Source organism: Amphiura filiformis, chromosome 10, assembly GCF_039555335.1.
Source record: "Amphiura filiformis chromosome 10, Afil_fr2py, whole genome shotgun sequence".
In the NCBI taxonomy this organism is placed as follows: Eukaryota; Metazoa; Echinodermata; class Ophiuroidea; order Amphilepidida; family Amphiuridae; genus Amphiura; species Amphiura filiformis.
Window position 1 is genome coordinate 44,407,052 of NC_092637.1, and position 130,671 is coordinate 44,537,722.

Here is a 130,671-nt window from a genome sequence, read left to right on the forward strand (position 1 = left end):
GGCAGTACTCGCACTGATATATTTTCTCTTTGGTGTGAGCTCGAACGTGACTTTGTAGTTGAGATTTATTCACAAAACATTTCTGACAGTACTCACACTGATATAATTTCTCCTTGATATGAATATTCCTGGTGTGGGTTGTAAGACTACTATTCTGAGTAAAACACTTCTGGCAGTACTCACACTGATATGCTTTCTTTTCGATATCACTTCTGTTCGCAGTGTTGACACGACTAGAAGCACACACCCGTTTGTGTGCGACTAAGTGGTTATTCAGGTGTCTACGCAGCCTACCATATTTTGTCAAGCTTTTCTGACAAAATAAACACCTTCCTCTACGTCTATGAGCATGCACATATTTAATAAAATGATTGCTAACATGGTTCTTCAATTTATCCAAAGAATAATGGTTCATTCCACAAAATTGACAACAAAATGGTTTCAAAATAAGCTTCATTGTTGCCTGTAGATGTTTGCAATACGTAGATTACTGAGCGAAATATAAGAGAATCAACGAATATTATGTGCGCACCTCAAATCAACCATGGAAGTCAATACTAGCAGACTGCAGAGCAAAGACAACAATCCTCATTGCCTTTTACATGGAACTTCAACCGCACAAATCTGTCAGTGGATCTGAAATGTTAAATAATTAAAATATCTTATTTATTAATTTAATTGTCACAAATCTATTAACCTGTAACATAAGATGGCTTTGACTTACAATATTTAGACAGTACCAGTCTATAATATCGAATTGATTAATTCGAATTAAACAATTCATCGAGTGACCATGGGCAGCGCCATTAGACATGTTACAAGACTACCAAGTGACAGGTGATGGACCGTACACACACAAAAGAATTGGCGCTTTTTGATTTTCACCAAGGTTACTCAAAACTTACCTAGCTAATTTATTATACAGCAGGGGTCTCTGTCTTTTTAATATGTTATGAAAACCTTAATTAAAAAAATATTTACCAACGGAAATAAAAATCCATCGATGGATAGTCTTGTTATGCTCTCATAAACTTAGAAAAAAATCTCAAAAATCCAAAATTTTGGTCTAAAAATTGGCCAAGGTTACTGCTGTCCCATTCAAAAGCACAGGAAGACCACCTACAGCGTTGAGGTCAACTTTCTAGACTTCCTGTCTACTGGCAGTAATGGCTACTACCCAGTGCTAACATCAATGAATTGTTTAATTCGAATTAATCAATTCGATATTATAGACTGAGTACGGTTAATTAATGAGATATGACATATGTGACCATCCACCACAACTGAGCCCGGATGTCTCCAGTGCCACTATTGAGATATGCTCCATTGAACTTAACAATAAACAATAGGAAACAAAGGATTTATTGACTGTTTTATTGATTTTTCAATACTTAAATGTCAAGTACTACATAGACATGATATACACCATTTTAAAGCTACTAGTAATTTCAAGCAGAATATTTTGGTTGAATATCTCAAAAATGATGATTGGTGGATGGTCACATATACACTTGCTCTTTATTTTACATGTATATGGAATGTGAATTTCCTTTTATGTAATTTTATTACAACGGCAACAAGCAATCACAGTCCATTTAATAAATATTGATGTTTTATTTTAATGAGTTAGGGACCATTCACAAACACTTGTTAGGGGGGCCTGATGCAAAAAGGGGGGCCCTGAAAATTTTTGACCCTCCTAAGGGGGGCCCTGAAAAAATGACCACAAATTTTCCTGGAAAAATTAAGTTTATCATGCTTTTCTATGGGGTTGACCCATAATTTTCATGTCAAAAAGGGGAGGGCCGTGAAATTTTTTAGGTCTGTAAAGGGGAGGGGGCCAAAAAAAATTTTGCGATGAAATTTGTTTGCATTTTGCATCAGGCCGACCCCCCTTACAAGTGTTTGTGAACGGACCCTTATGTTGCAAAACATAAAAAAACAATAAGAAATATGAGTATTTAGGACAATTCAGTTTTTGGAAGTCTAGTGTTTAGAAACTCAAATACAAGGGATTAAGTGAGTCGGTCTGTAATTTGACTTCATTGTTATGTTTGGCGTATGATACATCGTATTTCAATAGGAGTCAGTGGTAATACCCGGTGGTAATAATGGGTGCTGTCAATCACACTCATGTCTGTCAATATAGGCTAGGCTGGATTATATGGAACACCTGTGGTCAAGTGCCCCTCTTTCTCATGTCTCTCATCGCAACTATTAGATTTTACTAGGCAGGTATATAGACTACAACAGGTCCTCATGCAAATTTGATGTCAAACTGGTCCATATTAATGTGACTCTTAAAGAAAAACGACCGGTCTTCTTTCTCTTTCTGTCTCTCTCTCTCAGTTCAGTCAGTGTTCCTGGCCTTTTTTGTCTTAATGTTTCTTTTTTCATCTTTTGAACTACAAGGCTCGATGGCTGAAAATAACTAGCCTTCTAGGAATTTCCATTCAGAGCATATTTCCAAAATGTTAAAGTCCACAAACACGTATGTTTCTGATTGACCTGTTCGATGTTGTGATGCTATAGGTATTATAATTTCAGTTGGATGCACCATTACAAAGCAAACAGTGGATGGATGCACAGTAGCGATACTGTGTGAGGCCTTTGATTCCCAAATGAGTACAATAGTCTGCATATTGTTAACCAGCATTGCTGTGGCAAATATAATGGATTGTTGATGGTACAACGCATATAAATGTCAAACTTGTCAAGGTAATTGTGATTGTATCATACAAGTAATGAGAAACATGTGGTTATAGACTTAATAAGCTTTAAAATGAGATAAAAAACCAGCATCATATCATCTTACGGGAAGGGGTATGAACGTTTGGACAGTATTTATTGTGGGACATTAGAGCACATCAGACATATCGAATCACATTCTGAATATGGCGAATGTCCTTCTGATATCAAATAATTGTGATTTTTTGAAATTCGCAATGTAATACACATTTTATGGCAAATCATTAAAAATTGATATATTTAACAGTACTTGAAGTAAACTTTATAAATCTGATGATTTATACTTAAAGTGTATGTAGGTGGGTAAAAGCCGACAATCAATTGAAAATTTTGACCTTTTGTATTGGGGCCAGAGCCAAAATTCCTGTTTGTGGCGGGACGGAATTTTGATAGGCCTTTTAAATTGTAGCTCTGTGACTGTTTATTTTATGGATTCTTTATGTTCTTAATATAAACAAGTAAGTTACAGACTATATTCACACACAAGAAAAATAGTCCAAAGAATCAACATGTTGCCACGGTAACACAAATTCATTGATGTGGCGGGACGGAATGATAAACTTCATGTATTTGTGAACACAGTACATTTGTTGAATTTTTATCAAAAGTACTGGAATAAAACATTTGTTTCTAACATTGGTATTAACTTCAACTATCCTTCTTTTGTTTTGGAAGGAATTATAAAATTTACCCCCCCTCTTTATAGTACGTTCATCAATTTTTAAAAATCATGTCAATGTGGCGGGACGGAATGTGGCGGGACGGAATTTTGTCCACCATGTCAAAATCAAGAAAAAAAGCAATTGATTCACTTTAAAACTGACAAAATTGTCTTTTCTTTCACTTCCAATAAAAAATTATTGCAAAATATTGACTGAGAAAGAAATTTTCATCCTTCCTGAACTTAAAAAATCATCTCAAAATGTGGCGGGCCATGTTTTACACCATAGACCCTGAAAATAGAATTATTGCTGGCATCCTACCACAAAAGGCCTGAAATAAAAGAAGTTAAAATGGCAAAGTTGATGAATTCAATTTTTTTGTACTCAGGAATGTTTATTACCATAATAGTTGATATTTTGGAAAGTTTTGACTAAAAAAAATTTTTTCTTCCCTTCCGGAACGTAAAAAAATCACCTCCAAATGTGGCGGGACGGAATTTTACACATATTTTAATTTATTTCTTTATTTTTGCAAAGTCCACTGAAATTTTTTTTCAGTGCTGAAATTGTCTATACAGAAGACCATTATAATACCATAAACAAAAAAAACCCATATTTTTTAAATATGTAGTAACATCAAATTTAACAATTCCGTCCCGCCACACCGAGAGGGCGCTACGTGTGTATTTTATTGCTTGCATTCCGAAATTGACGGGCAAATTTTACTTTTTTTTTGCTGATTCATAATCTTTGGTTAGTAGCCTATTAAACCAGAGGAGAAATTCACTCCTGTGACAATTTCTAAATTTTAGGTTGAGTGATGACCATTTTTGGCTCTGGCCCATTGAAGATATGGCTTTTTTCCCCAAAAAACACCAAAACAAAAATAGGTCTTTTGGGGGAAAAAAATCCATATCTTCAAGATAAGGTCAAAATTTTCAATTGATCATCAGCTTTTCCTCCCAGCTACATACTTTAAGAATATATCATTAGATTTATAAAATTGATTTCGAGGACTGTTATATATCAAAAATGTGAAAAATATCAAATTTTAATAATTTGTCATAAAATTTGTATTATATCGTGAATTTCAAAAAATGAAAATTATTTCATATCAGAAAGACATGCTTCATATTCAGAATGCAATTCGATACATCTGAGGTGCTCTCATGTCCCACAAAAATACTGTCAAAACGCCATAAACGCTCATTCTAGATCCCTTAATACTTGCCTACAGTACTAAAAAATGCAAAATCTACTTGTGTCATCCAGTATATAGATTTGTTTTAAAACAGGTTTACATGTTCTAGACTCTTATGTATCAGATCAAAAGAAATCATGACCATGTTTGAAGTTGTATGACATTGGGACTTGCTGGTGTTGCCATTTATTCTATATGAACACATATTTCTGACTTGGACATGTTTAATTTTTACTTTACTTTTTGATAAGAGTTTTCAAGTCTTTTAATAAGATACCTACTTATTGTACAGCAATTCTGACAATACTTACAGTAGTATATAGGCCTGTAGAGACGTCGCCACTTCCGGTAACGGGTTAAAAGTCAGGTCAAAGGTCAAACCAGGTCAAAGGTCACTTCCGGATCATGGGTCATGAGGTCAACCGGAAGTGTTCAAAAGTCAACCGGAAGTGCCGCCATTTTGAAAAGGTCAACCGGAAATGTCACGAGAGCGCACCACCAATGATTGCGCCATTGGATAACACAGGAAATACGACGTTTGGATGGCGTTTTGTCACTGCAAAAACGTAATATAGATAAAAAGTTTGGTATCAAATTAAAGCTTATCACGTGTAATATATTATTCTTTCAACAGAATATATTGGTGACCATCTACTTTTTTTTTTTTTTTTCCGCAAAGAAAAAAGGTGCAAATTTAACCCTAAAAAATCACTCAATTTTTGAAACCGGACGTTCAGTTCAGTTCAGTTCAAATTCGCGCCAAAACTTCACCTCTGAAATAAAATATTGGGATTTTTTCTCAGATTCTTTCATGCAGACACTTGTCGGAAGCAAATGAGCTGAAAACGAGCGAATTTTGACAATATCTATAGAAAATAAAGTGATAAATCATTAATATTCAGATATGCTAATTAGCCACGCCCCCATCATTAATATTCATATATGCATGAGCTAGCTCGCGAATATACATGAGCTCATGCATATATGAATATTAATGATGGGGGCGTGGCTAATTAGCATATCTGAATATTAATGATGAGGCATTTCCGGTTGACCTTTTCAAAATGGCGCTATATCCGGTTGACCTTTGACCCGGACAGGACCTTGTGACCTTTGATGAGTAAGTGAGCAGTGAAATGAGCGAATGAGCGGCGAAATGAGCGAATGAGCAGCGAAATGAGCAAATGAGCAGGGAAATGAGCAAATGAGAAGGGAAATGAGTCAATGAGCAGTAAAATGAGCAAATGAGCAGTGAAATGAGCAAATGAGCAGCGAAATGAGTCAATGAGCAGGTTATAAAAATGCCTGTTTCACCCCGTTCTTGTCATTTGGAGATCAGCTCTCGAGGAGTTGACGCATGGCTCCTATTTCAGCGTTCAAAACCCACCCTTGTCACGCGCGGCGACAAGCGTTTCGTTCCATCATTCAACTTGAGGAGACACATGAAAGCGATGCACGGCGAAGAGGAGGAACGCCCGAGACGGACGATTCGAACCCGAAATTTCGGAGCCGGATGATTCCGAGCGGGAAGCGCGGCATCAGGAGAAGATAGCGGCGTGGAGTTGGAGGATAATGCCACGTATCGAGAATGGCTTAAACGGGCCCGAGTAGCTACTCGCGAGATGAGGGCCCAAAAATACGAAAAGTACGTCAACGAAGGTATGCCTGCAGACCTGGCTGAAGAAAAGGCCAATATGAAAACCGCATGGGCCGTTAAACGCGATTTTTTTGACAGCTACGGGACATTTTTGGCACATAACGTCCATTTGAAATATGACGAAACTCATCAGGATATCGTGATCGATCTCGAAGAGAAGACGGATAAAGGCATGGACGTAGGCAAGGCGGTAAAAATAACGTTGGTTAAACATCGATCTCAATTCGCCGGGCTTTTCCACAGGCCGAAGAGGATGTCGAGATGGAAAGCGATGACTAAAGCGCGTTAATCGACCGCACTTTTCTGGAAGTTACTAATAAAAATTTAAAAAGAAGATAGAATCTTACGTTTGTTTATTTCATTTACGTGCTCATGGAGTCATTTCCATGCTCATTTTCCTGCTCATTTGCACATTTCGCTGCTCATTGCACTGTTCATTTGCTCATTTCCTTGCTCATAGTGCTCATTTCGCTGCTCCTTTGCTCATTCCACCGCTCATTTGCTCATTTTACTGCTCATTTGCTCATTTTACTGCTCATTTATTCATTTCATTGCTCATTTGCTCATTTCACTGCTCATTTGCTCCTTTCTCTGCTCATTTGCTCATTTTACTGCTCATTTCACCGACCATTTACTCATTTCACCGAAATTGACGCGTTTGATGCAATTGGCGCATTTGAGGAGAGGTCACGTAGGGGTCAAAGATACCCCCATCCCCGTGAGGATCATTTTGGGCCAAAGTTCACTTCCGGGTCAAAGTTCACTTTTTGAAAAAAAAAGGTAAATTTTTTTTTTTTCGAAAAATTTTTTTGAATTTTTTTTCAAAATTTTTTTTTTCGACATTTTTTTTCGAAAATTTTTTGAAATTTTTTTCAAAATTTTTCAAATTTTTTTTCGACATTTTTTTTTTAGTATATTTTCAAAATGGCGGTATTTCCGGTTAACCTTTGACCACTTCGGTTGACCTTTTCAAAATGGCGGCACTTCCGGTTGACTTTTGAAGACTTCCGGTTGACCTCATGACCCATGATCCGGAAGTGACCTTTGACCTGGTTTGACCTTTGACCTGGTTTGACCCGTTACCGGAAGTGGCGACGTCTCTACAGGCCTATATACTACTACTTACGTTGGGGATAGGGTTTCTCTTTGGTGTGAGTTCATATACCTTTCCAGGTGACATTTATACTGCATTTATATGTACGTGTGGAAAAAAAACATTTCTGACACAGTATTCACAGCAGTTTGTTTCTGGTTCGAGTATTTCTGATATGGGTTTGAAGACTACCTCTATACCCAGCGTTCGAAATAGGGTCGGTCAGCCGGCCATTGGCCTGTAACTTTTTGACCTGGTCGGTAACTTTTCTGACTGGCATCTAGTTGCCGGTCGGGTTGGCCGGTAACTTTTTAAGGTTAAGCCCGGCTGGCCTGTAACTTTTTGAGGCATATTTCGAACACTGTCTATACCTTCTAGCAGTATTAACACTGATATTTCTATTTGGCGTGAGTTTGAATGTGTCTTTCTAGGTGAGCATTATTTAAAAATCATTTCTGTACTCACACTATTATGGTTTCTCTTTGGTGTGAGTTGTTCTGACGTGTCTTGAAAGACTACCACTCTGTGAAAAACACTTTTGGCAGTATTCACACCGATATGGTTTCTCTTTGGTGTGAATAGCTCGAATATGGGTTGTAAGACTACCTTTCCGAGAAAAACACATCTGGCAGAACTCACACTGATATGGTTTCTCTTTGGTGTGAATAGATTGGATATGGGTTGTCAGACCTCCACTTTGAGCAAAACGCTTCTGGCAATATTCACACTGGTATGGTTTCTCTTTGGTATGACTTCGAATGTGTGTTTCTAGTTGATATTTATTTACAAAGCATTTATGACAGAATTCACACTGATATGAGTTATCTTTCCTGTGATGAGTTCCAATGTGGATTTTAAGAGTAGTTTTATGCGCATAACAATTCTGGCAGTACTCACACTGATATGGTTTCTCTTTGGTGTGACTTCGAATGTGGCTTTCTAGGTGAAATTTAATTACAAAGCCTTTTTGACAGTACTCACACTGATATGGTTTCTCATTGGTGTGAATATTCCTGATATGGGCTGTAAGATTACCACTCCGAGTAAAATACTTCTTGCAGTGCTCGCACTGATATGGTTTCTCTTTGGTGTGAGTTGGAACATGTTTTTTTAGATGAGATTTAATTACAAAGCATTTCTGACAGTACTCACACTGATATGGTTTCTCTTTGGTGTGAATAGTTCGGATGTGGGATGTAAGACTACAACGCCAAGTAAAACACTTCCGGCAGTGCTCACACTGATATGGTTTCTCTTTGGTGTGAGTTCGAACGTGACTTTTTAGTTGAGATTTATTTACAAAGCATTTCTGACAGTGATCACACTGAAATGGTTTCTCTTTGGTGTGAATAGCTCGTATGTGGGTTGTAAGACTACCACTCCAACTAAAATACTTCTGGCAGTATTCACACTGGTATGGTTTTACTTTGGCGTGTATAGTTCGGATGTGGGCTCCAAGATTACCACGCTGACTATACCACTTCTGGCAGTATTCGCACTGATACGGTTTCTCTTTGGTGTGAGTTCGAATGTGCCTTTCTAGGAGAGATTTAATCACAAAGCATTTCGGACAGTACTCACACCGATATGGCTTCTTTTTGATGTCACTTCTGCTCTCAGTGTGGACACCACTAGAAGTACACACCCGCTTGTGTGTGACTAAATGGTAATTCAGGTGTCTACGCAGCCTACCATATTTTGTCGCACTTTTTTGACAAAAACACTTTTTTCTACGTCTATGAGCATGCACATATTTAACTAGATGACTGCTAACATGGCTCTTCAATTTATCCAAAGAATAATGGTTCATTCCACAAAATGTACAACGAAATGGTTTCAAAAGTTTCATTGTTGCCTGTAGATGTTTGCAATATGTATATTACTGAGCGAACATAAAAGAATCAAATATTGTGTGCGCACCTCAAATCAACAATGGAAGTCAATACTAGCAGACTGCAGATCACAAGAAAACAATCCTCACTGCCTTTTGTACTATTGCTGACATGGAACTTGCCTTCTGTATCAGCCCCAGTGGAACTTGTAGTCTCAACAGCACGAATGTATATCAGTGGATCCAATCTGAAATGTTAAAACAATTTCAAATATGAAAGTAAATTAAATTAAACGTCAACACTACATGTTTATTTTCCCTTACAGGGAGCGCTTTTAAGGAACTTCCTCATCATCAGCCGATGTTCTTTGATCTGATGTATTTCTTGGAAACGGCTAGAGACCAACCTGATGATCAGCTTGGTGACATCATACTCGATGACGTCACTGAAGTCGGAAAAACCCTGTCCCTGGTGCCGCTGGGTTTGATCATACCCACACAGGATCTAGTTCCAATCCCGTATCTCGGTTATGTCAAGGTCCTTGCTTCTTGATTTGAGCTTCCAGGACCTTCCTGGGAAAGTTTTTTTTGTTTCTTTCTCCAGTACTTTAATTTACTTTCATTTTATAATTACCACTTTGTATGAATCTGCAATTCTATAATTTAAAATGTCCTACTAGTATATTTACTGAATTTTCACAAATTATAATAACCTGCAGCTTTAATTACAATGTTTAGGAAGTATGGTTTATTCATGAGATATGACATGCATGTCTGATAAATCAAGGAGAACAGTTTGCTCACAAAACAAGATGAGCCACTGGGGAGTCCCAGTAAGGCCACAAACAATTGAATACCTGCATGAGTTGGAGAAGCTCGCCCAACGACATCCACCATTTTGGCCAAATTGAATATCCCGGGTTGATTATGTATTGCTAACAGACTGTACTTCCAAAGGTGTGAAAGAGGGGGCCAAATTCACACTCTATTATGTAGTCTTTTCAAGGGTACTCAACCATGACATCCATCTCCCATGGCGCCATTAATGATAAGACAGACTCCAGTTTTAGCTACGCACCACCTCCGTCAGTACGATTTCCACTGACTTCAAGATTAATAGATTAAAGTGTTGATGCTTATTCTTGGACTCATATTGATGTAAGTAATATCAGGGTTGTACGTATAGCTCATTTTTGGTCCCAACAGCGGAAATTACGATCATCAAAATGTTGATCGTAATAGAAGCAATCAAATGCAGCGATCAAAAGTAGCAATCATTTAATGCGATCGTTTTAATTATCGCATTACACAAAATTATGATCAATATTTGTGATCAAAAGAACGATCATAGTTAATGGTCGCATATTCGCGATCAAAATTACGATCAAAATTGCGACCAAAATTACGATCAAAATTGCGATCAAAATAATGATCGCTGGGGTACCACATGTTATCAAATTTACGATGATAAAAGCAACAAATTTGATCGCAATTATGGTTGCAAAAATGATCGCAATTTTGATCGTAATTATGATCGCCTCAGCATGGTCGTTCTTTTCATAGTGGTTAACAGGTTTTGATTATCTTTTTTTGCTAATCATAACAAATTCCATGCTTCTATTTGTGTATTGAACTGCCACTTTTCCGAGATATCTTTAACACTTTGGCTAAACAAATTTTCTTGGTGGAACAAGGGCCTTAACTCCAGCACGAACAAAGACCTCGGGTGTTGCCATGGTAACGGAATATTTCGGATCACATGGATGTGTAAATGCAGGTTCCAGTATATTAAAGGTCCCCTGACGATTGAAAGGTTCTACCTGGAAAATAATATTCAGTTTTTTTTTTTTTCTCAAAAACATTTTTGGTTGGAAATGTCACGAGAGCGCACCACCAATGATTGCGCCATTGGATAACACAGGGAAATACGCACGTTTGGATGGCGTTTTGTCACTGCAAAAACGTAATATAGATAAAAAGTTTGGTATCAAATTAAAGCTTATCACGTGTAGAATATTATTCTTTCAACAGAATATATTGGTGACCATCTACTTTTTTTGCTATTTGGCCGCAAAGAAAAAAGGTGCAAATTTAACCCTAAAAAATCACTCAATTTTTGAAACCGGACGTTCAGTTCAGTTCAGTTCAAATTCGCGCCAAAACTTCACCTCTGAAATAAAATATTGGGATTTTTTCTCAGATTCTTTCATGCAGACACTTGTCGGAAGCAAATGAGCTGAAAACGAGCGAATTTTGACAATATCTATAGAAAATAAAGTGATAAATCATTAATATTCAGATATGCTAATTAGCCACGCCCCATCATTAATATTCATATATGCATGAGCTAGCTCGCGAATATACATGAGCTCATGCATATATGAATATTAATGATGGGGGCGTGGCTAAATAGCATATCTGAATATTAATGAGGCATTTCAGTTGACCTTTTCAAAATGGCGCTATATCCGGTTGACCTTTGACCCGGACAGGACCTTGTGACCTTTGATGAGTAAGTGAGCAGTGAAATGAGCGAATGAGCGGCGAAATGAGCGAATGAGCAGCGAAATGAGCAAATGAGCAGGGAAATGAGCAAATGAGAAGGGAAATGAGTCAATGAGCAGTAAAATGAGCAAATGAGCAGTGAAATGAGCAAATGAGCAGCGAAATGAGTCAATGAGCAGGTTATAAAATGCCTGTTTCACCCGTTCTTGTCATTTGGAGATCAGCTCTCGAGGAGTTGACGCATGGCTCCTATTTCAGCGTTCAAAACCCACCCTTGTCACGCGTGCGACAAACGTTTCGTTCCATCATTCAACTTGAGGAGACACATGAAAACGATGCACGGCGAAGAGGAGGAACGCCCGAGACGGACGATTCGAACCCGAAATTTCGGAGCCGGATGATTCCGAAGCGGGAAGCGCGGCATCAGGAGAAGATAGCGGCGTGGAGTTGGAGGATAATGCCCGTGATCGAGAATGGCTTAAGCGGGCCCGGTAGCTACTCGCGAGATGAGGGCCCAAAAATACGAAAAGTACGTCAACGAAGGTATGGCTGCAGACCTGGCTGAAGAAAAGGCCAATATGAAAACCGCATGGGCCGTTAAACGCGATTTTTTTGACAGCTACGGGACATTTTTGGCACATAACGTCCATTTGAAATATGACGAAACTCATCAGGATATCGTGATCGATCTCAAAGAGAAGACGGATAAAGGCATGGACGTAGGCAAGGCGGTAAAAATAACGTTGGTTAAACATCGATCTCAATTCGCCGGGCTTTTCCAACAGGCCGAAGAGGATGTCGAGATGGAAAGCGATGACTAAAGCGCGTTAATCGACCGCACTTTTCTGGAAGTTACTAATAAAAATTTAAAAAGAAGATAGAATCTTACGTTTGTTTATTTCATTTTACGTGCTCATGGAGTCATTTCCATGCTCATTTTCCTGCTCATTTGCACATTTCGCTGCTCATTGCACTGTTCATTTGCTCATTTCCTTGCTCATAGTGCTCATTTCGCTGCTCCTTTGCTCATTCCACCGCTCATTTGCTCATTTTACTGCTCATTTGCTCATTTTACTGCTCATTTATTCATTTCATTGCTCATTTGCTCATTTCACTGCTCATTTGCTCCTTTCTCTGCTCATTTGCTCATTTTACTGCTCATTTCACCGACCATTTACTCATTTCACCGAAATTGACGCGTTTGATGCAATTGGCGCATTTGAGGAGAGGTCACGTAGGGGTCAATTATACCCCCATCCCCGTGAGGATCATTTTGGGCCAAAGTTCACTTCCGGGTCAAAGTTCACTTTTGAAAAAAAAAAAAGGTAAATTTTTTTTTTTGCGAAAAATTTTTTGAATTTTTTTCAAAATTTTTTTTTTTTCGACATTTTTTTTTCGAAAATTTTTTGAAATTTTTTTCAAAATTTTTCAAATTTTTTTTCGACATTTTTTTTTTAGTATATTTTCAAAATGGCGGTATTTCCGGTTAACCTTTGATCACTTCCGGTTGACCTTTTCAAAATGGCGGCACTTCCGGTTGATTTTTGAAGACTTCCGGTTGACCTCATGACCCATGATCCGGAAGTGACCTTTGACCTGGTTTGACCTTTGACCTGGTTTGACCCGTTACCGGAAGTGGCGACGTCTCTACAGGCCTATATACTACTACTTACGTTGGGGATAGGGTTTCTCTTTGGTGTGAGTTCATATACCTTTCCAGGTGACATTTATACTGCATTTATATGTACGTGTGGAAAAAAAACATTTCTGACACAGTATTCACAGCAGTTTGTTTCTGGTTCGAGTATTTCTGATATGGGTTTGAAGACTACCTCTATACCCAGCGTTCGCAATAGGGTCGGTCAGCCGGCCATTGGCCTGTAACTTTTTGACCTGGTCGGTAACTTTTCTGACTGGCATCTAGTTGCCGGTCGGGTTGGTGTAACTTTTAAGGTTAAGCCCGGCTGGCCTGTAACTTTTGAGGCATATTTCGAACACTGTCTATACCTTCTAGCAGTATTAACACTGATATTTCTATTTGGCGTGAGTTTGAATGTGTCTTTCTAGGTGAGCATTATTTAAAATCATTTCTGTACTCACACTATTATGGTTTCTCTTTGGTGTGAGTTGTTCTGACGTGTCTTGAAAGACTACCACTCTGTGAAAAACACTTTTGGCAGTATTCACACCGATATGGTTTCTCTTTGGTGTGAATAGCTCGAATATGGGTTGTAAGACTACCTTTCCGAGAAAAACACATCTGGCAGAACTCACACTGATATGGTTTCTCTTTGGTGTGAATAGATTGGATATGGGTTGTCAGACCTCCACTTTGAGCAAAACGCTTCTGGCAATATTCACACTGGTATGGTTTCTCTTTGGTATGACTTCGAATGTGTGTTTCTAGTTGATATTTATTTACAAAGCATTTATGACAGAATTCACACTGATATGAGTTATCTTTCCTGTGATGAGTTCCAATGTGGATTTTAAGAGTAGTTTTATCGCATAACAATTCTGGCAGTACTCACACTGATATGGTTTCTCTTTGGTGTGACTTCGAATGTGGCTTTCTAGGTGAAATTTAATTACAAAGCCTTTTTGACAGTACTCACACTGATATGGTTTCTCATTGGTGTGAATATTCCTGATATGGGCTGTAAGATTACCACTCCGAGTAAAATACTTCTTGCAGTGCTCGCACTGATATGGTTTCTCTTTGGTGTGAGTTGGAACATGTTTTTTTAGATGAGATTTAATTACAAAGCATTTCTGACAGTACTCACACTGATATGGTTTCTCTTTGGTGTGAATAGTTCGGATGTGGGATGTAAGACTACAACGCCAAGTAAAACACTTCCGGCAGTGCTCACACTGATATGGTTTCTCTTTGGTGTGAGTTCGAACGTGACTTTTTAGTTGAGATTTATTTACAAAGCATTTCTGACAGTGATCACACTGAAATGGTTTCTCTTTGGTGTGAATAGCTCGTATGTGGGTTGTAAGACTACCACTCCAACTAAAATACTTCTGGCAGTATTCACACTGGTATGGTTTTACTTTGGCGTGTATAGTTCGGATGTGGGCTCCAAGATTACCACGCTGACTATACCACTTCTGGCAGTATTCGCACTGATACGGTTTCTCTTTGGTGTGAGTTCGAATGTGCCTTTCTAGGAGAGATTTAATCACAAAGCATTTCGGACAGTACTCACACCGATATGGCTTCTTTTTGATGTCACTTCTGCTCTCAGTGTGGACACCACTAGAAGTACACACCCGCTTGTGTGTGACTAAATGGTAATTCAGGTGTCTCGAGCCTACCATATTTTGTCGCACTTTTTGACAAAAACACTTTTTCTACGTCTATGAGCATGCACATATTTAACTAGATGACTGCTAACATGGCTCTTCAATTTATCCAAAGAATAATGGTTCATTCCACAAAATGTACAACGAAATGGTTTCAAAAGTTTCATTGTTGCCTGTAGATGTTTGCAATATGTATATTACTGAGCGAACATAAAAGAATCAAATATTGTGTGCGCACCTCAAATCAACAATGGAAGTCAATACTAGCAGACTGCAGATCACAAGAAAACAATCCTCACTGCCTTTTGTACTATTGCTGACATGGAACTTGCCTTCTGTATCAGCCCCAGTGGAACTTGTAGTCTCAACAGCACGAATGTATATCAGTGGATCCAATCTGAAATGTTAAAACAATTTCAAATATGAAAGTAAATTAAATTAAACGTCAACACTACATGTTTATTTTCCCTTACAGGGAGCGCTTTTAAGGAACTTCCTCATCATCAGCCGATGTTCTTTGATCTGATGTATTTCTTGGAAACGGCTAGAGACCAACCTGATGATCAGCTTGGTGACATCATACTCGATGACGTCACTGAAGTCGGAAAAACCCTGTCCCTGGTGCCGCTGGGTTTGATCATACCCACACAGGATCTAGTTCCAATCCCGTATCTCGGTTATGTCAAGGTCCTTGCTTCTTGATTTGAGCTTCCAGGACCTTCCTGGGAAAGTTTTTTGTTTCTTTCTCCAGTACTTTAATTTACTTTCATTTTATAATTACCACTTTGTATGAATCTGCAATTCTATAATTTAAAATGTCCTACTAGTATATTTACTGAATTTTCACAAATTATAATAACCTGCAGCTTTAATTACAATGTTTAGGAAGTATGGTTTATTCATGAGATATGACATGCATGTCTGATAAATCAAGGAGAACAGTTTGCTCACAAAACAAGATGAGCCACTGGGGAGTCCCAGTAAGGCCACAAACAATTGAATACCTGCATGAGTTGGAGAAGCTCGGCCCAACGACATCCACCATTTTGGCCAAATTGAATATCCCGGGTTGATTATGTATTGCTAACAGACTGTACTTCCAAAGGTGTGAAAGAGGGGGCCAAATTCACACTCTATTATGTAGTCTTTTCAAGGGTACTCAACCATGACATCCATCTCCCATGGCGCCATTAATGATAAGACAGACTCCAGTTTTAGCTACGCACCACCTCCGTCAGTACGATTTCCACTGACTTCAAGATTAATAGATTAAAGTGTTGATGCTTATTCTTGGACTCATATTGATGTAAGTAATATCAGGGTTGTACGTATAGCTCATTTTTGGTCCCAACAGCGGGAAATTACGATCATCAAAATGTTGATCGCAATAGAAGCAATCAAATGCAGCGATCAAAAGTAGCAATCATTTAATGCGATCGTTTTAATTATCGCATTACACAAAATTATGATCAATATTTGTGATCAAAAGAACGATCATAGTTAATGGTCGCATATTCGCGATCAAAATTACGATCAAAATTGCGACCAAAATTACGATCAAAATTGCGATCAAAATAATGATCGCTGGGGTACCACATGTTATCAAATTTACGATGATAAAAGCAACAAATTTGATCGCAATTATGGTTGCAAAAAAAATGATCGCAATTTTGATCGTAATTATGATCGCCTCAGCATGGTCGTTCTTTTCATAGTGGTTAACAGGTTTTGATTATCTTTTTTTGCTAATCATAACAAATTCCATGCTTCTATTTGTGTATTGAACTGCCACTTTTCCGAGATATCTTTAACACTTTGGCTAAACAAATTTTCTTGGTGGAACAAGGGCCTTAACTCCAGCACGAACAAAGACCTCGGGTGTTGCCATGGTAACGGAATATTTCGGATCACATGGATGTGTAAATGCAGGTTCCAGTATATTAAAGGTCCCCTGACGATTGAAAGGTTCTACCTGGAAAATAATATTCAGTTTTTTTTTTTTTTCAAAAACATTTTTGGTTGAGTTGGACCCTTCTTCCACTCGGGTATTCAATTGTTTGATTGGCGTAACTCAACCTACCCTTACTATACTTTCGATCCTGGATATGTTTATTCATTTTGAGTGACAAAAGGAAAAAGTCTGTTTTGTTACACATTGAACACTTGCTCTATAAGCATGCAAGCTTGGACACTTTTCACATTATATATTGTACATATTTGTGTGATGGCCATGTATATGTATGATGCTATACCGTAAAACCTCATTTAACCTCGTCTACAAGCATATAGAGTGTTTCTGATGAAAGCTAAATTAATCAAGGCACCATTATAGAGTTTGAGCAAATAAAAACAGATCCAAGGAAACAAGTATTATTGTAAGACCAATCTATTGTATTGGCATATTCACGCTTGTTTCATATTAATTGAGCTTTCATTAAAAATGCTATACATGCTTGTAGACAAGGTTTTACGGTATTTGTTTTATATGGAATATGAATTTCCTTTAATGGAATTTTTAGTACTTAGCAATAACCAATCACAGTCCATTTGATAAATATTGACAGTTTTATGTAATGACTTAGGGCGTGTTCACATTACACAATGTGGGTTCGTACCTAGGTAGTGAAGTGGTGTCGATCCACATCGAATCCACATTGAGTCGCGTTCCCACTAGCAAGCTAATCTACATCGAAAGTGGGTTATGACGTAAGTGGAGCGAATCCACATACCCGGATGTTACATGTAGAACGACTCCCCGGGGGGGTCACTCCCATTGTAGCCTGTACACCATCCGCGATAATCAACTTTTGAAAAGCACCCTAAACAAGGATTTAACCTTTGGCTAAAACGACACCCTAAACAGGGATTTCATTCCTAACATCAAATTTCATACCCTAAATTTCATTTCCGCGTATTTAGAAATTGCAATTTTGCTACCCTTTTTTTCCAATTTTTCATGTTTTTGACACCCTAAACGCGACACGCATGGATCGTGCCTACCCACGAAAAACGACCCTTTTACGCGTTTTCATTATCGCGGATGGTGTACAGGCCACAATGGGAGTGACCCCCGGACGACTCACATGTAGTACCACGCAGCATAGATACCAAATTTCAGTAAAGCCATCACCTCAGAAGCGATTTATAGACCTTTTTCTGATGATGTCACCTATCGATATTGGGGTCTGAGATGTAAACAAACAACACGTGCGTTTCTCACGTGTCCACGGTGTAAAAATACCAAATACAGCGTATTTTCTCCTCTGTTTTGTCATATTTCACTTTAGCTTCCATAAAATAATTGTTTAAACGGGAACTGTATACTAGTTACCTTTGTTCCAGTTTGTTTTGATGCCATAAAATACAAAAGATATATACGGAAAAACAGCGATGCTATTTAAAATTCAATCTTTATTTTGTTTCACAATTTTGTTTACTTTTTACACCGTGAAGAACTACACGCGTACTGCGAGCTGGCAATTCCGCGCAGGACGCCTAACGTGGCGCAAAGTTGATCGCGCGCGCCGGCGCCGTAATTGCGTTTGGGTGCGGATGACACGAATGCTGGACCCCTATATCGATTGATCGGTGACGTCTTCAGTTCGTTTTGTTCCATTGACGTTCACCATTTCGGCCCGTACGACCATAGCCACTTCCGGTATATGTGGATCGACTCCACATTATCGTGTTCACATTACGAAATTTAACCCACCTCCTAGGGTCGAAACTACCTCAACCAGGTAGTTTCGATCCACATTGTTGATGTAGGGTCGAATCCACTTACTTTGTGTTCACACTACACTGGGAAGTGGTTTCGATGTAGGGTCGACTCCACGTCCCTACATCAAAAGTGCCTGATGTGATCACGCCCTTACATGTATATTGCAAAACATAAAAACATATCCAAGAAGAATAAGTGACCGTTCACAAACACTTGTAAGGCTGGGCCTGATGCAAAAAGGGGGCCCTGAAAATTCTGACCCTCCTAAGGGGGGCCCTGAAAAAAATGACCACAAATTTTCCTGGAAAAATTGAGTTTATATGCTTTTCTATGGGGTTGACCCATAATTTTCATGTCAAAAGGGGCCCTGAAATTTTTGAGGTTCTGTAAAGGGGGGGGCCTGAAAAATGTTCGGATGAAATTTTTTTGCATCAGGCCCCCCACCCCCCCCTTACAAGTGTTTGTGAACTATCCCTAAGAAAGAAATTTAGCCAATGATACTTGGGGTCTTTTTTTAATGTGACCAGCTCCAACAAAACCCAGAACAAGTCACAAGGCATGTTTTTGAGTTTGTGGGCCTTTAGAGATGAAAAAATATTCAAATTTTGGAATTCTTAATTTCATGGTATTTGACCTTGGGACTGAGTGGGCTTTCAAATTCTTGAAAGTACTCAGGGCTGTGCAATAATTATGAGCCCCCCCCCAAACAGCTCGCCAAAAATAGCTTGCCAACCGGCCCGCCAAAAATCGCTTGCCCCCCGGCCCACCAAATAATCTTCAACCCCCCCCTGCACATGCCAAATTTTTGGTATCTCAATTTGCAAACCTTAAACGGTCTATACTATATACATGTTGCTAGCGCAGCGAGCAGGAAATTTTGCATATTTAAGCCTAAGAATGTGTGCAAAAATTTCTTGACCCCAAATTTTACCCTCCCCAGGGCTCATAATTATTGCACAGCCCCTTATTAAAAAGAGGTTTATTTAATCAATAATTGACAGTTGAACTATGATAATCCCTATTCAATCCTGTGTGAAGTAGGAAACTAATTAGCTGATTTCTTAGAAATATAAAGGTATCATTTACAAAATAATCCATATCTTGAAATTGGTGCTGTGTATATAATTTTGGTATCCATAGATTGAAATATATAAGGGGGCCTGGAAATAAACATAATCTTTCAAAATTGATTAGAAAAGTTTGATTTGTGCTGTGAGTTCGGCTCAAAACATGCATTGCAACATAATTCGTGACATCATGGGCATGCATTGAAGTGCTTGATATTATAACATCCGGGTAAGTGGAGTCGATCCTACATCAGCATTTTGGTGTTAGTGAGAACGCGAAATCAATGTGGACTGAGTCCACTTGTATTTGGACTCGGACCTAGGTACGAGACCCCATGTCTGTAGTGAGAACACACCCTAATGAAGGCTGAATAAGACAATTATAATGTAACACTGTACCTGTGGTCAAGTGCCCCTCTTTCTCATGTGTCACATATAGTGTTTCTTAACTACAAAATCATTAAAATAATTAACAAAAACAATAATAACATCAAAAGTAAAACAATCCGATTTTTAGGTTGAACAAACTTGACAAAAACGTCACACAATGATACCAACTTTAACTCCCGTATTTTTTGTGAGTATAATATAGATGTAGTTGTAGTTCACAGCATTCAGTGTAATGGTGGACAAATTGGAATTGACAATGATGTGATGCATGCAGTACGTCCTAGACTATGATCTAAATAATTTTAGCGAATGAGCACCCACAAAATAAAGTGATACTGTTCTACATAACAAAAAAATAGACGGTTCTCGAACCACACGATCCCCATGGCTGGGCGGTCAGTAAACTTGTACCTCAGATGACCCCTGGTGACCCTGAAATGACATTCCAAAAATTTGGCTCTAAATGTAGACTGTACCCACCAACTTTCATGCTCCATCTGACAGTTTTTACTAATTTGACCTAAGATGACCCCTGGTGACCTTGAAATAACCTTCCCAAAATTTGCCTTTAAATGTTGACTGTACCCACCAAGTTTCATGCCCATACAACAGTTTTTACTAATTTGACCTCAGATGACCACTGGTGACCTCGAAATGACCTTCCAAAAATTTGGCTGTAAATGTTGACTGTACCCACCAAGTTTCATGCCCATCTGACAGTTTTTACTAATTTGACCTCAGATGACCCCTTGTGACCTCGAAATGACCTTCCAAAAATTTGGCTTCAAATGTTGACTGTACCCACCAAGTTTCATGCCCATACGACAGTTTTTACTAATTTGACCTCAGATGACCCCTGGTGACCCCGAAATGACCTTCCAAAATTTTGACTGTAAATGTTGAATGTACCCACCAAGTTTCATGCCCATACGAGTTTTTACTAATTTGACCTCAGATGACCCCTGGATGACCTCAGTGACCTTGACCTACTAACCAATACAAACCGGTCCTGTCTCGGGTCAAGATGCACCCACCCACCAAGTTTGAGGAACGTGCGACCCCTAGTCTCTCAGAAAATAGGCGAAAACTAAAACCTAACCAAAATGGAACACACACGCCTACCCGTTTCCACCGCCAAACGAGGACACCTAGCTTTTCACTGTACAACCGAGGACCTTATACATTTGACTTTTAGCATTCTAATCGTGGACATTCGTGTAAAAACCTGACAATTAATCGACTAACCGAGGACCTCGACACATTACCGGCATTGGGGGACCTACCCCCTATGCAATTTTGAGCTGTATAGCGCCCTCTGCAAGCCTTAAACAAGAGCACCAATGGTGCTGTAGCTCATTTGTTATGGGTTATGGTCAGGAATTGAAATTCATTGTGTTGGTGGTTGTGTGCAGGTTTTATTTGTTATAAGTGCAGTTGTTATTTTTTATTAGTTTGTTGACAGGACTGTGATGAAGAGTGTAGTTAAGTTTAGTTTATTACAACAAATCATGTGAGATCACCGCAAAAATTCATGATAAAAGGTCACTTTCCCAAAGAAAAATAGTGCAATCCGTCAATTCCCGCCATGATCTCGCAACTTAAATTACTCAGACCAAACTAATCTCTAGCGCATACAGGGAACCAAGCAAAACGATAGAAATGACTTGTTTCTCATGACGACTTTTGACTTTTCTCACTTCAAAATAAGTACTTTCCCCACCCAAATTCACCTCTAAAGGAGTGCAATCGATTGAAAAATAACTCAGCAAAGCTTAGAACCCAATTTGATATCAAGATATTACAGACAAAAAAGCCTTAGTATAAAAAAGCAGGGCGGAAGTTGCGAGTTTTAATTCATACCTGAACAAATGGCTTTAATTGAAATCACATCCTCTGAGTTTTACAACAATACAACAGTCTATATTCAGACAACCTTTAAGAATGTTTGCTGCTGAAGGGATTTCATATCAACCAAGTTTCATGACAATCCAACTATCTATTATCAGCAACTTTAACTTTGATATGACCTTGATGGTTTCATGGTTTCCACAATCTGACAATCTATACTCAATTCACCTTGGATGACCTTGACCTGACATTCAACATTTTCCGCTTTCTAACTCATGTCCATAACCCCCATAACAATCTGTCCTTTTACCCGGGGGGCACTCAACTTTGGAAGTAGGCCCCCTCTTTTGAAGTCGACTATACCCGATGACCCCCTTTTTTTAAAGTCATACCCAATGACCCCCCCTTTTTTAGTTGCGTGCTACCCAATGACCCCCTTTTTTTGGTTGCGGCTACCCAATGACCCCTTTTTTTCTAGATTTTCTAGAAGAGCATCATCAAAATGCAACAAACAAATGCTGAAACTTTCAAATTTTGCTCCATTTTTTCAAAATTATGCCGAAACTTTCAAAATTTTGCTCCATTTTTTCAAAATTTTGTACCCGATGACCCTTTTTTTGAAATCTTATACTCAATGACCCCCTTTTTTCAAAATATTATACCCAATGACCCCCTTTTTTATTTTGTTTGTACCCAATGACCCCCTTTTTAAAAATAACGCTTTCTTACCGATAGGCCCCTACTTCGCGACACCGGTAGGCACATACCCATCAGTTCTAAAGTTGAGTGCCCCCCCCCCCCGGCGCCTTTTACCTTTTCTGTGTTTTAACATTTACCAATATTTAGTAAATTACAGTTAAAATCCATTAAAAGCATGGTATTTTATTACAGATATATTTATGCACAATATATAGTTTACTGGTAGCAATCTACCCAAATTACTGGTATTTACCTCCCCCTGACGACTAGTGTCACTCCCAACATCAATTATTGATGGTAGTAGTGGCACCTGCACTGTTTATATCCAGCTTGTTTCCTTGTTTGGTTAGATCAGGGAATGGTCACTCAGATTGATGCTCATTATTATTGTTGAATTAGTGGTCACATTTGATGCAGCTTATCAGTAGCCTGGGTCAGCAGGAGTGCAATTGTATCCTTTTTCATAGAGCAATGATTGTTCAAAATGTTTAATGTCAAATGGTTCCTAACAGCTAAAAACCTTATTTGTGAGCGGATTTCCGCCGTTGAAAAAACAAAATGTATGTTTAATATATTAATTATTTCATTAATAGCAATTTCCTAAGTTTCCATCCATAAATAACCACAGAGCATTATCTGTTTACAAAATAAGTGTTTATTTCAGATTTCCAATTATAGCCATGTTATCAGTATACTGATAAGAGGCCAATCCAGACCTTCTGGTCATTTATGCTATATTATGCTAGCCAGATAATTTATCTTACACTTCCCATAATGCATTTCTTCCATTTCAATATTCTGTACTGATTTGCTATGTTGTGCCACGGTCAACAAAATATAGCTCAGTAAACAGAGCACATCCAGATCTTGCATTTGCTTAATTCTTGACTAGCGACCCTTGTTCAGCCAGTCTATTCTCAAAATGAAAACATGAAAACATGAAAAATGAAAAAAATGAAACCTGTACAAAGTAAGGCCAGAAAAAAAAATGTTGTGTTGCCCTCAACCGCCCTACCCTAAATCCTGAAAAATCAGGGTCCGTGATCTTCTTCTTTTTTTTTTTTTGAATGATGATTTTTACAGATTTGACTTGAAATTAATATTTTATTGAAAGACTAGTCTTTAATTGATGCTATCCAGAAGTCAAAATTGACAAATGTCCCCTAATTGAAGAAGCATATAATATTTGAGGGGATTTTGAAAAAAATGAAGGTTTGGAAAAAAAAAAAAAGAAATCCGACTGTACGCCCCAACTTTCCCATTTTCCCACTTGAGGGCAACACAACAATATTTTTTGGCCTAATGGGAGCATTTGTTGGAATGAGGGGATGTATTATGTTGCAAAGGATTCTGGGAAGGGCAAGATATTTTCTCTGCATGCTTGCTATCCCTATGGGTTTTCTTGCCCTAAACCTCTAATGTGTACTTTATCTCTTATACCCAAAATTGTAAAAACACATATCTAGGGTTTATGCAATAGCTGCCAGGTGCTTTATTTTAAGATTATGTACAATATAAAATCCAGAAATTGTCAAATGTCTATAGGGTAGCTATTGCAGATAATGGCCTTCTCGATATTGTTACAACTTTTGTAACATGTTTGCCTAGCCTAATTAGTGTATTAGCTCTCATTTTATTTACTCAGTAGTTCTGAATATGCCCAAATTGGGAGAATTTTAGACACTAATTGCTCATGGCTCGCGCACAGAAGTAGGGGCCTATAGACAGCACGAGCCCAATTGGTGCCTTATCTATTGACTTCCCAAATGTAAGGCAAAGCAACACTGAAAAGCAAACATTGTAGCCGCACTGAAGCAGTAAAGTTAAACATCTCTTTTACAAAATAGACAGATCAAGGAGTTTGTACAGTGTTTGTAATATGAAAGCACCAGAAACAGTTTGCATATGAGACTATTCCATGAAATTTAGTACAAATTTTCGTAACAAAATGCTCCAAAAATGACACTTTCCGTCCGAATTTTCCTAGCTAAATAAGTAACATTTATGAACAATCATGCAAAGATCGCCGCCTCCATTTACCAGATCCATTGCTCAAACGATGTAGCAAGAGAAAGAAAAAAACATACAGAAATCTGGACGATGCCTAGAGTTCATTGCGTTACGCAATGAGCTAAAAAATGAAGACGTCCTCGTTTTTGTGTGTCTGTAGTTTATAAATAAGTGAAATGTCAAGTGGGTGTGAAAACGCACTTACATACACACCCCTACAGAAGGATTACACTATCGCAATATCCCCCTCATGGCTAAAGCCAGGGGGATGATATAAAAAGTTGCCAAAAAGGCCTACATGTGTATAGGAAACGAATGTCTTGGTTAGGGGCTGTGCAATAATTATGAGGCCGGGGGGTAAAATTTCTGAACAGCTAGTCAAAAATTTCTTGCTCCCTCCTCTCAGCCCGCCAAAAATCGCTTGCCCCCTCCCTCGTGGCCCGCCAAAAATTCTTCGCCCCCCTGCCCATCCACTACTCAAAATATTGGACCCGATATAATTCCTATCGTTTATTCTCTAAACGACCAGCAAGTGAGATTGACTTGCGTTGATCCATTTCGATGCCATCCTAGCACTATTCATTCAAAATTATATACTGCAACTTCCATTCATTTTTTTTTTATTTATGCATTAAGGGATCCAAAATGAGCGTTTATTGCGTTTCGACAGTATTTTTTGTGGGACATGAGAGCACCTAAGACCTATCGAATTGCATTCTGAATACGAAGCATGTCTTTCTGATATCAAATAATTTTCATTTTTTTTAAATCACAATATAATTCAAATTTTATGACAAATTATAAAAATTTGATATTTTCAAATTTTTGATATATAACAGTCCTCAAGTAAAAGACCTCATTTTTTTTTTGGTGTTTTGGGAAAAAAAATCCATATCTTCAATACGAAAGGTCAAAATTTTCAATTGATCGTCGGCTTTTCATCCCACCTACATACACTTTAAGTATAAATCATCAGATTTATAAAGTTTACTTCAAGTACTGTTAAATATCAAAAATATCAATTTTAATGATTTGCCATAGAATGTGTATCAAATTGCTAATTTCAAAAATCAAAATTATTTGATATCAGAATGACATTCTTCAGTATTCACAATGCAATTCGATATGTCTGATGTGCTCTAATGTCCCAAAATAAATACTGTCCAAACGTTCATACCCCAGCCCTTAACCCACTCATTCATTTATTCAAAGCAATGAGATGAGAGCAGACAATGGTCCTTTTGGCACATATTCTTTGAGACCTCTCTGTCTTTCAAAGAAAGTTACTCAGCCTTGGAATAAGTTATCATCACAAATGAGGTGTCATTGTTGACAGGAAAGAACAATGTTTTCATTAATATAAAACAATATGGAGATAGATTTCAAAAATATCTGATATAGAGCCGTTTTTGAAAGTTTTCCAAACTTTTTTTGAGGAGTTCATGTGGAAAAAGCATTTCTGACACATTCACCGCAGTTGAAACAGTTTGTCTTTGGTTTGAGTGTTTCTGATGTGGATTTGCAGACTACTTTATACCGTAATCACTTCTGGCAATACTAACACTGATATGATTTCTATTTGGTGTGAGTTCGAATGTGTCAGAGCTTTATTTTCAAAGCATCTTGACAGAATATGGTTTCTCTTTGGTGTGAGTAGTTCTTATGTGGGTTGTAAGATTAAAACTCTGAGAAAAATACTTATGGCAGTACTCACACTGATGCGGTTTCTCTTTGGTGTGAATATTTTTGATGTGGTTTGTAAGACTACCCTTCTGAGTAAAATACTTCTGGCAGTATTCACACTGATATGGTGTCCCTTTGGTGTGAATAGTTCTGATGTGGTTTGTAAGACTACCACTCTGAGTAAAACACTTCTGGCAGTATTCACACTGATGTGTTGTCTCTTTGGTGTGAATAGTTCTGATGTGGGTTGTAAGACTACCACTCTGTGAAAAATACTTCTGGCAGTGCTCACATTGATATGGTTTCTCTTTGGTGTGAGTACATGTAGTTCTGATGTGGGCTGTAAGATTGCAACTCTGAGAAAAATACTTCTGGCAGTATACGCACTGATATAGTTTATCTTTGGTGTGGGTTCCAACATGTCTATTTAATTGAGATTTATTTGCAAAGCATTTCTGACAGTACTCACACTGATGCGGTTTCTCTTTTGTGTGAATAGTTCTGATGTGGGTTGCAAGACTATAACTGTGAGTAAAACACGTCTGACAGTATTCACATTGATATGGTTTCTCTTTGGTGTGAGTTCGAATGTGGGTTGTAAGATTACCACTCTGAGTAAAGCACCTCTGGCAATACTCACACTGATATGGTTTCTCTTTGGTGTGAGTAGTTCTTATGTGGGTTGTAAGATTACTCTGAGAAAAATAATTCTGGCAGTGCTCGCACGGATAAAGTTTCTCTTTGGTGTGAGTTCGAACATGATGTCTTAGTTGAGATTTAATTACAAAGCATTTCTGACAGTATTCACACTGATATGGTTTCTCTTTGGTGTGCATAGTTCGAAAGTGGGTTGTAAGACTACTACTCTGAGTAAAATACTTCTGGCAGTATTTACACTGATATCGTTTCTCTTTGGAGTGAATTGTTCGGATGTGGGTTACAAGACTATACCTCTGAGTAAAACATTTCTGGCAGTGCTCACACTTATATGGTTTCTCTTTGGTGTGACTTCGAATGTGCCTTTTCAGGTCAGATCTATTTAGAAAGCATTTCTGACAGTATTCACACTGGTATGGCTTCTTTTCGATATCACTTCTGTTTGCAGTGTTGACACCACTAGAAGTACACACCCGTTTGTGTGTGACCAAGTGGTTATTCAGGTGTCTACGCAGCCTACCATATTTTGTCAAGCTTTTCTGACAAAATAAACAGTTTCTTCTACGTCTATGAGCATGTACATATTTAATAAGATGACTGCTAACATGGATCTTCAAGTTATCCAAAGTATAATGGTTCATTCCACAAAATGAACAACAAAATGGTTTCAAAAGTTTCATTGTTGAATGTAGATGTTTGTAATATTATTTAGTGAACATTAACGAACCAAGGAATATTATGTGGGCACCACAGATCAACTACGCAGGTCAATACTAGCAAAAAGTTGTACACTCACTGCCTTCTGTATTTAACCACAGCAGAACTTGCCCGGGGGAACTTGTAGACAGTTTCAACAGCAGACATGTATATCAGTGGATCCAATCTGAAATGTTAAACAATTTAATATGTCTTTATTTGTCTACATTTTCACAAATCATAATTCCATTTAAGGGCTCGATCACCAACCTTTGCACAGTATTTTTTGTGGGACATAAAGAGCACATCAGGCACACCAATTTGCATTCATGTCATTCTGATATCAAATAATTTAGTGATAATTTGCAATATACATGTAATACATTATATATTTTATGGCAATTACTAGAATCGAAATTTTGGACATTTAACTCAAAATAAACTTTATGAATCTAATGATTCAATATTAAAACACAGGATATATTATTCATTCATTCAATTTGTTTATTCACACCCAATTTTTCAGGGGTGGTCACCAACCTTTGTACAGTATTTTTGTTGGGCCTGAGAGCACATCAGACACACCAAATTGCATTTTGAATACAAAAAAAATATCCTCCTGGTATCAAATAATTTTCATTTTTTGAAATTCACAATAAATACAAATGTTATGGGGTCTTTGAAGTAAACTTTATAAATATAATGATATGTACTTAAAGTGTAGGCCATAGTTGGGAGGAATAGCCGCCCACTATATGCAAAATTTTGACCTTTCGTATTGAAGATATAGCCTACATTTCCCCCTAAAACACCTAAAAATTGTAGATCTTCTTGGGAAAAAGATGCTCTCAGGTGCCACCAAAATACTGTGCAAACGTTGTTATCCAAGCCCTTTATGATAATTACTGTACAATATTTTCAAAATATAAACATAAATAAATTTGAACATAATGAAACTTTATCCAAAACATATTAATACAAAATGGTATGTGAGTGGACACTACGAATGAGCCGTAAACTCGGCAAATAGTATTCTGAGATACAGTGCAAAATGTACGTGAAGGTCGTATTCATAGCTAGGTGTCTCAATTAGGCGTGACATGTTTCTCATTTGATAGCGTTTAAACCAATTAATAATCCTATTGCTGAAGAGGATAATAATAAAGAGGGGACTTATTTCTTTTGATGTGTTTGAATCATTAAATAGATCTAGTCTTTGTTTGCTTTGGCTCTATCCTGTTCAAGTGGTGGGTTACAATAATTACATTGTATTTTGTCTAGGTATGTATAACCAACAATGACAATGAGAGGACATTCCTGAACCTTGTTGACTTGGGGATAATTTGCAATGACCGCCAATTATGACTTTATTACAAGCAATGTGGAAAAAGAAACACATGTAGAACCGAAAAAAGGTGCCATTTTGTTGAAGGAGCAGAGTTCAACAAACCATAACCCCGTTTCTGGATATCGTTTCAAGTCAAATGATATACTATTTTAAAGCTTATGATATACATTTTCTTAACACGAAATAAAACAAAATTGACCGGGGGACGACTTTACGGCTGATTCGTACAATGAAGTGTCCAGTCACATATGATTAGATAGAAAATCATATACACAATTTCCAAAATAATATATTACAACAAATTACCATCATAGAAAATAGCAATTCATTATTAATGATACATAATGTACAAAGTGTTTAGACATAGTACTCAATGACTCAGTAGATTTTGAAAACAATTAGAGGAAACATAATGTGAAGGGGTAAAAAAACATGAGAAAGGGAGGCTAAATAATCCCAGGGCTTAAGGATGCATGATCCCACCTTATGGATCAGGATGGGAGAGTTTTGTTGTCATATCGGTATATATACAATGTATAAAGAGTGCTGTTTATCATTCCTAAATGTCAAAGATGGCTCCTGGTCCCAAAGATGGCTCCTAATTCTATAAATTGTAGTGTAAAATATTGGACACACCAGGAGCCAAAACATAACACCATGTGTTAATAAAGCCTGGGTGCCTGCATGATAAGAATTTTTACCAGGTGCATTTAAAATGATATAAGAATTGCTACCAGGTGCATTTAACATGCACCAGGTGCATTTAACATGCACACAGATATCGCATAATATTGAACATTTGTACTTCTGAAATTGCACATTATATTACGGGATTGCTTTAGTGTGTATACTTGTGTGTCTTTTGCAGCTTTTCGAATCTGAAAAACGTTTGTGACAATACTCACACTGAAAAGGTTTCTCTTTAGTGTGAGTTCTAATATGTGATTTCATATTACCTTTCTGAGAGAAGCATTTGTTGCAATACTCACACTTGAAGGGTTTTTCTATAACAGTGTGAGTTTGGATGTGTTCGTTTAGACTGCATACTTCAGCAAAGCGTTTCTTACAATGCTCGCAGTGGTAAGGTTTTTCATTACACATCTGGATGTGTCTTTTGAGGAACCACGTGCAAGCATGTCCCACAATAGTCGTGATAGAACTGTTTTTCTTCAGTGTGAATGATCATGTGTCTTTTCACATCCGCTTTAGTGGTGAAGCATTTCCCACAATACTCACATTGATGCTGTTTCTCTTTGGTATGCACTCGATTTATGTTAATTTTGAGATTCTCACTTAAGCCAAACCACTTATGACAATACTCACACTGAAAAGATTTTTCTTTGCTATGAGTTTTAATATGTTTTTGTAGATAACAATTATTTCGGAAGCTTTTCCCACATATCACACAATGACAATTTATCTGGTTGATGTGAATGTCGTTAATATGTCTTCTGAGATAGCGCCTTTGGGTAAACCATTTCTGACAATGTTCGCATTCATGCAGTTGCTCTTTGCTCTGATCGGAGTGTGTTGTAATATGAATTCTCAAATAACTGCTGCTTATGAAGCATTTTCCACAATGCTCACACTGATAGGGTTTCTCTTTGGTGTGGATTCTGATGTGTACTTTGAGATCTCTTCCTTCTTTAAAACATTTGTGACAGTACTCACACTGATAAGGTTTCTCTTTGGTGTGAATTCTGATGTGTGATTTCAAATAACTGCTGCAACTGAAGTATTTCTGACAATACTCACACTGATAGGGTTTCTCTTTGGTGTGAGTTCTGATGTGCACTTTCAGAGAATTGCTGTACGTAAAGCTATTGTGACAGTACTCACACTGAAACGGTTTCTCTTTGGTGTGAATTCTGATGTGCGACTTCAAATTACTGCTGCTAATGAAGCATTTCTGACAATGCTCACACTGATAGGGTTTTTCTTTGGTGTGAGTTCTGATGTGCAATTTCAGAGCATTGCTGTGCATAAAGCACATACTACAATACTGGCACTGGTAAGGCTTCCCTTTGGTGTGGATTCTAATGACATGTTTTTTCAGATGCCAACTGTTAATGAAGTATTTCTGACAATGTTCACACTGATGGGATTTCTCTTTGTGAGTTGTAATAATATGTCTTTTCAGATGACTATTTCGTTTAAAGCATTTCTGGCAATGCTCGCATTGGTATGGCGCCTCGTTGGTGTGAGTTCTGATATGATCTTTGAGGAAACTATGTAGCTGAAAGCTTTTCATACAGTACTTACACTGATAGGGTTTTACTTTGGTGTGAGTTTTGATGTGTTTTGGATATCACCGCTGTTAGTAGTGTACATAAAGGATTTCTGACAAAACTTGAGGTTATATAGTGCCCTTCCATGGTGCATTATTAAATGTCTATTCAAAGCATCTTTGCTTGTGAAGCATTTCACACAAGTCACGCATAACCACACCTTTGGTTTCGACAAATCACATTCTGTATCTATGGTTTTCATTTTCAAGTCCTGTATTTGATTCAAACATGTTTTCTTGCCGAGAAGTTTTCTATACCTCATCTTGTGTCTACGAGTATGATGCAAACGTTTGTCAAATGAGTCAAAACCGACTCGACAGATTGTACATTTGAATGGTTGCAACATTGTCAATTATGCTCTGCTCCTGTAGCTAGTTTGACCTGCATTAAAATGAAATAAATTATTTTAGTAGGGATGCAGATTGGGAAAATATAATATGAGAGTCATGGAATGATGGGAGCAAGAGCAAATCAAGGAGGCTGTCCATCTCATCTCAGCCAAAAAAAACATACAGTACTGGAGAACTCAAGTCCAGGACTCGGCTCCAGGAATAGGCCAAAGTGAAGGAATTTTATTGGAGTGAATAGGGTGCAACTCTATTCAGTTTTATTACAAGACTGCCCTACCCCAACCCTAAACTCTGTAAATAAGGACTGGACTCAAGACTAGCGAGTTGCACCTTATTTACCATTTTATTTTTAATGTACAGGAACTTCCCATTGGATTTACACAGAGCTCCTCCACTTCCGGCACCACCCCTGACTAATTAATTCTGTGCAAAGAAAATTGACTTGAATTGAAAGGCCCTTTACAAACCAAGGGATTTCGCGAGGGTATCGCCTCCGAGACATGAAAAGTGGGTAAGTGCCAGTTCAGTTGTAGTAACTACAAATTTCAAACGTTTGAGGACTTGTTCTCAAGTTGTAGTGTTAATTGTTTTCATATAAACATGATAAATGTCGCAATATATTAATATTGACAATTTCACAACTTGTTTGACCCCTCCATATTCATGCATTGCACACACAGCTCAGAAAGGCTTTGTAAATAAATCTCAATTACAAATGTGTAATTTTCAATCATTTATGGAGCAACAATTTATTCGCACCAACGGCTAAGTATGTATGTGAATGCACATTAAACACATTTGAATTTCTTGAGTCCACATAAGCATCAAGACACTCTGCAAGGCTGAATGAGAGCTCTAGATACAATGTAGGCGTAAAAGAGCAATTTTTTCCAACGATCAGTGTTGGAGTTATTTAAAAGTAACATTATTCAGGTTAACAGAAACAGCTTTGCAAAACTTAGATTTTGCTTAATCCTATTTTTATAAAACCATAAATTAATTCATGAACAAAGTAAAACAGAGCAGTATGATGACATTTCACACTGCTATTTTAAGAATTTTCATGTAATTTTACACTTCACAGTTTATCAAGCATCCAGCAAACCACATAAGCTATTAAAATTACAGAAAGACCACAGATAACTTTGTCTTGTGCTAAAGAATTCTATGTAAACTTTGTGTTTAATAGGTTGAAATTTACTACCGTACTTTTTAACTTCCAATTATCACCTCCGTTTCATTTTCACCCAAATATTGAGTTCCCGACTTCCCAGCAGTTTCTATTGAACTGTCACAACTTATTTACATTTCGAACAGCGCTTTCACAAAGATGAAATTTATTGCAAATTCAACATTTTCAGGGGGCCCAAAGTCGATGTGATCCACCTTCAAAATTTATAAAACATCATTTTTATATGACTACTACATGTAGTCTTAAATTACAACTTTGCTAAGTCCCAGTAATTGTATATGTTGACTTCATATTAAACGGCAAGCCCAAAGTTGACCATTTTCTTATGATTGCATGTACTGCAAATGTGCCGAATTTCCTTTCCTTTCCTTTCTAGTACTTCCTATAGCAGCTCATTTGAGCTAAACTGGAAGTCCTCTGGAACTTAGAGGAGGTGATTTGCAGATATCAGAACCGGGGATGGTCCCCCTTCTCTTTTCGAATACTAGCTCTGACACTTATTAAACGTGCACAGGATTTGACTCTTCCTGTACACGGGACCACCAGCTTTACGTGACTTTCCGAACCACAAGACACCATTCTTACACTACATATATCTGCATGTGCTACGTAGTGTATGGGGGCGAGAAGGAATTCTACAATTATATTCTATAATGCTTCGAAGCAGAGCTGCTTCACACTGTCAGAGAAAATATTTCTGATACACTAACCTCACAGTAACTGAACATAATTGCAGGATTCCCGACCTTATAGGAACATTTTGGGATAGGTTAATGAATTCTCACCAAAGCCTAGGCAAGCCCAAGGCTCGAACCCACGCAGATCGTATTATCCTGGCCGACGGCTCAGCGCCTTAGACCGCTCGGCCATCTCGCCCTACTTTGGAAGTAAAAGTCAAATTGGCCCAATATGGTCATGTTTTTTATACTGGGTACCAATTGCGTGACATATGATTTTTCAAACAAATCACATGCTTTTACAGGTTTGGTGCTATAACTCGATAAGTTTACACTAGAACCCAATAAAAGTATATATATTCTGAGAGCATATACTCAGATGATTTCAGAAACGATACAATGAGAGTCATTATACAGGGTGACTCATAATAATACAGGGTGTAACAAACAAAATTTAACAAGTCAAAAATGTTAATTCAGTTATGGGGGTCACACCTGAACATACATTGATAATGTAAAGTTTTGACACATGTTTGATATATTTAACTTAATTGCCCACCCAGCCATACAGAACTTTTACCGGTCAAGTACTTCGATTATGTAAATACAGGGTGGTCAAAATCTTATATGAATTTCTTCAAAACACCCCTTATCTGGCACTGGAGATGCAAATTTTCATGATTGATGTGTGTAACTAGATGTAAAATAAGCTCAACAATCCAATTTTGAAAGGTAAAAGAAAATTTGACAAAGCATTTTTCGTAAAAAATGACTTTTCGGATCAAATTAGAGCGTGAGGGCGCTCTTTCAGATTTGTCACAAGCTTTGTATGTTTTAATAAATATTAGTTTACCAAAGTAACAAGGATTACAACCAAGGTCTGCTTACAAAATTTGAGGCTTTTATCATGTTTCGTTCAACCGTAGCACCCATTTCAATATTCCCTACATGAAATCCCTATTTAAATACACACAGGTCAATGAACTTTATTCATGTAGCAACAAGTAATTAGTAATTTTCAATTGTCCAATTAACAAATTCTGAGGCAGTGAATGCTAAAATTGGTATCACTTGGCTTATAATATCAAGTACAGAAACAAGTAGAAACCCATCAATAATGTTTATTGAGACAATGTGTACAAAATCACCATTGTACAGCATTGTCCTGCTCCGCCACCTCCTGCTCCGCCACCTCATCCACCCCTGCCTAATTCCACTTAACGAGCTTTACTAATTAGTCGAAATGAATTGTTTTAGTTTCCTCTTCTGATTCTTTTAGCCTACTAAATTGCTTACAAAATAAGACCAAAGCCAGGTCTCTGTGATGTAGCACTAGAAAAATATCAGCATCTACATGTAAAGTGAGAAATTTTGTCTTGCATGTCACAAATCCACCATATTTGGGGTCCCAACATAAAAAACATGACCATATACGAGTCCAAAAAGGGTACATTTTTTACTAGTTAGCGAAATCATTAGCTGAATGCGATCTAACTTAAAGAAATTGTAACATTCCGATCGCTTTTGATCACCTATTATCAGGGAATTTGCTTGAAAACACGTGAGTTCATATTGTGTAAACATAATTAGCATGGACACAAATGAAATTACGATGCAATACTGTACAATGCAATTAGTCCGAATAATCAGACCCAGAACAAAATATTAATATCTGACATGATCGTGTTCTGGGTCTGAACTAGACTGCGGAACTCAGTCTTCCATGATAGTCGTCATTTATCATTTGGTCGTTATATGACTATCAGGGAGAGACTGAGTGGTTAGGCAACATACACGGAGGTGCACCCTTTATCGTGTTGGTTACCTGTTATTTACGGTACTTAATTCATCTTCGTTAGCAATTACGCACACTTACTATATGGTCATTTTCACGGTAAAGGGTGTAACTTTGGATTTTTAACATTTTAATCCGTAGTGTTCTAATAAAGCCACAGAATTCCATGATTTTTGGCCACATAAGTCATCTAGTTAGCAGCTACCTTGGGTAGCATAATCAGCTTTGGGAGTTACTCAGGGCTGTCAACTTTTGGAATTGCTTGGCGTGAGACAGAGACGTACCGGGATTTGCCGACTCCAATGTTCATTGTGTACCATGATTATTTGAACCACGGCGCCGAGAATGTGAAAAGCGGGGGGTGTAGGAGCAACAAATTATTCATGACGATGCGTGAGATTTTACTCATTTTCCAGCTTTTTGCGTGAGCTTTACTACCTTGGCGTGAGATTACACTACCTTGGCGTGAGACCGTGAGAAAGTGACCGAATGCGTGAGACTCACGGCCAATGCGTGAGAGTTGACAGCCCTGAGTTACTGCGTTCAGTTTTAGCAGGCTTTTATGCACTTAATATTGCCATTTTGAAAAACTATAAAAAACAGTAACATTTTTGTAAAACCCTGTGTTTTCTTCAGTTAGTTCATGGATAATTTTTCTTATCCTGAAAGTACAGTCATATGTTCAGTAAACACTGCCACATTAGATTTAATTGTGAACGGCCCTGTATTTTTGAGAACCGGACTTCGATATTTGTCGTTTCGGAGGCTTGAGTTTCCGTTATCAATTGTTAACAAACTTTTTGGGTGTAGCTTTGGTTCATAGTTCTTGGTTATTTCTTCACTTCTTCTTGATTCATAACAGTTGTTATCTTAACTTGAAATGGGTAACAAAAATTAGCCGATTTGCAAGCTTTTAAAATTTTTATAAAATCTTGACTTCAAATAGCCGTTTTCCGTTAACTTTTTTGAAGCCTCCGAAACAAACTGTTCAGCAAGCTTGTGCAAATATAAATAAAAGAGCTCATCCAATCTATTTATCAAAATGTAGCAAAGTAGATCCTCAAGTCACATGTTTTTAAATCGTGGAGATATATATCACCGTTTGAAAATGGGACCCAATACAAACTTTCCGTTAACAATTGAAGCCTCCGAAACAAATGAAGCCTCCGAAACAACAATAAACTTAATTATCATCTATGCATATCTAAATTGGTGTGTTTCATACTGATATCTGCATTGTAATTATTACTTGATATGTGCAGAATGTCATAAATTAAAAAAAAAATTGACATTATGGTTAATGTTTGAAAAATATACTGATACCTTAAAAAGCCTGTTTCGGAGGCTTCACATGCAAAAAACACCATACTTAACAAATGGGTGAAAAAATTAATGTGTGATAAATCTACAATATCTGCCGCAAAGAATCATTGATTCAATACACACAAGAAAATAACAGCTTAGATGATCCCAACACTGTTGTTTTCAAAAAAACTACTTCTGCAATGTTTAACAATTGTTAACATGAAGCCTCCGAAACAAAAAAAATGACTTGCTGTGATAATTTAATTTTTGTCACAACTGAAATTCAATACTTAGAAGCAAAGCATGAAAATTGGTAATTGTGATATTTTTTACCTATTTTTTTATGTCAACTTGTAGTAGTTAGCTAAATATTTTACTTTTATGATCACCTGTGTTGTTAACTGAAGCCTCCGAAACACAAATCGCTTGAATTGCCAATTCTAAAAATAACTCCAATTTCTGTGAAACTTGGCTGGGAGGTTCCTTTCATCAAGTAGTATTTGTACATGAAGTTAGACATTCAAATTATTTTAGGAACCCAATTAAAACTTGAAAAATATGTTTAAGGTTTGGAAATTTCCATTGTAAATGACACTTGATGTTAAAAATTTTCAAAACTGCAATTACAAACATAGCAAAACATGGTATAAAATTTAACTTATATCTGTTGACTTACTTTGGAATGGAATTTCACATGTATTCCAGCTTTCATGTCAAAATTTTCTGAGGTTATGTAAAATACATTTTTTCTTAGATTTTAACCAAAATGTTATGCAAATGTCAATTTTTTTAATTAGAAATCAAAAGGTTTAAGCCTTGAAACATTATTTTACTGGAATTTAAGTTGCTTCTATGCATGATTTCAGTAAACAGAAAATTTTGACCCTAAAAATCAAAAGTTACACCCTTTACCGTGAAAATGACCATATTGTACTGAAATTGTCTCTAGTCGTATATGAGGTGATTATGGTTTCTTCTTCTTTATTCCATATTGAAATCAGATGATTATTTGTTACACATTAAGATGAAATCGGCGAGAACACGCCGAAGTTCTTACTCACAGTAGGCGTCCATGTTTTTCGCGCAATGCAATATGGGAAGTCAAATTAGTGGTTCGCGGCAGCTAGCTTCTGTACAGCATACCATCATGGAGGTATATAAATAAATGGAGAATGATCGCCAGAATTCTAATCTCTTAAGTGGAGATTATCCGATTACCTCTATTCAATGAGTCACCAAACTTGAATGACTAGCCACTTCAGCCAAGCTATTGATCTCCACGATGGTTATGAGACTCTACCATGGTTCATTGATCGTCACTCCCAAAATTTCCTCATAGGAATTGACCCTACATTGACCCGTGCGGAAGGCTTGTAAAAGAGACTGTATAATGACGTCAGCTAGTCAATTAGATGTTCAAAGTCGCCAGTTTTGATAGCTTATAGTTTCAATGTATGATTGTGCGAAAACCCGATGAAATTTGGATGTTCTGTTCTCAAGTTATGAAACTGTTTTCAACACTAACTGTGCCGTAACTTGACAAATATACTTAGTTTTCATGTTCATATATTAAGCTTTTAAGGGGGTCTGAGGGAGTTCAAATATAGTGCAAATGAAAGCAAAACGCTTTTACCTTCCGATTGTGAAACAATTATGTTGGGCCAATTTGGGCCAATTGAGTTAAGAGCGAGTAAAATTTACCGGAAGTACTTGAATTCAGCTAAAATCTTTTCATCATCATTAAACTTCTCATTTTATAATAAATAATTATCAGTATTTAGGCCTAAATTATTATTAATATTATTAGGGGCATCATTTTCTTTGGAGGGGGTTCCAAATAGGCCTATACCGGGGGTCATAACTTTTGGAAAGAAAAATAGGGGTCATAGCCTAATTTAATTTGTCAAGAATCATGACCAAAATGTAGGGGGTCACAATATGACCACATATATAGGCCTACAGATAGGGTGTTTATTTTATTCAAAAAGACTGATTTCAATGCAATTTTTTGGCGAAAATGACATTTTGATATTAAATTTTCTGAAGCATGAGCACTTTCCAATAAACATTATAAGTAACTGCATTTAGCACCCCATTGAAATAAATGACCAGTGAAACAGACTTAACAATGTAATCAGCTTAGCATAATCAATATCCCCTGAAATTGCCTATTCAACAATAATTGGTCATAACCAACGTAGTACAAAAGATGCTTGGCTAGATCATTCTCCATTTATTTATATACCTCCATGATACCATAGCGTGCAAATTTGGCCAAATTTGGCAAATCACTGTCAACCCTGTGACGTGGCCATCAGTGTTGAATTGTAACACTGCGATCACAGCAAGAATATGAAACTACAAATTTGTGTTTGAACAGAAAGGAATCCACAGATAATGGTAAATTTAGAATCATTGTAGAATATGAAGTCATTAGATAGTCGATCTTTATGTTTTGTCAAAGATTGACTTTCATCAAAAAGATTCAGCTAGCAAAATTCCCCAAAACGGCATTTCAGGGGTGTTTCTAGATCTTAGTCTCATTATGATAGCAGCTTTTTTTTGGAACTGCTATCAAAATCCCTCTAAAATTCCATGTGCGATTGTCTTATCACCATAAAAAAATCATATATTTGGGTCAAGTGAAGTATAGAAAACATATTTATGTAGGTTTCCTTCTTCGCCAGTTGTTTTAAATTTCAATGTAAATATGCATTGACATTGTTGGCGAATTTGGCTGACTAGCTAAGGTTTGCCTGGGATACCTACTTTCCGCGCCTCGGAAAATGGTGTTTACGGTTTATGACTAGGTCTGAACTATTTCCATTCGAAATCTTGATGCCAAATTGGACAAAAGAAGCACATGGTCCTACTTCACAGTTTTTTAATCCCCTATTCATGTTGCGTGAATCACTCTATTGATTGTGGACCATCCTTTTGATACTTGAGTATTTGGACAAGCGGAACAGTTTTGACAGAGATTATTATTAGGGGGGTTTTCAAAAAAAATTGGGACTGGTCTAGTGCCGTACTATTACGCTGACTTTCGTATTCGGCGAGGAGGACGATTTCGACCTCCTGGTTTGTTTACAAACAGAGAGGTAGACAAAAAACCGTTCCGCTTGTCCAAACACTCAAGTATCAGAAGAAGGATGGTCCACAATAGGGTCACTCCATACCAAATCAAGGAGGCGCCCACCTGACCCCCTCAGATTTGCTTTATATTTTAGTCATATGTTGTACCTGTAAAAATATTAAAACCTGCAAATTTGAGGTCTGTAGCTCTTACGGATTTTCTGTGGCAGCCATTTAAAGTTGGAGTAGGGGGGTCTAAATTTGGACCCAAAAGTTGCCCTTTAAATAAATTTCATCTTTGGGCGTTTGTGCCTTCTGTATAAAAAGAAAGAGAGGTCTGAAACTTTGCATACACACTAACCGCATGCCCAATTTGTCAAAAAAATAAAAAATAAAAAAATTCTGTAATTGCGCTGGGGTGTCACGGGCTCATTAAATATGCAAGAAAAAATGTAATGTTTTGTAAACTGGCAAGTTTAGCCCCCTAAATTCACATTTTTGTCAGATTAATTATTTTTGTTGTCACCGATGCTATATATAGGATAAATACAATGCATACCCAAAAATTGGGGTCACAACTCATTTACATTTGAACAGCGCCCTCACGAAGATGGAATTTATTGCACATTCAACATTTTCAGGGGGCCCAAAGTCGATGTGGTCCACCTTCAAAGTTTATAAAACATCACTTTTATATAACTACAAGTCTTAAATTACAACTTTGCTAAGTCCCAGTAATTGTATAGGTTGATTTCATATAAAATGACAAGCCCAAAGTTAACCATTTTCTTATGATTGCATGTAGTGCAAAAAGGGTGCAAATGTGCCGAATTCGGAAGGTTGAAAGTCAAATTGACCCCAATATTGAAAATAAAATGGAAATAAAAGTAAATAGGGCCAATAACTATGCATCTAGTCATTTATTTTCAATATTGTGGCCATTTTGACTTTTAAACCTTCCGAATTCGCACATTTGCAGTACATGCAATCATAAGAAAACGGTCAACTTTAGGCTTGTCGTTTTATATGAAGTCAATCTATAAAATTAATGGGATTGAGCAAAGTTGCAATTTAAGACTAGTAGTCATATAAAAGTGATGTTTTATCAATTTTGAAGGTTGACCACATCGACTTTGGGCCCCATGAAAATGTTGAATTTGCAATAAATTTCATCGTCGTGAGGGCGCTGTTCGAAATGTAAATGAGTTGTGACCCCAATTTTTTTTTTTTTCTTTGTAGTTATCCTATATATAGCATCGGTGACAACAAAAAATAATTAATCTGACAAAAAATGTGAATTTAGGGGGGGCTAAACTTGCCAGTTTACAAAACATCTTCGTGAGGGCGCTGCACTCCAACTTTAAATGGCTACCATAGAAAATCTGTATATATTGAAAACGAAATGGTAATACAAGTAAATAGGGCCAATAACTACTCATCTAATCATTTATTTTTAATATTGTGGCCAATTTGACTTTCAAGCCTTCCGAATTCAGCACATTTGCACTACATGCAATCATAAGAAAATGGTCAACTTTGGGCTTGTCATTTTATATGAAGTCAACCTATACAATTACTGGGACTTAGCAAAGTTGTAATTTAAGACTAGTAGTTATATAAAAGTGATGTTTTATAAATTTTGAAGGTGGACCACATCGACTTTGGGGCCCCTGAAAATGTTGAATTTGCAATAAATTTCATCTTCGTGAGGGCGCTGTTCGAAATATAAATGAGTTGTGACCCCAATTTTTTGGGTATGCATTGTATTTATCCTATATATAGCATCGGTGACAACAAAAAATAATTAATCTGACAAAAAATGTGAATTTAGGTGGGGCTAAACTTGCCAGTTTACAAAACATTACATTTTTTCTTGCATATTTAATGACCCCGTGACACAACGCGCAATTACAGAATTTTTTTTATTTTTTATTTTTTGACAAATTGGGCATGCAGTTAGTGTGTATGCAAAGTTTCAGACCTCTCTTTTCTTTTTATAAAGAAGGCACAGACTCCCAAAGATGAAATTTATTTAAGGGGTAACTTTTGGGTCCAAATTTAGACCTCCCTACTCCAACTTTAAATGCCTGCCACAGAAAATCCGTAAGAGCTACAGACCTCAAATTTGCAGGTTTTTAATATTTTTACAGGTACAACATATGACTAAAATATAAAGCAAATCTGAGGGGGTCAGGTGGGGCGCCTCCTTGATTTGATATGGAGTGACCCAATAGCGTGATTCACGTAACATGAATAGGGATTAAAAGCTGTCACGTAGAACCATGTGCTTCTATTGTCCAATTTGCCATCAAGATTTCATATGGAAACAGTTCAGACCCAGAGCATGATCATGTCAGAAATTAATATTTTGTTCTGGGTCTGATTATTCGGACTAGGAGTAAGAGTAGTAGGACTGGTCACACATCCCGGTCACACATGCATACACTATCATACTTGATTGGGCCCCCCTGGGGGATCCGGTAAGCTATCTATCTACTTACACTATTCCTCTCTAAAATCACGACTTTCCTCAGCCCTGATAACGTCCTGTTTCTTGTGAATAGCGGCTTATGCATGTATCCCCTTTGTCATGTTTGTCCGAAATGTTATCTGCAAGTCGCCATTTCCTCGTCGGTGTACAATGAAAATCCTGCATTTGTCTATGAGCACCGCTGGCGCCAAATTCACGGAGTAAAGTTTATGGGAGTTCACAATACTTTGAGGGAGTTCCGGAAGGGAGCCAAACCTTTAATACACTAAAAGTATTTTGGAAGCAAATGACATATGTTGAGTATAATATATATTATATAATATAAATTTGGCCTATATAGATACTGGAAGACAGAGATAAAAAGACTAGTTTGCGTCTGACGTCATCTGTCAATCAAACTCGAGCACGGTTTGTTTAGGCCTACAAATGTCGTGATGATATGAGTTGCACCCGGTAAAACCGGGTGCCTTATTGTTAATTTTGCACCTTCAAAGATACAAACCGTCTCAAAAGTTAGGTCTTTATAGTACGAAACTTTTTTTTCGCGAAGGCACCATGTCAACAATGCCTAGAAAAGTTGCTTTTTGCCTTGTAAAAGTACGTAATGTTTCTCCATGTTCTACGTGTTATTAACCAATCAAGGATCATGGGAAATTTGATTGATTATGACGTCAGACGCAAACTAGTCTTTTTATCTCTGTCTTCCAGTATAGGAGCTTTCTATGGCTCGATGGGCAACAACTTCTAGGTGGCCAACTAAGGGGTGGTGCAATAATTATGTGTACCCCGGGGTGGTGAATTCTCAAAATGGTCTGCCAAAAATCACTTGCCTCCCCCTCTTTGACCGTGCCAAAAAATCTTTGCCCCCCTTCGATGTGCCAAAAACCTTTGTCCCCCCTTTTGGCGTGCCAAAAAACTTTGTGCCCCCCCCCCCCTTTACACATGCAAGATTTTTGGGAACCTGAATTTAAAACCTTAAATTGTCTTATCATATAATGCGAGCGCAGGGAGCAGGAAATTTTGCATAAAAAATTATTTGAACGTGTTCTTAATGATTTCCTACGCCTTTTTAGGGCGTAATATAGAAACGGTGCCCAAAATATCTGTGCCAAAAATTGCTTGCCCCCCCTTTCAACCTGCCAAAAATCGCTTGACCCCCCCTTTCGACCTGCCAAAAAATGCTTGTCCCCCCCCCCCTTGCTCCCCCCTATAATTCACCCCCCGGGGTACACATAATGATTGCACCACCCCTAAGGGGCTGTGCAATAATTATGAGCCCTGGGAGGGTAAAATTGGGGGGATATTTGCAGCCGAAAGTGAGTGGGGCAAGCAATTTTTGGCAAGCCGAGAGGGGGGGCAAGCGATTTTTGGCACGCGATTCACGGGCGCCTTTTGGCCGAGAGGGGGGCAAGCGATTTTGGCGAGCCGTTTGAAATTCTAGCCCGGGGCTCATAATTATTGCACAGCCCTAAATCAATCCCCTTCAGGAGAATCCAGCATGGGGGCCCGGGATGGGGGCAATTTAAAGCCGTGTTTAACATTTCCATGAAAAATAGATTAGTATTTCTTTTCTGTAAAATGTTTATAGCTTTTACTGTCAGATAATTTAATATGTTGGAATTTGCTACCACCATGAACATCAAGTAGGCCTACGCGTTCAACTAACAGTGGCGTGGCGTCATAGGGGCACGGGGCACATGCCCCCCCCCCATCGATCTGAAATTTTTTTAAATCCCATGATAGGAAAATTGCTAAAAATGGCTTGTGCCCCCCTCAGATCCGGTGCCCCCAATCATGGTTGGTGCCCCCCCCAATGTGATGACCCACGCTACGCCACTTTCAACTATTATTTCCTTTGTAATAATAAAACATCGGTTCCTGAGATTTATTCAAAATCTCGGATTGTGACTAAACTACATTACCTTAATTGAGTCTTGATTTTTTCAGGGTATGTTAGTTTAATAAATTAGGCCTACATTGAAATTTATGTAAAAAAAAAAGTTTAAAAAATATTGAGGGCATCCTCAGCAAATGTTATGGCTTTAAGGTTAGGCCTAGATACATGTTGCGAGCGCAGATTTGCCTATTATATTAAGCATTTCCGTTCTGTTTTCCTAAGCCTTTTTAGAGTGTTTTATTTAAAAGGCACCCCATGAATGTGTGCCAAAATAGCATACCCCTCTCAGCTTGTCAAAATTTCTTTCCCCCCCCCAATTTCACATTCAATGAATATTGGATGGGTAGGCCTACACACACGCATATTTGGGGGGGCTTTGGGGGCACGAGCTGGCCCCCCGGGGTAAAAGCAGGGGCGGCCAAAACGAAGGGGCGGCGGAAGAAGAAGGGGCGGCAAAAAGAATTAGGGCGGCAAAAAGAAGGGGCGGCAAAAAGAATTAGTAAATAAAAAGTATTAAAAAAAAGCTCGAATAAATAACAAAAATAGTGCTGTTTTTTTTCTGGAATAGGGAGTAACAATTTAATAGTTCTATGCGCGTATGCGTTGGAAAATAACAAAAAAAAATAATTGACTTGAACATTCTTTTGCAATGGCCCTTATTTTCTTTTTAAAGGAATTTTTATTCTTACCCACAATCCACGACTCATTGAAAAAAAAAAAGATGGCCGCGCCCATGTAGAAAATTTAATTGATCTTTCCGGTTAAAATACTTGTTTAAATTGTGTTAATAAACCTAAAGTGAAAGCAAAAACAGATCAAAATGAATGCACAAGAATTTGGAAATGCTGAAATAGATGCAATTGAAGCTGCATCAAAACGTGTGGAAAATATGCTAAAGGTAAGCTTATTTTTTATTTATCATTGACATTGTCATTGACTCATTGTCTTGAACTGTCTTGATCTTTCTTGATCTTGATCTTGATTTAGTACTGGCCAACACGGTCAGGGAATGTGCGTGCGGTGTGCTTGGTTAGTCTTGATGCTTCTCTTTGATATGGTTGGCTACAGCTTCTTTAAACTGTGGTATGTCTTCTATTTGGGTTATTTGTTCAGGTAAATTGTTCCAGTTAATAATTGTTCAGGGAAAAAATGAAAATTTCAAGCAGTCTTTGCTGGTGGTGATTGTTGTGTAGGCGTTGCAGTGAAGGTGCCGCGATTGACGTTGGACGGGCTGTAGTAGTGTTCCAGTTGGCAGGGATAAGTGGCCTAGGCGAGATTGCTGCAGGATGGTTAATCTGCGAGAGGTTCTTCTGTTCTCCAGCGAGTCCCATTCAAGGGTTTTCAACATATTTGTAACTGTTCCTGGGGTGCGAGATGTGTAGTCGTTGAAGACAAAGCGAGCAGCTCTTTTCTGTATCATTTCAATCTGGTTTATAGAATCTTTGGTATGGGGATCCCATGCAGCCGATGAATATTCTAGAAGTGGTCTAACGAGGGATCTGTAAGCAGCTTCCTTGGTGGATTTAGGACATGAATAAAAATTTCTCTTGATGAAACCCAATGTCCGGTTTGCCTTTGCAGATATCTGTTGAATATGGTTTTTCCAATTGAGCTTACTGGTAATGAAGACACCTAAATAGGGGTGGCCATCCGTTTCATTTAAAACAGAGTCACCCAGTTTGTATTCAAAGTGCTTCGGGTTTCTGGAGTGTGTGAGTCTCATTATGAAACACTTTGAGGGATTGAAACATAATTGCCACTTTTTCTCCCATTCGACCAATGTATTAAGGTCTTCTTGAAGCTCCTTAGCATCAAAATCATTTTGTGTTTCATGGTATAAAACACAATCGTCTGTCACTGGCGAAATGTGGACAATTTGTCTACCCTACCGACGACAACCAAAACTGAAACTGAAACTGAAACATGTTGAATTTTAATTTTTCATGATCATTCAGGGCTGTCAACTCTCACGCATTGGCCGTGACGTGAGAGTCTCACGCATTGTGTCACTTTCTCACAGTCTCACGCCAAGAGGTAGCATAATAATGTCACTCCTATGTAGTAAATCTCACGCAAAACGCTGGAAAATGAGTAAAATCTGACGCACCATCAAAATAATTTGTTGCTCCTAAAAAATAGATAGTTTTACCGCTACAGTTTTCGTTTTTACGGTCCGTATTTTTAGTACATTGTAGTTCCGCACAAACTTTGGGTCGTGGGTAAAATTCAATGATAAAAATAAGGGTATTTTTTTGAAAAAATGACGTTGATTCCCTGTGATAAAGGGGTGTAATGAAAATGCGCCCTCAAAATGATAAAAATAGTGGGTATTTGGGAAAATTTTCCATGCATAATAGGGGGTAATATTGCTGCAAATGAAATGTCCTCGATTCCCCGTGAAATAGGGATCATTTTCAAATCCTGGAACGGTCATACGTCCTACCTTTAATACAAACTGAACCCACCGGGGTGATTGGATAACTATTTATCTAGATAGCTCGAGATACATTTAATATTACACATACGTACAATTGTACATTAGGTAGGTATCCTAGGTGAATTCAAATTTGCCATCAAATTGCATCGTTTTATATATCAAATTAAAGCCCTTGAGTAAACTAAACCAAAACTGAAAACCTTTTTTTTTTCATAGCACTTTCCGTAGCAAAGTTACATCTTGTCAAAGATTGACTTTCATCAAAAAGATTCAGCTAGCAAAATTCCCCAAAGCGGCATTTCAGGGGTGTTTCTAGATCTTAGTCTCATGGCGATGGCAGCTTTTTTAATGGAACTGCTATCCTCTAAAATTCCATGTGCGACTTGATTATCACCATAAAAATCATATATTTGGGTCAAGTGAAGTATAGAAAACATATTTATGTAGGTTTCCTTCACCCACCTATTCTCGAAAAAAATTCAAATTTCTATGTAAATATGCATTGTGTTGGGGCCCCGGTCTCGGCGAATTCGCTGACTAGTAAATGTGTTAACTAAGGTTTGCCTATAGGTTACCTACATTAGGCCTACATGTATGTAATGAAATTATTAGTTTCCCATCACCCGCCCGCAAGTTTCAATTTGACCAAAATTTTCATTATTTTCATAAAAAGTCAACTATCTGAAAATTGAGATTAAAGGGGCATTTCGTGATCCACAGCCTCATCCCCCCACTTTTTTCAAAAAAAGTTGAGATTTTTATATCACTGGAAACCTCTGGCTACATAATGTTTATATACAAAATATTTCTTGCAGATTAATTCGTTTTGCAAAGATATCGTGAAATTTGAATGCATTTTGAATTTTTTTTTTTTTTTTTTAGGTCAACCATGAATGATTTTTTTTTTTTTTTGAAATTCGAGTATAATCCCATCCCCCAATTGTGAAAAATTTTCACATAAAAAGCGGGTGGGACTATACTCGGACCAAACCCGTTTTAAGATGGTCTTTCATCAACAATATAGGTATTAGGCATGTAAGCTTTGACAATAATGAAATTTTCCAAAATAATGAATATTAGCCTTATCCTGCTGTATTTGATCTAGGCGCGGGCACCTGTAGGTAGAAATCCCTGGTTTTTTGAGAACAATAATACAAATACAAATAGTGAAAGAAGCGCCGGACCAGGGGCTACTTTGTAAAACAATAGCCCCTGGTTCACAGGGTTTTACAGGTAACCAGGGGTTATTTACAATGAACCAGGGGCTACATGTATTCAATGGATGGGGAAATACATTTTGATACATTGCTCAATCAGACTGGGAAATAAGCGCCGGACCAGGGGCTACTTTGTAAAAAAAAAAAAAAACCTGGTTGGGTTTTACAGGGAACCAGGGGCTATTTTCAATGAAAATTCCCCAGCCTAGTGGCGCGACCTCGATGGCCATCATTTCTATTCACCATTCCCTAGGTGAAATACAGCAAGAAAATGTACATGTAAGACCTGCCTGTATTTAAAGGTTCCGGTATCTCAAACTAGCTAGCATGGCATGGACCGGTCAAGGGTACATAGAATCTAGGCTAACTGACAATCAATCTTGAGTTTCCCATCACATAATTTCTGAAAACAAGTGAGGTTTACTTTTTCATTACGGTACCATATTCATTATTTTTGTGACTTTCAATACGACCATGTGAGTGTAAAATGCATTGTTATTTACCGCTCACTCAAATGGATGTTTAGATCAAGTGAGATTTAAAAGTACTATGTCAAGAGGCTGCAAGGTCGTTAGCAAAATGGATGTTTTGATTTTGATTTTCCACTAAAAATACACTATATTCTTGTATTTTTGCAAATTTATGTAACCATTTTTCATTGTAATTGACTTTCATCCGCCTTAGTAAAGTGCAAGTACTACAACCCCTGTTACATGTACATTCCCATATAAAAGACCTGTCAAAATTGTTCCGGTTGAAACAAACACTCATAGTCCACAGTTCATGTTCATGTTCTACCCGCAAAGTGTGTGATGTGTTTGCGAACGCGGTACGCCTGTTAAACGCATGCTTTGATTACCGCGTATGTGTTGCAAAAGACTTCTGGCGCATTGCTAGAAAACTGCACATTTTGCACATGCGTTTGCAGGGATAACCTTGTTTTTAGTCGCAAGATGGTGGATCGCCGGATCCGTGCAAAGGGCGAATAGAGTGATTCACACAGCATGAATAGGGGATTAAAAAGCTGTGAAGTGGCTCCATGTTCTTCATCAAGATTAATGCCATCAACATTTACATGTACATTGTAAAAGCAAACAGTTCAGGCTCAGAACATTCAATTCAATTCAATTTATTTCCATCAAAAATACAAAGAATACTTAATTAACACCAAAATGATTAAAAAACACAAGATGGAGTAGATGCAACAAAAGGCAAATGCCTGCAAAAGTGTTGCACCACCTTAAAAAAAAAAAATTTAAACACACACACATAATAACTAAACAAGATAAGTGCGGAGGCCTAACAAATAAGGATAAACAAAAATAAATAAGTCAGTGATGTTAATTTACCGGCAAATTAAAAAATGACGGTTAATCAACCGGTAAATAAGCATTAATTTACGTTCATACATACACGCTATATAACAGCGCTGGCGTGATTGGTCGTCCCGGATGTGAGATCGTCGGGTAAGGAAAATCATGTTTTTTAATAATGTATTTGTATTTTTTTTTTATATTGTTTTGATGATATAAGAATCATAAAATATTCAGGTACGTATGAACGGGGTTCCTTCATATATCTACACATGATCATGTCAGTAAAATAAAATGAATATTTTGTTAATAATTTTGGTTTTTGTTATCACTTCCTATCATTCCTCACTTGAAGAGTCGTTAAACAAAACATATTTTGGTGCATGTGTGTCAATTTTGAGCAAATAAAAATGACCAGATTTGTAACCAAATCGATCATTGCCATTTTTCCCTACCTACAATATGGCAAATTTTAGTGACAACTAACAACTGAAATGTTTTAAGGGGTACTACACCCTGGCCAATTTGTGCCTATTTTTGCATTTTCTCACAAATTATAAGCGCATTGGTGACAAGTCAGATATGAATATTATAGGGCAAGGACTACAACTACTGCACTGAAAATTCAGCAACTCAAGTCAAGTAGTTATTGATTTATTGATCAAATATTGGTTTCCCTCATTTTTGACTGTAACTCCACAACTGTTGTCTGTGCTGAAATAACATTTCCACTGCAGTAGTTGTAGTCCTTGCCCCTATAATATACATATCTTACTTGTCACCAATACACTATAATTTTTGAGCAAACTACAAAAATATGGCACAAAATTTGGCAAGGGTGTAGTACCCCCTTAAGGACAAGCAGAATCTATGCTTAGATTGTCCTCTGGACATGCCTCCTTTTTAAAACTTTTTTGGACACTGCTCAAATGGAATAGCCCATAATGGGGTTCTCAAATGGAATAGCCCATAATTTACATCTACATGTGTGTGTGTGTAATTCATTCTCTATTTAATATTTTTATGTTAAAAATTAATCCTTTATAGCGACCTGACCAACTTGAAAGAGTGGAACAGATTCGGAGGAGAGAGGCCAGGAAAAAGGTATGATCTGTTACAGGGTGATTGCACAAAAGGTCATACATTGTAAGTTCAAATTGTCCTCCAGAAGACATGCAAATACATGGAGTACTAAAGAATCAAGATTGACCTACTGACCTCCTGTGCAAAGGCCCTACATGTATATTAGTCCAACATTTAAAGGGCAGCCTACACATGGAATAATTTATCTCCAGCAGAGTTGTCCCATCATGGCCGGATAAGAGAGGTTGGACTGATAAATATTTGAACTAGTTTTGTACAGGCTGTTTATGCATTTGAATAGCTTAATTGAAATTGTTGTGTTATCTCCATTAGAGAACTACCTGCCGATTGGCCAAAAAGAAGTTTTCATTTTCAATTGGACCAATCAGCAACATTGTTAGAATAATTTCACCATGCAAAAAAATTGGGGTGAATTATTTGCAAAGCTCCATTCTGATTGGTGATTAAAGTAAAGATATCAAAAAAAAGTGGGTCAACCTTTTCGGGCTGTTGAGAAAGGGGCGGCAAAATTTTTGTTTGGTGGATTTGGGCCCCCCGCCCCATACAGGCTTGCCCCCCCTGGAAAAAATCCCAGTTACGCCACTGAATGCAACATCTTCATGTGATAGTGGTCTCAATCAAACATTTTTCTTGTTTCCATGAGGTTATATATCTAGTGCATAATGTGAATCTTCATTGTAAAAAAGTTTGTGAATAGATATGTGAAACTGGATTTGCCGCATAGCATTAATTACTTGTTCGCTTTTTGATAATTTGATTGCAAAGTGGGGGAAGAAGTGGGCTGTAAATGCAATAAAAAAGAAATCCGGCATATAGCGCCCCGCATATAATGCATAGCTTTTTTCCTGAATATAAAACAACAAAAAACTGCATAGGACGTATAGTTTTCTGACCAAATGTTTCGGAGACAAACTTTTTTTGTGTCTAATTTCATTATTCTTCATATATCACATTATAGGCATCAGTTGAGGCTAGATTGAAGACAGCAATGCAGTCACAACTGGATGGTGTACGTACAGGGCTGACTCAATTGCAGAGTGCCTTGGCTACAATCAAGGAGGTTAGATCATGGTGAGTCATGGGGGATACCCGTCAGTCCGAAACACCATCAATCCGAACCCCAGTCAGTCCGAAAACCTGTTACGGTTAGGGGTAACCCTAACCCTAACGATAACAATAACCCTAACCCTTAACCCTGACCCTAACCTTAACCCTAACAGGTTTTCGGACTGATGGGGGTTCGGATTGACAGTGTTTTGAACTGACGGGGACCGAGACCCCAGTGCATGAAGCAAGTCACACTGTTTTCACAGAACCAATGTATTAAGCACCAATTGGGTGATTATGGATCTCATATTGGTACTCAAATTCATTCTCAAATTGCATCTTAATTTTATCCAATTTGAGACGATTTTCAAAATGAGATCCTTTATCCAAATCATGAAAATGAGATACTTTTGAATAGCAGTGTCACATATTTTGAGGGGTATAATGGGTGTGCTTTGATTGCTCTATGCCCCATAGATTGTGTACTCATGTCCAGGGTGTTAGCTAGCCACCCGTCATTTTGGACAGGCAGTTTGTGCTCCTGGGACAGGCAAAATTAATGCCTGTGACATACATGTAATGCTAAATTCTAAAAATAATGCTTGAGTAATTTTCTGTGAATCAAAACAATACCAGACACACATATAGCAAGGCTATGTCAAATCCTAGCTGAGATCCTGCTCATGTCTAACTCATTTGCATAGTGCCTTGACTGCAATCAAAAAGGTTAGATCATGGACGGATGGTGAGTTACTGAAGTGAACCCAGCCACATATTTTCAGCATCAAACCATCGAAACCGATATATTGATTCAAAACGCCGAAGCAAAAGCGACGTCCCTTTTTTTCGAGTTGAAGAAATCTCAACTCCTGAGCGATGTTGCTTGACACATGAATGTATCAACCAATCATTTCCTATGAACTGGATCTATTATTTTGCTAATTAATTTTACCTTTCTTAGTCATTAACTTGCGGAGATGAATTAATTAAAAACAATAATTATTGACAGTTCTAAAAATGTATTTTTTGAATGTTTTTCTTTTCTGTAGGGTTAAAGAGGTTGATTCCAAGTACCTTGAGTGTGCTGAGCTCAGCTCCAAGTTAGGGGAAGTAAAAGAAGTTGCAAACCGCCACAGTCAGGTAAACTATCCATCTGTCTTGACTAACTGCAGGTTACTCCTTCATGTAATTTTACACGAAATTAGGGTGTGGGTCAAGGTTACAGGCATGAGAATTTTCAGGCTTAAACCTGAATTCAGGTTTTTTTGTTGTCCAAATTTCAGCACTTTCATTTAATTTCAGCCCGTTATTGGCCTTTTTAACCCAAATTCACACACTTTGTCAGGCTTTTTTTCAATAACTTCAGGTTTTTTCATGGATGATCAGTTCATTTTGTGTCGGAAAATTGAAAATATTCTCAGATGACTTTGGTTGTGTGTCATAGCTTGACTGACTAGCGCCGCCCGTTGTGACACAATCGTGCTCCAAAGTTCTAAAAACAAAAACTGAACAGTTTGCAAGAGGAATCCTGCCTGGGGAATCCTGTTGCAAAATTGTCACTTTTTTTTCCACATAATTTTTCTAAGCAACCCAGACATTTTGAAAAATTTGGTGCATGGTGTAGAAATTTTCGTAAGGTTTTTATTTTCGCGATTAATTTCAGGACCGCAAATTTTAAAAGCCCAAAAAATATTGTCTACTCGTATGTAGGTTTTTATCTGTAACTCGTTGTTGGGCACGAAAAACCTCATGTGCATTGGCCCCTGAATATGCTTTAAAAAGCAAAATCTCCTATGTAACTGGTTGGCAATTTTGTTTTAAGCATGTTCAGGGGCCACAAACACATACCGTATTTCGTCAAATAGTCGCCCCCCTGAAATAAACGCCCCAACCACTTTTTTCAACCAAGATGTTTCAAAAATTTCGATATTTCCATGCTATCTTGTGTAGTAAGCTTACCAAGTTGCTCACATGGTTGATAATAGCAGCAATAAATGGCGATAATCTGCATCGGCAACCCGGAAGTGAACCAAAAGTCAGTGTCAAAAGTTCATAGTTCGTCATTTTAGTGTGACTTTTAAGCTTACTTAATGATTTTCACGGGAATTGTCGTGCTAAAAATGACCTCTAATAAACGCCCCCCTTGGGAAAATGTAACGCCCCCGAAATACGGTATGAGGGTTTCCTGTATATGGTGAATAAACAGCAACTCGTGAAACATTAATACCACAAAAATATCATGCTTAAATTAAATACTATATGATGCCTTTTGCAAAGGCTTTCAGGAATTAGGCTATTCCGGTTGAAATCCTTACACCCCCTATGAAAGACATGATCTTAATCTCCCACACAGGGGTGTTGGTGTCAAATGGAGTCACCCATTCAGTCAACCTCATTTGAAATTCACACTCTCTGTGAGAGATGTCTTCCATACAGAGGTGTATGGATTTCAAATGGAATAGCGCTTTCTATGACATTGTCAGGACTAAGAGATGTCCCACCCACTACCCACCACACCCCCCACACGCCGGGTAAAATTTTCAAACGACATGGCCAAACAAATAAGCCCCCGCCCCCCTGTGCACATGCCAAATTTTTAGGATTCCAATTTGCAAACTTTAAGGGGGTACTACACCCCTGGCCAATTTTGTGCCTATTTTTGCATTTTTCTCAAAATTTATAGCGCAATGGTGACAAGTAAGATATGTATATTATAGAGGCAAGGACTACAACTACTGCACTGAAAATTCAGCAACTCAAGGCAAGTAGTTATTGATTTATTGATCAAATATTGGTTTTCCCTCATTTTTGACTGTAACTCCACAACTGTTGTCTGTGTTGAAATAAAATTTCCAGTGCAGTAGCTGTAGTCCTTGCCCCTATAATATACATGTCACCAATTATCTGTAATTTTTTGAGAAAAATGCAAAAATAGGCACAAAATTGGGCAGGGGTGTAGTACCCCCTTAAATGGTTCGTCCACCAACATCTTGGACTATAAATGACACAATGCTGGTTTCTAACCAAGGAATGTAAGATGCAATGTCCTTGGCATCAGATCAAGTGAGATGGTGTACTCTTGTGCAGTGTTCGATTTACCTGGATTAACATAGCAAAATGCTACTCACAATTTTAGAATTGCTACTCAAATCTGAAAGTGAGTAGCAGTTTTTTTTTTTTTCCGCAGAACCCAAAAAGGGTTCTGCCGTTTATTGCATCACAAGAAAAACAGAAATAAGACCACACACAAAATACGAAGTTGTACATATTACATAAAAGAGAGCAAAACAATACCATCATAAAGCATCCTAAAAAAAACCCAAAAAACAAAACAAAAACCCAGTTTTGCTACACAAAAAAAATATCTGAAAATCGATCACTGGCACTGCATTTGTCTACAAACTTGCAAGAAGGGAGAAAAAAGACGATAGATACAGTTATGGCCGGAATTCCCCTGAAAGTAGAAATGTTTTGGCGATGGTAAAAAGGTATACAAAAAAATCCACAAAATATGGTGAAAACAAACTGCTACTCACAATTTTGGAATTGCTACTCACAATTTTGGAATTGCTACTCACAATTTTGGAATTGCTACTCACAATTTTGGAATTGCTACTCAAATCTAAAAGTGAGTAGCAGTTTTTGCTACAAAAAAAAATAGATGAAAATCGAACACTGCTCTTGTGAAGACCACAGCAGAGAGAGAAATGGTCTAGATATATATTCATTGCGAGCACAGCGAGCATGAAAATTTGTATATTTAAGCGTGTCATTACTGTTTTCCTAAACCTTTTTAGAGCATTTTATTTAAAAGGCACCCCATGAATGTGTGCCAAAAAGCTGTCACCCGTCTTGGTTTGGCAAATATTGCTTACCCCCCTTTCGGCTGGCCAAAAAACTTTTTTCCCCTCCAATTTTACCCTCCCAGGGCTCACAATTATTGCACAGTTCTTAAAGTAAGAATTTATTTAGATTCTTTCATTCTTCTTCCTAGCTTGCTGCTGCTGTTGAGAATTTGAAACATATCTTTACTGTGCCGGAGAATGTCAAGAAAACTGAACGGTTTATTGAGGAAGAGAAGTTACTGCTAGCTCACAAAGGGTATGTATAGGATAGGCTTTTGTTAAGGAAGTGAATTTACTGTTCGCTCATTGGGGGTATGCATATACATGTAGGTGTTGCCTGGTAGGCTTTTGTGACAGGTAGGCCATCTTAATTTAATAGTTGGTCTCAAAGCCCTGGCGTGCATTGGTAAAATCACCCACTTTTTGCGAGTTATTTCTGCAAGCCTTTAGTAAATTTTGCTGTTTTTATTTTTTTATTGATAAGTGAGTAGATTACCACTAGGTATGGATAGGCTTTGTAATACTGGGAGTGGGGGCACGTGAAGAAGATAGTACTTTTAGGGGGCGCTTTCAACTGAGTAGCGATAGATTACAGTCTTTGACTGCTCAAACACCTCACCACCTGGTAACTTAGAAGAGTTCCCATTACCAACCCAATTGTACGGTATCAACCCACAGCAGCTGAAGGGAGTATCCCATCATGCATCTGCTTGCTCCATAGCAAATACATACAAAACATAAGTAAGAGTGGCTTAGATATTGAGAGCTATGGATATTTTCACAATACTTTGAAGATCATATTTTTTCAAACAAAAGTCTTAACTCCCCTGATATAAGCGAGTAATTGAAAGTTGAAGTGAGGGATTTTGTGTACACTTTTTATGGCATGTGCAGTTCTACTGTGGTACTGCAGAGCATGATGGGATACACCTATCTGCTGCTGTGGTATCAACCAGGCGACAGTGAAACAGACAGTATGGTACAAAGTATTTATGTTATTTTATTACATCCAGGCTGATGGAACTGGAGAGTTCTAGAGATGACTTGTTGTATGAACTTCACAAACATCCATCTGAGAATCCAAGTGATGACTATGTAAGTTTAATATGAGAGTACATGCGTGATGTGATCAAGCAAAATCAGTCTGGGAGACCGGCATATTCAATTTAAAGTTTTTTACATGATTGTATTTAAAGCATTTGCCAAGCTACATTTTACAGAAAATCCCATTGAAATTGAACCTCACCTCACCTCACCTCACCAGGCTGTGTTCGACCATTGTTGGACGTAGCCCTCTTCATGATTCTTCCACTGTTCTCTGCTGTCTCTTGCATTTCCATGCATGTAGGCAGTAATGTCATCACGCCACCTCCTCTTCTGTCTTCCTCTTGATCTTTTCCCTGTTCTTGATTCTTGTTCTGAAATTGAACATTCAGTTCCAAAGATATGAACAGTTGAAGTGTTTGCAAAACAATGTACAACAAAAGAAATGATTGTCTTTGTTTGTCTTTATCTGAAAATCAATATTTTTGACTTCTGACTGATTTTGCTTGATCACATCACATATTATGAAAGATGACACTCCAATCTCAAAACCGTGGACGAAAAAAGATAACAGATGGCGTCTAAGCAGTCAAAGTCTCGGCATCACCCTATAATCAGAGGTGTAAGTCTTCCGGAAATTCCCGGAATTCCGGAAATGTGGCCAAAAAAAAAAATTTTATTTTATTTTGTTTTACATTTCCGGAATTGGATGATGATAATTCGTCATAAAAAGAGCAAAATTTTTTTTTTTTGAGGGGGGTGATACCCTGCAGCCTAATCCCCGGACAAGCCCCCGTGCACTTCCGGAAATTTGCCGAGTGCTCGCCTTTGGCTCGCATGTTTTTCAGGGAGTGGATCATTACCACTTACACCTCTGTATAATGAATATGGCTATAGTCAACTGAATTATTTTTTATTCGCACTAGAGTTGTGTTGCCTGAATGACAATCTCTTCCCAAAATACGGTATTGCAGTAATGTTAAATTCATTTTAACAGGATTTGCAGTGTGTTTGCATTGAGGTGCAGTAGAAATTCAATGTAATTCGGCCTCCAGGCCGCAATTTTTGTGCCAATAATATCATATCATAAATTGATGTACGTTAGTATGCATGGACCTTTAGTCAAGCCAATGGCCTTGGTCGTGTGATCAAGCATGGTGAATCAAATATTGTAAAAAAAGATTTTAAGATCATGTCATACAGTTAAAAAAGATTTTAACAGTTTAATAGTTTTAAAAAATTGCTTGTGTTCACTTAAAGCGCTGGCATAAACACGCAAGATTGTAAAAAAAGATTTTAAGAGATTGTCATACAGTTAAACTCTTGTTGAATAAGTTCATCAGGTTGTTGATTAAATTTGTTTTTTGTTTTGTTTTGTTTATTGTTTGTTTGTTTTTTGTTTTGTTTTTTCAGTGAAAATACTTTTGTAGTATTTTGTTCTTTTGTGGAAACTGATGATTGACACCTTGTTATGTGATGATTTCTTTTGATTTCCTCTTACAGTTATTGAAGAACTATTTTGCCGACGTTGATCAACTTTCAGTAAGTATTACACCCATTAAGGATTTAGAAAAGTTACTGTACCATTTTCACCCTGATGGGGCAGTGACATCAGTGCGCATTTTATTGGGTGTAGCTTCAAATCGCTTGTGTTCACTTAAAGCGCTGGCGTACACACGCAAGCCCCCGCATAGATGTGCGTGCAAAACAGTTGCCTCAACATAGACGTCACTACCATATCAGGTGAAAAAATGGTATGCACATACTGAGAGTTTTAACTTTGAACTTCTTATACAGGGTGTCCCAACGTATACAGGCTAGAGGCCCAACAAATGTGTTTCTTCCGCAAACTTGACTTGGCTATCTAACCGCCATAATATGGTAACTACCATAATATAGATTTCAAATGGAGGCAACCATTCAGGTGACCTGATCTTAAATTCACACTCCCTATGGGGAAAATTAAGGTCATGTCTTCCATAGGGTTTCTATAGTCATTTGAAGCCGAAATAATGAGGTAAAATGAAAGAAAACCCACCTGCCATTTAATTGTGGAGCTGTGGGAAGTTTATGAATAAACCCCAGGGATCAGTCTTTAAATTTTACTGTAATTAAAGTACTTCAGGCTTAGTCTTTCACAGGGTATTTAATAAGTACACCACTGGGATGACAATCATGCAAAAAGTAAAAATTAAAAACAAATTGAGGGCATTGCTGTGAGCAAATTGGACGTTATTGTTTAAACAGGAAGCCCGCTTGGCCAGTTCTCCACAGAAGAACTGACTTATACCTGTTACTTTGTGATGACAGACAGAAGAGAATTTACATGGATACATTTTTCATTTTAAAGGTCCGTAACCCGATCGACAGCATCGAGGTTTTGGTATCACATAATAGATACTATTTTTCTCATTACTATCCTGAAATTTGACGCTCCAAGTCGATGTATTTCGGAGAAATCATGAAACACAGCGGTTTTTACAGGTTACCAGTTGTTCGCATTCTACACGACACGGGAGTTTCGGGTAGTCATAGAATGAAATCGGAATAGATTCGGAAGACTTCACCCCAGTACCAATTCGTCCGCAAAAATACATCAAATAGGCCCCCTAATGTCAAACTATAGATGGCGCTATGATATAAAACAAAAAGCAAAAATAAAGAAATACATAAGAGGTGAAATAAATAAGGAAACATGACCTATATTGTCAAGCATTATACGAGGAATATGAAAAAAATTATGAGAGCACCTCCCCCCCATTAAAAAATTAGTTAAAAAATAAAACAAAGAAAATCATAAATATGTGAAAATGTGCATCATATAGCTAAAAATAGAGAAATAATTAAGCGAAGTAAATAGAGCATGGGCTATCTTGTCAAGAATGATAATGAGCGCAGTGATATGTAATGTTTTTTAAGATTAATCAGTATGAATAGAGGGTATAAAAGTGTACAGGAGCGAGCCGGTTTTCAGTGCCAAGGCGAACACTTCCTGTTTCCACCGGGTCATGAACTCGGCAGTTGTTTCGGGATGCCTGACCAGAAGGCAATTCACACGTACCATTTCATTGGCTTGTTAATATGCTAATTATTCACATTTATGCTGAAATTGTTCCCGTTTTCTCACATAGATGGATAAAGGGGACAATATTTGACATTGTATGTAAGTTTGAAGAGAATCCATATCCTAAACTGATAGGGTTACCCCCCTTTAAAGGAAGGTGACCTGATATATTTAGAAAATCAAATTCTTTAAAACTTACGTATGGCCGTGTGTCCTGAACTCGCCACCCTTAGCGTTACATGACAAATATTATGAATTTTTACACCAACCGGGTTTCTAATTAGATTATCTCGACAATCATCAACCCTAAACTAGCAAAAGTATACATTTTTGGAAAGCTGAAGGCATCAGCAATTCCAATATATACATTTCAACTCATTATACAGGGTGGCCTGCAAGTTATACAGGGTGGAATAAAAAAGATTTTGATAAAAAATGGGTCACTCAATGCATTGCTTATTACCAACTTACAGTAATAAACTGAAAGTAAACAACATTCATTTGGTTAGAGGAAATGAAGAGCCAACTGACTTCGGAAGAAACCAAAATCACAGCTGTTTGGTAATCTCGGAATATAGAGTGTCCCAAAGTATGTTAGATTATTTTACAATTCAACATATTTTGAACCTAAACATTTCCCCCCTAACCCATACAGAAAAAATATGTCCATATTTAGATTCCTCGTCAAATTTCCTTCAGAAAATCTATACTTTGACTATGATAGGATAAGTAATTAAAATTTTACAGTAACTTTCAGATTTTGAAGACATCTGCATTACTTACTACAGTGTTTAATATGACAACGGGTAGTTTTGTATGGAAAAGTTTGTATTTTATACACTAAACCAATCATAAATGATTAAAAACAATTAGTAGAATTGTTTAGCTGTAAGGCCGTGAGTCGTTTAGATGCTAAATAGAGTCCAAATCCAATTTACAGCCTTTACAGAAGCAGATTACGCACTAAAAATACCAATCCAATAGAGTTTGTGTGTACCACCTCCCCCACCACCACATCCCCCACCACCGCCACCCTGCCCATTCTGAATTCTATGAAGCACAGTGTCAGTATTAAAACAGTTCAAGTATTTCTTTTTACAGGGTTGAAAGTGCATTTTATTTAGCAATAAAATGAGACCACAAGCATGACAATAACTTCTTGCTTGACAGAGATATCATCATTTGTTTTGAGTCGACTTTGGCAAAATGTAACGTCACCACCTTTTTTTGGTGGCGAGCTCAAGACACACGACCGTATAACATAAAATATCATCCCTTTCAAGCACTCATGCAAAAAGAACATGTAAATATTTTTGTAAATGTGACTAACTTCTGATGGAATTACCGACATTTAAACAGTGTGATATTGGTAGTCTATAGTGTTTTTATAAATGATAATCATCATGATCATGTAATATATTGATTTCAAGTGAAAGGCCCTATTTTTCTCATAAACATATTGAAATTAGAAGTTCCAACTCGGTATTTCGGAAAATCATCAAAAAACTGCCGAATTAGTCTCAAATGGTACATGTATACCACATTTGAGACTAATTCGACAGTTTTTTAATGATTTCTTCGGAAATATACCGATTTGGAATGTCCAAAATGTTTATGAGAAAAATATGAGCTTTCATCTGATACCAAAATCAGCATTTTGATGAGGTAAAGTGAGAGGATGAGGTTGTCAATCAGGTTACACACCTTTAAGATCTTGTGCTCTAACATAAATGTCTGTAAAAATAATAACTTGGATGTAGTCTTTAATTGATTGTCATCCATGTCTGCAAAAATAATAATTTGGATGTAGTCTTAATATTGATTGTTATTTTTGTTACCTCACAGGACCAGTTATTCAAGCATATCAAGGTGGTGTTACAGCGACTGCTAAATTGTGCTCGAGAGAACCCAGCTTTGCTTGTCACAGCTCTAAGAATCATAGAAAGAGAAGAAAGGTACAGTGCTGTTAATACGTCAATTACATGATATAATCATCTGAGTAACCAATCAGTTCAGTTCAGTTTTATTTCATCAAATTCATCCATTAAAAATAAATACAATATAAAAAAGTTTTTACAAACATCGTATAATATGGTGAAATGATGAGGATGCCACTGAACGCAGAGCGTGTTGTTGTGGCACCCTTTACAGAAGTTAGTATTAAATAATTATGATAAACTTTAGACTTTAAATTTTAGAATAATAATAAATACAATAGCAAGATATATATGCCTTGTGGGTTAGGTATAAACTAATTATCACAAGAGCTGTGCTTTCAATTATAAATCAATGAGTAGTGATGGTGAAAATAACAACCAAACCTACACAGTAGGTGTAAAAGGGTTGTAAAATCCCATTATAATATAAAACAGTTCAGGCATGGCATAAGTATTACGGTACAATAATAACAAAAATGTAAAAATTAGCCCGAGTGAAAGCATAAGCACATGATTGCACGTGCACTTGCAACGAGTCTATATAATGAGCTAAGTTATAACTTACATAGCAGGTAACTATATATTTAATGCAATATTTTGTAAATTAAATCTACATATTTAATGGAACGATAAATTAACAGAGCAAGAACAATGAAATGCAAAAGTGATAATCTGCATACAAGGCAAAGCGAGCTAACAAAATTTATCAAATAGCTTATTTTTAATATAACAAAGTAATAATAATAATAACTAAAGACTGGAACAATACAAACAGACAGACAAAGCGGGTCCGATTTGTTGTGGAGCATATATACTGAATTAATTTTATGCAAGTAGATCCTGAAAAATGAGAAGGAAAAAACCAAACAAAAACAACAACTGCAGGTGTAGGCTAATCAGTGTTGTACATATGTGCTGATGAGGATTTTTTTTTAGTGTTGGATTTGAAAGATGGCACTGAACTACAAGATTTGATAGACTGGGGAAGTGAGTTCCAATAAAGGGCTCCTTGAATACTAATTATATTATCAGCCAATTTGGTATTGGACATTTTAACGTGGAAATCATTGGCTTGCCTAGTATGGTGATGGTGAATACTTTTGTTAGTTCTAAAAAAAGATTGTGGTGGTATTGGAACATAAATGTTCCGAGTTGATGGAAATAAATATCTTGCACCTTAAGAGTATTGAGTTGTTTAAAAGCGGGTCTGTATGGGCAAGCCAAAGAGAGTTGGTGCATGTCCGAATAATTCTTTTTTGTATAAGGAATAATGAATTTATATGGGAATTATTTTTGTCAGCCCAGATAATGTTGCAGTAGGATAAGTAGGGAGAGCAAAGGTGTTATAAAGTGTATGTAATGATTCCTGAGGTAGATAGGGCGAACCTTACGGATAATACCATTATATTTAGAGACCATTTTGGATACATTGGAAGTGTGAGATTTCCATGAAACATCGTCATCAATTAATATGCCTAGAAATTTAGTTGTGTGAACTTTGTCTAAAATATGATTATCTATGAGAATTTTAATATCTTTGTTATGAATATTACTGTATTTATTTTTGAAAACCATGAAATTAGTTTTTTTGATATTTAAGGAAAGTTTATTTAGTTTAAACCAGTTCGAAATGGTTACTAGTTCATTGTTAACTAGAGTTTCAAGGGAGTTTTGATCTTTATGTGAAAAAGAATATTGGTGTCATCGGCAAATATGACGAAGTCCGCATTGTTGGAACAAAGAGGAAGGTCATTAATATAAATTAAAAACAAAAGTGGGCCCAATATCGATCCCTGTGGTACACCACATGTGACAGATGTCATATCAGAGGAAATCTGATTGAAAACTACATATTGTTTTCTGTTATTAAGATAGCTGCGTATCCAATTATTAGCAGTGCCTCTAATACCATAAGTGTCAAGTTTATTTAAGAGAATTTCATGGTTAAGTGTATCGAAGGCTTTGCTAAGGTCTAGGAAAATACCAACTGTATGGAGCCTATTATCAAGATAATTGGTAATTTTGGTGTAGAGTTCGTTGATAGCCATGTAGGTGGAACGTTTTTGTCTGAAACCAAATTGTTTGGGACTAAGGATATTGTGAAATGAAATGAAGTCATAAATTCGGTTATATGTAACCTTTTCAAGTAGTTTAGAAATAGCTGGAAGAATTGAGATGGGTCTGTAATTTGAAAAGTCATGGGAGTCCCCTGACTTGAAAATTGGAGTTACTTTGGCAATTTTTAGTTTGTCAGGAACAATGCCGTTTTTGATTGAAGAGTTAAAGATATGACAGAGGACCTTGCTGATATTATTAATAATTGATTTTAATAGAATAGTGCTGACGCCGTCCACACCCGAACTATGACTAGCGTTTAATTTTGCACATAATTTAGTTAGTTCATCTGGTGTTGTTGGAGATAGAAAAATGCTGTTCATTATGGAAGGCGTGGATCGAGCCTGAAAATCCCTGTCAGGAGATGGAATTTTATCAGCAAGGTTAGTTCCAATGTTGGTGAAGAACTCGTTGAATTTGGTGGCAATTTCATGTGGATTAGTGATTTTGGCACCAGAGCTATCAGTGAAAAAATCAGGGAGTTTAGAATGTTTGTTTCTCCCAAGTAGACTGTTCAAAGTAGACCACATCTTTTTCATGTTATTATTATGGAGCTCAATTTCTTTGGTGAAAAATGATCTTTTGGCAATTCGGAGGAGACTATTAAGGTGGTTCCTATATTTAGTATATTTAGTTTTATTATCATCAGTGGGTTTAGATATAAATTTTTTGTATAATTTATCTTTAGTTTTAATAGATTGTATCAGGCCTTTTGTGACCCAGGGCTTTTTTGGATTATTACGGTTGTTAGATTTAGTGTTTTTCATAGGACAATGAATATCGAGTAAAGTAAGTAATTTATCATTAAACATATTGTAAGCTACCTCAGGGTCATCAGTATCATACACAAGATGCCAGTTAGTTAGAGAAAGGCGTTATTGAGGCCTTTGATGTTATTAGGCTTGAGTTGCCTGACTCGTTTGACAGTTGGTTTGGGTGGCGAATTGAACCTGGCGCCCTTTGAAATAGTGAAGATTGGGAAGTGATCAGTGAGATCTGTAATAGTGATGCCAGACTTATGTTTACTTGAGACATCGTTGGTGAATATATTGTCGATTAATGAGTAAGAAATCACGCCATGCCGAGTGGCGAACCACACGGGTTGGACGATCAATACATGGGAAAAAATCATGCGAAAAGATCAAGTTGACAAATTGGTTGGATTTTGAACATTGATCGTATTTTAAGAGATCGATGTTGAAATCTCCTAAAAGATAACATTTTTTCTTTTCTCTGGCGATAATGTCCAAAGTTTTAGAAAGTTGGTTCCTAAAATCGTCAAAAATCACATATTCTGGCTTGTAAATGATACCAACGATAGTGTTTTGTGACTTGTGATTTATCTTGAAGAACACTGTGTCGCAATGACTACACTCAAGTTTAAGATCATTTCTTTCTCGAAAATTTATGTTTGGATTTATGTAAAGCGACGTTCCACCTCCTTGTCTTTCCTGCCTCATGCAGTTTACAGATGAATAATTAGTCAAGTCGACTAAGTCGGCTTCATGTTGATCATTAAACCATGTCTCACTAAAGCCGTAAATATCAAAGTGATGATCAAAGATGGAGAGATAATTTGAAAAATCATTTGCATGTTTATTGAGGCTCCTGGTGTTAAGATGCAGGATTGAGAGGTTACTGGTGCTAAAATCGGTTGCGTCAGGCAAATCATCACCACCTAGATAATTGCAGTTATTGATTTTTTCATAGCTAAGATTCTGAGAGTCATAAAAAAAATCATTATGTGAATTAAGTGAACAGTTGAATGAAAATGGATCAAATTTGATATCAGGGATGAAATCGGACATAGAACATAAAACAATTAACAACAATAGCAAAAAAAAAAAAAAGTTATGTAAAATACAAAAATAATCACTTAGTTAAGAAATGATCAATTCAAATTAAATAAACTTAATAAATATTGACAAGTACATAAACCATAATAGTAGTGTTCATCAGAGCAAAACAGTGAAGCAATTATGGAACACAAAAGAATAGTGATACATTAAAAGGCTGGTATTCAGGTAGTCATGCATGGATCATGGAGCGTTACAGAGGTATGACGGAGCAACGTTGACCAGTTCAATCGACCATGTACAACTAGTACTAACATAGCTGTTAGAGGAATAAGTGGTAGTAATAATGTACTTGGAGCACATCAACTATTAGATAATCAACCACATCAAGTACAGCAATTTGGACGCCTAAATGACATAATGTGTGAGTAACAAGATTTGTAAGCATAAGTGTTTCAAAACAAGGAAGTTACATGCAACTATTAACTAGGCAGTTTTAATAGTTGATAGAATTGTGAGTGATAAGTTTTTCTAAGAAGGGAAGTTACATGCAACTATTAACAAGGCAGTGCGAAAGGAAAATATAACACAGAAAAGAGTGTGCCTGGTCACACTTTACGCACTGGTAATATTATCAAAGTAGAAATCAAAAGTTGGTAGAATTGAGCATATACATCTAGAAATCAATTCAGAGAGCTCAAAGCTGCACAAAAGGCAATACATGACAACACAGGTCATACATAAATTAAAAGTAATATAATGAAACATAGCAACCATTAGATGAAAAACCATAAAATAATAACCATGATAACAACCAGTCAGTAATATTTAGCCATAACTGAGGTCAGTTAAATAAATGACAAACCATGAGTTTAGTAGGTCGTGTGTCAACCATAAAGCATTGTGGAAAAAAATGTTTGCAATGTCAAGTGCATGATTTGAGAACCATGAAGGTTTGGAGATCAAATTGCCGGAGCAAAAGTAAGTCATGCATCAAACATTAGCAAACATTGTAAGTAAGACTGATATAATAGCCCATTAGCTCGAAAAACATTTTGGATACAAATATAGAAAAATAATTTTAAGAAATTATCAACCATAAGCTGTATAGACTAGTGTTGTGGTCGGCATGTTTTTTTCAAGTCGACATGTCGATATAATTTTATCCCGACGTCGATATGCATGTCGACATAATACAAGTTTCAAAATCGGCTAAAACGCTAGCCAAAAACACATTTAAAACAACAGTTTCTCATGTTATACGCCTGGGTTTTACGTGGGTATAGATAACCTTACCTCAATACATAATGGTGACTGATTATTTCGGACTCGTAAGTTGGAAATAGTCCAAAATACCGAGTGCAAGAGGAAAAATATTGTTTTCATTTCAGTAATTTCAACACTCATTTCATCAGGCTGTCATTCATAAAATCATGAGACTATATTCTAGAGTGTCACAGGTTGTACCAATTATAATTGGGAAATCCAATTTTCCGCTCCACTCATCAATCATCATGCTCATGCCCGGGGCTTATGCAATCGCGACGAGTGCCGCCCGACACAACGATTCACAAACGTTTGGCCCGCGAGGTTCAGGTTCGGGGTTTCCCCGGGTTTCCCGGCCTATTTTCATGGGACGGAAAGTTTTTATTTCGTCAAAGGGGAGGAGGCTCAGGCCAGTAAATAACTTTTGTTGTGTACTTTACTTTCACGTTTCATTATTAACAATAACATTGACACGTGCACGCGTTCTGATTAAATTTTTAATTACATTAAATTATTATGTAATTAAAAATTTAATCAGACGCGTGCGGCGTTACACTTACATCTATCAATTAAATTAATGTTATAAATGTGCCGTATGAATGAACGCACACTGCACCACCAAATGAATAAAGGTTAATCAAAAATAAAACCGTGTTTGTTTTATTCTTCTATTCTAATGTTCCGTTCAGGAAGCTTCTTACTTTCCGACTTTTATTTCAAACTTATCATTTAACTTCAAAGTCAGCGTATTTATTATTTACGCAACGTTCGTTTTCTTCTCTTAATTTATTTCTTTTATTTTTAAATACATCTTGCTCTAATTAATTCATTTTATGAATCCAATTCTGTACACTGCACTGCAGTAACTGGATCATTCACCCCTCCATGCGAAATGTTTTAATCCATTTATAACTTTACAAGTTATGACTTGATCGGACAAATGTTTTTCTGATCAAAAATTACGTAACATAAATTAAATAGTCCGATTCAGAGTCGGTGTTCTGTTATGTTACGTATTTTAAGGATGAATTGAATATGAACATGTACATGTACACACCCCTAAACAGACGTAAAACACGTGTTTGCGCCAAGCCCCCAGACAGGCTGTGAGACAGCGCTGTCTGTTTCTACTGCACTGCAGTGTTTTCTGTGTACAAGTACATGTACTGCTGGCACCTGCCGATTTAGAACTCATTATAATAAAATGCGTAATGTTATGTTGGTTCCCATCTACGAGCGTGTACTGCACTACTGAATACTGAGCGGCAATTGAAAGTTGTGAGAATATTTTATGAAATACGCAACAAAGTAAGGTTTTCAATTTATTTTAACTCAGTGTGCTTCATTATTTTTTTATTAAAAATAGCAATACAGCTCATTGCAGCGTCTTATAGTGATCATTGATTATTTTTATTTTCCATTGACGTTTGTCGACATGTTGCATATATATATCGACATGTCGAGATTTGCTCTATATCGACATAAATATCGACAAACGCTATGTCGACCACAACACTAGTATAGACTGTATGGTAATGCAAGCAATAATGTGGAGAAGATTATTTGCAAGATTATTTGCAGGTATCAAGTGCATGATTGAAAATGAAAGACCAATAGAGGGTTGGAGAACAAGATACCTGAGCAAGGAGTAAATCATGCATCAAATACTAGCAAATTTTATCAAGAATAATGAAGTGACTTTAACAGACTTTAAACAGCATAAGCCAATAATGTTTAGATCAATTAAAAACAACCATACAGTAAGAATCATATACTGAGATCACTTGGAATATAATATAATTATAATGAAATGATATCAAGAAGATTAATATAAATAATTAACAACAAATTGAGTGAAGTCAAATATATAATAAAGTAAGATTTAAGAAAACAAGCATGTGAAGCAGAGCCATGTTGAAACCTTACTTGCAATGTCAAGTGCATGATTTGAAAAACCAAAGGAGCTGGAGAGCAAATTACCTGAGCAACTAGAGTAGACCATGCATCAGACATTAGCAGGTATATATTCAAAAATTAGTATAGCCCAATCAAAATAGAGGTTATAGATCTCTTTGCATTTTAAGCTTAATCTCATTAAGTCCTACTGACTATTCATACATGTACCACATCTCTGATTGGCTCAATACATGATATAGCACTCTTTTTAACCAATCAAAATAGTTCTTTAGAGGCCGATGATTCAGCTAGTAGTAATGCTGCCCATTTTAAAAGGCTGACTGAAAACCCAGAAAATGATTGTTTTAGCCCAGGCTGCTGCAGGCTAGCCTTCAAAGAGAGTGGTTGGGCTTAGAACAGTTTATGTGGATCAACCTGGGTTTTCCTGGGCTAACCTGGGGCTACCATGGGTCAGACTGGGGCTAACCTGGGTTGAATATTAATCATTTTGGGGTCAACCTGGGCTTACATGGGCTAGCCTGGAGCAACCTGGGTTAAACCATCATTTCCTGGGTTTTTGCTCTGCCTAGTCATACTATGGTGAACTATTGAAAAGTATCTAGATGATGGAAATTGACAATTACAGCTAAATTGGCCTGATATGGTTTGGTTTATAAGATATTTTACCCTTCCCAGAATCCTTAATTGCAACATGATATGTTAGTGGACACTACGAATGAGCCGTAAACTCGGCAAATTGTATGACAGTGTAAAATATGCGTGATGGTCGTATTCATAGCTGTCTCAATTCAGTGCGACAAGTATCTCATCAAACACTGTTTAAATCAATCAATAATACTATCACCTCATTTCAACAAATGACACTCCCATTTAGGTTCCCTTTGATTTCATTTTGAGAATAGACTGGCTAATCATGGGTCAATTCGCTGTCGTAGTGCACGTTAGTAACCATTGGTTACTGCTCCAAGCCCGGGTTCATACACCTGTTCCGAATTTTGATATGCCATAGCCTTAAGTTTGTGTTGTGATCATTTCGATCAGTGGTTCGTAACAAAAAAAAAGCATGATCCAGTTGACCTAGCAACGGTTTTATTCTAACGTGCACTACAACAGCGAATAGTCAAGAAATAAACATTTTGCAAGATCTGGATGTGCTCTGTTCACTTTTTGTCACTATCAAGTATCAACCCATGTTACGCAGAATAGCAAATCAGAACAGCAAATTGAAATGGAAGAAATGCATTGTGGGAATCATAAGAAATCTTATCTGGGTGTAGTTATTATGAAAATTAATTCAAAATCTTCAAAACAATTTTGGCAACAGTCGCCAACATTCCCCCAAGGGCAGCACGCATGAGTGTACAAATTTGCATTATTTGCCTTTTTTTCCAGGTGCCATAGCATGCAAACAATAACCTGTCCGACTTCTGATTTAACATAAATATTTGTTTGTAAATATGTTTGATAGGATTGATAAAAAGATGTCAGACCGGGAAAAGATGGCAGGATTCCATGCTCCTGGGAGACCTAAGGAATGGAGAAAGAGAGCACTGTCAGAAATGAAGAAAGTGGCCCTGGTCAGGTTGGTATTGCACAATATTTAAAAACTCATTGAATTCTCTGAAGCCCATATCAAATTGATGCAAAATTGATGACTTGGCATTAGCAAAGAAAAATATTTCACAAACTGTTCACATGCACCTGCTTTTGTGAGTTTTATACATGTAGCTTTGAAATTTGCTATGTGTCGGAAAAAAGAGTACCTATTTATTTATTTATTTATTTATTTATTTATTTATTTATTGATTGATTGATTGATTGATTGATTGATTAAATGATCGATTAATCAATTGATTGATCAATTAAAGGGGCATTTTGTGATCCATAGCCTCATCCCCCCACTTTTCTCAAAAAGAGTTTTTATACCACTGGAAACCTCTCTACATAGATAATGTTTATGTACAAAAAATTTCTTGCAGATTAATTCGTTTAGCAAAAATATCGCCAAATTTGAATTACGACAACGGCCTATGGAGCAGTGTTATACACGTAATCATGCATAACTCGCACACTCAAAATCAACTGAAATTTTGGGAATAAACTTTTTTGTGGATATCTACTGAAAAATGTCATAAAAAGAGAATGCTAGGACCACGAAATATTCTAACAGATGGATCACAAAATATTCTAACAGATTGATAAATTGATTCAAGTGATGGATTGATCATTTGCTAGATTGATCAATTGCTTGATTAATCAACCAATTGAAATGTATAATTTCAGATTTGAAGGCAGTCAGTTGGAAGACCGTACAGAAGACAAGATGTGGCTTGTACGTCACCTAGAACTCGTCAGACAGAATGCTGTGGGTGACCTTACCACAGTCAAGGTAACAGCTCTATATTTACATAAACACAGCACAAGAAATAAGTCCCCCTCTCAACATTTCGTCATAACATTGTAAGGTTTCATTTTGTACCAATAAAACTAACTTTATATTAATTATATGACTGTTTACTTCATGTAAGTGCTGTGTAAAATAAGAGATTTCCATGACTTCAGGGCTGAATGAGCCTAAATTGAAGGCAAAAACTGCCCTTTTCAAAAGTCAGCCTATGCTTGTCACAAAAGTTGATTCATAGCTTGTTACTAATGGAAAAACCCATGTGGTTGAGTGCAGTTTAAAATCCTCACCAAGTGAACAGTTACTGTAATGTGTATCGATTCTTGATCATTCAGCCATGCAAATCCCCTTGGTGCAGAGTTCAGCACAGTGAGTTGTAGGATGGCCAGTTCCATTCCTTGTCCCAATACGCCTTGCAGTTAACAAGCATAGACCTATTTTGTGACTTTTGGAAAGGGCAGTTTTTGTCTTCAATTTGTGTTCATTTAGCCATGAAGTCATGGACATCTTTTATTTTCACACAACACTTAGTAAACAATCTTATAATTATTTCTAAGTAAGTTTTAAAAAGTAAGACTTTGTCACGAATCTTCCATCCTGCATTTTATTCAAAATCTGGGATTTTGACAAAACTACAGTATCTAGAAGCTTGATTTTTGCTGGGTATGTTAGTTTAATAAAGTACATTATAATCATGTAAAAAAACAGAATTTCTCCTCAACAAATGTTACAATATGGCTTTAAAGTAAAAATGTTAACCTGAGAAGATATATTACCCTTCCCAGAATCCTTTGCAAGATGATGATGATATATCACCTCATTTCAGCAAATGACACTCCCAAATTAGTTTGTACAGGTTCCCTTTGTTTTCATTTTGAAAATAGACTGGTTAAAAATGGACCGATAGTCAACAAATAAACATATTTTACAAGATCTGTATTTGCTCTGTTCATTGAGGTACATTTAGCGTCCGGCACGTCTGAGTGGTTTACTTAGCTAAACCACTCAAACGACTAGTATGTTAGTTTAATAAAGTACATTATAATCTTGTAAAACACAGAATTTTGAAAAATATTGAGGGCGTTCAACTCAGCAAATGTTACAATATGGCTTTAAAGTAAAAATGTGAACCTGAGAAGATATATTACCCTTCCCAGAATCCTTTGCAACATGATGATGATATATCACCTCATTTCATCAAATGACACTCCCAAATTATTTTGTACAGGTTCCCTTTGTTTTCATTTTGAAAATAGACTGGTTAAACATGGGCCGATAGTCAAGAAATAAACATATTTTACAAGATCTGGATGTGCTCTGTTCATTGAGGTCTGTTATCGATAGAGATTTTGTGTGTCGCAATGTCGGAAGATAATACTTCCGACAATCAACATGTATCGACAGTCAACAACCTGACAGCGTGGGAGATATCTTAACTTGCCCATTGATCACCAACCTCCAATTAAGCTTACCCAATATTCATCAAAACAAATGCTCTACAAAGATTGTGTGTGTGGCATTACTGCTCTACCCCCACGTGATCTGCACAATAGTGAACATTATATCATGATATTCCAAAGCTGTAATTGGTTGGAAGGTGCCCATGTCACTGACATGATATTTACATACATGTGCTTGTCCATTTATTACGGCATTATTCACATCACCATGATGACATCTTTTGCATGTCACATAATTTGTGAATTCAATTCTATGCTCCTGGTTGAGGGGGTATGTCTTATAATGGTGTATAATTTTAGTTGAACTGTGAACTTAAGGTCAACAACCCTGGATGAGTGCATGAGTGGCTAAACTTTCTATGCCGGGGGGGTGTGGTCTAGTAATTTTCCGTACAAAAAGTTGCTTTCTAGCATGAATGGTAGTTTCCTACTCCTACTGTTTTATTACGAATTTCTTGGCCAACCTGGAACACTTCTATTGCGTCCATGTAGCGTACTAAGCGTCTATACACTGTATGGCGAGTGACCTCGATCATTGATGACCTTAACCCTGCCGTTATGTGATTGGTTAGTTGACAGAGGTCATCACGTACATCGCCGTTCTTTAAAATACAGGCCGATATACGGCTGGCGTACAGTACAGAGACATGTGGAAGATGTAAATAATTTTACCGCGATGTTGGCGTAAATTTAATGGATCATTTACAATATTTGCACCAATTCATGGATCATATTATATGTTTCTGCTTCTATGAGCACTCGATGATGATTGGGATTACTATCATAACGATGTGTATGTGCTATGACATGCTGTAAAATCCGAGAAAACGAAGCAGTTGACCGGATCTGAGTGAGTGAGCTAGCTCAAGAATCATGAGAATGCAGTTCAAACATGCCTCGTCGAAGTTGATTTTTTGTTTGTTGTTTACTTGCGTGACTTGCAAGTGTCACTCGCGTATTTACGCTGAAAGTGACACTTGCAAGTCAAAGTAAACAACAAACTGATTTGATAAACCTTTATCGATTGCATATTGTGTATTTGTGAGCAGCTCAACTTGCACTTGCAGTGCAGAAGAAATGACTGCTTTTTGCAGGTAGGATTATTTATGCGACACGTAGTCGACTGGTCAGCAGGTCGAGGATTTGCACTATTCAAAATCAATGAAGTAAATCATGAAAAACATTGTGTACAAGCGCACTACCCTATGATGATCATGTGCATGCATGTTGAATTTCATGTAATTGTAAGGACAATTTGTAAATTATAATCTGACTTACCTGTTTACACTTCACTCAAACTCCAAGCGGGAACTCTGGTGCACTGGCATAGGCATAAATCATCTTCAGAGTCCGAGTCGGACTCTTCGCTGCTGCTATCGTCGACTTCAATTTGGAATCTGAAGCTGTTCAATTGGTCCTCCGGTAGTGTTGTGTCAATTCTGACTTCATTATTGTACATTTCTTCTTCAAGTTTGATGACATGCTGCTCGGCTTTAGCCCAATTTTCAGGCGTTACATTTGCTAGTGCATTTTCAAGGTGCTTTTTAACGTCTACCATCTTGAACGTTGAGTTTTTTGTTGCAACGTCACCTTTGACTTGCCCCCAAATCAGTTCGATAGGATTCAACTCACAATGGTAAGGGGCAGTCGCAGAATATAGTGACCATGGGATCTTGCCAGTTCGTCAATGACCATCTTCGTACACCTTGGTTTGTGCATCTGAATAAGTGCATAAAGCTGCACCTTGATCATGGTTGGACACCAATCTACATTTTGAGCTGTTAGCCACTCTTGCATTTGGCTTTCTTTGTGTTCATCGTCGGTATTCGTTCCTCCTGAACTGAATGATAAGGTGCATTGTCCATGACGATGACAGTGTGTTGGGGTATATTTGGCAGAAATTGATGGGTAAACCATTCCAGAAAAACGTTGCCATTCATTTCATCGTGGTAATCACTAGATCCCGTCTTGGATTGAAATGAAAGGAGAGCATCTTCAACAAATCCTTCTTTTGACCCAGCGTGCAAAATAATTAACCTGCTTCCCTTTCCGGTTGGAATAAGAAATCCTCCTGATCCAGCAATTACCCAGCATTTGGACTTTGTATGATTCTGGTGGAGGAATGTTTCGATCTAAATACACGACAGGGCAGTTGGTAAGCTGTCTAATTTGTTTCATTTTACTCAGGTAGTCGTGTCTTTTGGCAACAATGTCTGGCCTTTCTTTAACAAGTCTTTCCGGCCTCTTGCTATATTTGTAGCCCATGTCTTTTAAAATTGTTCTTAGTGATGACTTGCTACCTTGGAAGTTGATTGCAATCTTGACCTCATCATATATTGAGTTAATTGTTGGCCACTTCTTCTCTATGTACATATTGCTAATTAGCCGCCTGATAACACCTCGATCAAAATCATCTACGCTGTCGACTATCCGCTTCCTTTTGGGTCCTCTTTTCACTGGAGATTTAGGTCCATGTTTTCTAATCTTGTAGAGGGTTGACCTAGATTTAATCCCGGTTGCTTCCATAGTGTTCTGGATAGCACTCTTATCTTCGAAGTCCAAAGCTTCGCTGCTCCGTTTCCTTTGTTAAGAAATAATCCCATACATTGGATATGATTTGCTGTGCTTGCTTGCTTGCACAGTGATGCACTTGTGCCGACTGACATTTTTGGGTTGATTAATCCAAGATAAATCCTTTATTAATTGACTGAATGACTGTAAATAAAAGATGACACCATCCGTAACCAGGGGCAGTCAATGTGAATTAAATAGGGTTTTTTCATAAGGCATGGGGCAGTAGGGGGTCTGTTCCAGTGGGGTCTTTAAATTTAATAAATTTCATGGGGCAAGGTGAACTTGACTCATTGTGATGATTGAAAATGTGACAACAACAAAATATTAAGGAAATTCCTTGTGTTTGGGGTCTGGGGTTTCATTTGAGGGGTCAGAGTCATTTGATTGCCTGAATATGGGGAATTGAACCTCCACCCCCATTAAACCAAAGTGGTTTGACCTTGACCTTGTTACCACATTTTTTCAATTTGTTCAAATATACTGGTCAAAAAAAGGAAAACACACAGAAAAATATGATACAAACGCAAAGTATGTTTTATTACATTTTAATACACTAGTTATTTACTAAACCATGTCTTTGTATGTTTAAAATGGTCGTTACGTCATCGTTTGGGCAGCAGACGACGTCTGTTTATTTGTTTATATTTTTGACGGCATGCTGCAACTTTTTCTGGTGAATGAAATGCATTGCTTATCGAAGCTGCGCAACGCGAGGCACATGACATTTGCTAGCCTGAGTCTCGGTCCCGCTCTCGAAACTAGAAAAAAAAAAAAAAAAAAATATCCATGCGTATCTGTGAAATAGGTAGTGAACTTAATCTAACCGTGCATGCACAGATTTAATGTACATGCACACGATCGAGGTCAAATTCGCTTGTCGATAGCGATGTACGCTCGCGTGTTTTCGTGAAGCTACAAGCGTTGCTCAGTGTTCCACCATGGCCAAGAAATACGTAATAAAATTATAGTTTGTTTTGGTCTTGTGCTATTTATATTTCAAATGTTTAAGCTATCAGCGGCTAGTGGCTTCTGATGTTGTGAGACGGTACATCGTTTGTGTATCGATACTACCATTGAGTGTTCCAACATGTCGGAAGTCTGTGAATTTTCCGACTATCGATACTTTCGACAGTCGATAACAGGCCTACTATAGACCCATATTGTACTAGATAGCAGATCAGTGCATGGAATTAAAATGGGAGAAATGCATCATGGGAAGTGTAAGATATCTTCCCTCGTCATATAATTCATTGATTGGTTTTGATGTGTTTTTTTTTTTCAGCATTTATGTGTTCCATGCTTTCCACCAGACTACTACATCTTCCAGTATTTCATCAACATGTACCAGGACTGTCTAGCTACACATGTGAGTATTAGCCTTTTAGAGGTATGGCGGACACAATTGGATGGCACTGCACGAAATGGGTAAAGGCTTTTGTATTTGGTGGGTTTTACCCATATTGAATATTACTATACCTCATAAATATTTATTAGGTATTCCTGACATCTTATTGGTTAACAACGCCAGCGTCCGTGTACGGTATTTTGACTACTTCCCCGCGCCTGTGAATTTACGCGCACACGGGAAGTATAGTAAAACTTCCGCACCCTACTACCACACGGTGCCTCGATTCCTGCGCGTCACCGTTCTTTACACGTAGCATGTGCTACACAACGGCGATTCTGCAGATGCGTTTTATCATGAAAATGGCGTCTGCTGCAGTTGTTTTGCCGCGATTTATGGATAATAACACGAATTTGACGTTTTATGAAACAAAATGTTATTTATTGAAAGCCTAAAAAGAAAATTAGAATACAATAGGTCAAAATGTAAATATTGATTGAACATAAATACCGCAATAAAATCAGGTAAGCACACACGTTAACTTGTGTGTTTTGACTTTTGTTCACGATTTTTTTGTTCACGATTTTACCGTGATAGTGAAAATATTTATGAGGTATAGTAAAACAAATACAACATGTTCTATTTCGGGGAAGTATTCAAAACTACTGGTCCCTCGGTGTTGGATGATTTGACTACTTCCCTCCGCTGGGCCGGGAAGTAGTCAAATCATCCAACACCGAGGGACCAGTAGTTTTGAATACTTCCCCTCAAAACATGTTGTATTTGTATACTGCCCTCCTATATTGTGTACGCCGTGCTTCGAAAAGGCTGATGGTCTTATGCCCTGTGGAGCCAATAATGGATTTAGGAACAACCTTATGGAGATAATTTTCCTTCTGAAGATACAAAACATTAATAAATTAAAGGTCTCCAGAGGATAGTTTTTAGGGGGGGTTAAAACACATAAAAGCCAAGCTCATATCCAAGTAAAACTAGATGATTTAAATCCCAAATGACCAAAGAGTTAAAAAGAAAAAAGTTGACCTGATACTTTTATTGTTTTTTAATGCACTGCACCATAAGTACCATAATATGGTAATGCACCCTTGAAGTTGAGTTACAATTAAGTGGGGTAAATATTTACAAAAAAACTGATGTCGTGCGGATGAATTTTGATAATATTTCAACAAGAATTTCAAAAATTCAGAAAAATTGTACCATTTCCAAAGCATCAAATCCCCAAATGCACTATTTTGTTATACCATTTGGCATTTTAAAGCAGCTTTTTCAGATGGCCTACACATATAGTTCCTCATCATATTTTCATGCATTGCCCAGGCCTATTAGTGATATACAACCATTTCGTATTTGGTTGTGTATTTCATACGAACAGATTTCAAAATGTTGTGTTCTTTTATGACAAACCATATAAATCGATGACACGATGAATAATGTGGACAGAAAAAGAGCAAGGTATACCAACTTGGTGTGTGGAAACAAATACAGCCTTGACGGTATGCATGCGCAGAGGGGGGCAAAAAACAACAAATGGGCTATTCCATTTAAAATCCACACTACCCCTGTGGAAGATTTAGCTTAAGTCTTCCACAGAGGGAGTATAAGTTTCGAATAGAATACATGTGTAGACGTCTGGCTTCAATCAGGAAGTGTTGAGAGTATATCTTCCAGATCCAGAAAATTGGGTAACTTCCATTTGAAATACTCACTCCAGTTGTGGAAGATATAGGCAAAGCCATAATACAGAGGGAGTATGGGTTTCAAAATGATCAACTCTGACCAATTACATTTGAAAAACATACTCCCCCTGTGGAAGATAATCTTCCACAAGGGTAGTGTGGATTTTAAATGGAATAGCCCAATGTAGATTATATTCCAATTTAATAACCCAATGTAGGCACAGAAGTAGGTAAAGTTTGAGCCAAAAACGACCCAATTAATTGATGAATTGTGTGTTTATCTTACAGTTACAAGACATAATCAATGCTGAGCTAGAACACAATGAGATTATCTACCTTCTTACCTGGCTCACTGAATATGAGTAAGTAAAAAAAACAAAAAAAGAAAAGCGCAGTGATCCACAAGCCTCAGCACACTTGACAAGTTGTCGCTGACCACTACGACCCCACATCATTCCATAAACCATTTAACAACAAATCAGGGACTTTGCTGCTTCAATAGCGCACACCCTAGACATTCCACAAATAACCATCGCAACCAGGATCAGCTCCCGAGTTTCAGACGGGTTACAACGAGACAATTAGCAGTAAGTTCCTTGTCCAGGGAATTTCAAGCTAACTCAATTTTTCCACGAGAGCGCATTAGGCACCACCAGGGTTCGAACCCGCAACCTCTCGCACCATAGTCGAACGCCTTATCGATTGAACTAACTTGACCGCTAAACACCAGCCCTATCGGCAATTGCTGCCAGCTGGCATATTTGTAAATTGTGTACAATATAGAATGCAGAAATTATCAAAATTTCTATGAGGCAGCTATTGCAGATTCATGAGACCGCGACAGTGGCAGCGCCAGGATTTTTTTCGGGGGCATTAGGGGGGAAAAGTGAATTTCGGGGGGGGGGGCAAAAGCAACAAATTTTGCGCAAAAATGCCGTAAAAATCAGAAATTTTCGTAATTTTGGGTTTTTACTGGGTGTGGGGAAACAGGGGGGCAAGAGTTCTGACTGGGTGGGGCATATCCCCCCTGTAGCACCGCCACTGGCTCTCAAATTCTAGTACTGCATTTCTTTCTGATATTTGGGGATAATGTTTGGTGTGAGGTCTGTGAAGCAGTGTGAATGAGACATATTTTTCGCTCCCAGAATAACTTTTCTAGAACAGATGTTCTCCATGTGGTTCTTCTCCGCTCTCCCCGCGGTTCTAGTAATGGCGGGGCAGATGATCCATGGTAAAAGACCTCGTTACAGTCGGTTCCGATCAGGGTAACACCCATTTGTCGGCTACACTTGCCTGTCCTGTAAAAATACCCCGATCAGCTATCTACGGCGACCCCCTTCACCAGGTCACTTGTGTCTGGCTGAAATTTTGTCAGCATTATCTCCTAGATTTCAGCTGTTAATGCCTAGATATGCTCGACATAAAAAATAAGATGTGCACTAGAATTTGTCAGTTTGAAGCTGAAATGGGCAAATATGTGATTCTATCATCCTCTTTTTATGACATTTTTCAGTAGATATCCACGAAAAATGGTTATTCCCAAAATTTCAGTTGATTCCAATTTTGCATTTGTGAGTTATGCATGATTATGTGTATTACACTGCTCCATACACAATGTGTTGTAATTTCGTACCAGAACGTAATTCTGACACAACACTTGGCACATACACTTTTTTCCAAGAATTAAAAATTGGAACAATAGGATGCTTGGAGGTTAGAAGTTGTGCATAAGTGTAAATTATTGTGTCTAACTGACAATCTAGCAGAAAACATTTGACTGAGGAGATATTTTTACTGGATTTTTTTTTCTTACAGAGGTTCATCTATGTTGGGTGATCCTAATTTAGCCATAGATGTCAGCAAGATCCCACCACTATTACCAAACCAAGATGTGGACAACCTACAACAACAGTAAGTGCAGTGGTAGACTATGCCATACAGGGTGTCCCAGAATGATTTGTACCGTGTTTGCAAAAATAAGTAAAAATAGAAGACGGGCAGTGTATCTATTTTTGATACCTGTATTATAATGTTGGACGTGTCTCCTACTTATTCTGTTAATTTCAGCACGCTACCTTTATTTGTTTTGGTGTGGCATGGAATAATGTAAAATCGATGAAAAACATGCTTTTCATTTTCAGCGCAAACGACTCGCATACTCTTGAAAAATGGCACAACACACTTGATCAACTCATGGATCTTTTTATGTACATTTAATGTCAATCAAACAACTTTCATTCTTTAACGGAGTCGTCACGTAATCAATAATATATAGATGGATATCGGCTATTTAGTGGAAATATGAACGGGGCACAACTAAAATACCTGCATAACTTTTTCCAAATAACTTTGTGCTGAACGGTTAGTAATTTTACAGAATTTCAAAATAGGTTGCATTAAATTGTCAAAACTTAGAATTCACCATTTTTACGCAATCTTCTATAACTTCTACTAAACACGTCCAATCTTTAAAATCTAAAAAATCTGAGAAAGCTAAATATATGTAAAACTTAAAATACAAAACAATATGACCAATAAACATGCCCTTCATACCTAAAAAATTCCATCTTTTCCGGTATAGATCATTCTGGGACACCCTGTAGTAATCATTATGAATGCATTCAGTTGAACTCGAAATTATACTGATATTATTTTATTACATCAAAATACTAGTAATACTGGTTATGAAAAAGTTTATATAATTATATTAGTGACAGTAACAGTAAAGTATAGGCTTATTGAATGCAACATTGAATGGGCGTATTGAATGCAACATAATGGCACTTCAATACTGAACAGTTCTGATTTTAGAATCTACCAGTTCAATAATCACGAAAGCCTGAGTTAAAAATCGACTATGTACATTGAATTTTTAACAGGACTTTGACTGGGGACGTAGTCCCTAACACACACTGTCAATCATACTTGTTTATCAATCCAATTTAACCGCATGTACGTACAAGACGCGCTCATGCACCTAGTACACAAAGCGCCGCATAGTTGTGTACAATGTAGTTATCAATGGTAATGGTACATGCCCGGAGGATTTAAAACATAACGAGATCTGGGCGACCAATCACAAGCCAGATCCATTTAAAGATGCATTACATCATGGCCAATTTTAGTAGGCCAGAAATCTGACAATCTCATCCATAGACAACCGTGTTAAACATGTTAACCGCAATCGAAAGTAAGTAGTCCACTTGGGAAGCTAACAAACAGAGGGAGTACGGTGACTAAAAAGATCAGATGTGAAAATCTATCAATTGTACGTGCACAAATTAATTAAATCAGAGTTTTAAGAGTATGCACAATGGGCAAGTGGACTACGGAGAAGTCTAGTGCAGTGGTAGACATACCTTACATGCCACACCTTCACCTTCTTCTGGCGCTCGACTATGGTGCGAGAGGTTGCGGGTTCGAACTCTGGCGGTGCCTATTACGCCTCGAGAAAAATTGAGTTAGCTTGAAATTCCCTGGACAAGGAACTTACTGCTAATTGTCTCGCTGTAACCTGCATTTAAACTCGGGAGCTGATCCTGGTTGCGATGGTTATTTGTGGAATGTCTAGGTGTGTGCTCTTGAAGCAGCAAAGTCCCTGAATTGTTGTTTAATGGTTTATGGAATGATGTAGGGCCGTAGTGGTCAGCGACAACCTGTAAAGTGTGCTGAGGCTTGTGGAACAACGCTCAGGCGTTGTGCCTCAGCGTAGCGCACTATAAATCACTGCGCTTTTTTTTTTTTTTTCTGGTATGATGATAGTACTACTCCCATTCCAGAAAAATATAGCACTAATTTTTTGGGATTAAAAAATATTATCAATGTCTGCCAAATGAAACATAGCTCAATCCTAATCATTCATTTAGTCCTAACTGGAGATAAAAGAAAAAGTTCACTATTTTACTAATTTCTTAAAAAAAGAGCCAAACATGCATTTTCGGCATGTTTTCTGACAATCGAGTCACAAAAATCACAGATTTGGACCAAGTCCAAGCATTCAAAATCTTGAGTATATGCCTAATTTTCACTTTTTTTGTGTTACTTTAATTCAGTGGTTGGTTATAAGAATAAAACATGTCTTTTCCAAAAATTAGAATGCATAAACTGAAATTATAGTCTTAGTCTTTGGGCTTGATTGTCACATCATACGAAAAACACCCTAAAAATGCATGTTTTTGGCCCTTATTTCCAAAAATTGGCCAAATATTGAAATTTGACTTTTATTGCTACATGTAGTTAGGACTAACTAAAGGATTATTATATGTAGCTATGTTTCATTTGGCAAAACAAGATAATATTATTTTAATCCCAAAAAATTACTGCTGTATTTTTCTGGAATAGGGAGAAGTGTGGCAGGGTTTGGGGGGGACTCTTTTGATTACTCTGAAAATTAAAGAGTTAAGTTAGGTTTTAGGGCACTTAACGTTAGGATTAAGGCATACATAGTGATGTGCCTTGATGGAGGGGTGGCTAATTGGCGGTCTCCAAATTCCACTAGGTTTTTGTTGCAAAATATACTATTGGTAGAGCTCATATTCATAAATAAACTTATTTTTATTGCATTTTATTTGGGGGGGGGGATTTTTCAGTCAGCTCCAATTGAAATCGCCCAGTTAAAATGATAAAATGATGCATGTGAAGGTTTGAGACATTGGGGCCAACGTTTCCTGTCGAGAACCATGCATCCCAAGAACCGTGAAATTCTTAATTTCACCATAAATTTAAATTTGGATGTTTTTTTTATTATTATTTTATTCAATAACAGATACATGAGAACCCTGACCACCAATATACAGACATGGATGAGTAATGCATTGGATACAGATGTCAAGGTGTGTAAAAAAAAATTTAAGGTACCAGTTGCGGTCACCCCCTATATATCCTAAACAAAGGCAAACATGTCATAATTGGAACCAACAGCCAATAGCTGCATCTTTCAGCTCGAATTTAAGACCTCATTCGTTGACATTGTCCAAGAAATAAAGACACAACAATCCAAAAACCCAAGGAAGATGCAAATATAAAAGTTGCAGTTTGCCACATTACATGCCCTATTGATTTGTACAAAAAAACGTACGCGAACAAGATAACTAGCGCTGTGCTTTCATTGATTAGCACGAAAAAACTAGCATCGACTTTCATTGATTAGAACACACATGTGCAACTTTTTATTTCATATCTTCATCAGGTTTTGACTACTGTTTTTTAATTCTCAACCAATTTCAACAAATAAGGTCTTAAATCAGAGCTAAAAAGTAGAGGCATCGGCTGCTTGTTTTAATTTTGACACATTCGTCTTTATTTAGAATATACAGGGGTGAACACAACTGCTACCTTAATTCTTTTGCTTACTGTATTAGTCCTATGTAATGAAATTATTAGTTTCCTGTCACCCGCCCGCATCACCTTTTCAATTTGACCAAAACTTTCATTATTTTCATAAAAAAATTCAATTATCTGAAAATTGAGATAGAAATAATCAAAATTGAAACTCTCAAAATGTCTAACATCCCCTGCTGATCTTTCTTTGTTGTAGGGGTAGAGGATGTAGTAATTAATGGAAATTTAAGAATTACCTCATCATGTTTCTAGTGATTATGGTGATTACAAAAATTGCAAATTTCTTTTCATTTTAATAAAAACAAATTCAAATCTTTTCTCAATCTGTTTTTAATACCTGTTTTGAGATGGTCTTTCATCAACAATATAGGTAATAACCATGTAAATGAAAGTTTTGACAATAATGAAATTTTCCAAAATAATGAATAATGAAATCATGACCTCATATTTCACAGAAACAAATGTGACGGGGAAACTAATCATTTCATTTCATTAGCCTTATAGTCCAGTTGGCTTCCTCAAGATCTGTAGCACCCGATGTGGCACAAAGCGACTGCACCTTCAGTGGCTCCGGAACCGCCGGGGCCTGGGGGGCCGGCCCCCTCAATAATTTTGGTGGGGGGCCCAAGTACCCTAGAGCCCCCCAATAATCTGAGGTAAAATTCATAATTTTAGGGTAAAATTCATAATTTTAGGGTAAAATTCATAAATTTTCGGGTAAAATTCATAATTTTAGGGTCAAATTCATAAATTTTCAGGTAAAATTCATAATTTTAGGGTCAGATTCATAATTTTAAGGTAAAATTCATTATTTTAGGGTATAATACAAAATGTAAGGTACAATTCATGTAAAAATGTATGCATGTCAAAAGCTTCCGCGCTTCGCGCGGGGAGGGATACCCCCTCCCGCACCCACCCCTTCAGCCAGCTACCGGAGAAGGCCACACATTTTGGGCCCCCAATATTCAAAATCTTCCGGAGCCTCTGACCTTACAGATACCCTCGCTTTGATCGTGCTTGTATCACACATGGGAACATAATTGAATACCTGAGTGGAAGAAGGGCCCAACTCCAATTTTTTACAAAAATGAGTTAGACCCAGCATTTTATAGCCAGCAGACTGTTCTTCCTTGTGTGTGAAAGATGAGCCACAATCCACTCTCTAAATAGTCTTCCACATACACTTAATCATGGTTTTCATGGAAGAAAGGCCGAACTCCATGGAGTTGGGCCCTTCTTCCACAAATATTGGGATAAAGAGGAATTTTGTTCATCTATGAAATCTGCTTTTCACTACAATAAACTTTCTTGCTAACATATTACATGCTTCTAATTGTGCAATTAATGGCTAATTACCAAATTTCTGTAGCTATTTATAACACATCTGCTTACGGAACTGGCACTTGCAGTATATTAGTGGAAGAAGGGCCCAACTCCAGATCGTATTAAGACCTGTATCGTTGCCATGGAAACATCATATATAATTTCGAATGTATGTAATATTGTATGTTCATGTATTAAAGGTCCCCTGAAGATGAAAACATTCTGCCTATAAAACTTTTCCAAATATTAAGTTTTTTCTTAATATCTCAAAAACAGTTCTGATGGAGTTGGGCCCTTCTTCCACTCAGGTATTCAATTATATACATGCAGATGCTACCATCTCAGTGAAGACAAATCGACAATATACAGCCTGTCTCATATAGATGTATGTAGAGAGTTTTCTTATAATTGGCCCTTCATGCTGTTGATGGCGTGGGCTATAGTCTATATCTACCTTGAGTCACCGGCACTAGCTTTGAAGTTCATCGTGTGCTGTGTTGCCTTAGCATGGTTTCTTGCGTGTACATATGCGGCACGTTGATCGCACGCGTAAAAGTATGTACACCAAGTAACGTTAAGCTAACGCAGAACATGCTGAACTTCAACGCTAGTGCCGGTGACTCGAGGTAGATATATAGACTATACACAATTGTCCTCGCTTTCAGTTTTCCGCTTGGAGTTAGCCGAGCCACTGGCTACACAATCCTTGCTTTCAGTGTTTGCTTCACTAATTTGGGCCAAAACGCCATCAACGGCGGGAAGGGGCCAATTATACGAGAAGAAATCTCATAAGAAAACTCTATAAATTGTCTCATGTGTCCATCTTGCTCTACCTCTTTTTCTCTGTTTGTCTTTCTTGGCAGTTGTCAGGATTTAGACAAGTACCTGCAATACATCTGTATGTATAAGTGCTCAAAGTCCGGGGTAAAATCATTGAACCACCAACATTTCCTGGCAATGAGCATCACAATGATTGTGAATGTAACTTAGTACCTTTTTGCTTTGTCATTAATCCATACCCCCCCCCCACTATTAAAGACATGACCTTAATCTCGCCGCAAGGGTGTAGATTTCAATTAGAATTGCCCATTCACAATCTGAAATTCCACTGTGTGGAAGATTGAAGTTGTGTCTTCCATAAGGCCAATGAAAGTCAATTCCTTGTTTCCCGTTACACAATTTTTCATGACTGTGTAGGTGACCATTTCATTTTTCATTATTCATTATTTTATACCATTTCATTTTTGCATCTGTTACAGGTGTAAACCAATAACTACCCATGTATACATGTGCTAAATCACAGTTTGTAGTTTACAGATGTAGTTTACAACCACATGAAGGTGATTGTACAACTATATTTATCAAAAGTTTCACAATATTTTTTACGGTTATTAGATCAGAGCAGATCAAAAAGTGCGGGACAGAGAAGTGAGTAGGTATTCATTATTAATTCATTATAAACCATATACCATGCTCCTGCAAAGAAAATCCCTGAAAATCAACAGAAAGAGATTTATGATATATTTAAAACCACAATTATTTATTGGTATGCTAAAGTTTGTTAGAAATCAATGTTTTATTCAAAATAATGAAATATTTGGCCAGCAGTTGGATTTGAGCGGAGTAGGGTAACGGGAAACAAGGAATCGACTTTCATTAGCCTAAGGGTGTATGGATTTCAAATGGAATAGCCCAATTCTATGACATTATCACATTCAATTGTTCTCACACTATTATTGTACAGGACTGGCATCGGGACACGGAACCTGAATCTGATGGCGAGGGATTCTTCAGAACTCAGCTGCCTGTTATCATATTCCAGATGATTGAACAAAATGTAAGTTTGTTTCTTCTGTCTGGTATTTGTGTGTGTGTCTGTCTGTCTGTCTGTCTGTGACGAGGCTATACTTGTGTGTCTTTTTTTGAGTACAAAACTAGCTTGTGTGTCGATTTTTGTGTGTGTGTCTAGGCACAGAAGCAAGATCTTGCAGGGGTAGTATAGAGGGGGTGTAGAGCTCATTTTTGAAGGTATTGAAAAAGGCACACAAGCAACAACCAGTCTGAACAGCAAAAAAGACATACAAGATGGAAAAAAAGACACACAAGTCTGTCAGGTGTCCGTCACGTGTCCGTCGGGTCAAAAAGACACACAAGAAAAGTCACCCCAGTCTCACAGACACACAAGTAGGGGTGCGTGAGTATGGGTGTCTGTCTGTCTGTGACGAGGCTATACTTGTGTGTCTTTTTTTGCGTACAAAAAATGCTTGTGTGTCATTTTTTTCTTGTGTGTGCAAGCAAGGTCTTTCAGGAAGGTATAGAGGGAGTATAGAGGTCATTTTTAAAGGTATTGAAAAAGGTACACAAGCAAAAACAAAAAAAAGACACACAAGATGAAAAAAAGATGTCCATCATGTGTCCGTTGTGTCAAAAAGACACAAGAAAAGTCACGCAAGTCTCACAGACGCACAAGTATACCGGGGTGAGTATGTGTGTCTGTCTTTACTTTTGGTTTGCCAACCTCATGGCACAGAACCAGATGAGGAATGGATTATTGAACAAAATGCATGCTGTATTATGAGGGGTGCTTGCTTGATAGGTGATATCATATTTTTGTCATCATGTTAACAAGTTTGTGCCCCCCCCCCCCGGCCTAGATCAGTGCATCATTGCAAGTAAGGCGCCAGAAACAAAATTATTCGGTCTTTGGATCGACTGTCGATGCTGCTTCGATTAATCAGAATAAACGCTTAATTTATATTGGATAATATCACTACAGGCACACATTACTGTTTTATCACAATTAATAATAGTAAATTAATTGATTTCATAAATAATAAGCATCGATGTTCGATCGAAAGATCGAACTAATTTGTTTCTATTGCCTAAGCAGGCACACTGGTACAAGTAGCTGCAGTGTGGTGGAAGAGCAAACAGCATGCAAAGCACTTGTACTGATGTAGTGTATGCTGCTTAGGGGAAGGAAAGATAATGAAGATATGAAATAAGAAGAGGAAAAAAAGGAAGCTGCACCTGTCATAATTATTGTATTATTATTTGTGATATATTTCTGTGTTAATTTTACAGCTTCAAGTATCCAATCAGATCAGCAAAGACTTGACAACTAAAGTGGTGCTCCTCTGTGTGGAGGAACTTCAAGCATTTGTTGAAACTTACAGAAGTAAGTCAAGTGTGCTCTGACCATGAAACACTTTATTTTTATTTTGTTGCTGTCTTAATTTTGAATGTGTTGGTATGATGTTGGTTTGTTTTGCAATTTCACATAGAAAGACCTAGGATTTATGTTTGATACAGTTATGTGAAAAGTAGCCTTTGTTATAAACATGATAATTTACATGATCCGATCCAATCAGACCAAAGCCAGCAATAATGAAATTGAGATGTAGGCAAAAAATGTAGGCAATCCACAGAATTAGAGAAGAAGAACTGGGACTCCCTATACCGCCACGTACAACTGCACCGTCAGCTATGGGGATAAAATTGGGGGTATTCGGGTCCTTGCCGACGGTGCGGGAGACGAACGAAAACAATTCTAAGCGCCTCATCTAAAGCGCCTTGGTACTCAAGTGCAGGTCGATCAAGTGCATCTCTCAAATGCACCCTTCATCCATGTCGCGCTTGCATGACAACGAATGCCTCGAGTGCATTCCGAGGAAAACTGAATACCCCCAATTTTTGCTCCATGCCTGTATCAAGATGGCGGTCAAGTCCCGATTCTCAATCCAATAAAATTAGTGCTGTATTTTTCTGGAATAGAGAGTAGGTACTGAGCAAGTAAGTAATAGTAAATAACTCAATTTTCTAAATTTCTGACTTTGGTCTGAATGGGTCAGATTGTGACACATACGTCCAGCATGTGCATGTTTGTGCATGACACAGGTAAGCACAATATAAATATATTATGTTCAGTGGCGGATTTAGGGGGCGAGCCGGCGCGCCTCTATTTTTTTGACTAGCAAAGGCGCCGCCTAACTTAGAAATACAAAAAATGAAAGAAATTTAAAAAAATGAACAAATTCGGCCACGAACAGCAAACAATGGGGCAAAACCGTTGAGTTTTCGAGGGGGTAACCCCCTTAACACCATTTTTTCATCGTCGACCAAAAGGCGCCCCCTCTATCAAAAATTCCTGGATCCGCCCCTGATGTTAAGGGATCTAAAATGAGCGTTTATTGCGTTTCGACAGTATTTTTTGTGGGACATGAGGGCACCTCAGAACTATCGAATTGCATTCTGAATACGAAGCATGTCTTTCTGATATCAAATAATTTTCATTTTTGAAAATCACAATATAATACAAATTTTATGACAAATTATAAAAATTTGATATTTTTCAAATTTTTGATATATAGCAGTCCTCAAGTAAATTATATAAATCTAATGACATATTCTTAAAGTGTATGTAGCAGGAGGAAAAGCCGACGGTCAATTGAAAATTTTGACCTTTCATTTTGAAAATATGGATTTTTTTCCCAAAAGACCTTATTTTTGTTTGGTGTTTTGGGGAAAAAAATCCATATCTTCAATACGAAAGGTCAAAATTTTCAATTGATCGTCGGCTTTTTATCCCACCTACACACACTTTAAGTATAAATAATCAGATTTATAAAGTTTACTTCAAGTACTGTTAAATATCAAAAATATCAATTTTTAATGATTTGCCATAAAATGTGTATTAAATTGCGAATTTCAAAAAATCAAAAATATTTGATATCAGAATGACATTCTTCGTATTCAGAATGCAATTCGATATGTCTGATGTGCTCTAATGTCCCAAAATAAATACTGTCCAAACGTTCATACCCCAGCCCTTAATGGCGCTAATATAATTTGAGCTATTCCAGTTGAAATCCATACACCCCTATGGAAGACAACCTTAATCTCCCACACAGGGAATGTGAATTTCAAGTGGGGTTACCTGAATGGGTGACTTTATTTGAAATCTACACACCCTGTGGGAGATTAAGGTAGTGTCTTCCATAGGGGGTGAGTGGATTTCAACTGGAATTCAATTCTATAAAGACCTTGAATGCATCATAAAGTACCTTCACTTATTTCTAGACCCACAATCCCCTGCAATGTTACGACAAACACATCACAAAAGAAAAACAATACAACCCCACTGTGTATTGATTCATCAGAAAGAGTAAAGAAGCACAGTTATTTTATGCCCATTTTAATGCTCTACGTGCTAACCATGCACTTCAAAATATCAAGAGCTATCTTAAGAACTACTGAACCAATACCAGGCTTGTTTGTACTCATTTTAATGTATTTTTCATGCTGATTCCAAAAATGGTCATGAATATTTACATTTCTGAAATTTTTGAATTTTTAAAACAATTTTGAAACATGTCGTCTGCAGTCGAGAATTAATACAGCAATTGTGTCAATAGCTACAATATGTTTGCCTTGGCGATGCTTTGAATGACTTACATAAATGTTGCTGGGTTTTGATTTCGAATGGAATCACCCATTCAGGTAACCCTATTTTGAAATTTACACTCCCTGATTAATGTCATGCATTCCATGTATGGATTTCAACTGGTAGCCATTAACGCCCTGAGCACTACCTGCCGATCTAACATTGCCTCTGATTGGTCAATTACATGATATTTTCACTGTAATCACCAATCAGAATGGAGCTTTGCAAATAATTCACCCCATTTTATTTGTGTGGTGAAATTATTCTAACAATGTTGTTGATTGGGCCAATTGATAATGAAAACTTCTTTTTGGCCAATCGGCAGGTAGTTCTCATGGGGTTAAGGGACATGTGGATGACAATGCAAGTCTTTATTTTGTGGCAAGGTCCTTGATGATCAAACAATGCAAGCTGCCTGATGGTCAACCTAGAAATGTTCTTTTCTATGACGTTTAGGAAAGAGCATTTCTAGGTTCAGACAATTTCAAAGGGACTATGATTGCACAATCATAATATTCAAAATACCAAATTGTTCCTAATAAACGCTCCCACTCTAATAAACGCCCCATAATTTTTCCAACAAAGAAGTGTCTGATGAAATGCAGTTATATTTCGTGATTTCAGCTCGATTTTTAAGCACTTTTCATAGAAAATTAATAGATCTAATAAATAGCCCCCTTTGAAAAAATGTCGCACCCGGAGCGTTTATTAGAAACAATATAGTACTGTTTTGTTAAAAATCACCAATGCTGAATTATGCACCAGCTCTCATGATTTAATTTTGCTTAATTAAGTGCAGTTAAGTTTGTTTTTTATTAACCCTCATCTACGTACCGAAGCCATTTCTTGTAACATGTCTTCTGAAGGTGGGGGGGTTGCAACTGCCTCTGTATTGTATATACTAAACACCCTACATATATGCTGTTATATGTGCCCATCCACCACAAACTGGTCGTAAAGTCTGCATTTTCCATTTTGAGATACTATCAAAACAGTAATGGATTTCTATGTAAAATATATTAGGAATTTGACCTTTGATGAACCATAACTTCACTTCCAGATGTCCGATGAAGCTGGTTGAGGTGTCATTTTAAAGCTGAAAGTGAATTCTTTCAAAATCTGCAATAAAAAGAAAATGACCTAGAGTCGACTTTACTACCACTTTGTGGTGGATGGTCACATATTTGATACCAATGTATCTCCTCTATCTATGCAAGTGATAACAAAATGAATGCCAACATTCCCATGTAATGTCGCTACGTTATGACGTCATAATGTAAGTGTGTAATGTGCCCTCCCAAAATTGGGAAATACTCGAGGTATGTACAAAAACCAATGAAACATGGAAACAGGCATGAAAGTTTAGGGGGATGTAGATGAGGGCCAACTCTTATCATTTGATTTAATTGATTTTGTTTTGGTTATGTTATGTTTTTGTTTCTTTGCGTGCATGTACATTACACTTATGCTTCCAGGTGTTTGTGTTGAATTCAAGTTTGAACATATGGAGTTCAGATCTCTATCTGCAACCGAGATAGGTATGACCTTTAACCTATGACCTATGAGGTTAACAATTGGTGGCATCCTTCATGGTGATTTGAACTAACCAATATTGCTGGACTGTGCTAACTTTGGGTTATTTGAGTTGAAAATACATACACCTATATATGGTAGACATGACCTTACTCTTCCACATAGGGAGTGTGAATTTCAAATTGGGTGACTTCCATTTGAAGACTTTACCCCCTATGTGGGAGATTATGTTCATGTCTTCTATTGAGGGTGTATGGGATTTCAAGTGGATTAGCTCATTAACCATGTTACTAATTTGCTAACAGATGGACAGAAGTCATTGACCTTTAACCTGTGACCATGTGGCGTACCATGGCCGCTCCTACCCCGGGGGCAATTTTGCCGCCCCTTCCTCAACAGCCCGAAAAGATTGACCCAATTTTTTTCCCGGTGGTTTGAAAAAGTGAAGGATTATAGGCGCTAGCGCCCTAATAGTAACACATTTTGATGTATAGTACAATTTTTTTCAAAATTATTTCTACTTTTTCAAATTTTTCGCCTTTTTTCTTTACTACTTTTTTGCCCCCCCTTCTTCTTCCGCCACCCCTTCGTTTTGCCTCTCCTTCCGCCGCCCTTATAGTTTTGGCCGCCTCTGCTTTTTCCCGGGGCTCTGCACCCCAAAGCCCCCCACAAAAAATATGCACATGGTGACTCACTTGAACCTATAACCTTTGACCTGCTGTTAACCTTTGACATTTTACTAACCTATGGAATGACATTAAACCTTTTACAGAATATGCTTTGGATTTTACCCATGAAAATTGGGAGTTCAGAAAATTTACTACTACCAACATGCATGGTATGTGTATTAACATTGAATGTAGCTGTAGCATGCGAGCTGTCATCTCATATCACATCACACAACAAGGCCTAAAAAATGTATTGTTATATTGGTGTAACAAGTTGAAAAACAATAGGGTAGGTATAATATTTTTAGGTAAACCTTTGAAGAGTGCATATTTTAAGCGTACATCACATATTTACTGCGTTTTAACGCACTTGTCTCTAATTGGCTGCTGAGGCAATCTGCTGTTGCCGAGTGGAAATTTATGAATGTTAGCGTCCTTGTCAAAGGTTTACTGCAAAATATTATTACATATTTGCGCGCACTCAAATTGTGTGATTTGGGGTACTTTTCAAAATGTACCCAAAATGGAAAATTTGGGTGCTTTTCCCTGATCCTAAAATATGCTTTCCCTCCCAAATAATTAGTATAGGACTGGTTATGCCAATATAACAGTTGTTTTCTTGGCCTAAGCATACTTCAACATGTAGCTTAATTGTCACTGCATGGGATCAAATGTGACACTTGCATTATGAAGCATGGGTTTGTACATCAGAACTTGGAATGATTTGAAATTACTCGTTACTGTAGGTCGGTAAACTCAAGTAGGATTTAACTTCCATGAGAGAAGTCCTTTTCAGAGAGCTGAGCTTAATAAATGTACTTGCTACAGTTCTAACAACACAGCCCTCTGAAAAGAACTTCTAGGGAACGATGAAATCCTACTCACAGAACTTGAAATAGTTGTTTAACTTTAGCAGTTGACATGTAGTATGGTGATCGTCTCCACATGCAACAGCATGATGAACTTTGGTGGTTTTGATATTTCACTTAACTCTGTTTTAGATAATTATATAGATAAGATCTCTGCGGTACTTTTCATTTTCTTATTACAAAAGTATTTAATTACCGTATTGGTCCGAGTATAGTCCTACCCGTTTTTTAGGTGAACATTTTTCACAATGGGGGGTGGGATTATACTCAATTTCAAAAAAAAAATAATAAAAAAAAAAAAAATTCAAGATGTTTTGTATTTTTAAGATGAAAATTGGTAATTTGTATTCATGTCATACTCTATTTATGATATCAAAATGCATTGAATTTGAATGCATTTTGATATCCTTAATAGAGTATGACATGAATACAAAATATCAAAAACCGAAAAAAAAAACTTAAAAAAAATTTTTTTTTTTTTTTTTTTTTTTTACAATTTCTGGAATTTTTCGAAAAATGGGGGGTGGGACTATACTCGAACGTGGGACTATACTCGGACGAATACGGTAATAGATAGGACTTAGACGTCACAGTGGTAGGAAGATGTTCCTCTAATCATACCATGGGCTATTCATTCACCACAGAAGTAGTGAAAGTAGTGATATTACAGGATTAATTACCATACCGATGGAACTACACAAATTTCAATGTATTGCCCAGACGGTACGCTGTTCCACTGTATTACACCATAGAACAGGGATAAAGAACTGGATCATAATTCTATAGAAATTTCACATTATGTCGCGGCCAGGTTTCACCCACACCTGTAAGATTAATGACTTGGGGAGAAATAACCCTTGTATATATAGAATTGAAATTAAGTTATATTTTCTGTGTAAGTAATTAAGATGAATATATGGCTATCGGCAAAATACTGGCACTCAGTCAATTCCAACTAATTTTTCTTTAGTATACTTGAATCCACTTAGACAGGCATAAGCACCAAGTAGGAATGGTAAACTTATGTATTCTGAAACCATACCATATTTTTCATGCATGACGTTCAAACTTTTTAATAAATCCATTGCTCTTTCTCATCTGCATGCCCTTCACAGTATTGTAAAATGCTCATATTTCAGGTGAAACATTTCACTTTTATTTTTGTTTCATTATCATTTTTTTAACTCTACATCACAAAGCATGTTCATACAATTTTAATACTCTATAAATTATGGTTGATTGATTGATTGATTGGTCAATCCATTGATTGGCATTTCATTTTTACCCACCAAAACATACTAACATAGTAAGTAGACTGGAAACCTGTATTATGTACGATTTCTTTCAAATTTTTATTTTGTTATTCTTAACTCAAAATGCTAATTTCTAAATAATATTAGTATAACTGTCAGGATTGTCCATTTTATGCCAAATACAAAATAAGAATGTAAAGTGAAAAAAGTCCCACTGGCTAAGTTGGCTGTTTAAGGGATCACACAGGATCACTCAAAGTCGGAAATTTTAAATATTTTAAATATCAAAATGGATGAAAATTGCATATTTGTGTTCTAAAGACACGCATCTAGAAAGTGTTTTCTTAAATTTTTGACTTTTTTCTTTGTTTTGAAAATATGGGTCAAAAAAGATCAAAATTTTTTTTTTTCAATTTTGACCAAAATTTGAGATAATTTAAGGTATATTTTCAAAACAAAGAGAAAATTCAAAAATTTGAGAAAACACTTTCTAGATTTGTGTCTTTAGAACACAGATATGCCATTTTTGTCAATTTTGATATTTAGGTAAGTTGTTATATGGCGGACCGCGCTTTACGCTTTTTCTCAAAAGTGCTCATTTTTGCAGAAATCTGCCGTGCTAGTTGGATTCCTTGCATCATTTCCTTTCTGAAAATGTATACTTTTATGTACTTATCATCATTACTTTTAAAGATACAATACAAAACAATGTCTAAAATTTCCCACTTTGAGTGATCCTGTGTGCCACCTTAATGTGGAGTTCTATGGGGGACTTAATCTTTGAATATGATATTATGTCAAAATTACTCTGTTCACCTGACAAACACATCAAATTTGGCTGATTCCATCAAGTAGTAACTAGTAAGTTGGGATATGTGTAAACATTACAAATATGCCAAAATATCAGGTTTAAAAGAAATTAACCAATTTCATATGAAACCAACTAATGACAGCAGAAAAACCGGACGTCGCATGCCTTTTGCTGGTTTAGGTATACGATTTAATCCATGTAAGAAAAGAAACTGGACGATATGCCAGTTATGGACTGTTTTTTCCACTTCCTTTAAACATGTTCATTTCATATTATAAGATGGCTCTAACCAATCAGGGGCACTGTAAGAAAGAAGAAAGGCAGTAGTGTCCAATCAGGGACACTGTAAGAAGAAGAAAGGCAATATTGTCCAATCAGGGGCACTGTAAGAAAGAAAGGAAGTAGTGTCCTTGCTATTAAATTACTAACTTGTGAAGTTTTATTTTGTTCTTTTCATTTGACATTTAAGGTATCATTAGAGACTACAAGTTCAAACATCTTCAGGACAGAAGTGAACCAAAGTTTTATTTCCAATACATGGTAAGAAAATTAAATATTTGCTGTATTTAACCACCTGTCACTAAACCAGAAAAATGTCAGCTTAAGGTGAGATGGCCGCACAGAATTAGAGAAGGAGAACCGGGACTCCCTATACCGCCACACACAAGCACGTCGTCAGCTATGGGGAGAAAATTGGGGGTATTCGGGTCCTTGCCGACGGTGCGCGGAGACAAACGAAAACAATTCTGCATCTCATCTGAATCGCCTTGGTACTCGCGTGCAGGTCCCATCAAGTGCGTCTCTCAAATGCGCCCTTCATTCCGAGTCGCGCTTGCATGACAACGAATGCCTCGAGTGCATTCCTCGAGTGCATGCATTAAGATGGCGGTTGAATCCCGATTCTCTGTCTTTAATTCTGTGGAGGGCCGGGTACTGTGCTATAGGCTGTGAGAGTATGATCTGCAAGAGTTTGAGCCTTGGGATAGCCTTAGGTGCAAATTCTCTTCCTCTCCCAATGTTCCTATAGGGTGGGAAGCCTGCAATTATGTTCAGTAACTTGTAAGGTTACGGAATTACAGATTATTATTGTAGAACTTCTTCTCACCCCATATACTGCTTAGCACATGCAGGTACAGGTAGTGTGTGTGCAGCGTCTCATACAGTTAGTCTACTCTGAAGTACAAAGTACCGACGCAGACGCACACATTGTGCCGACTATGAAGGCACGCATACATGCAGCAGAGACGCAGCACACGCACTGTTTACGCGCTGTATATGCACGCATTGTCACTTTGTACTTCAGGGTGGACAAACTGTAGGTTGAAATGTCACATAAAGCTGTTGATGAAATTTATGACCAGTTCTCACAACAAATATGTTCAATAAAAATGTTGAGCTTTTGACTTGCAGCTGCTAAGCCTTTGTCAAACTGCTGTTGATCTTGATGAGTGTGATATGACAAGTTGTATAACATCATGTGAAAAGACATTAAGGTACTAGGGTGTCTATGGATGTTGATGGCCTCCCGCACTCCTCTGTCGTACCAGTTGGAACTAACAAGTATTGTTCCAGTTGGATAATAGCAAGTGTCAGCTGAATCATACCAATGCAGGCATGACGATGTCAAAGTAATCGCAGTACTTGCCTGCTTGAAACATTCAAGTGTGATGACAGAATAAATGTGTGCTTTAACCCTTGAACTACGAAGGGGGTGTACCAATCCGCCCACCAAATTTGTTATCCGTCTTACAAAAACGGTCGTTTATGCCCAAAGGACCTAAGCTTACGTAGATTCATCATTTGTGCTCATTTTAGTGATACCCCAGCATATACCTTTGTACATAGCCAGAATTTCCCAAATTTGCATGGGTGCCCTCACATTATGACATCATAGTGATATTTATGTAGGGAATGTTTGTACTTATTTTGATATCACTGGATAGAGGAGACCCATAGCTATACATTGGTACCAAACATATGGCATTATTTATAATTGAAAATTATGGGGGTTGCAACAAACCCCCTTCGTAGTCCGTGTTACAAAATATGGCTCAGTAGTTCTAGGGTTAAAACCAAAATCACTTTAGGAAAGAAGATGTAATAGCAGTCAAATTGAGCTATTCCATTCCATTCTCAAATGGAGTCACCCATTCAGGTAACCACATTTGAAACTCACCCTCCCTGCATTGGAGATCAAGATAAAGTCTTCCATAGGGCATATGGATTTCAACTGGAATAGCCCATTTTCGTGGGAAGAGCAGTGGATTATATCATCTGAGATCAAGCCATCAAATAAGATGAGGTAAGCTGGGATTCTTGAATAATCGTTGTTGGGCAGGAAAAAACTATGTGTCATTGGCCCCTGAACATGTTTAAAGCAAAACCGGCTATGTAACCTGTTGTCAATTTTGTTTTAAACATGTTCAGGGGCCACAAGCACACAGGAGGTTTTTCCTGCCCAACGACGTAATATTATTGTTTTATTGATTTCCATAAACTAACCACAATTGGTGTGCGTTTTTGTTTGTTTGTTTATTTATAGGTAGCTATTGTCAACAACTTCCACTCCTTCAATGACTTCACAAGACAACTCGAGGTAATGTAGCAATAAATTACTTATTAATTAGGCCAGACAAAAAGTATGTCATATTGTATACACATCTCAGTACATGTGCCGTATTCGTTCCATTAACCGCCTATGCCCCTATAAGCGCCCACCCAGCAACTTTACAACAAACACAATGTGAAATTATTAACCGCCCATCCAATGTTGTTAAAATACTTCCATTAAGCTTACCTGTTGAGCATGTCCAGTGACTATATATGCATATTCAAATTGAGCATCAAAAGTATCTAAAATGTGCACCAGAATTAAATTATGATGCTACTCAGGCCTTCATTTTTGTAAATTTCAGGAGCTCTGTTACTCACTCTCCTGAGTTACACTAAGGTGCTAAACAAGGAGCTCAATCTTATAATATCTGTATAAAACATTGGGATTCAAGTAGTGAGGAGCTCAGTGAATCATTCTCCTGGAATGTTGTTAAGGAGAGCTGTAGGAGCTCTGGTGCAATCGAGCTCCTAAAAAATGAAGGTCTGGCTATTTGATAGTGGGCAGATGTAAATACTTCACAATAACCACCTGCAAATGCATATAAAAGGCCAAGTTTGAAGTGATTCTGACTTCAAAATCGTATTTATTTGCCGGCGGTCGCCATAAACTGGCCATGGACACCATTTTTTAGGGAACACTAACTGTGAGTAACTAAATACTATCAGACGGTGATTGATGACAATTTAACAATGTAAAAAATCTCTATTCAGACTCTGAAAAGGTAACTTTTTAAGCTTACGTTAATATGGTACATGTCATCGGTAGCACTAAGTTGCACAGGTATGATACTAAAGAATAGCTCTAAATTTGCACCAAAATGGGGCTGCTTCAGTCAGTGGTGTAGCGCGAGTCATCCTATGGGGGCACCAACCATGATTGGTGGCACGGGGCCTGATTGGAGGATCACACACCATTTTTGGCAAGTTCCTAGATGCGATTCTCTCAATTTTCAAATAGATGAGGGGCACATGACGCTACGCCACTGGCTTCAGTCCACCACTTCAAAGTATGGTCATGACCTAAAGTTCACCCACTTCCCAGATTTCGGCATTAGAATGTGAATAAAGGATAGCATTTTATCTGTCAATTGGAGAATTTACTTCAGGATGCCAATGAAAAATAAAAAATCAGAATACTTCAGGTTTTGTTATTCACATCTTTAGGATATTAACGCACATCACAATATTGTGTAAATCAGATGTTTTAGAATCAAAATGAAGGTGTTCATTGTGAGCAACTTTTACAGTATTGTTGTAAGACTTATGGTGAACGGGCTTTTGCTGTTTCCGCCCAATACTGTGGAACGCAATTCCGGAACAAATCCGCAAATCACCTACTCTTGCTCAAATCGCAGCTAAAAACCCACTTGTACAGAATTGCTTCTCCTTGTGTAACTTATGTCACATTTTTTCCACATTATTTTTTTTTGATCTTGCAATGTAATGAGTACTCTTTATTTTTGCTTTTGTTAATTTGTTTGTTAGCACATTGAGATGTTTTTGATGTTTATGCGCTTTATAAATGTGACCCATCACATCAAAACCGACCACTTCACGGCTGGCTTCAATTAGCAGATAACAATGAAAGAAGATGAAAAAATGTAAAGAAAATAAAAAGAAATTTGAGCTTGTTTTGTCTCATAAAACATTTTTACTGTATCTGATTTCAACAAGTAATTAAGGTGTAATTTTGAAGCTAAAAACCAGCAATTTATCCTAGTGTTTAAATCTCCATTTTCATTTCTGCCGCGAAGTGGTCTGTTTTGATGTGATGGGTCACAAATGTGTTCTAATAATAATAATAATAATCATAAGCACTACCAGGCATTTTCAAGACTACAATAACCTTGTTCAATTGCAGAGAAAACATCTAGGTCTACCAGCGGAAGAGGAAGGGACAACTATCTTCCATGGACTCATGGACTCATTCAACCGATTAGCAGGAGACTGGTAAGTGCTTATCCCCCATTCTACCCCTGGGGGCTACTGCCTTTCTTACAGTACCTCTGATTGGTTGCTAACATATGATTAACATCTGAGTAACCAATCAAAAAGGAGCTTACTGATTTTAAACTTAAAGCCATATTATAACATTTTCAAACAAAATAGATTAGCATTTCTTTGCCATAAAATGTTAGCTTTTACTGTCAGATATATCCCTTTTATTTTTGAGCCGAACAACTACGGCAAAGCAAAGAAAATTGGAATTTACTACCAGCGCACATGTCGCCAATACGCGCTACTCCTTCGGTCATGTTATAGTACGACCTTTTGTTGTGTAGATCACCGTCCCGCACGCCGTGTACGCACTGTGTGTTATGAACATCGTGTATGCGTTCGACTAATAATTCCATCGTAATAATAAAGCGCCGAATCCGGCGTTTTATTCGAAATCTCGGATTTTGACAAAACTACAGCACCTAGAGTCTTGATTTTTGCAGGCTATATTGGTTTAATAAAGTACAATTTAATCATGTAAAAAAATGAATTAAAAAAATTCAGTGAGGGCATCCTCCTCAGCAAATGTTATAATATGGCTTTAATCCTCTTCAGCCCTACCGACTATTTTTACCATATCTCTGATTAGTTTAAGATATAGCCAGTGGAGGCACCACCAAAACACCACCCTGTAATTTACTTTACCCTCCCCCATCCCCCAGCACTCTTTGTAACCAATTGAGGCCGATAATGTGGCAGGTAGCGCCCATTAGGCTAGAATGGTGCCGTCATCAATCAAAAATGTTGCTATTGCCCCACTAATGAAGATAAGTTAAATTTAACTTTGTTGTGGCCACAGACAAAACCACTTTGACAAAGGGGCTGCCATTTGAATTGACAAACTGGCTGGCAAAATTTGCATAAATTATGCAAATTAACCACCTTGAAAAAAGTATGCATTGATTTTACAGGATGTGTGAAAGATGCGTGGTATCCCTTGTGTAAGAGATGGGTGTTTACATAATCGATTCAGCAAAACTTATTTGTTTTTTAAAATGTTTCATGCCAAAAATTTGAACTGTTCTTTTGAGAGTTCATACTCTGATATTGTGAAGTGCCAAATAACTGAGGTGTTCAAAATCTAATAAGGAAAATATTGCTTGCGGTGATCCCATCTTGACGTTGGGTAAATAAGCTAAATATTTGCTTGTAAAAAAGTACAAGTTCTTGAAATTCATGCGAACTTTCAAATTGATCCCTTTATTTTCTAGCAAATGCATGTCATCATAGCTCAACAGTTCTGGAAATGGAGCTTAATTCCATTGGTTATGTCCAAATTTTCTATAATAATCAGGAGAACTATTTTTGCACAATTTTGTATGCATAGATAATGGACTGTGCAATGGGCAAAGAGAAGGGTGTGACAGTTTTTTATTTATTAATTATTGCACAGCCCCTAGCTGGCTATTTGATTATTTACAGGTATGAATTAAAGATAAAGTGACAATTGTATTGTGTTTTCAAGTTTAAAAGAAGAAAATATGATGCAGATTTAAATTTTGAAAAATAAGAAGTGATGGTGTGACTGAGGTTAATGACTTTGCATCAGTTAGTTTTTGTGAAAAAAATCGTAACATTTTGGTTGGACCATTTTTTAGATTTTTTCAGAATACCCTTAAAAGAACTGCTACACAGTCATTAACATCCAAGTAATTAACCTGGTAAGAAAGTACTTTTGTAAATCATAGCAGGTCAATGAACTAGATTGCTGCAATAAATCAAGCCTATTAAGCTCTTCCAGTTGAAATATATACACCCCCAATAGAAGACATGACCTTAATCTTAATTAACACTCCCTGTATGGAAGATTAAGATAATGTCTTCCATAAGGGGTGTATGGATTTCAACTGGAATACCAGACCTGCCAACAGTTCCGATTTAATCGGATTTGTTCCGATTTTTGAGGTCAAAGGTCGCAAAAATCGGAAAAATCTGATTTTTAAAAATAAAAAAAAAAAAAATTAATTTGTTTTTCAAAGTTTTTCAAACCAGCATCGATTTAATCACCCCTCGGGTTCCAAAATTCTGACAGGGTCTATCTTATTCAGAATTTTCCACAGAATTCAAAAATTAATTTCTTACTCGCCAAAGCGCTGGCCATGGGGGTGAAAATTTCACTTTTTTACAAAAAACCTCCATTTTAAAAGGAAAATCCTCAAAATTAGTATTTTGATTATTTCATCAGTATTTGGTAAGATATTGATGTCTTTTTGGTGTCAAATTAAAGCTACACAACTGTTCATGACAATCAATTTGTAATCTTTTTCATATAAGGTAATTTTAATATTGAAAAAAGACAAAATTTGGGCAAAAATCATGTTTTTTGACCATTTTTAATACTTTTTGGCTTTTCAAATGTTTTGAAATCTTTAATGTGACTTAAAACACAATTATGTATGTTTAGCCTAAGAGACAATATTCTTCTGATTACAAAAATGTCTTTTTTTCAAAAAAATAGTGAATTTAAAGGTAAGAAATGCATTTTTTACCAAAAACCTTCATTTTAAAGTAAAAATTCTAAAAATCGGTTTTTTGACCATTTGATCAGTATTGGTGAGCTATTGATGTCTTTTTGGTGTCAAATTAAAGCTACGGTATTGACATTTTACAGTTTTACGGTGGTTGCTTCAAAATGATTTCAAATCAACATAGAGCGAAGTACTTCCAACCTGCAACTTGTAAGTTCATTTTTTTGTACTGCACTTTGATTTTTTTCGTGCCAATAAGTACAAAGAAAAATATTTCCAAATAAAATCCTAGCATTGTCGCACCCCCTCCACAACTTCACCCACCGTAGCGACGGCCCTGTATCCTATATGAATACGGGTTGGAATATTCGATATTTGACACTTACGTTAGAGGGGAGGGGGGAGGGGGTAAGCCTTTTAACGAAAGGACTTTCGTTTATAGGGCTTCATCAAACTTTTGGGTTGTTCCCTTAATGCAAGCATAAAGCATATAGCCAGAATGTTATAAATTTTCTGAACAATATTTGCATACTATTATGATCCCTCAAACAATTTGACATATTTTACCACTATTTCCTACCACTCTATTTAAAGGGGCATTTCGTGATCCACAGCCTCATCCCCCACTTTTCCCAAAAAAGTTGAGATTTTTACACCACTGGATACCTCTGGCTACATAATGTTTATGTACCAAATATTTCTTGCAGATTAATTCGTTTAGCAAAAATATCGCCAAATTTGAATTTCGTTCTGGTGCACCAGAACTAAATTACAACGCATTGTCTATGGAGCAGTGTAATACACATAATCATGTATAACTCACAAACGCAAAATCGGAATCAACTGAAATTTTGGAAATAAGCTTTTTTTCGTGGATATCTACTGAAAAATGTCATAAAAAGAGGATGCTAGGATCACAAAATACTCCTTTAATAGAACTGTCAATATATTACAACTATATAAACGTGTGATAACGATTCATTACAAAGTCACAATCATTACATTTGGGTTTGAACTACATAAGTGTGTTTTATAAAACTGATATTAATTAAGTACAGAAATTACTAAATACAGTAAATGTCAGAAAAATCATACATTTAAAATCGGTAAAATGTAAAGTGATATTAATCATTAATATGAATACAGGGTGTATTTCATTATGTTACACAGTCCCTTTTACACAATTTGTCATATTTTACACATGTGATAAATGCTTCATTACAAAGGTTCCGTCATTAAAATATGGATAGACTACATTTAAGGTGTTTTACAGAACGGATATTTTAAGAACATATATTATTAAATACAGTAAGTCTGAAAAATAGTTGTTTAAAATCTGTAAACTTACAGTAATGTACAAATAACTATTGATTTTTGGTTACAAGTTACAACTACAGGATGATTCATAATTATGTTACATGCAAAGTCAATTCAATTCAATCTATCTTATTAGCATACACATTTTCTCAAAGGTAATGTAATAAAGTATACAGAAATTACGGAAAAATATAAACATGTAGTTTTATTTGAAATATAACTATCAAATAAATGTCAAGTGAATTATTGACATCAGTGTAAACATATTATTTGATCATTTCAATCTTTACTGCAATCATTAAAAACATACAAATTTTAAGCACAATGATTGAAAATAAAATGCATACACCAGACTAGAGTATGGAGAAGACAAAATGCCATCCCCATACATATCTCCGCAGGTGCATAAATACCAATACATATAAAACATTCAACACTGTAGAAGAAAATAAACCTTCAGTAAAATTCATTTTAAAAAGGAATAAAAACATTTTTAAAAAGAAATCCAAAAGGTTAAAAAACCGAAGCATTGATGGCAATAATTACCATTTTAATTTAACATGCCAAAATTATGTATGTGATATAATACAAAGCAAAATACAATAAATCAATAATAATACATGTATTTATGAAATATTCAAGAGGGTGAAGCATCAGTGTAGAATTACAAAACAAAAAAATCAAAGAGCAGTTGGTTATAAGGCCTAAAAAAAATTGTTTGATTGGCTACCCTAAAATTAGGCCTGACCCTAACTTTTGTTTCTTTCAACAACAAAAAAAAAAATAAATAAATAAATAAAAAAATAAATAAATTATAAAAAAAGCAGAAAAAAGTTCTGAAGCCTTCATCAAACGAAATTTACAGCTTAAAAAGTAAAAAAAAAGAAAAAAAGAATCCAGACCTACCTACCCTAAATTTGTTTTAATGTTATGCCAATCAAACAATATTTTTTAGGCCTAATGAAAGTGCGATCCCCATGGGGATCATCTCTGAGTGAAATGACATGTATGACGATGAGGCCAATTAAGCCCAGGAGTTTTAAGGGGGTACTACACCCCTGTGGTAAATTTGTGACCTTGCAAACGTCTTGGGTTTAATACTATGCAAAGTACTATTGGCCCAGCTAAGAGAAATCACATCATCAGATGGATACAAAACTTGAGTGAAAGACACGCTTCCATCTGTGCAGTTACTGATAACGGTAACATTATCCAATGTACATGTACAGTTAGATGAGCATACCATTTGACATCGTGTCTCATTTACATCTTCTACACACTCCACTATGTTACTTTTATCTAGTCCAGTTACAGGTATTAGTTCATGACATACAAATAAAATCAAGTATGCCATCAATGCAAAGCCTGTACTGTAACAAGGAATCCTGCAATAACACACTTGCTCTAGCCATGTTGGTGGTGTTGTCAGTTCGATTGCCTTTCACAAAATGAGCCCAACTGCTGAGTGTAGATTTCACTTAGTCAAAACTATTATGTGATAGATGATACTATTACCTGATATACAGTTTCCGTTGTTATTTTCACCCAAATAAAATCCTTGATAATGTGATAGTGAGTGGGTGATACCTAAATGACAACAGGTTTAATGGTAACTTCAATAACATATCAATTTCCCACTTTGTTTTCCTGTAATCCTTATGGTTTCAATGCCCGTTTCAATGTCATTGACTTCTCATCACATCATGTATTAAAGTATAGTATGCTCCACAGCGAGCTCCACACAAACAATTAAGCTTTGATGGTCTATGCTAAACTCTCTGTCAATAAAATACAAGCCCTTTTTGATTGGCTGCACTCTTTCACATGACGTCATCAAGCACATCGTACTTCAGAAAATACTAAAATCTTAAAATTATATTATTAAATCCTTAAAGGCTTAAAAGAAGATAAACTTTGACCGATGTTTTAACTACTTTTTTTACAAACGGAATCAGAGTTTTTTTACCCCCTCCCTCCCTAACGAAAGGACTTTCATTTAAACGAAAGGACTTTCGTTTATAGGGCTTCATCAAACTTTTGGGTGGCTCCCTAACTACCAATAGTTTTTTTACATTATATTTTACCAAAATGTGACATTATGGAACTCTAATCTAATGGTTGCAATGACATGGATAATAATTGGATACTTTTAAATATGATAGTTATCATTATTATAATTATAATTATACCAACAGTTTAATGGGGAAAAAGCATTAACACACGAAGGAACATGCATTAGGAAACCCTGTTGTTATGGCAACAAGTTTGTTGAATTATCATATAATGCATTAGTCCTGCATTATACTGTCATAAACTGTCATTACTGACATAAACTGAATAACTAAAAGCATACTTTATTTCCATTTGCTTTAATGAGATATCCGTAGTATTTATCTTTTTATAAGTTAGCACAATAGTCGGGTATCTACCAGGTTTTAATGTGCATCCCCCCCCAGGACTCTACCAAACCAACTTTTTTAGCTTCCTTTTATGGTCCTATAACACATTCAAGACGTTAACAAAAAATATTTCCCCGCACTCCAGCCATATTCAAGGTTAAAGGTCAACACAGGGGTCAAATTTCAAAGTTGCTCAAATCTGGTTAACAAGCACCACGCCAAATTATTCCTCTCATTGCAAGGATTCAGAAAAAGCATAGTTTGACCTACCTGCAACTTACCGTTCTTGAGTTATAAGCAAAAAGGTCAAATTTTGAGCGGTGGTCAGTTTTTTTTGGCCACACAGGGGCCAAAAATTAAAAATCTGGATGGAAGGCCTTTAGAGACATTATTTGGTGATGTGAAATCTACAAACAAAATAATATACTGTACAATGGCTTATCCCTAACGCTCCTGAATGCTACAAAATACTACTTGATATATGCGCTGTTCGTGCATGCATCCCACGTGGTGTGATGACGCAATCGCCTCTAAGTGATATATAGGCACGGTTTCGCTGGCCAGCGAAGCTCAAGACCTGTGGCAAAGTGTCGCCGACCCAGTGCCTGGCATGCGAGGGGTCTCGGGTTCGAATCCCACCCAGAGCAAACAACTTCTTTCCTTCTTTTCTCTCTTTATTCCTTTCTTCTTTCCCTTCCCGTCGCCAAAAAGCCCTTAGGCGGTTAGGGTTATAGAAGAAACCTAATTACACCATACCATTAAATCAGCAACGGTTGCAAATTGATACTTTACAAGTTCCTGGCCTGACTAAAAAAACCAAAACTTGGATACAAGAACAAACTCATGGTCAAATTCACCATCCCATCACTTTCTTAAGAGCCAATCTCCCTTATTATGTACCCATCTGTGATACAAAAAAAAATAGAATTTTCTCTAAAAAATAATTTTGGTACATATTAGCACCAACAACTCACATGTAAAATATGAGCGTGCACAGCGCCTCGCTCAGCTTAAAAAATTCTTGAAATTTCAGCCTCTCTGAGCCTTACTTGCAAATGGTAAACTTTGGAGGTGCATAACATCATGTGCCATCATCATCCCAACCTGCATTTTGCATTTTTTTAAAGTACCAAATGGTTACATTACAAAAACCAAGAAAAAAACTTGGGATCTTGATGGCGCACAAAATCAGTAAATCCAATCCCAAGTCCGAACAAGTTTGAAATTAAAGACCTCCATGGCAAGTTTCATTTTTCAGCAAAAAATTTTTGGGATTTCGTTGGCGCACCAAGTTAACAGAGGTCAAAGGTCAAAATTTCCTATTTTCGCACATATTTGCACGCCTGTATTATTGGGCGCCAACGCCACCTGACTCTCCGAATAGCATTTCATCAAAGAAGAAGTAATTCTCTGCAAGAACTGAAAAAATTAGCTTGGGATCTCTTGATCTTCATATTTTTCTGATTTTTTGAAAATGGACTTAGCCTCATTTTGGAGGTCTATTTGACCTCTTTTTCCCACTCGCTGCACAATGTGGGCTTTTTACTGCATCACAAAAAGATGCGCCAACAAGATCCCAATTTTATTTTTCATCGTCTAGCTTCTTTGGCGACCAGTAGACAAAAAACAAGCAACAGCTAATTGGAATCATGTGGGTGCACTAATATAAAAGAGGTCAAAGGTCAAGCTTTGTGCCAAAGTGATGCATATTTGCCTATGTGCAGCCCGAATAGTGGAACTTTGACCAGAAATAAAAATGTGCGCCAACAAGATCCCATCTTACTTTTTGGATGATTGGATAAAGGGGCTTATGTATAACTGATAACAAGTAAAAAAAAAAGTGGGATCATGTGGGCGCACTAATTCAATAGAGGTCAAAGTTCATACTTTGTGCCGAATTGGCATTACTTTTGCCTATGTGCAGCACAAAAAGTAGAACTTTGACCATAATAAAAATGTGCGCCAACAAGATCCCATCTTACTTTTTGGATGATTGGATAAAGGGGCTTATGTATAACTGATAACAAGTAAAAAAAAAAGTGGGATCATGTGGGCGCACTAATTCAATAGCAGGTCAAAGTTCATACTTCGTACAAAATTAAACGATTAAGGTTATTGATTATTTTAAACTGTTGTGATTTGGTAGTTCACAGCATCTTACAAATGGTAGTGAGCTTTGGCAAAATTGCATTGCTCAATTCATAGCGAGCGTGTAGAAGAATTAAAATATCACAGATATACTTTTATAGGTGCTGCGGTTCTTGAGTTAAGTTGGAAAGAGGGCTAAAACAACAACACTTTTGTAAAACGTACATAACTAGTTAATAACAATAAATTAAGCAAGTTTGCAGAGTATTCGAGTTGTAGAATGAACTTTTGCAAAACATCAAGGTGTTAATTTTCAATAATATATTGATCTAAGTAATGAAAATCGATTTTTAGGTTGCTTCGACCAACAATACCTCGTCTACCCTTAAATGACTTTTATCCCACCTACATACACTTTAAGTAAAAATCATCAGGTTTATAAAGTTTACTTCGAGTACCATATCTTCAATATGAAAGGTCAAAATTTTCAATTGACCGTCGGCATTTCCTCCCTGTTACATACACTTTAAGAATATATCATTAGATTTATATAATTTACTTGAGGACTGTTATATATCAAAATTTGAAAAATATCAAATTTTTATTATTTGTCATAAAATTTGTATTATATTGTGATTTTTAAAAAATGAAAATTATTTGATATCAGAAAGACATGCTTCGTATTCAGAATGCAATTCGATAGGTCTGATGTGCTCTAATGTCCCACAATAAATACTGTCCAAACTTTCATACCCCTTCCCTTAAGGTGAAACCCTTTTCATACAAACATGTATCCTCCATAGTGTTCCAGGCATATTTTGCAAGCCCTGGCATATGATTGCACAGAACAGACCAGCTGTTAAAAAGGGTTTATTTTGAACATGGGGGGGGGGATTCAATTGGGCAGATTAGCTTCTAAAAATTGATTTTAAATATTTAAAATAACACATGGAAGAAATTGCACTAAGTAGACCAGCTGCTAAAAAAAGTTTGATAATGGGGGGGGGGGGCCAAACAAATTACCACAAGGTATACCGTAGTTCGTCAAATAAACGCCCCCGGGGGCGTTACATTTTCCCAAGGGGGGGGCGTTTATTAGAGGTCATTTTTAGCACGACAATTCCCGTTTAAATCATTAGGTAAGCTTAAAAGTCACGCTAAAATGACGAACTATGAACTTTTGACACTGACTTTTGGTTCACTTCCGGGTTTCTGATGCAGATTTTCGCCATTTATTGCTGCTATTACCGACCATGTGAGCAACTTGGTAAGCTTACTACACAAGATAGCATGGAAATATCAGAATTTTTGAAACATCTTGGTTGAAAAAAGTGGTGGGGGGCATTTATTTGAGGGGGGGGCGACTATTTGACGAAATACGGTATATTCAAAATGGGGAAAATAAGCAAAACAACTAAAACCTGGAGGCAGAATATGATGGTAACTGGAGAAAATTAAATTAAGTTCTTTAGCGGGAAGATTCTAAAAATGGGTCTTGGGGGTAACAAGGAAAAGCAGGGGGTCTTAGGGACAGTACATTACACATCATAGTATTGAGTACCTCTGGGGCAGGGTATCTCTAATATAATCGTAATACAAAGTAGGTAATGGTGCCTCTAACGGATGAGGTACAAAGCACACCAAGGATCAAAGGATGATACAAGAGGATACCTAGAATATATAAAATAGAAAGATTCAAGCCTGGTATACCAACTTGATGAGGGGAGCAAGACAAAGATATAAAAATTCCTTTAAAAAAGGAATGGGGCGCCCAATGTGAGTTTTGGATGAAATAAATTGAATTGGAATGAAGCGGTCGTGTCAATTTGCGATTATGTGAGGTGGGGGAGTTCTGTTTTGAGGGCATATTGTAGTGATGATATTGCTTATACTTGCTAATACACTGAAAATCTAATAGAGATGAAGGATAAAAAAACAATTACAGAACATTCATTCTTCATAAAAGTAGCTATGGGTATACAATGTTTACAAGATAAGAACGTTAATGTTTTGTACATGAACGTAACGTCTTTGATACATAGTTGTGTTAACACACTGAAAATCTGACTAGAGATTTACAATTTGATGATATCCAAAAGAATACTTAGCATTGAAGAATTTAAAAAAAATTACAGAACTTTCATTTGTTAACATACACGTAGCAATGATTAAGAATGTTATACAAACGTAACGTTTTGTTCATAAACGTAACATCCTCGACACATCTAGGATCCGCATCATTTGTTGATTAATGCCATAAACAGTAACAAAAGATTTATTGTCTGATCATTTTATCATTAAGGGGGACCCGATATTGCAATTGGAAGAACCAGGCTTTTCAATAACTATCAAAACTGCTGGGTACCAAACCTTTTGATACAGCTTGTATAGTAATTTGTTCTAATTTCCATGCAAAAGAACTTGGCCAGGTGTTTCATCCTTTAAAAAACAATAATACGCCATAATTTTCAATTACACCATGCAGATAGATAAGACCTTGGTAAGATAAGCATGTTAATTGTTATGTCACTATCACTATCTTGATCTTGATAAGATGCCTATTCATACACTGTACCAAGGACTACTATACAACATACATTTGTACATTCATTGAATGACTTGGAAACTTTGGGTACAAAAACTCATACTCTGCAAGTTAAGTCAAATTTTGCACTATGATTATTTATTTGAGGTTATTGGACTATGCCACTGAGATTAGGCTATTGTGGTCCATAGTCACCGTCTATCGGGTTCTAAGAGGCGGTAAACTGGTTAAGCCCGGTACAAAGGTCACGATTTATTTGGTGTTTTTATAAGTCCATTAATTTTGTATTTTAAACAAAGAATATACACACAAGATTTTATCCTGTGCATATCAGAAAACAATAAAATAAAATCCAAGCAAATTGTGGTTTTATTTCTAAGCTGGGCATAATTTTAGCAAAACAATTGCGAAGTAAATCTAGCAAGAGTGAAATTAGAAGCTTTTCACAAAGTCATGCCTATAAAGTGGCGGGCGCCCCCCAAAAACTAATGCAGTATGTAAACCATGATGGTGTACACTGTTACTGCGCTTAGTAAAATTCAAAATCATAGGGATAGTAGACAAAGTTAACAAAAATACAACAATTTTTTGTTGTATTTTGGTTAACTTTGTCTACTCTCCCTGTGGTTTTGGATTTTTACTAGTGCAAGTCTTGTTCCCCACATACCTGGCTCGATTCTTTCTATAATCATAATATTTTGTGTAATATTTGGTAAGAACCACCCTTTAAATTTCCTGTAAATGTATATTACAAAGGAAAGACCAACTTTATGTCAGTCCAAAATGAACAGCTTGCAAGTTATAATCATAATGGGTTAGTCCAGTTGAAATCCATATATACGCCCTATGGGAAGACATGCCGTTTTCTCCCACACAGGGGCTGTAGATTTTAAATGGAGTCAACTGTTCAGGTAACCCCATTTGAAATGAAATTCACCCTCCCTGTGTGGGAGATTAATGTCATGTCTTCCATAAGGCCTTAAAAAAATTGTTTGATTGGCGTAACATAAAAAAAAATTAGGTTAGGTTGGTCGGATTTGTTTAATTATTATTGGGGTTTTTTTTTAGTTTACACACATTTTAAGCTGTAAATCTTTTTGATAAAGGCTTTGGATTTTTTTTTTTTTTTTTTTTTTGCCAAAAAATAAGAAAAAAAGTCCAGGGTCGGGCCTATTTTTAGGTTTGGTCGGGTTCGGCCCATCAAACAATTTTTTTAGGCCTAAGGGGTGTATAGTAACCAGTTCAATGTAATAGATTGGTGTAATAAATCAACTCTATCGATGCCTTGATATTAGATATGCAATCAGTGTAATATGTGACATGATTGATGAACATGTGTGCCAGTTTTAAGTGTCTGCAAAGCGATTAACTTACCTAATTATTTAAAGTCATCTCAGAGACTGATATCAATTGAGAAACATAAGGCTGATTTATTGCATGAGGCAGGAGTAAGCTGTAAAATGTATACAGTGTCTATGGAACTTAAAGGCCATGTGATGGGATATGTAAAAATCCTTCACATGTCGCATTATTATGCTATTTTTGTTTTAGAAAGAGAACAAAGCGCTCTGTAAAACTATTTCTTTCTTCTTTTTTTTCAATTCTTCTTTGCTCATAACTTTTGATGTTGAAATCACAGGTAAAAATGAAAACAGTTCTGAAAAAAGCTATAAATTGCCATATTTTTTGTCAAAAAAAGTCAAAAATTAAAAAATATTTTTTGTTTATTTGTTGATTTCAGCATGGGTGATCTGCTTAATGAGATGTTTATGGATTTGGAGCCACATTTGATCCAGCTTCTAACAAGGCCATGGTAAGACCATCTTTTTAATACTTTTAATTCAGAGATATACAGGGTGTATCAAAATGATTAGTACCCAGGGGCATAGCCAGCCTTTTACTGTGGAGGAGCAAAGTCTATTATTTTCATCCCCATTTATCAATTTTTTTGTCCCATTGTAGGGGTGGAAAGTCAAATTTTCATCCCTCATGTCAATATTTTGTCCCATTTTTAGTCATTTTAATGACACAAACATTTATCTGTGGGAGCGCAGTCCCCCCTGGCTCCCCAAGCTATGCTGCTGTTGATACCCGTCAAGTGATGCAACATGGGATCCACATGTTGATTTGTGTTATAAACAGTCACATAACAATAAATTATGATCATTTGTTGCATTTAAAAGAAGCAGGCTTTTCAATAGCCATCAAAACTGCAATCATTTTGATACAGCTTGTGTATATCCATGATTTATTCTGGAGGAGTGCTGATTGCAGGGGTGCAAATTGTGATTAATTTCTTCCTCAGGAGCAAGGTTTTTAGGCTTAAGATTTCCTCAATCGGACCTAAAATACCTTTATTCTGCACTTCAAAAGATGAGAACGATAACATAGCGTGTATTTTTAGAGCGACTCTATATGTTACGTCTTCCAGCTTTCAAAAAAGGTCTTATCAGGACAATATGCGCACGTAGCGCGCCAAAATTAGGTATTTTACACTAGCTTGGAGTCAATTTTGGTGGGACACAAGCTCCTTTCCCCCTTTCTTTTCCTTTTCCCCCAATTTCCTCTTTCATTTTTTGTCAGAGCGAGCACAACTTGTTCAGTGTTTTATGGTTCTTTTTAAATTTCCTCAATATTTTTCCAGGTTGTCCTCTCCTCACTGGCATTAGTATTGATAAACTAAATTCCTTCGTGACCTTTGTTCCCATAAAATTCTTTTTGCCCCCTCTCTCTAAATTTGCTCAGATATGTGGCCTATTTTTTCCTGCATTCACCCATCAACTTCTTTGTTTTCCTGTTTAATTACATTGAATACCTCCTCTGGTGATGAATTTTAAATTTCCTCATACATGTCATATGCATTATAACCCATTTCCATATTCTAATACGGTATAATACCAACACCTTCCTCTTTTTTGCTCTTATTTCATGAACAATCATGTGAATTCCTCAAATTTTGCACTTGAGTGTCTTTTTTTTCCTCTTCCTCTCCTCTTTTCTTTTCTTCTCCCTCCCTTTTTTCCTATCTTTCTTTTTTCTTCCCAATGCATTATTTCCTCAATTTTGACTGTCATTTCCTAGGAGCGGTGCTCCCCGCTCCCACACAATTTGCATCCCTGGCTGATTGTGGGAAAAACTTTGCCTTTTGTTGTGAGAGCACCCACCATAAAGAGGAGGCAAACATTGCTAATTCTTTGAACAAAAAAAATGCCCTTACTCATTCAAATGATTAAAAATTGATATTTTTGATATTTAACATTCCTCGAAGTAAACTTGATCAATCTGATGATTTATACTTAAAGTGTAATGTAAGTGGGTTGAAAAGCCGACGATCAGTTGAAAATTTTGACCTTTCGTATTGAAAATATGGATTTTTTTCCCAAAACACCAAAAAAAATAGGTCTTTTGGGAAAAAAAATCCATATCTTCAATATCTTCATATCTTCGGCTTTTTCTCCCAGTTACATACACTTTAAGAATATATCATTAGATTTATAAAATTTACTTCGAGGACTGTTATATATCAAAAATGTGAAAAATATCAAATTTTAATAATTTGTCATAAAATTTGTATTACTGTAAAAGTCAATATTTTCGCGAGAAGATATTTTCGCGATTTTGAAGATTTTGTCAATTGCTCGAGAATTAAATTTCGCGGTTTTTATTTTGATTAAATTGAAACCTAATGCAAAAGGTTATTTTCGCGAGTTTTTATTTTCGCGATTTTATTTCCACTCGCGAAATTCGCGAAAATAAAAACCTCGCGAAAATTTCTACTTTTACAGTATATTGTGAATTTCAAAAAATGAAAATTATTTGATATCAGAAAGACATTCTTCGTATTCAGAATGCAATTCGATATGTCTGATGTGCTCTTCATGTCCCACAAAAAATACTGTCGAAACGCTCATTCCAGATCCCTTAATAACTTTCAATATCATAGCCAAATTCTATGCATTTTTTGACCAGGTTTCAGATCCATGGATCCCCAGCCATAGACACAGTATGCATCACCATAGAAGATTACTATCGGGACTTCTTACATCTCAGGAAAGATTTCTTTGGTAAACTACTGCAAGAATTGGAGGTGCGAGTGATAACTGCTTATCTGAAGGCTCTGGTTGATAGGTAAGACATATGATTGTATCTGTAGGATTTCTGGTAATCAATCAGGCATGAGAATTATCAGGTTCATACCTGAATTCTTTATACCTGACTTCCTTATAATTTCAGTCCCATTTTGAGCCATTTTAGCTCAATTTTATGCACTTTTTCAGGTTATTTCGCCTGACGATCTTTAAATTTCAGTCCATTTTGGGCCTTTTTAGACTGATTTTATGCACTTTTTCAGGTTATTTCACCTGACTAGCTTTTAATTTCAGCCTGTTTTGGGCCATTTTAGACTGATTTTATGCACTTTTTCAGGTTATTTCACCTGACTAGCTTTTAATTTCAGCCTGTTTTGGGCCTTTTTAGACTAATTTTATGCACTTTTTCAGGTTATTTCAACTGACTATCTTTTAATTTCAGCCTGTTTTGGGCCTTTTTAGACTAATTTTGTGCACTTTTTCAGGTTAATTCACCTGACTAGCTTTTAATTTCAGCCTGTTTTGGGCCTTTTTAGACTAATTTTATGCACTTTTTCAGGTTATTTCACCTGACTATCTTTTAATATCAGCCTGTTTTGGGCCTTTTTAGACTAATTTTATGCACTTTTTCAGGTTAATTCACCTGACTAGCTTTTAATTTCAGCCCATTTGGGGCCTTTTTAGACTAATTTTAGGCACTTTTTCAGGTTAATTCACCTGACTAGCTTTTAATTTCAGCCTGTTTGGGGTCTTTTTAGACTAATTTTGTGCACTTTGTCAGGTTATTTCACCTGACGATCTTTTAATTTCAGCCTGTTTTGGGCCTTTTTAGACTAATTTTATGCACTTTTTCAGGTTATTTCACCTGACTATCTTTTAATTTCAGCCTGTTTTGGGCCTTTTTAGACTAATTTTATGCACTTTTTCAGGTTATTTCACCTGACTATCTTTTATTTCAGCCTGTTTTGGGCCTTTTTAGACTAAGACTAATTTTGTGCACTTTTTCAGGTTAATTCACCTGACTAGCTTTTAATTTCAGCCTGTTTGGGGCCATTTTAGCTCAATTTTATACACTTTTTCAGGTTAATTCACCTGACTAGCTTTTAATTTCAGTCCATTTGGGGCCTTTTTAGCCAAATTTCATGCACTTTGTCAGGTTATTTCACCTGACTATCTTTTAATTTCAGCCTGTTTTGGGCCTTTTTAGACTAATTTTGTGCACTTTTTCAGGTTATTTCACCTGACTAGCTTTTAATTTCAGCCTGTTTTTGGGCCTTTTTAGACTAATTTCATGCACTTTTTCAGGTTCATACTTCACCTGACAGTGTGTGGATGTTTTTACCACTTCCCTGTGTCTGCGCATTTACACGCACACTTTCACGAAGTCCGAATTACTGGACTTAGCTCCAATGACCAATCAGATATCAGGTTTACTTAATGAATATTTATGAGTCGGAAGTATTTTGCCCACTCAGAAAGAATAAAAATAATATAAGATCAATAACAAGTTTTTCAGTAACAGAACACACCTACCCAATCAAATGAATGACTTGGGTTTTAGTTGAATATGATTATGTTATTCTTTGACCTCCTTTTTACATTCAGGCGAATGACATTCAAAAGCTACGAAGAACGTAAAGCCGCTGCAGAGAAAATTGCACGGGAAGCAGAACAGATGGAGAGGTTGTTTGAAAGGTTATCCCCGGTGAAATCGGATCCGTCACCAACCGAGGCTATCTTGACCTTGACCGAGGTTGTGAAACTCATGGATACATCGCTGATTTCTTTAGAAATATCGGTAGGTCAATCTGTAGGAGTAATTCACAATGCTGTGTGCATACTGTATTGTGCCCACCCTACTTAAGCCCAGCGTAATTTTGCAATGAAGTAGCCGAAATGCAGAAACTTCCATGCCATATGATATACATTGTGAGCGTAAGATTAAAACTGGAATATTTCATCCATATACAAATCCTCAACTACCATCCAGTTTATTGTCAAATTATAGTAAACAACTAAGCAAATCACTTAAAATGGACTAGCAGATTTGAAGTATTTAATTACCGGTAACATGGTTGTCGTGGGTTTGATATGAGATGTATTTCATGATTTTTCAGCTCTTTTCATTTAAAATTCATCCCTAATAAACACCCCCTTTTGACAAATTTCATAGCACAAAATCCATGGTTTTTCAAAAGCAATGATGTTTAAATCCAAATGAGGTCCAGTGAATATTGTGCAGATAAACAAATGGCTGTGGGGACACAAACTTCCTTAATTTTATATGAATACCTTTGTAACAGTGTGCCAAGTGTTTCCAAATGTTTTAGTGCCACCTAGGCTGAGGCAATTTGACCCCAAAATTTGATGATATACTTGTTGTGCTCAATTTCCAACATTTGGGCTCATATTACTTAACAGCAAACTATTTAAAAGTACTCAATTTAGGCACTAACCCTAACCGTACCAGGTACTACAAAATACTACTTGATATATGCACTGTTCGTGACGCAATCGCCCTAAGTGATATATAGGCATGGTTTTGCTGGCCAGTGAAGCCCAACACCCTCGGCAAAGTGTCGCCGACCCAGTGCTTGGCATGCGAGGGGTCTCGGGTTTGAATCCCACCCAGAGCAAACAACTTTTTTCTTTCAGTTGTTTTCTCTCTTTATTCCTTCCTTCTTTCCCTTCTCGTCCCCAAAAAGCCCTTAGGCCGTTAGAGTTAGGTTACCACTATCGAAACTCAATATAGGCTTCCTTAACCATAACTGTACCAGGTACTACAAAATGCTACTTGATATATGCACTGTTCGTGCATGTATCCCATGTGGTGTGATGACACAATTGCCCTAAATGATATATAGGCATGGTTTCACTAGCCAGCGAAGCCCAACACCCGTGCCAAATTGTCAGAGACCAAGTGCTTGGCATGCAAGGGGTCTCGGGTTTGAATCCCACCCAGAGCAAACAACTTCTTTCTTTGTTTTCTCTCTTTATTCCTTCCTTCTTTCCCTTCCCGTCGCCAAAAAGCCCTTAGGTCGTTAGGGTTAATAGAGGTCGTCAGTGTGACGTCATTTTCGGCCATCTTGTGGGTAAATCAATATAATTACCTTCAAGTATAAAAGAAATCATGTGATAACGTAGAGATTAGTTCACAGATTTGGTCCCATGACAATAAAGGGAAATGCAACCGTATCAATTTTACCAGCTTTTACCCACAGATGGCGAAAGGCTGACGGCCTCTATTCAAAGGAATTATTTCACCTAGTATGGTTTTGGATCTGTTTTGAGAACTTTTGCTTATCAAAAATGTTAACTAAGTATGTTGATTTGATTCTATTTTCAGACCTTGGTACACAAGTACCCAGATATTCGCAACGATCACCTTTGCAACCTGCTAGTTCTACGTGGAGATATAACCGCCGCTGACGCTAGACAGGTAAGGTTTATTAGAGAAAGTAAGATTTATTAGAGAAAGCATACACACCCCTCCATGCCAAACAGGTAAGATTAATTAGAGAAAGCATACACATCCCCACCCCACACACACCCTACACAAGTACCCAGATATTCGCAATGATCACCTTTGCAACCTGCTAGTTCTACGTGAAGATGTAACCGCCGCTGATGCGAGACAGGTAAGGTTTATTAGAGAAAGTAAGATTTATTAGAGAAAGCATACACACCCCTCCATAGGTAAGATTAATTAGAGAAAGCATACACATCCCCACCCCCACATAAGTACCCAGATATTAATTCGCAATGATCACCTTTGCAACCTGCTAATCCTACGTGGAGATGTAACCGCCACTGATGCTAGACAGGTAAGCTCAAACACCACTGAACCAATTAGAGGTTAATAACTGCGCATCGGTTATTTGGAAGGCATTGTGAAAAATCTAAACATTTTGCCTTTGGAACCGGGGAATATCCCGACGCAGCCCCGAGGGATATTCCAAGGTGCAAAGGCAAAATGTTTAGATTTTTCACAATGCCCGACATAGTACCGGTGCAAAGTTATTAACCTCATTCATAACCGTCACTTTCATCTCTTCACTTTCCAAAATATCACACAATTTGCCTCAAATATAAAAAAAAATTACGTTTTGCCTTTTCAAAAATCGAACAGGCTAAAACTGAACAACCAATAACAGAAGTGCGTATCACAATCTGTGCAAATATGGTAACGCACAATCCAAATACAGCGGCCAGCGTGCGCGCAGTTTGTTCGACACGCAACACGGCGCACGCGGAAGTTACTGTTGTTTATTAGTGACCGCGTTCAGCGTTTGCATTTTTCCAAATAAATATAAATGATTGGATCGCATGTATCGCATATATTAATGAGGTTATGAATATTAGGCTTGTTTGTACAATGCATTTTTCATGCTGAAAATGTACAATTCGGAAATTTTTGAATTAAAAAAAAAATTTGTTGAGAGAGTTAAAAAATATCTATAATCTGACATACGAATAAAAGGAGCACATGTTAACCTTGAATGTTTCATTCTGAGTGTATTTTGCTGGTCTGTGAATGTTGTACATGCAAACAAGTACATTAGCATTTCCATGTGGAATAAAGGAAAAAAGGGTTAAGAAATATGACCAGCAGCTAATACCTCCTAGCATTATTATAATGGTCACAACATGTGAAATCTAATTTTGCGTTTTCTTTCTTTCTTTCTTCAACAGACCATAGTGGAGACGATCGGTGAGGATAATGAACGACCTATTAATCAAAATCAAAAAACAATATTTAGTTCCTTGCCACAGAAATAAGCAGTCTGTGTGTAAACTATAGGCTCCTAGCTGTATACACTAATCCGACGAGCCAAGTGATAGTCAGGATTTGGTCGGCCATATTTGGTTCCCCGCATGCACCAAACAGGTGTTGTGAGTACCCAATTGGGTGGATTAAACCCGCTTAAAATTCAATGTTAGATTCTTTTGTGTTGTAAACTGTCATCATTCTTTTGTCTACGTGTAACACGGGTGATAGAATGCAGTTTAAAATACCCTTCAAGGCCGCATCATTTCGCATTTTAGGTGAGATAGCTGGGTCCCCGTCGCGGCTATGGCTGCCATTGAGGAGTAGGAATGCGTGAAATTGGATTCGTCTATACACTAATTCGACGAGCCAAGTGATGGTCAGAATTCATTCCGCCATTACTGGGGGCCATCCGCACCAAACTTGTGCTTGTAACTGACCAATTTGGGTGGAAAAGCGCTGCTTCAAAATCAATCTTATAATATTGCATTGTAAACTTTCAGCATCCTTTTATCACACGGGTGATGGAACACAGTTTAAAATTCTCGCAAAGCCTGCATCAGGTGGGTGGCCCACTTCAATGGCTACCATTGAGGTGTAGGAATGCTGTGGAATCAGATTTGTCTATACCTCCTGCATCTCGATATACTGTATTTCCTCTATTAAACGTCCTGAGGCATTGTATTTTCCAAAAGGGGGGCATTTATTGTTAGGAAAGCTTAAAAATCATGGCGAAATTACAAACTTTGAACTAGACATAAATGACTTCCGGTTGAGCCGGTTCACTTCTGGGTTTTACGATGTCATTTTTGACCATTACCTATCATGTGTTGACCGTGGTAAGCTTACTTACACAAGAAATCAGGGAAATTTCAGCATTTCTTAAACATCATGGTTGGAAAAAAAAAGAGTAGGAAGCGTTTATAGAAGAGGGCAACTAATAGAGGAGGGCAACTAATAGAGGAAATACGGTAAGCCAGTTCAACTTTGTGGTATTTTGCTCCAGAAATAATTTTTCAGTAGATTTCCACAGAAAAGCTTATTCACAAAATTTCAGTTGAATCTGATTTTTCGTTTGTGAGTTTGCATGATTCTGTGTATTACACTGCATCATAGGACACTGTTGTAATTACGCGTAATTCAAATTTGACGATATATTTGCTAAACAAATTAATCTGCAAGATTATTTTAGTACATACACATTATGCAGCCAGAGGTCACTTTCCAGTGGTATAAAAATCTCAACATTTTTGGAGAAAAGAGGGGGGGGGGTGTGAGGCTTTAATTTTGGATCACGAAATGCCCCTTTAAAAATAACAGCTGCCTTTTGAGGCTAGTGAACTAGTTTCGGTACTGGAGCACATGCTGCAGACTATATCTGCTTATGTTATATAAATGTATGTACTTATTCTGTCGGTCCGTGTCACGTCACTTCCGGTTGATGATGTTCGAGTGAAAACAAGTCCCTGATTCGATTTTTTTTGATTATTTCTGTCATTGGTGTAATGTAAATTTCGATCGCAAATAATCAGTGGAATCAAACAACCATTTCTAAGTCTTCAGAGTGAAAGAAACTTACTTGATTTACCGCTTATATACTGACAAACTTAAAATTAAATTCCATGGTCGAAAGTGTCGTTTTTTCCGAAATTGAATGTCACTCCAGCAACATCGCTATGTAGCCTCCTTCACAGCCGGTTTCTGTTGTTCACAACAAATCGTGAGCCACATGCAGTTTGGGCCCGAGACTAGAGATAGCCCGGATGTCCGACCGACAGAATACCGTAACCACTCGGGTATAAGCCCACCCCCCTAGATGGCAGATTTCACTTCAAAATTGGGGTGTGCTTATACCTGGGGAGGGGCTAGTACTTGAATTTAGAAATAAGAAAAATCATCCCCGGGAATCATCCCCATTTGTATATGCCCAATGTACCAGTAATTTCTATCATATATGTCAATTTCTTAACATTCTAAGTGTGGAATGTTAATTATCAGTTGATATTTTTTTTTATTTGTTCTTAAATGTGAGAGAAAAGCATTGATTTGATTTAAGAACTTGGCCAAAATTTAGTACTGGGTTTATAGCCGAGTGCACCCTTGTTCCCAGAATGTTTTGAAAAATAGGGGGTGAGCTTATACCTGAAGGTGGGCTTATACCCGGGTGGTTACTAACAGCAGGTGGTTACGGTAATAACAACAGGTGGTTTAATGTGTAAGTGGCCATTTTATGTAAATGATAATTATCGAGATATGGTGCATCAGTGACAGAAAACTGACAAATTAAAACAGTAATAATAATAACTCACATACTTGGTACTAATAACTCCACATGAAGAGCTCTCACTGAAAATTAATAAAATGTATAACAAAATTATAACAATTCAGGAATTTGGTGAAAATCAACGAGTGTCTGGTCAACGGTTTTGTAAAACGTAAATCGAGAGAGCAGCGCGATGTTTCAATCGCGGGCGTTACTTGTGCGATTTGGGAGAAAATTCTTATAAAATTCTTTTGCCCCTTGACTCTGTAGTAAGGCCTAAAAAAGAAAATAGTTTGATTGGCGTAACATGAAAAAAAAAAGTTAGGGTAGGTCGGTCGGGATTATTTTTTTTTACACACATTTTAAGCGGTAAATTGCGTATGATAAAGGCCTTGGAACTCTTTTGTTTCTTTTTTTTAATTGAATTTTTTAATTTTTTTGCATAGAAATTAGAAAAAAGTCTAGGGTCAGGCCTATTTTTAGGGTCAGTCGGGTTACGCCAATCAAACAATTTTCTTTTTTAGGCCTAAGTAGTAATGGACCTGAGGTAGTAAAATGATACCAAATGTGCAATATGTGTAAAATAAAAGCATGAATTTATTGAAAAAAATATTGAAATTGTTTAATCAAGAGTCTAAAGGTTAGATAGATCATTTATTTGAAAATATTTTCAGAAACATGTGAATCTGATTTATATTGAAGGAAGGCAAGATGCCATACCAGAGATGATATATTAGTCATCACCTGGGATAAACACAGTCAGTAGTCATGCTCAAAATTAGCCAAAATCTTCAGTTCAAAGGCCCTGGGGTGGCACAGAGCGGCGGTACAGGCTCTACCTCGTAATCAGAGGGTTGCGAGTTTGAGCCCCAGCGGTGGCGGTGCCATCATGTTGTGCACTTGGGCAAGGCGCTTTACCTCACTTGTCTCTCTCTACCCATGGTTGAAATGGGGAGCTGTTAGGAATATTGTCCATTGAGCGCCGCCTAAAGGTATGAGCATGCCTTGGGCATTGTATGGCAGCTGACATATTCTAACGACAGCGGAATAAATGTAAAGCGCTTTGATACACTTGAAAGGCCAGTATAAATGCCAACGTTTTTTTTATAATTTTACTATTTCACGGGCATGAACTTGTAAAATTTTGATGTTAAACTGGTCCACATTTTGTGACGCTTTGAAAGACATCGGATTCACAAATCAACAACAGGTTATGTCATAGATTAATGTTGAAGTCAGCATTGAATCTGTCTTGGTGATGAACTTTCACAGGCCCTGTTGTCCTGCGGGATGATTGTGTATATACCATATATCTATTTTGATTTTTGTTGGCAATGTTTTGGGCAATGTTTGCCATTTGTATAAACTATACCAACACAGCCACAACTAACTTTGTTTATATTCATTTTTAAGTTTACAATTATCAAGTGCCAAAATCATTTACATTTTGTATCACATAGGAAAAAAGAATATTGTTTTATATACTGCGTCAAAAAACACTTAAAAAAAACATATCTTAAAAACACCATATGTAAATTGCAAAATAAAGTAGTCAATTAATGGAGAATTTTGATATGCATACTTTGATACCTTATTCGGCACAATGCGATTTTATTCCACTAAGCTATACTCATTTGAATTAGAAATGGTCGAGTTTCAAAAGTGCAAATTTAGATATTTCCTCCTTCAAGGCAATTTCTGCTACCTTTTGTTATGGGTTCAACGCTTACTCTACTGTGATAAATGTCTGTATGCTTCAAGGGAAAATTCAATGCAAATTTCACTTTTGAAAAGCTCTCTTTTATTCAAATTACTAAGTATCATACTGAATGAGATATCAAAATACACAGAACAAAATGCTTTATCTATCAACTACTTTATTTTGTAATTTAGTTTTAGTCTCTTTATAGGAATTAGCTTTTGTTTTAAGTGTTCGGCTACATTTTGGAGGCAGTATATAATTGTAACTTTATCAAAATACATGTATATGTAACATGTTTGTGTGTGCATTTGCCACAGACCAAGAATATTTAATAAAAACTCTGTACCAAAATATATTCTCATGATTTGTATTGGTCAATGTAACATGTACATGTATGTACTGTTTATGTGATGTTAATGTAGCCTATATTGTTATTGTATCTTGGAAAAATACAATAAAATCACAAGAAAACAAAGGAAGTTTGTGTTGTCTTTTCTTTTTGCATTTACACTCACAACTTTAGGCCCAATTCATACTCCTTTGTTGCATATATATTATTCAATCTGTTTTTTAAGTAATTTGTGTCATGTAACATATGTTTGTTGGACAAAAAATTATTCTACATAAAAATTATATTTAATAAGAGGGTGATCGACCCCTCCATGCCACCCTGAAATGCAAGTGTGAAATGTTGAAAATTCCAACCCGCAAGAAAATGAACTGAGACCGATATTTTAACTATTTTTTCACAAACTTGTGTTATTATATTTGTGACCAGATCTGATCCAATCAAGCTGAAGTTCGCAATAATGAAAAAGAAGAGAAAAAACAATAAAAAACATTAGAAATTGGAATTTGCAACCAAGTATTCAAGAGACCTTGGGATTCAACATCAGTATGTAGGTACTGAGCAAGTTTTTTCAACTTTTTCAATTTCCGACTTTGGCCTGAGTGGATCAGATCAGTTCACATTTTATAAAATCCAGGTAGAAATTTGTGTCTATTGTTTTCAAATGGAATAAGCCCATTGTATGTATTTCTGAAAATGAAAAATGTTACACTATTTACAAAGACCTTTCGCACTGGACGACCGATCATGTAGAAAGAACTACTGTACTGTATAAGTGGTAATTTTCGCGATTTAGAGCGAGAGACACATTTTCGCTAATGTTATTTTCGTGTTTGCCCAGTCCTTCCCTATACTTGTAATACGTTATTGCATGTATTCGCGAGGTGTTATTTTCGCGAGTAGCCCACTCCAGCGTCACATGATGCTATGCAGATTGATTGACAATGAAGTGCTGATGATGAGATTCAATTAGCCAATCAGAACCCTGACATTATGAAATTACGATGTAAACTGCCAAATCGGGCTGTGTGATAGGTCTTTGTAGGTGTAGGTTCAGAACTCATTTGTAATGCTACCTTTTTCAAAATTAGGGTTCAATTAGGCCAAAACTATTTTTGGCCTTTCATAAAGCAATCTTTATATCATATTCTACATATTTCTTTTTTAGTCCCAACTCCTTGATTGTACACATCTGTTGGGGACGGGGGAGCATGGCCAAGATATCATAATTTTTGACCTCGCCATTGGTTTAACAAAAATTACACAAACAATAACTTTCCATGTTTATAACAAAAACAATATTTTGTCATCCTAAATCCGTTGGAGTCAAAGAGTTGACTCCACTGTAAGGAATGGTTTTGAATAGTTCGTATGAGTAACTATGTATCACTAAAACAAACCGCATATGGGTTAGTATATCCGAAATGAATGAGGTCTCAAGGTCACAGAGGCCACTACCTTAAATCAAGAAATGTGCACCAGTCTCTTTTTGAAATTTTCAAAACTTGTACTCAAAAAACAACTCAGCCAATCAATTCTACTTTTAATATGTTCTCATTTAATCAACATACGCAAGCAAGCAGCATAATAACAGTTTACAACAACATACAGGCATTGCAAATGATTACAACTACACAATTAGCATTAACACATGAAATGTAGACATTTCTTTACTAATAAAGGGACACACCATTTGACTTGGGGGGCTTGTTGTTGAAAAACACTTCCACTGCTACATGGGCAAAAAAACTTTCACCACTATCACTCCAGAAAAAATTCCCCACTAAAACCGTTTCTCAGTTTAATTCTCACCTCATGTAACTGGTACAATCATGCATGAAACTTTTTTAAAGTACCTGGGCATTATACTTTAGTGTAAAAAACTTGCCCTAACTTCAACATCAAACCCCATCCTCCTGGAGATCAAATGGTGCATCTCTAAAGACAAAAATATTTGCCCATGCACATTAAGGGATTTGGAATGAGCATTTTGACAGTATTTTTGTGGGACATGAGAGCACATCAGACATATCGAATTGCATTCTGAATACGAAGAATGTCTTTCTGATATCAAATAATTTTCATTTTTGAAATTCACGATATAATATAAATTTTATGACAAATTATTAAAATGTTATATTTTTCACATTTTGGAGATATAACCGTCCTCGAAGTAAATTTTATAAATTTAATGATATAGTCTTAAAGTGTATGTAGCTGGGAAGAAAAGCTGACGATCAATTGAAAATATTGACCTTTCATATTGAAGATATTGATTTTTTCCCAAAGAGACCTAATTTTTTTGGGTGTTTTGGGGAAAATAATCCATATCTTCAATACGAAAGGTCAAAATTTTCAATTGATCGTCGGCTTTTCATCCCACCTACATACACTTTAGGTAGAAATCATCAGATTTATAAAGTTTACAAAAATATCAAAATATCAATTTTTAATGATTTGCCATAAAATGTGTATTACATTGCAATTTCAAAAATCAAAATTATTTGATATCAGAAGGCCATTCTTCGTATTCAGAATGCAATTCGATATATCTGATGTGCTCTAATGTCCCACAATAAATACTGTCCAAACGTTCATACCCCTTCCCTTAATGCATTCAAACAAATTATCAGTGCCTTAGCCATCTTTTTAAATAAATCACCCATATATGTGACTAAAATTACAGGCTTCAGCACCATGTTTCAGTACATTCAAATGTGTTGCTATAACAAATCATGTACGTCTGAGTTGCATAAACCGAGTTGAAAAGAAAAATGCCTGTAATTAAAAATATACTCCAACTCAACAATATAATGTGAAGGAATGGCTCACTAAGACACTGCAAGTTGTACAAACAGAGTTGGATTTTGAATAAATTAAAGGACCATTCATCAGTGACCCCATGAAGTGTAAATAATTAAACTGTGTATACATTGCTTAAAAGTGAAGGATAATTCATTAACACTGAAAGTATCTTAGGTATTTTTGCAATGAAAAATGTGGCAAAAAAATGAGGAAAACAGCAGTAGTGATGACAAAAGTCCCACCCTGATTCAAATTTATATACATGTAGCTAATTTCTTTACTATTGAGCTATTAAAATTTCATGTAAAATGTCAAATTTTGTCTTCAGCTTAAATACTTGCAGACTATGAGCATATCTACATGTATGCTACTATAAACAAAGCCTGCTCCCAACTCAACTCAAAAGTTGGTAACCATCCGAGTTACCATTTGCAATGATATTTCATCAAATTTACCCCCTTTTTCATGCAAAATCGAGGACAAAATTTGGCCAAAAACAACCACCTTTTTGTGGTTTTCAATGACTAGAATTTCAAACACCCCTTTTCAATGACACTAAATATTGACATAAAATAACCACATTTCCCCAAGTACCCCTTTTGCCAATTTCACGGTCCTCGCTACTGGTAAAAGAATTACCCCTTTTCTGCACCATTTGGTAACTCTCATGGTTACCAACTTTTGTGTTGAGTTGTGGGCCGGGAAGCAAAGGTGCTCAAAACTGAAATTTGATGATTTTCCAAAATTTAATGAATGGGAATCAATCCAAAACCTATTTAATACGACCCAGTTTGGAAAGTTTTCAGTTGGTGTGTCTAGGCTATGGTAAACACACACAATAATGTTACACCTTATTACATGTAGCTTTTATTTCCTGTCTACCTACTTACGTTTAATTGAACAAACTATAATTCAAAGCCAATCAGAACACTATACTATATACTATAAATTTGAACACTATAACATCACATGAAATTGCTCACAATTACTGTATTACATCACATGAGTAAAATACTGCAAAAAGGCAACTTTAAAAAATACTTTTATAATACCGTAAACGTTTGCCTAATGGCGCTATGGGCTCCCTTGACATAACATAAATTTTAGACACAAACTGAAAGTGCCCTGCCGTAAAATTCCCACCAGCAAATAAAGGCACAAAACCTTAATTCTTGTTGGGATTTCAGAGGAGGGAGCTCTCTATTTGCACATGAAATTTACTTATTTACCCCAAGGCAAAGGAGCCCCCAGGTGCGCCATTAGGCAAACGTTTACGGCACTGCTATGATTTTTTTCTATGATGCATCACACTTGATTAAATTAAAATATGTTATTTGAGAGAACATTAACTTCTCTGCTCTTCTAAGCTGGCTTTATAGGAGCAAGATCTAAAGTCTGCACAAAAAGTAACTCAGCTGTTATAAATGCACCTATAGATTCAGAACTAATAATTGTTTTCACAATATTTCAACATAGCGAGAAGAATGATTTATTTACACGCATTTTGATACCCCATTCGTCAAATGTTGTTCAATATTAACAACACAGTAGTGCTTTTACAGAAAAATACCCAAATTTAAAAGTTGCAGTTTACAGCGATCAATGGTTATAATGCCAGCACTGTAAACACGTAAAGCCCGCCATTATCTTCGCGCTTACTTCAAATCAATACAAATTACTGCAACTTTTAAATTGGGGTATTTTTCTTTCAAAACACTGCTGTATTGTCAATATTGAACAAAATTGGACAAAAGGGGTATCAAAATGCGCGTAAATAAATCATCCTTCTTTTTATGTTGAAATATTGTGAAAACAGTTATTAGTTCTGAATCTTTAGGCATATTTATAACAGCTGAGTTACTTTTTGTGCAGACTTTATATGGCTATATTTGTAGGAATTTTACAAGTGCCCTCCCCAAAATTTGACCCTGAAAACATACACCAGACCAATGCACCATCTGGGGTTCATTTGGTTCAAATATTGTTATAGCTTCACTCACTAAAAATGGGTGATGGGTCGATGTGCAGCCACCTTGATCCTCGTTTTTCAATGACCCCCCTTTTTTGTTTTACTGAATGCCCTCTTCCAATGACCCCGTTTTTCTTTTCCTGTCACTAAAAGACCATTTTTTCAAGAATTTTGGACACAGTTTAGACAACCACTCACCAAATTACCCATTTTTTCATTATTTTTCTTCAAAAAATATCAAATTTTGATGACTTGACTCAAAATTCCCTGTCTCACTGAAAGACCAGCTTTTTGGGTCTCTAGGCACTCATTGAAAGACCCCTGGTTTTGAACTGTCTGCACATGCATGCTCATCACTTCCAAAGTCAAGTGCACCAGCGTTCGAAATAGGGCCGGTCAGCCGGCCACTGGCCGGTAACTTTTCTGACTGGCATCTAGTTGCCGCCCCGGCTGGCCGGTATCTTTTTAAAGTCAAGCCCGGCTGGCCTGCAACTTTTTGAGGCATATTTCGAACACTGAAGTGCACCCACCCCACCCCCGGCATTTTCAGACTCCTAGGTTTAGATTAGGGTATAATTTCAACTGGTATTTGTTTTTTCATTCTAAATAAGTCTGGAAAAAAATTTAGCAAAATTTGTGAACATTTTCCAGAATTCTGCCATTTTACCTTTTATGATGAACAGAAATAATTTCAAAGTCTATAAAACACTGTTATAGTCAAACTTAAAAATACAGAAATTAGTTTGAGCCTTAGACTCAACATTAGACTCAAAATAATTTCTTTATCTCAAATGGAATATCAAGTAATGTTCTATTTTTAAAAATTACTGTTTATCAATTTACTAAATTCCACACCAAGACAAACAGCCATGAATACATTCTGGTGGCTAACTAAAATGTAAGAAATTCTTTACACACTTACTGTACAATGCACAGCAGGGACTGCCTTTTGAGGAGAGCCAGAGCAATCGCTCTCTACTGCTCTCCTTAAATCTGATATAAGAGTGATATTTAGCTTTCCTTAGTTGACCATTGAGGTAGAAGAGGCCTTAAGACAAATGAAGGACAACAAGGCACCAGGCATTGATGATGTTACAAGTGACATAATCAAAGCCGGGGGAGAAGAGGCAATACTACAGCTAACAAAACTTTACAATCAAATACTGGAAACAAAGAAGATACCAAAGAAATGGAAAGAAGCTAAAATTATTTTACTTCACAAAAAGGAGGACAAGGCAGATATCAAAAACTACCGCCTAATCAGCCTTCTTTCTCATGTATACAAGATATTCACAAAAATCATCCAAAGCAGATTAAAAGCTACATTAGACCAAAATCAACCCAGAGAGCAAGCGGTTTTAGGGGAAGATTCTCAACCACAGATCACCTACAGGCGATAAATCAACTGATTGAAAAATCAAATGAATACCAGCTTGATTTATGTCTTGGTTTTATAGATTACCAGAAAGCATTTGACTCCATAGAGCATACGGATATGTTTGATGTACTGAGGAAGAGCGGAATAAACGAAAACTACATCTGCATCCTAGAAGATATATACACAGATGCCATCGCCAAAATACACATAGATAATGATGTTTCCAAGGAGGTGAGAATAGAGAGAGGAGTGAGACAGGGAGATACATTATCACCAAAGATTTTCACAGCAGCACTGGAAGAGGTTTTCAAAAGTCTAACCTAGAGAGAAAAGGAATCAACATCGACGGGAGATGTTAACAGATCTTAGATTTGCAGATGACGTTGCACTAACAACAACATCGGTGAAGGATATGGAAGACCAACTGAACAGCTTGTGCAAAGAAAGTATACATGTGGGACTACAAATGCACAAAGGAAAAACACAGTTTATGACAAACTTTGAGACAAAAGAAACAATCACAATAGCAAATCACCCGATCAAGAAAGTTGACAACTATAAGTACCTAGGACAGACCTTGAGAATGGATACCAACACAGCTGAAGAGATCCTAATCCGTGTAAAGGCAGGTTGGAGATGCTTTGGTATGCATAAAGAACTGTTGACAGATAAAAACATACCACTGTCACTGAGGCGAAGAGTTTATGACCAGTGTGTGCTAACAACTATGACCTATGGTGCAGAGACTTGGTCCACAACAAAAGAAATGGAACAGAAATTGGTAACAGCACAGAGAGCTATGGAAAGGAAAATGCTCCACCTCTCATTGCGTGATAGAGTCAGACATACAGACATCAGAAAAGTAACCCAAGTCAAAGACATCTTGCAAAAGATTAAAGAA

The 130,671-nt window shown here is 36.9% G+C and overlaps 4 protein-coding genes across 9 annotated transcripts in view; 1 reads left to right on the top strand and 3 right to left on the bottom strand.

Moving 5' to 3' along the window:
• The window catches only part of LOC140162918 (uncharacterized), a 286,934-nt gene extending 277,290 nt beyond the window's left edge, over window positions 1–9,644 (bottom strand). The window contains exons 1-2 of one of the 4 annotated variants that reach the window (XR_011860375.1): window positions 9,282–9,644; window positions 533–636 (exon numbers count right to left, since the gene is read on the bottom strand). Coding sequence is in view for 2 of the 4 variants with exons in the window: in XM_072186230.1 (XP_072042331.1) it covers window positions 1–457 (457 nt within the window). In the remaining 2 variants the exon portion in view is untranslated. Of the gene's footprint in view, window positions 637–9,281 lie in introns of all 4 variants that reach the window. The other 3 variants (XM_072186230.1, XM_072186229.1, XR_011860377.1) reach the window with 3 other exon arrangements.
• Window positions 7,374–9,282, bottom strand: LOC140162920 (uncharacterized). Its single transcript, XM_072186231.1, has one exon. It carries the CDS (start codon window positions 9,208–9,210, stop codon window positions 7,831–7,833), a length of 1,380 nt encoding a protein of 459 aa, XP_072042332.1. The 5' UTR covers window positions 9,211–9,282; the 3' UTR covers window positions 7,374–7,830.
• A 5,436-nt stretch (window positions 9,645–15,080) lies between the features above and the next one.
• On the bottom strand, window positions 15,081–42,525 carry LOC140162909 (uncharacterized). 2 transcript variants are annotated; one of them, XR_011860371.1, is made up of 3 exons: window positions 42,312–42,525; window positions 27,881–27,967; window positions 15,081–15,406 (listed from the first exon to the last, which is right to left on the bottom strand). XR_011860371.1 is itself a non-coding variant. In XM_072186219.1 (2 exons), exon 2 carries the CDS (start codon window positions 27,762–27,764, stop codon window positions 26,358–26,360), a length of 1,407 nt encoding a protein of 468 aa, XP_072042320.1. In that variant the 5' UTR covers window positions 27,765–27,967; window positions 42,312–42,514; the 3' UTR covers window positions 25,855–26,357. The 2 variants fall into 2 exon arrangements, 1 of the variants encoding a protein (XP_072042320.1); XM_072186219.1 differs by lacking the exon at window positions 15,081–15,406 and having other exon boundaries at window positions 25,855–27,967; window positions 42,312–42,514.
• A 2,388-nt stretch (window positions 42,526–44,913) lies between these two features.
• Window positions 44,914–120,247, top strand: LOC140162910 (exocyst complex component 3-like). 2 transcript variants are annotated; one of them, XM_072186220.1, is made up of 25 exons: window positions 44,914–45,096; window positions 50,213–50,269; window positions 51,228–51,340; window positions 52,366–52,456; window positions 55,311–55,417; window positions 56,175–56,256; window positions 57,709–57,747; window positions 61,115–61,224; window positions 69,769–69,882; window positions 70,584–70,689; window positions 76,021–76,104; window positions 78,069–78,142; window positions 79,596–79,691; window positions 82,546–82,612; window positions 86,188–86,280; window positions 87,528–87,621; window positions 91,362–91,424; window positions 95,490–95,560; window positions 97,563–97,616; window positions 99,495–99,583; window positions 112,190–112,261; window positions 114,418–114,576; window positions 116,142–116,334; window positions 117,883–117,975; window positions 119,229–120,247. In XM_072186220.1, exons 1-25 carry the CDS (start codon window positions 45,019–45,021, stop codon window positions 119,313–119,315), a joined length of 2,286 nt encoding a protein of 761 aa, XP_072042321.1. In that variant the 5' UTR covers window positions 44,914–45,018; the 3' UTR covers window positions 119,316–120,247. The 2 variants fall into 2 exon arrangements, with proteins under 2 accessions (XP_072042321.1, XP_072042322.1); XM_072186221.1 differs by lacking the exon at window positions 91,362–91,424.
• Window positions 120,248–130,671: the final 10,424 nt, after the last annotated feature.

What these genes read in the sequence shown, in the direction of transcription:
- LOC140162920 (XM_072186231.1), bottom strand. Translation starts at nt 9,210, where the DNA reads ATGAAACTTTTGAAACCATTTCGTTGTACATTTTGTGGAATGAACCAT.
- LOC140162909 (XM_072186219.1), bottom strand. Translation starts at nt 27,764, where the DNA reads ATGAAACTTTTGAAACCATTTTGTTGTTCATTTTGTGGAATGAACCAT.
- LOC140162910 (XM_072186220.1), top strand. Translation starts at nt 45,019, where the DNA reads ATGAATGCACAAGAATTTGGAAATGCTGAAATAGATGCAATTGAAGCT. An exon ending in GGAGAGAGGCCAGGAAAAAG is followed by an intron (nt 50,270 to 51,227) that starts GTATGATCTGTT and finishes ATCACATTATAG; the next exon opens with GCATCAGTTGAGGCTAGATT. An exon ending in TCCAGATGATTGAACAAAAT is followed by an intron (nt 86,281 to 87,527) that starts GTAAGTTTGTTT and finishes TTAATTTTACAG; the next exon opens with CTTCAAGTATCCAATCAGAT.